Genomic DNA, 144,179 nt, shown 5'->3' with positions numbered 1-144,179 from the left:
GCTCCTATTGCTACATCTGAAGCATCAGCTTCCACTATGAAAGGTCGATTCACATCAGGATGAGTCAAGACTGGGGCAGTGGAGAAAGCTTCCTTCAAAGTAGAGAAGGCTTGGTCAGCTTCTGGGGACCATACAAACTTTTCTTTCTTTCTTAATAGCTTAGTGATTGGAGCCACTGTCTCGGAGAAATGATTTATGAACCTCCGGTAAAAATTTGCAAACCCCAGGAAACATTGTACATCACGAACAGTCTTTGGGGTGGGCTAATCAGATACGGCTTTTACTTTCTTTTCTGCCATCACCATACCTTGAGGGGTAAGAATAACTCCTAAAAACTCAACTGTGGTAACATGAAACTCACACTTGGTTAGTTTGCAATATAAATGGTGTTTTCGAAGGGCTGCAAGAATTTTCTTGACATGTTGGACATGTTTGTTTTCATTGTCTGAGTAGATCAAAATGTCATCGATGTATACTATGGCAAATATGTCGAGGTACTCTCTAAGAACGTCATTCAAGAAAAATTGAAATGCTGCTGGAGCATTACACAGACCAAAAGGCATGACGGTGTATTAAAAAAAGCCATATCTTGTCTTGAACGCTGTTTTCCATTCGTCACCCTCTCTCATTCTGACCAAATGATAAGCACCTCGAAGGTCAAGCTTTGTGTAGATTTTTGCTCTCTTTACTTGTTCCAATAAGACCGGAATTAGGGGTAAAGGATATTTATTCTTGATGGTGACTTTGTTCAATCCCCTATAGTCGATACAAGTTCAAAGTTCTCCATTAGCTTTGGAACAAAAAACAAAGGCGAAGCTGCAGGAGACTTAGAGGGGCGAATGAAACCATTCTCCAAAAATGTATCTAGATATTTTCGTAAATGTTGATTTTCATATTCTGACAGGGCATACACACGACAGTTGGGAAGTATCGCACCTGGGGCTAGATCAATTTGACAGTCATAAGATCTATGAGGAGGTAGGGTCAGAATACTGTTTGGGCGGCTGAATTTCTTTCTCCACGGCAGTAGCTATGTAAGAGTTGCAGACTTTTGGTACTTGAATCTTTTGGAGACATTGTTCTTTACATAGCGCAGATGAGAACATGATTTTTCGTTCTGCCCAATTGATCTCTGGATTGTGATGAGTTAACCATGGCAAGCCGAGGATTGCATTCTAGTCGCCAATAGAGTGCGCACTGCCCTGGTGTTAACACCATCATAAACTGTTGGAAGAATGGTCTACTCTGATGGCCACTTCTTGTAAATGCATGTTGGAACTTCTTTCAAAATATGCATCGATTGAACTTTCGCAAGTAATTTAGGATATTAAAAACATCAGGGCCTTCCTGGAAAATAATACAGCCCAGGAGGAAATACACAGCTTCTATAAGGAGATGGAGATTCAACTTGGCAAATATGAGGAAGACATAAAGATGAAGAAAAAATAGGAAATTCATAAGAGACAAAAATGATTATGCTTCTGGCCGTATTCTCACATTCAACAGGAATTTTGACTTGGCAAGAAAGGACCTTAGACATAATGAGGCTCTGAGACAGCAAGAAATTCTGTCATCTGAGTAGAGTGTGGAAAATGCTTCTGATATTGAGGAACAATCGGGCACTAGCAGTCCTTCTGATCAACCATTCATTACATTGGAAGAGTATCGTTTTTTACAACTGAATCAGCGATCGCGGAGAAGGCCCACAAGAGGCAGAGAAGAAGGCGGAGATTCAAAAAGAACCGGAGAGGGGGAACGACAAACAGAAACCGAGAAATTGCCTGGGAGAAATATGTGACATGGCAGGAAAAATAAATAACTGATGAAAACAAACTTCCCATAGTGAATTTCTCCTCCCATGAATTATCAAATGAAGAACGTTCTGTTTTAGAGTTGGGGTTATCGTTTTGTCCAGTAGCTAATTTTAGTTACACCAAAACTCGTATTGACATCTTCCAATTTGTTAGGAAATTGAAACTGCTTAAAATATTTAGACAACAAAAGGAATGGTGTATTTCATCACACCCAGACATGAATGTAACTATGATGGATTTGTCTACAGAATTGACTATAGGTGACATTGGTGGGTTAGCTACCCTTAGAGAATTGGAAATAGGGGAAAGAGCTTGAGAAACTGAGATTGAATTACTACAGGAATTGGTCGTGGAAACAAGGGGAACCAGTAAGAATAAATTTAAGCCAAAATCCAGATGTAATCCCACAACTCCCCATGATAATATCGATGCTTTTCATGAAGCAGTAGTGTTTGATCGGTTTGGAAGGACAGTAGGGATATGTGTGCGACTAATTTAACACCTAGACAACGCGCAGTGTTGGCTTCACTCAGTAAGTCAACTTCCTTTGTGATCAAACCAGCAGATAAAAGTGGGAATGTTGTATTATGGGATCTAAAGAAATATCGAAAAGAAGCAAGGAGACAGCTATTGCTGTCGAAGTGCTATGATAAGACAATGCTAACAGCATCTAAGAACTCATTGTCATCGTTTTACGACCTATTGACAGAAAATTTCAATTATGGTCTTCTCACTGAGGATGCGTTCAAATTTCTGTCAGTCAAAAAACTGGTAGCACTATGTTTTTATATGTTATCAAAAATCTATAAAGATAGGGTCAATCCCCCTGGCCGACCAATAGTAACGGTAGTCTTTTAGAGAATACCTCAGTCTACCTTGACTATTTCCTATGTCTCTATGTTTCTAGTCTGGTCTCCTTTTGTACAGACAGTATGAATTTTATTATGAAAATTCAAAATATACCATGGCAGGCTGATTATATTATTGTGAACATAGAGGTGGTGTCCCTATATACATATACCCACATGAATTAGGGATACAGGCAGGTCAACATTTCTTTAGGGATAAGCCTTTAAGGCTATATGAATATTATGAATTGCTCATAAAGATGTTGAGGTTTTGCTTGAGAATATATTTTTTCTATTTGAAGATCTATGGTATAGGCAGGTCACAGGGACTGCGATGGGAAGTTCCTTTGCTCCCAGCTATGCCTGTTTGTTTATGGGGTGGTGGGAGACACAACATGTGATGATGGAGGAAAATGAAAAATGGACCACACATATAATCTTCTGGACAAGATATATAGATTACATTTTTTAAACATGGGATGGACCAGAGAAAATCCTACAGGACTTCCTAGCCTGGTTACCCAGTAACGATTTGAATGTTAATTTCACATACAAAATACATAGAGAGGTCATGGCATTTTTGAATGTTGATGGTTGTAGTAGAGGATGAGACTCTCCACACTAGACTTTTTCATAAAAGCACAGCAGGAAACAGTATTTTACATGCCATCACCCACCCAGACTGAAGTGGAGCATACCGTATGGGGAGCTATTGAGAGCCAAGAGAAATTGTAGTACACCTATGAGCTTTCATAGTGAACAGGCAAACATGATTAGAAGATTTCAATCTAGACGATACCTGAGAAGAGTAATTAAGGGGGCCTGTGAAAAGGTGGTTGGGGTAAAAAGACAAAGGCCCTCATTCTGACCCTGGCGGTTCCCTACTGCCAGGGCCAACGGGGGCGGGAGCACCGCCGACAGGCCGGCGGTGCTCCCTTGGTCATTCTGACCGCGGCGCTTTGGCCGCGGTCAGAACGGGAAAACCGGCCGTCTCCCGCCGGTTTTCCACTGACCGTAGAATCCTCCAAGGCGGCGCAGCTCGCTGCGCCGCCGAGGGGATTCTGACCCCCCCTACCGCCATCCTGTTCATGGCGGGAAAGCCGCCATGAACAGGATGGCGGTAGGGGGGGTCGCGGGGCCCCCTAACAGGGCCCAACTAGGCTTTTCAGTGTCTGCGATGCAGACACTGAAAAGCGCGACGGGTGCTGCTGCACCCGTCGCACGCCTTCCACTCCGCCGGCTCGATTCCGAGCCGACTTCCTTGTGGAAGGCGCTTTCCCGCTGGGCCGGCGGGCGATCTGAATCAGATCGCCCGCCGGCCCAGCGGGAAAGTCAGAATACCCCTCGCGGTCAATTGACCGCGGGGCGGTATTCAGACGGATTCCGACGGGCGGGCGGCAACCGCCGCCCGCCTAGGTCGGAATGACCACCAAAATCTTCTCATTCTCAGAAAAAAGCAAGCAACTGATAAGGTTGTGAGATGCATTACTACTTATAATGCTTACCCGGACCAGGTTACGAAGACTTTGAAACAATACTGGCATTTGATAAGAAATGATAGGGTGATTGGCCAGTCTGTAGGCCCACATTCAAGGATTACATATAGAAAAAGCAGTTCCTTACAGGATAGACTTGTGCATAGTTATCAGATGGTAGACAGCGAAACTTTTTTGTATAAACAAAAAGGCTTTTTCAGATGTACAAAATGTAAGGCCTGCAAAAACAGTACAAATCTAAAAACATATGTACTTCTCACAGGACAAGAAGTTAGGATAAAATGATTCTTGAATTGCAATTCTGATTTTGCAATTTATGTGATTATCTGCCCGTGTGGGCTGAGATATGTGGGAAGTGCTATTTTCCCTTTGAAGAAACGCATTTTGGAACACTGGAGAGCCATCAAGAATAATGATGTTTCTAATCCAGTGCCTTACCATTGTAATTTGATACATCAAGGGAGAATTGAAGTAATGTCATTTTTTGGAATTGACAGGGTACAGCTGACTCCAAGAGGAGGGGACAGGGAACGGATTCTGAGAAGAATGGAGTTCTAATATATAATTCTACTTAATAGCAGACATCCGTGGGGATTAAATAAGGATGAAGAACTTTATGTCCACATAGGGCAATCTGTACATCATGAAAATAGTATTTGATAAAATGTAAAATGGAGTTTTGGATTATGATGATATTAGGCGGGTTAATGGGGGAGTATGTATGACTTGCGTTTGTTTGATAGCTCAAGCTCCCTAGTTTAGTTATAATTTGAAAGTTTGAATATGTTTGTAAACTGTGAAAATATTTAGACTGCAATATCCTTATGAACTCTAGTAACAATGGTACGTTGTCGGTAAATATCATAAATGGCCACTTGGCCAAAATGGTGGTGATTATTATATCAGGCCATGGGTTATAGTTTTTTGTTTTGTGACAATGATATTTTAGATATATATATTGAAAATAATTGAGACAATAGTATTTTTGGTTGATTGTATTCTGATTAAGATGTGGATTGATTTAGGGTGTTTTTAAAATTGGTTTAAACATGGGGTGTGGTGGTGTTCACTTTATATAATGATCTGTCTTCTATGTCTAGGTAATCCATGGGTATATTTTCTAAGGGAGCGAGGGCTTCTGTAAATAATTGTGGCTGATGAAGAAGACCACAATGGTTCAAACGCGTAGCCTTTACAAGTTGAGGAATTGTTTCCTATAAAAGACTGTGACAGCCTTGAGTAAATAAATCAGTGGTTGTTTGGAGTGCCGTAGTTTGGATACTTTTTGTTGCTTTATAATTATTAACGGGTCCTGCTCCCGTAAAAGTGCACCGGCTTGGTCTGGCTCGGTCAGCTTAACAGGAGGAACCTTTCTTTGTAATATATATATATAGATATATATATATATATATATATATATATATATATATATACGAACTGTTAGACCTGACAGCCTTAGGGTGGTCAACCCTAACTTTTTGTCTATTTTCTAAGGGAGAGAGGGCTTCTGTAAACAATTGGGACTGATGAAGAAGACAGCAATGGTTGAAACGCGTAGCCTTTGCAAGTCGAGGAATTGTTTCCTTTAAAAGACTGTGACAGCCTTGAGTAAAGAAATCAGTGGTTGTTTGGAGTACCGTAGTTTGGATACTTTTTGTTGCTTTATAATATATATATTAGATATATAATTATAAATTCATTTCTGAAGCAGATCTAAAGAGTATCTAGTCATTTTACATATATAATAATAATTTTGAGTAGACTTTTTAAGGTAAGAGTTATCCGTAGATCTTATGTTTGGGGGTGATGAAATCCACAATTCGGCTGCTTGAACAGAGAAAGATGTACCACTTATATTTTATTTCCTTGTATGGTAGGTTTGAAGCGAGGTGGCAATCTTGAGCAGAGGTTCCTTTGTTGAATGTATTTGGTGATTTTATTTCTCATGAAAAATGTGGCCCTGTTCTTTGTATTGCTTTGTGGGTGATACAAAACAGCTTGAAGGTGGATCTTCGGGAAAACCGGTAACCAATATAGGGCCCTCAAGGCAGAGGAGATATGGGCTTATGGCTTTACATGCAGGAATACTCAAGCAGCAGAGTTCTAAATCAGTTGTAGTCCTTTTATAGTTAATTAAGATAAACCATGGTAGAGGCCACTGGCATAATCAAATTTAGACAGTACAAGAAATATAGTAGCTTGGGCCGTGTGTAGACATCCCAGGTGGGGAAGGTGTATCACATAGTTTAAATTGTAATGAAGCTTGATCTTGCTAATTTCTCCACTTGGGAATTCATGTTTAACTTTAAGTCCATGGTAATTCCAAGGTTTCTTATTTCCTTAGATACTTTAGGATGTGGTACCAGATCGTCAGGGCAGGTGCAGAGTGTCATGATCCCAGCTGTAAGCAGGGCTAGTCATGCCTTAGTCATGCCTTACTGTCCCCCTTATGAGTGATATTAGAAATTTTATTTTATTTTCAAACACAGTACCAGTTATGCCTTTGAAATATTGTATAATTATGCAACTCAGATATTAACATAATGGCAATGTTTAAAGCAGATCTAGACCAATACTTGTTGTCAAGATAACTTCTGAATGCCTGGGCCTCACCCAGGAAATCCAGGAAGCACATGTCAACTGTCTACAACTGCTGGTTCTTTAATTGAGCCTTCTAATGGAAAAAAGACAGTTGAGAAACAATGTGCAATTACAATAATGACTAACAAGTTCTTTATTGATCCTCCTAATGGAAAAAAGGCAGTTGAGAAACATGTGCAATTACAATAATGACTAATGAGTACCTCTGTTTTCCCCATGTGTTTCCTTGCATCTGGTTCAGGCTGGCTGTAAAAGCTTGTGTTTCAGACTAAACATGGCTTAGCATTGTTTTAGTTAGAAGCAACACTTTTCTGTCTCCAGTCTTCTGCAGCCTTTCTTTCGCACCAGCAGTCCTCTCTTTGCAATGGCATCCATACCTTCACAGCGACAGGCTTCTCGTCACAGAGATGTGCTTCCTGAGTTCTGACCTAGTATTTCTGATCTTCTCCACAGTTACCAATGTACCTGTAAAAGACGGGCAGCTTTCAATTCATCTCTTGCATCATGGTTTTTTGCGCTGGCAAAAAGACATGGGCCATCCCAAATAAGTTAACATACGTTTTTCTGTTTAATTTGGGATCTGGAGAAGAACTGATTACTCAAACTCATCTAAAGGCAGCAATAATATTTGGATAAATCTCGTAACTGAAAAGACATTAGAGAAAAGTTGTATTTCTTGTAATAGCTGTACCTTCCTGGTCTTGTGCTAATAGTTAGTTTTCAATCTGTGTTTTCTCGATCAGAATCTGATGTTGGTGTTCTATACATTTTTTAAACAATTGAGAACTATGATCTGATTGCCACTGCATCTTTTCGTATGAACCTTGAACTCTTAAGACTCTTGAACTGCTGACGAATTTAAAGTAGTTTTATTTCAGTGAAATACTTGTACATGATAATTCCAGTTCGTGATAATTCCTGGATAATTCCTGAATCATACTGGGGAGCATTTCTAGTGTGAATTATTGGTATGTTGATTTGAGGTTAGTTAATGCCAAAGATCTGTTTAGTTTTCCTGTTTTAAAGTGTGGTTTCACTACAGGGAAATCAGAGTCCAGACCCTTATATCTGAATAATACTGATTGCCAGTATCCTGAATCCAGAACCAGAATCCAGATATCCTTGAGATCAGCAGTGCCCGTAGTACAGAAATCTGAATACACAGAAGTCCTGCATTTCTCTCTTTCTCGCTTATCCCAACCCTCATCCCCCTTGGAAACTCCTAGAGTTACAGTGTGCCCTTCATTGCTGCCCTGTCATTTCTCATTGGGATTCAGGGATTATCGTCACCCCATCAGAACCATTTACAGTTCAGAAGAGTGTCCCGCAACAGTAGGCAGAGCCCCAAAAAATAGTTCCTTTCGGGCAACAACATCACCATGGACACCTTACTCTAAGCCTTAGCAGAGACCCCTTCTGATACTACCCAGATAACTGATATATTGCATACTTTTCAGAAAGAAGCAACACACCTAACAGAAGAGAATGCAAATTTAAGGGAGGAGTTAACCGGAAGCAAAACAGAATTCACACAGTGGAGGGATACTTCACAGAAAGGGAATCGCCCAGTCTAAAGCCCACCTACGTTTGGTAATACTTATAAACCCTCCATGGCACCCCCCTCATCTCACCCAGACCAAAGCTTATTTGTTACAGTCATAATACCTAGTGAGGTTCCTCTGGCTAACCCAGAATGATTTAATGGAGTTAGCATACAATTCACAGTATTCATGTGTCAATGCCAATTACATTTCATTTGTAAGCCCCAGATTTTCAACTCTGATACAGCAAAGTCTCCTTCAATATTTATTATCTGGGTGGTGTGGCCGGTAATCGAGCCATTCCGTTGATAGAATCTAATGACCCTATCCTATACAATTGCACACCCATTAAGGCAGCGATGAATAGCCTATTTACACAACATGTTTTCATTCATTCCAGCAACAATGAGCTATTAGATTTGCGACAGGGCTCTGAAGATCTTTTAACCTACATTACGCAATTTAATCACCTTATTTCTGAAACACATTGGCCTGAGGAAAAATGTAGATCCTTGTTTTGTAGAGGCCTTAAAAGACTATGGGGGTCATTCCAAGTCTGGCTGGCGGCGGAGGCCGCCCGCCAGACTTCCCCCCTCCGAAATACCGCTCCGCGGTCGAAAAACCGCGGAGGGTATTCTAAGTTTTTCCCTGGGCTGGCGGGCGGTCGCCAAAAGACGGCCCGCCAGCCCAGGGAAAAACTCCCTTCCCACGAGGATGCCGGCTCGTAATCGAGCCGGCGGAGTGGGAAGGTGCGACGGGTGCTGTTGCACCCGTCGCGTATTTCACTGTCTGCCAAGCAGACAGTGAAATACTTGTAGGGGCCCTCTTACGGGGGCCCCTGCAGTGCCCATGCCACTGGCATGGGCACTGCAGGGGCCCCCAGGGGCCCCGCGACCCCCCCTACTGCCATCCGGTTCCCGGCGGGCGGACCGCTGGGAACTGGATGGCGGTAGGGGGGGTCGTAATCCCCTCGGAGGATTCCAAAGGGCGGCGGTACACTGGCGGGAGACCGCCAGTGTTGCCGGTCCGACCGCGGCTTTACCGCCGCGGTCGGAATGCCCTTGGGAGCACCGCCGGCCTGTCGGCGGTGCTCCCGCGGTCCTCCAACCCTCCGAAATACCGCTCCGCGGTCAAAAGACCGCGGAGGGTATTCTAAGTTTTTCCCTGGGCTGGCGGGCGGTCGCCAAAAGACAGCCCGCCAGCCCAGGGAAAAACTCCCTTCCCACGAGGATGCCGGCTCGTAATCGAGCCGGCGGAGTGGGAAGGTGCGACGGGTGCTGTTGCACCCGTCGCGTATTTCACTGTCTGCCAAGCAGACAGTGAAATACTTGTAGGGGCCCTCTTACAGGGGCCCCTGCAGTGCCCATGCCACTGGCATGGGCACTGCAGGGGCCCCCAGGGGCCCCGCGACCCCCCCTACCACCATGGGACCGCCGGGAACTGGATGGCGGTAGGGGGGGTTCGGAATCCCCTCGGCGGCGCAGCTAGCTGCGCCGCCTTGGAGGATTCCAAAGGGCGGCGGTACACTGGCGGGAGACCGCCAGTGTTGCCGGTCCGACCGCGGCTTTACCGCCGCGGTCGGAATGCCCTTGGGAGCACCGCCGGCCTGTCGGCGGTGCTCCCGCGGTCCTCCAACCCGGCGGTCATTGACCGCCAGGGTTGGAATGACCCCCTATTTATGGAACAAATCTGTGTTTTTGGTTTATCCATGAAGAAGCAAAACCAGCTCTTCGCAGTAGTACACAGTGTCTCACCTACAATCCCAGGGGCTGACTACACATTCAAAAAAATCCAAAATATCATACTGTACACAGCCAAATGCCTACAACCCTGAGGCTGGCGGCAATAGAGAGGCATGAAGTCTATACACTAAACTCTTCAGAGAAAGAAAAAATCAAGAACAAAACCCCCTGAAACCCAACCCCTTCCCTAATCCCATTCTGTGCAGAGATGTTATAAAGACTAGCAGGTAGTAAGCAACAGTATGTTGCCTCGGCGCGTGAAAGCTGATCTCCATTTCCATCTGCAACCAGCCTCTATGGTGGATCCAGAAGCAGGTGCAAGACCCAGAGGTATGACGGGCATGTTAGCTCATGGAATTAATGCAAAAGCAGGGTGATAAAGGGGCCCATGTGCCAGTATATCTCGAAGGATTGGGATATGTGGCCAAGGATAATTTGTCCATTCCCAAGGCGAACCATAACCGTTGCAGCCATCAGGTGTGGTCAGGGACATGAGGAGTGCCCCAGTAGAAGAAACTAGTGAGTAGCATTAAGTGCTAATGCCATCGTTGACCCTTGAAAGAGAGCAGAGGGTAAGTCAGAGTGTTAGGGAGCCCCAGTATAGTATAGGCCTGGGAATCGTGGTATAGTGGTCTCAAAGGCTCAGTCAGTATCATCAAGAACTTGATCCCAGAATCTGGTGAGCTTTGGACATAACAGGTCCAACAAAGTTCCAGTATTGCCACAGCTCCTCCAACATTCTGTAGTCACAAGCGCTGCCCACTTGGTCATCAGTCTTAAGGACGAGCCATTTTTCAAATTGGAGCAGTGAGCATCCTCCGGCAGTGCGATTCGCGTAGTTTAGTGCCCAGCAGCAGAGCTGGAGATATTGTACTCGGTCTGTATCTGTCAATGAGTAGTCCGTCTGAAGTTGTTCGAAAGAAAGAAACCCATCTGCATCAAAGAGGGAGCCAGGCATTAACAGCCACTGTCTCGCCAGCGCTTGAAACGTTTGAGGTGCAAGCCAGGTGCGAAGTCAGAGTTGGCTACTATCGGTGTGATGGGGAGGGGAAGGTTGTGAGTTCGGCCTCTGTTGCCACAGTGTCCCAGACACACAACTTTGCACTGGTATTTGGTGAGGAGTAGAGGCCCTGAGCTCTATGACAATGTGGTAGCCATATCTCCTTCCAAATACAGTATGTGAGCCAGCTATGGATTGATCTAGAAAGGTCCAATGTTTCTCTGTCATTTGTCGGTTCCATTCAACTGCATAGTGGAGTTGAGCTGCTTGATAGTATCGCAGGATCCTTGGAACTGCTAGCCCTCCCTGTGTCTTGAGTCTATATAACAAATGCTTAGACAAGCGCGGTTTCTTGCTATCCCATATAAATTTATTAATCGCTAGTTTCGATGCTCGCAGTGTGTTTGGGGGTGGGGTAAGAGGGATTGGCTGGAATATGCACAGGATTCTAGGTAGTATGGTCATCTTGACTGCCGCTATCGAGCCCATCCAGGACAGTTGGAGGTTGCTCCATGCATCCCGGTCTCGACACATCTGTGAAAGGAGGTTGGACTAATTCACAGACATTGTTTTATAGGCTGACCAAGCAAGAACTATGCCCAGATAGGGCAGGGTGTCCGGATCCCATTCAAAGGAGTACATGGAGCGCAAGGCTATTTCGGGGGGCAGGGGCAAGACTCTAATATTGAAAATCTGTGACTTCTGAGTATTGGTTTTGAAACCGGCTACCTCTCCAAACACCCGAAGCTCTTCAGTTGGGGAGAGAAGGAAGCTCCAGGGGTCTGTGATGTAGAGGATTATATTGTCTGCATACAAGCTGACTAGGTGTTGTGTACCGCCAAATGGGACGTCCCGAATATCTGGATTATCTCGCAATCGCTGCATCAGGGGCTCCATATAGAGTACAAAAAGAAGAGGGGACAGGGGGCAACCCTGTGGAGCCCCTAGCTGGACTGTCCACAGTGGACCCTGACAAATGCCCTAAGGGCACTATAGATGCTCCCAGCCCACCTGCAGAATCAGGCTCCAATGTTAAATCGCCAAACCGTGGCAAAGAGATAGGGCCAGTGTACACGGTCAAATGTGTTCTCCGTGTCGATAGATAGTAGAAGCGCTTCTTGCCGTGATCTCTGCACTTTATCTATTAAGTGTAAGATATGTTTGGTATTGTTGCTTGCCTGTAAGGTCGGTATAAACCCTGCCTGGTCAGGATCGATCATCCCAGGGATCAGTGTGTTGAGGTGCGCTGCTAGGACACTGGCAAAGAGCTTCACATCAATACTCAATCATGAAATCGACAGATATGAGCCACAAAAGAAGGGTCATTGCCCTCTTTTGGGATTACAGAAATTGTGGTCTCCCACATGGTATCGGTGAGCCCTTCTGTTTCGGCAAAGCAATTAACGGGCCGGGTGAGAACAGTGCCAATTTGTGGCAGAGGGCTTTGTAAAACAGAGCAGTGAAGTCATCCGGGCCGGGTGTTTTCATGGCTTTCAGGTGGGCTGTGATGGAAATTACTTCCTTGATGCTGATTGGGTCATTGAGGGCTCTGGCCTCATCATCCAGTAAGGGTGTGAGGGTGCTGGACTCGAGGTATACGGAGGGATTGGTACCTGGAGAGTCCACAGAAGAATATAGAGTGCTGCAGAAGGCTATGAACGCGTTTGTTGCATCCGTTGCCGTCTCTGTCCTAGTGGTGGGCCTGGTCCGGATCATCACCACTCCAGCATGCATTTTGCTGTGCAGGCGATGCACTAGCATCCAACCGCTGCGGTTACTGCTCAGGTAGAATTTATGTCTAAGGTGCAGTATTGCATATTCAGCCCTGTCCTGGTCTAGGCGTTTGAGGTGGAGTCAAGCCCTTTCAAGTTCCCTCCATACTTTCAGTGCACCAGTGTTTTTGTGAGTGGCCTCTAAGGCCGCCACCCCTGACTCCAGGGCCGTACGTTTCTCTTTTCTGCACCTATTGTCCACTGTCATCCCTGCTATCAGCTTCCCCAGACCACCAATTTCTGAGTTTTCCAGACTGATGCTAGAAACATGATGCTTGTGTAGTTGACTTGCAAGTACATTGTTACCAGTTTCTTAAGAGCAGTGGCATTAGTCTGGGGGTGTAGCACGTTATCCTGTAGATGCCAGGAAGGGTTTGTCGTCCAAGCAGTGATGAGCCGAAGTGACATGTGTGTCGGCGCATGGTCTGATAAGGAACGTAGCACAATGGAGGCATGGGTGATCCGGCTCATGAGGGGGGATGAGGCAAAAAAATGGTCAATCCACACGTACGTTTTATGTGTGGCTGAGAATAAGTACTATCCTATGTAAATGGATAAAGACCCCATCACACGCCCTGTAGGCCACATTCAACAAACCACTGGTGTCCTGCAGTAAAAAGAGCTCCCATCAGGCCATACCATTGCCCAGATCTAGTCCATGACCAGATTAAAGACACCCCCTATTAAAATTAAAATATCTGTGTCTGCAAGATTGGGGTGAGGGAAGAGGTCAGGAAAGTCTCCTGCTTCTCATTTGGGGCATAGGCATTTATCAAGGTCAACACCAATGTGTCAAGTCTAATACTGATTGCAAGCACACAGCCCCTGATCTCCCCAGGAGTCGTCAAGACCTCCACCTGAAATCTCTAGGAAGAGAGTATGGCCACTACCCCCCCGTGGAGGTGCGTGAGGACCGATGCTGCCTGAGGAGCTAACAAAAGCGCTATCAATGGACATCTTTCAAGAGAAAGTGTGCTTCTTGTGGGAGGCCCACATCCACTCGGGTTGTCCCATGAGGGAAAGGATGACTAACCACTTGGATGGACTGTTAAGCCCCCGTACATTGAGACCAAGGATCTTCAGCTCCATGGTTCACAGAATGATGATATAAGAGCACGTGAGGGCCCTCTCACTGGTACAAAGTCCCATTGAGGCCCTGTCTATCCCCGAGTGACTGCCTTTTCTTTGCATGGATGAGGAAGTAGAAGCACAGGAATAGGCCATAGTTTTATTAACCAATATAAACCTGTTAACCTTATAAACAAACCAAGCAAAACAGCGGGAACAGAAAAAATAGTTGGCCCCTTTGGCCTACGAGGGCCAGTTTCACCAGTTTGAGGTGAACACAGCTCTTTGAATCTGAGATGGGAGAGTCTAACACAATTCCCAACAGGTAGCCCCCCGTCCCCACCAGCATCCATCCTGCCTGCTCATAATGAGTGGTATTACAGAGGGTCTTATTCATGATTGTGCCCGCCTGGCTGGGTTCACCAGCCAGGGTGCCCAGCACCACCTCTCGCTCAAGTGCCATGGTGGCCGGATCCGGGCAAGGAGCCGCATGTGGCTTCTATGGTTTCTGCTTTCGACAAAAATTTGGCTGGCCTTGTGATGGGAGTCCTGTGGGTCCTCCCCCACCTAAGGTTACTCAATGCCAGGTACTGTGCAGGCCTAACACAAGGATGCTATTTCATGAAGCCTGCCGTTGAAGGGAAAGATGATCCTGAAGGGATGTCCCCATGAATGGAGATCCCGATATTCCATAAGTAGGTTGTTACCGGTCTGAAGTCTCGCCTTTTCGGAAGGGTCCTGATACAACTGGTGAGTCTGACCTTGAAAGTGGAGAGGCTGAAGCTCCCGAGCCCTGTGAAGAATGCTTTCTTTGAGGCAGAAGTCGTGAACACATACCAAGATGACATCAAGGGGGCTTTGTACCTAGTGCGGCAATTTTACTTGATGGCATCGGTCAAGCTTCATGGTCGGGGAGGGTCGCATCCCCCAAGATGGAGCCGACTAGGGCCGTCACATAGGCTTCAAGGTCGGGTCCCTCTGCAGAGTAGGAACCCTGTATGCAAATTGTTCTGCCTGGAGTGGTTCTCCAGTTCCTCTCTGTTGGCCTGGAGCTCAATTGTTATTCTTGAAGGTGGAGAATATCTTGTTGCATCCATTCAAGTTCTTAATGTCTCTCATCATCCTTACATTCCATTGATGCTAACCTCTCACCTACTTAATCTACATCTCTTTGCACCTCTTGCAAGTCTGAGTAGAGGTCTTTTTAAAAGTCTGCAGGTCTTCTAAGAGCAAGGAGAACAAGGCTTTTTAGAAGGTGCGTGCCACCAGGCCCTCGGGTTCCTCCATGTCCGGATGTAGCATCATCTCCGCCTTTGGGGCCTCCAGTTGGCTTTGTCAGCAAATCTTTCTTGGTTTTGCCCACTATGTCCTCAAACACCAATCTGCACACCCCCGGTCTACCCTTTGAAGGGGTTTCAGGTTGCCAACATGGAAAAGGGCTCAGATCTGCCCTGGGGCCTCAAGGCACACAGTCCAACCAGAAGGCCACTCAGTATGTCGTCCAACACCCCCCACCAACTCTCCCATTTTGGCGGGGGCCCCACCAACACCCCAGACAGTTGATTGGGGTCTTTTTGTCTTGTAAGCACAAAGCATCACAGTTGAGAGGGCCCCCCAAAGGTACTTACACCACAGGGGTATGGAGTAATGATAATAGTTTAGTGTAATCCACCCCCACAGCACCTTCGGCCCCCATCAGTTCAATCAATTAAGGAGAGGGCTTACTCTGTGTAAAGTGATGTGTGGTGCGCAAGGCCTCGGTAGGAAGACAGCAAGTTCAAGTGTTAGTGGTGCTGGGGGAGCTGACATTTCAGACTAAACACAGCTCAGCCTTGTTTAACTTGGAAGCAATGCTTATCTGTCTCCAGTCTTCGGCAGTCTTCCCTTTGCAGTGGCAGTCCTCTCTTCGCAGCAGTATCCATACCTTCAAAGCAACAGACTTCCCCTCACAGCAACATACTTCCTGAGTTCCAACCCAGTATTTCTGATTTTCTCCACAGCTACCACAGTACCTGTAAAAGGCGGGCAGCTTTCAATTAATATATCGCATTGCGCTTTCTTGGACTGGCCAAAAGACACGAGTCGACCCAAATAAGGTAACACAAGTTTTTCTTTTTAATTTGGGATCGTGATCAGTGCTGATTAATCAAACTCATCTAAAGATAGCAATAATATTCAGATCAATCTTGTGACTGAAAAGACATTAGAGAAATGTTGCATTGCTTGTTATAGCTGCGCTTTCCTGGATTTTGTGCTCAGAGTTGGTTTTCAATCTGTGTTTTCCCGATCAGAATCTGATGTTGGTGTTCTAAAGACTTTTGGAGCAATTAAGAACTATTATTTGATTGCCATTGCATATTTGCATATGAGCCTTGAACTGTTGAGACTATTGAATTGCTAAAGAAAATTAAGTAGTTTTGTTGTGATAAACCCAGTTATTTTCTCTCAGTGAAATCCGTGTACATAATAATTCCAGTTCATGATGATTCCTAGATAATTCTTGAATCACACTGGGGGTAGGTGGGTTCTAGTATGAATTATTGGTATGCGATTTGACGTTAGTTAGTGCCAAAGATCTGTTTAGTTTTTCTTGTTACAAAATATAATTTCAATACAGGGAAATCCGAGTTGAGACCCTTGCGTCTGAATAATCCTGATTACCAGTATCCTGAATCCAGAAGAAGAATTGAGGTATCCTTGAGCTCAGCCGTGCCCAGAGTAGAGAAATCTGAAGATGCAGAAGTCCTGGTATTTCTCTCTTTCTCTCTCATCCCAACACTCCTTCCTCTTGGAAACTCCTAGGGTTGCAGTGTGTCCTTCAATGCTGCTCTCAGTTTTCATTTGGATTTCAGGTGAGTGGCTCTCAACACAGAGTGGGTAATAGTTTTCACCCCTTATGAGTATTTCAGTTTTGGAATTTGAGATGGCTCCTTGTCATCCACTGATCAGTGACTCTGAGGCAATTGAAGATTTGTGAGTTTACAATGTCTTTGGGGCTCTCTAGTTCATATAAAGGACCCTTTATAACTTTGAACCATTAAAATAGCAAAGCCATATTTTGTAGTGCATTTGAATGGGCTAGACAGAGCCATGCACCTCCTTCCGGTTTATGCAGGTGCTAATATCTCATGACACTTGTGCTTTCAAGGAAGGTTACAGTACATATCTTGGCTTCCCCATTCATGAGTATGGTGGTACACATAGATATATTTGTTGCAGGGATAGCATTAACTCTTTAATATTGAGTGAACTGTCTTTTCTGTCCCTGCTACATTTGTGAAACACATCTGGAGCTGTCGGTGTTTGTTTATTCTTGATTGTTCCTGGAGTTGGCTTCCCAACAACATTTCAGCTACCTCTCAATCACATCATTGTTGTGATGGTGTGGCAGTTTCTCTTTTTTTCAGTTACAAAGCTGATAGAGTATTTGAGGCTAGCTGGGAAGAGGCCCCTCTTAATTTCTGTTGTACCTGCTGAAAGTCTTCCAACAGTGACTGGCAGAGGCCCCCAAAGGAATGGATTTTTCACTGTGGGGAGACTCCACGTATCAGCATTAGGCATTGCAGCCTGTCTCATGAGGTGGTGCAGATAGTCACTTACTTAAGGAGCATGTGTGTGACTTTTTGGACCTATAGTTATTCACTTATATGTTAATGAATAGATCTTTGAAAGAGCAACCTCAAATTTCTGTCACAACCTGGGCTAGATTCCATGTACCCATCTTTTAGTTATTGCTCCTAGTGAGAACTTACCAACAGAGATGGAGAACTGTATCCATGATCCAATAATTTTCACAATATCATGTTCTTTAGCTGCTAACCCTTGACTAATATAATGACTATTAAAAAACTATATTTAATAATTCAGTTCAGGGCAGTATACTTTAGATCTAATATAAACAGCACCTTGATTTGCATTGAACTGCGCTCACTAAAACTGATGATGTCTTAGCAAGATAACATGAATGAGGTGATTACGGGATTCATTGCCCTTCATTTGTTACTATTAGTAGCTTGTAATGTACATATTTTTTAAAGATTACTTTAATGGATCATTTTGACTATCTAATATTATGTGATACTTGATGTGGACCAAAATGGGTTGACATGTAACCTATTCAAATCCCAAAATGAAAAGGGATTCACAGGGAGATGAAGAATAAGCATATACTGTTCTGGTACAACTATGAAATATGTGAATAACATAAAATAAATTACCCAATGCCATTGATCAAAATAATACACATTGTTGATTGCTAATAATTTGATGACCCCACAATTGCTGAGCTTTACCATAAACAGCAGAAATAAAATCACTCGAAGGTCACACAACTAGATAGCTTTAAAGGTCGCTCCAGTTAGAAGTTGTGCACCAGTGGTCCTCTCCGAAATAATGGTTGAGACCGTACATTAACTGTGAAGTTACTTATTTTGTTGTTACTCATTGACATCAGTGTCGATGAGGTCATCAAAATGTCATGATGAAAACAAGCTGTCTTCTGCACATCACTCAATCAATCAATCAATCAGGAATTTGTAAAGCGCACTACTCACCTGTGAGGTTCTCAAGGCGCTGAGGAAGGGGTGAGGAGGGGGGAGGAGGTGCTGCTACTGCTCGAACAGCCAGGTCTTGAGAAGTTTCCTGAAGGTAAGGAAGTCTTTGGTCTGGCGCAAGTGGGTGGGAAGAGTTCCACGTTTTGGCAGTGAGGTGTGAGAATGATCTACTGCCGGCTGTAGTCCTGCGGACGCGTGGGACGGTCACGAGGGCGAGGTCAGCGGAGTGGAGATACCCGGTTGGGGTGTAGATGGAGAGCCATCTGTTGAGGTATTCTGGTCAGGTGTTGTGCAGTGCTTTGTGAGCATGGATGAGGAGTTTGAAGGTGATTCTCTTGCTGGGAGCCAGTGCAGGTTTCCAAGGTGGTCTGTGATGTGGCAGTGGTGGGGGATGTCCAAGATGAGGCATGCAGAGGCATTCTGGATGCTAGCAGCCTCTTCTGGAGTTTGGCCATGGTTCCTGCGAAGAGAGCATTGCCGTAGTTCAGTTTGCCGCTTACGAGGGCTTGGGTGACTGTTCTTCTAGTTTCAGTGGGTGTCCATTTGTAGATCTTTTGGAGCATGTGGAGGGTTTTGAAAGAGGAGGAGGGGATGGCATTGACTTGCTGGGTCATGGATAATGAGGAGTCCAAGATGAATCCTAGCAGTCATCCCATGCGGAGGGGGTGGAGCCGAAGATGAGAACTTCTGTCTAGTCAGAATTGAGTTTGAGGCAGCTGCTCTTCATCCATTCAAAAATGGCCTTCATTCCTTCGTGGAGGTAGGTCTTGGCAGAGTCCTTGGTGAGGGAGAGGATCAGCTGGGTGTTGTCAGCATATGAGATGATGTTGAGGTTGTGGGATCTGGCGATGTTAGCGAGCGGGGCCATGTAAACGTTGAAGAGGGTCGGGCTGAGGGACGAATCCTGGGGTACGCAGATTATTTCGGTGGCCTCCGAGCGGAATGAGGGGAGGTGGACTCTCTGGGTTCTGCCGGTGAGATAGGCGGTGACCCAGTCCAGGACTCTGTCGTGGATTCCTGCATTGCTCAGGCGTGAGCATAGGGTGAGGTGGTGGACGGTGACGAACGCAGCTGAGAGGTCCTGGAGGATGAGGGCCGTGGTTTCACCGTTGTCCAGTATGGTTCTGATGTCATCAGTGGCAGCGATGAGTGCGGTTTTGGCACTGTGGTTGCTGTGGAATCCGGATTGGGACGGGTCCAGGGTGCATTTCTCCTTGAGGAAGCGGGTTAGTTGTCTGTTGACAGCCTTCTCGATTACTTTTGCCGGGAAGGGGAGCAGGGAGATAGGCCGGAAGTTCTTGAGGTCCTTTGGGTCCGCCTTGGTTTTTTTGAGGAGGGTGTTGATCTTGGTGTGTTTCCAGCTCTCCGGGAAGGTGGTGGACTTGAAGGAGCTGTTGATGGTCTTCCGAAGTTGGGGTGCGGTGCGATGACAGAGCTTGCTTTGTTGAAGATGTGGTGAGGGCAGGGGTCAGATGGAGAGCCGGAGTGGATGGTGTTCATGATTTCAATGGTGTTGTTGTCATTGTTGGGGGTCCAGGAGAGCAGGAGGTTGGTCGGAGGTGAATCTGTGGTGTTGGTGGTTGCTGGGGAGGGTCTGGGTGCTGAGCTGTCATGGATGTCTGGAATCTTGCTGTGAAAGTAGGAGGCTGGGGAGTCACAGAGGTGTTGGGATGGTGGGGTGTCATTGGAGCTGGGGTTAGAGAGTTCCTTCATGACGTTGAAGAGCTCCTTGTGGCTGTGTGCGTTGTTGTTGATTCGGTCTTTGAAGGCGGTTCTCTTGGCGGCTCGGATGAGTTGGTGGTGTCTGTGGATGGTGTTTTCGAAGGCTGTGTGGTTGTACACAGTCTGATCTTGGCGCCACTTTCTTTTGAGTCTTCAGCAGATTTGCTTAGATTCGTGGAGGTCGGTGGTAAACCAGAAGGCCTTTCTATTGGTGTGTCTGTTGGAGGGATTTTAGATTGGGGCGAGAGTATTGGCACATGTGTCGACCCATTGCCTGAAGTTGCGGTCAGCTGCATCAGTGTTGGCGGTGTCGATTGGTGGGTTGTGGGAGAGGGTCACAATAAGTTGGTCTTCGGTGACCTTGTTCCAACTGCGGTGGGGGATCCGTTGTGGGTGGTGGTGTGTTGTGGGTTTCTTGAAGGAAAAGTGGATGCAGCGGTGGTCTGTCCAGTGGAGTTCCGTGGTGTGGCTGAAGGAGACGTGATTGCTGGCAAAGAAAATAGGGTTGAGTGTGTGTCCTGCGGAGTCGGTTGGTGTTGTGACGAGCTGTTTGAGGCCGAGGTTGGAGAGGTTGTCGAGCGGGGTGGCGGTGTTGTTGTCGTTGGTGTTCTCAAGGTGGAAGTTTAAGTCCCTGAGGAGTATGTAGTCAGTGGATGTGAGAGTGTGGGTGCTGATGACGTCGGTGATGGAATCGCTGAACTACTGTCGGGCCAGGGGGCCTGTAGATGAGAGTACCTCGGAGGGTGGTGTTTGGGTCAGTGTGGATCTGGAAGTGCAGGTGTTCGGCAGTGCTGAAGGTGTCTTCGTGCTGGTCGTGATCCTGAGGGTGTTCTTGTGGACGATGGTGATGCCTCCTACTGGTTTGTTGGTGCGGCCTATGCAGGTGATCTTGTAGCCGATCGGGATGGCTGTGGCGATGTCAGGCGCTGAGGAGGGGTTCATCCAGGTCTCTCCTGCATTCTTGTGACTGGAGCGGGTGTTGAGGAGGTTACATCTGAGATGGTTGCGTCCTGCCTCGGTGGGTGGGTCGTTGGCGTGGAGGCTGGTGAAGGTGCAGTTCTGGCAGGAGAAGGGTCCACGGGTAGTCTGCGGGGAGGCTTGAAGGCAGGCGGTAGAGCAGCCGGTGTTGAGGGCACAGAGGGTGGCGGCGTTGTAGTGAAGACCTGCGTGGCGGCAGTGGTGGGACAGGACCCAGAGGTTCTAGCGCTGGGCATGGTCCAGGCGCGGATGGGCGCTGATGGGTTTGCCTTTGGTGGGGCTTTGGTGCGCCAGCAGCGCGGCCGCACAGGGTCTGCCATTAAGTAGGGAGGTCGGGGGAGGAGAAGACAGCTGGGAGGCGGGAGGCAGAAGCAGGGGTGAAAAATGGCGTGAGAAAGGGGGCGGGCCACAAAAAGGGTGTGGGGACACGTGGGCAGCAGCGGTGGGGGAGAGCAAGAGGGGTGAGAGCGAAAGTGAGAGCGAGAGAGCGGAGTGAGAGAAAAACGAGGGAGAGAATATGAAGCAAAAGGAGGAGTGAAAGGAGGAGAAAAGAGGAGAGAGGCAGAAGATAGCCTAGTAGGGAAGCAGAGCACTTTCACTAAACACCAGGGATGATGCGCAGGCAGAAGCCTGCGGGTGGAGGAGGGCCTTGAACTCCTGACAGGGGTCAGGAGTTCAGAGGAGACAGGGAAAGGGCTCTACTTGCAAGGTGGAGCCACTGGAGGCAGAGCAGAGCAGTGCACTGACCAGGTCAGTGGTATTGCTCAGCCTACCATGCAGCACCGGCCATTAAGTAGAGAGGTGGGGGGAGGAGAGGACAGCTGGGAGGCGGGAGCGGGGGTGAATAACGGCGCGAAAAAGGGGGCAGGGCCAGCAGCGGCAGGGGAGAGAGACAGGAGGAGAGCGAAAGTGAGAGAGAGAGAGAGCGGAGTGAGAGAAAAACGAGGGAGAGAGTAGGGAAGCAAAAGGAACACAAAGGGACAGAAGAGAAGCAGAGCAGAGAGCAAAGCAGAGAAAGGAGGAGAAAGGAGGAGAGAGGCAGAAGGCAGACTAGTAGGAGAGCAGAGCTCTCCCACTAGACACCAGGGATGAGGTGCGGGCAGAAGCCTGTGGGTGGAGGGCCTCAAACTCCTGACAGAGGTCAGGAGTTCAGAGGAGCCAGGGAAAGGGCTCTACTTGCAAGGTGGAGCCACGGGAGGCAGAGCAGTGCACTGACCAGGTCACTGATAAAAATGTCACCAATGTAGCACTTCTGGAAGTAACAACCAACCAGAAGATATTCTGTGTTGTTTAAACCGTAATGGGAGAATGTGCCCTCATTTTAGGACCCCCAACTTGGGATCACTAGAATGCTTTAGGTGCCACAATGTTCTTATTCAATCTGCTTCATTACTGTCCTCTAGCAGGACATTCCTGTGTCAGTAATACTCATGCAAACTGGCTACATCTTTTTACGGCCGAAGAACAATGTTAAGATAAAGAAATATATTTGTCCTTGTCACAACTGCTAGACCGACGGGATCTAGGAAAGAGTAATTAATGTTCTTTCTCAGTTATATTAAAATGGGAAATGAGAAATGGCCGGATAAAACCAAAGACAAAATCTCAACTTATTAAATGATGAGTGTAAGGATATGCCTCCTTGGCATGGTTACCCCCTGACTTTTTGCCTTTGCTGATGCCAAGTTATGATTTGAACGTGTGCTGAGGCCTGCTAACCAGGCCCCAGCACCAGTGTTCTTCCCTTAACCTGTACCTTTGTTTCCACAATTGGCACACCCTGGCATCCAAGTAAGTCACTTGTAACTGGTACCCCTGGTACCAAGGGCCCTGATGCCAGGGAAGGTCTCTAAGGGCTGCAGCATGTCTTATGCCACCCTGGAGACCCCTCACTCAGCACAGACACACTGCTTGCCAGCTTGTGTGTGCTGGTGGGGAGAAAATGACTAAGTCGACATGGCACTCCCCTCAGGGTGCCATGCCAACCTCACACTGCCTATGGCATAGATAAGTCACCCCTCTAGCAGGCCTTACAGCCCTAAGGCAGGGTGCACTATACCATAGGTGAGGGCATAAGTGCATGAGCACTATGCCCCTACAGTGTCTAAGCAAAACCTTAGACATTGTAAGTGCAGGGTAGCCATAAGAGTATATGGTCTGGGAGTCTGTCATACACAAACTCCACAGCACCATAATGGCTACACTGAAAACTGGGAAGTTTGGTATCAAACTTCTCAGCACAATAAATACACACTGATGCCAGTGTACATTTTATTGTGAAATACACCCCAGAGGGCATCTTAGAGATGCCCCCTGAAACCATACCGGACTTCCAGTGTGGGATGACTAGTTTTAGCAGCCTGCCACACACCAGGCATGTTGCTGGCCACATGGGGAGAGTGCCTTTGTCACTCTGTGGCTAGTAACAAAGCCTGTACTGGGTGGAGGTGCTTCTCACCTCCCCCTGCAGGAACTGTAACACCTGGCGGTGAGCCTCAAAGGCTCACCCCCTTTGTTACAGCAACCCAGGGCACTCCAGCTAGTGGAGTTGCCCGCCCCCTCTGGCCACGGCCCCACTTTTGGCGGCAAGGCCGAAGGAGATAATGAGAAAAACAAGGAGGAGTCAATGGCCAATCAGGACAGCCCCTAAGGTGTCCTGAGCTGAGGTGACTCTGACTTTTAGAAATCCTCCTTCTGCAGGATTAGGGATTTGTCCCCCTCCCCTCAGGGAGGAGGCACAAAGAGGGTGTAGCCACCATCAGGGCTAGTAGCCATTGGCTACTAACCCCCAGACCTAAACACACCCCTAAATTTAGTATTTAGGGGCTCCCAGAACCTAGCAAGATAGATTCCTGCAACCTAAGACGAAGAAGGACTGCTGACCTGAAAGCCCTGCAGAGAAGACGGAGACACCAACGGCTTTGGCCCCAGCTCTACCGGCCTTTCTCCTCACTTCAAGAAAAACTGCAACAGCGACGCGTTCCACAGGGTCCAGCGACCTCTAAAGCCTCAGAGGACTACCCTGCATCTAAAAGGACCAAGAACTCCTGAGGACAGCGGCTCTGCTCCAAAGAAGAAACATCTTTGCAACACAGAAGCAACTTTTAAAGAATACACGTTTCCCGCCGGAAGTATGAGACTTTGCACTCTGCCCCCGACGCCCCCGGCTCGACTTGTGGAGAAACAACAATACAGGGAGGACTCCCCGGCGACTGCGAGCCCGTGAGTAGCCAGAGTTGACCCCCCTGAACCCCCACAGCGACGCCTGCAGAGGGAATCCAGAGGCTCCCCCTGACCGCGACTGCCTGCTTCAAAGAACCCAACGCTTGGTAAAGACACTGCACCCGCAGCCCCCAGGACCTGAAGGATCCGACCTCCAGTGCAGAAGCGACCCCCAGGTGGCCCTCTCCCTTGCCCAGGTGGTGGCTACCCCGAGGAGCCCCCCCCCCCTTGCCTGCCTGCTTCGCTGAAGAGACCCCTTGGTCTCCCACTGAACTCCATTGCAAACCCGACGCCTGTTTGCACTCTGCACCCGGCCGCCCCCGTGCCACTGAGGGTGTACTTTTTGTGCTGACTTGTATCCCCCTAGTGCCCTACAAAACCCCCCTGGTCTGCCCTCCGAAGACGCGGGTACTTACCTGCTGGCAGACTGAAACCGGGGCACCCCCTTCTACATTGAAGCCTATGTGTTTTGGGCACCACTTTGACCTCTGCACCTGACCGGCCCTGAGCTGCTGGTGTGGTAACTTTGGGGTTGCTCTGAACCCCCAACGGTGGGCTACCTTGGACCCAACTTTGAATCCTGTAGGTGGTCCAGTCCTACAAAGATTGGAGAAAGGGCATATTTCATGAGGTTCTTATTTAGCATTTTGAATCCAATTCAACAAGCAATGAAGAAAGTACATTCATTTTAAAGGGGGCGGTAAGAGGTTCAAATTAATAGTATAACTCCAATCTAACAAACATAGGAGAAAATGCAAATATTGGGAGGGGACATATTTAGGGCCTGATTAGGAGTATGGCGGTGCATTGGACCGATGTATCTGCTGTGGCGGGTCAGAATGCCTCATTCCTGGTGGTCCAACCACCAGTTTACGATCCTGGCGGTCGGACCTGGTGGTTGGACCACCAGGAGACCATTACCCGAGGGATGGCGGCTGTGAAAGTCATGGTCAGCCACAGTGGGGCAGAGTTCGGCACCTCCATGCTGATCACGACTTTCCTTTCCACCAGCCTTTCCATGGAGGAGTCCCTGCCATGAAAAGGCTAGAGGAAAGAAAGAGTTGGGGCCAGAGGGAGGACCCTGCAGTGCCCACAACCACATCATGGGCAGTGCAGGGCCCCCCCCCGTCAGCATCCTCGGAATGCACACTGTGTGCTAGCTAATATACCAATAATACCCCTTAATCCATCCACTAAATTGAGTGATTCATTTCAAATCAAAATACAAACCATTTAATAACTGAAAAATGTCCATAGGTCCTGTGCACACTGTGCCACTAGGACCAAGCTATACATGACTGATGAACACTAATAAGGGTAAAACTGGTCTTGAGTTGCTTGTGTTCTGGTTCCGGGAGGACCTGGCCTGGCAGTTTGGTCTTTTCAAGACTGATCAAGACTAGGGGCAAATTGCTGGGTCCAAACATGTGACGTGGTGTGTAAAATGGCAGTGGACTGGGATGTGGCCCAAGTAATTGTCAGTTGCTAAGATAAATGTTTGTATATTTCAGTGCACACCCTAAGCGGGTGGGTATGCCCAGATGTGGATCCCATGCATGCTGTTCCACTGGATACAAGCTATACCTGACTGGTGAGCCTTAATAAGGGAGGGCTCAGCCTTGGCTCGCTTGTGTTCTGGTTGAGGGATGACCTGGCCTAGCAGTTCAGGCTCGACTGTTCATATTGGAGCAGGGTCAAGACTGATTTGCATATGCCTTGGTCTAAACTGAGGTTGCATGGCATGCAGAATAATGATGGACTGGGATGGGACCCGAATAATTACCAGTGGCTGAGCTTAATTCATGCATTTCACCATTCACTTTTTTGTACACTTCAGAAAAACACAGGGCAAATTCATGTATAAAACAAGAGTATGCTATGCAAAAACAGTAAGGTCCAACAACAATAACATGCTAGAAGCCAAAGGAGAAAAATATGTTTCATTAATCCTATTCAATAGACCTTACATCTGCATCGCAACTGTCAGAAGCTAATTTACAAATCTGCGAGGTACCTACCTTAGCAAATTAATAGGAAATATTTTGGTAGGTTGCAACATTGTTCCCAAAGAAATTCTGGCTAACTACTGGTAGTTATGGTATGAACATCAAGATTTTCCTCACAGGAATGTGTCGCAATTTCAAACAGTGTCAAACAAGATCAAAGTCAAGAAAACAATACAATATAATTCTAAAACCAATTTAGAAAAATAATTAATTGTCACACCAGATCATCAACGATTGGCTAAGGGTTGAGGAACCATACTTTTGCTTGCAGGCATGACTTCACCTTGACTTTCCCACCATGTGCTAGCGACGCCCCTCGTTGCTGTAGGCTCGCTGGGATCACTACCCGGTGATCTTATAGTATGATGCTGTTGGGGGTGGTACTGAGTTCATCATGGATCCTCCACAACTGCGTGAGGTTATCTCAGTCTGTCCCATGCCAGCTGTTGGCATCGCACAGGAGGTTTTGCCATGATCCTTGCTGCCAGGCATCTGCTGCTTTGGTCAGCAGAGCATCGCCCTTGGTGGCTTGTTTGATTTGGCTCAGGCTCACCGCCCGTGGGCACGCACTCCATTTCACTAAGAGAAGGTACTCTTCAGATAGTTTGTCATCTTCTTCGACATTTCTGTGGTTGAATGGCGGGAGAGAAAATCTGCTGGGTTCTTGGATCCCTGCTGGTAAATAATATCGAAGGGGTAGTGTTGAAGTTAAGTGGCCCAGAGCTCTATCCTAGGTGGTGGAGTGGGAGCTGTGCCTCAAAACAGTGGAACAAGCAGTTGATGGTCAGTAATGACTGTGAACTGTCATCCACGGAGGTATAGATGAAAATGGATACAAGCCCATTTAATGGCCAATGCCTCCCACTCTATTTGGGTGTATCTCATCCCAGTTGGGGTAATCGCTTGGCTGGCAAATTCTAGCGGGCCCATTGGCCAGGTTCAACTTCTTGGTAATGTACAGTGCCGAGTTTCACAGGACTGGCATCTACGAGTAGTTCTGTCTGCTTTGTGTGGTCAAAATAAGCCATTGTTGCTTTGTTTAACAAGGCAGCATTGATGTTCCTAAAAGCCTGTTCTTCTGGTTGCTTCCTCTTCAACCATTGTCAGTTTGTGTGAGGGCTCTTAATGGCTCAACAACCGTTGTGAGGTTGGGGATGAATTGGCCTTAATATGTAGCCACCCCAAGGAAACTGCAGACTTCCGATACAGTGGTGGGTGCTGGGTTTGCCTGATGGCTTGTGACTTCCTCAGATCAACCTGCACGCCATCTTTATTAAATACACAGCCAAAAAATATGATTGAGTTTTGAAAGAAGGAACACTTTTCTTTTGCAGTGTAACGCTGAGTTCCCACAGGTGATTCAGTGTGGCCAGCAGAGGATTGCGGTGCTCTTTTGCTGTCGCTGAAAAGATTACGATATCGTCACTGATGTTCATAACCTCCTGAAACCTAAAAGAGTCTCTTTGATGGGGCTCTGAATACTTCGGCTGCTGAAGAGATTCTGAAATTTAGTGGTTTGTATCAGCATTGCATCAGGTGGGTTGAGAAGGTTGTGATGTATTGGCTCTCTTCTGTTAGGAGCAACTGATGGCAACCAGAGTTTAGATCTAGCTTGGAGAACCACTGTGCCCCATAGAGGTCAGCGATGATATCGCCCATGGTCGGTGTGAGGTGTCCTTGATTGCTTTATTAGGTGGATGCATGTTGATGCATAGACGCACCTTTCCTGGTTCCTTGGGCTTCTTGGCAATGCCCATTAGGGACACCCATGGCGTGGGGTCTAACAATATTTCAATCACCCCAAGATTTTCAAGTCTCTCAAATTATCTCTTGACTAGGGGCCATGGGTGGAAAGGCACCCTTCAGTGGTGAAGGAACACAGGTTTGATGGATTTATTGATGTGTAGCTTGACTGGAGGAGCTTTGAGACGTCTGAGGCCATCGGAGAGCCCAGAGAATTGTAGCTGTAGCTCACCTATCTCCACCCTATGTGCGAAGTACACAAGTTCCATGTCTTCTCTTGTATGACTCCCTTGTAAGGTGTTCGCCTCCCTGTCAACTATGTGGAATGTCGTGTGGATCCCTTGGTTATTGGAGCTTATGCATAAAGTAATGTGGCCTTTGAGCAGTAGGGGTGTTTGGCTGCCGTGGTTGAATATCTTGGTATGAGATGGTCATAGCATTGGTTTAAGTTTGAGGTGACACTATTGTTGGATGCCCATGATGTTGACAGAAGCCCCTGTGTCAATGAGTGCTTCGACCTCAGAGCCAGCGACTTCTATCATATATGTGGGCTGCGGCCTCCAATGTTTCTTAGTTAATTTGTGAAGGAAATGAGGAATACTTCTTCTTAGTGTTCAGAAGGTGAATCCTCCAGCTGTTGTCGGAACCTTTGCAGATATTTAACTGTCTCGAGGAGTTCAGGTTTGCCAAGTGACAACTGTTGTACTGCTTTGGTCGGCATACATCTTTCTCTTGGTCCTCTGCTTCATTGTCCCCCTCAATATACAGTCACAAAGTGGTTGGTTCTTCCAACGTTGGAGCACATGTATCCTTGCATCAGGCAGTTGTTCTGGGGGTGCTCCTCACGGACGCAGTACCCACACTGAGAATTTGACAGGGTTGCAGCAGAGGTTTCTCTCTTGTTGTCATGGCATCTGCGCGTTCCACTTTGAGGATGGGGGTTTTCTCCAGCACTTGAGTGATGACTAAGCCCCTCTTGGAGGCTGTGGCAGCCTAGAGATCATGTGATTTGGCCATAACGAGAAAGTTTTCTAGACTGATATTGGGCTAGCATAGGATGAGGCCCCTAAGCATCTTATTGTGGAGGCCTTTGATCAACTGCACTGTTATTTCTTTGAGCTGGCTGTCAGCTATACACATACTGGGTAGCTCACGTAGCCGTGCTTAGAAGCCATTGATGGATTCTCCCTCACGTTGGCGGGCTTGATGGAGCCTAAAGTATCCAAAGTCGGGGTTTAACTGGTGGTCAAAGTGGGCATTGAGGGCCTGTACTGCTATGTCATAATCATCTGCAGCACCAATGTGAAGGTGCTTGAACATTTTCTAGATTTCCTCCCCCATGTAATGAAGAAACAATGAGCATTTGACAGATCCACTTGCCTCTCTGGTTGCCACTAAATAGTTGACTAGTCTCTCTAACTAGGTGTGCCAATGGGGTGCAGCCATAGCTGGATCTGCAAGTTCGCTGAACAGTTGCATAACCCCAATGAGTGCATGTTGGTCTGGGATTCGAACATGAGGTTGTGTCCGTGGTGGGGGCGCATTCGCGCCATCAGTCATGGTGTTGATGCAGAGAGTAGACAATTGGTCAAAAGTGATGCAGTTGTGTGGTATGACGTGTTGCCATGAGGGGCTGGATGAGATGTCATGGCCGCTGACTGAGCTGCTTTATGGGCTGAAGGTGACAGTGTCCAGGTGGGTACCCAGTGTAGTATCTCCTGCAGGTAAATGGTGAGGTGGTAGTGATCGGCTGAACTGCTCTTAGGTAGCACTGCTTATGGTTTAGACGTATTGCCAAATGGTGCTCTTCAGGCAGGTGTCGCAGAGGAAAGGGGCCCCATGCTAGGAGAAGAACATGAAGTAACAGTCACTCATGCAATTAGCTTGTAATGTCCCTGCGCATTCCAATTGCGCTGCTTTATTCATTCTTCTCTTTGGTCGTGTAGCACATATGCCTCTTAAGCTTGTATTTGCCTTTGGCCAACCTCTTGTGTGTTGAGACAGGCTTGTCTGCATTTCAGCGGCATGTTTTGAGCCTGGAAATCCATTCTGCTGCATGCAGGGGCAGTACCATGTGGTTCTGTGCGGCCGCTCGCTCGAGGAGCCACATGTGTCAGAAGTGGCAGGTGAGGGAGTGAAGCAGAGGCATCTGTGGGTGAGGGCCGGCTCATGGATCTCCGGTACGGCAACGGTGAAAATGTGATTACAGAGAGTGGCCGTCAATGATCACAAAGTGTACTTATTAGTGAATTAATATTGTGAAATGCTGAATACATGTTTGACTAATGTAGTAACATGTCATATTAAGGGTTATGAATTTTGCTTTAGCTTTATTAATTGTAGGCCTTAACTTAGCAAGTGTCTTGGCCTAGTTTGCCAGGCCTCATGTAAAAGCTGTATTTCTTAACGTTTAATAAATGGCTGTCCTAGAGAGTTAAACTGTGATTTTCCATTTTGCATTATGTGCTCGTCGCTGAGAATTGCTTCTCATGAGAACCAACTGCTAGAAGATGCTGTTCCTACTAATGTAACATTTTATGTGTAATGTGTGTGAGACTGACTTTCTCAGGAGGAGAACAATGGAGATACTGACTGGAGTGGAAGCTGCAACAATATTGTTACCTGACAAGCCGGATGATAAGGACACTGCAGGACAAACCAATCAATGACATGTGAACGGAGTAATAGTAGAATTTATAAATTTGGAGTTTAGTTTTATTGGACAAAGTGTGAACATGCGATTAACTGACTAATAGGGATTTGGGAAGTAGTTTTAGTAGATTTAATTTAACGATAATGCACTGAGAGAAGACAACCCCATTGTCCATTCTCTTGCTGGCTGAAAGGTCAATATTTTCTTGTGCGTCAAGAGACGTGCTTAACTTTAATGCTTAGAGACTTTGCGTTTTCTGAACTTTGATGCTGAATCCTGATGCCTTGCTGATCGACTGGTGTCCTGAGGACGAAGACTGACTGCTCGCTGAACCACACTGAGGATAGGTATTATAAATAGACTGTTGATTATTATACATATTTGCTTTTCTTTCTAGGTACCAACTGCATTGTTTGATAGAGCCATAGTTAGATGTTTTTCCAAATTCATGTTACTAAATTGTTTTGCATGAAGTCCAACATGCTGATTCAAATCTGGAGTTAGTTAAGGGTCTTCACTAATGAAATTACGCTAATAGGGATTAATGCTTGATGAATTTCTCTGCTAAAGTTAATGTATGTGATTACCTTGATGCAGTTGACTTTGTTATTGATTTGCACCATAACCTTAGAATGTGTCGTATTTCAAGCTTGGATTAGATTATGTTTCTTCCGCCGCTTTGGACAGCCAGTATTGTTTCTGTATGTGTTTTATTTGATTTCAAGATTAATCTACATGACCTTAGTATTGTTAATATAGGGAAATAAATATTCGAACTTTTACAAAAAGGGGTGGTTATTCATGACTGAAAGGTCATGGTGCGTGACAATTACTGACTCCATTGATTATTGCTGTTATTGATTGATAATGATTATTGACTGTTTTGTAATGGTTATTGATTATGTACTGGAGCTATGGTAAGAACATCTTAATTGCCAGTCAAAAGGTTCATCGACCTATTTGCGTCCTCTTGTAAGTTTACTTATTAAGGTCAGATGCACTAACACATTCAGAAACAGTCTGCCCTCGTCGCCATGTGTGGTGGGGCCTTGACACTGGCCTTCCTGACTGGTGCGCGCTGTGCAGGGGTTGAGCGAACTCCAATTATGTAAAAATCACACATTAACGCTGGTACCTGTGTAAAGACCATGTGCGGCCCACAACCCTTTTATTTATAGCCTCTGGCCACACCTGGGTACAATACATAGACACATCCAGGTCACTAGGACACCAACAACCGTCTTGGTGGCACAATACAGTTTAGAGCACCCTGTTACTGCCCCAAACTTTTACTACCATGTCCTTTGTAATCTCTGAGGAAATGGGGAAACTATCTTTCGATGGCTGGCAGAAATGCTGCTACCCACTACCAGTGCAAAATAAACTGCAAAGTGACTAACTTAGACCTCTTAAAATCCATACCTATGCTGATTGTACTACTTATCACTGTCCATCTTCCATTCCCTACTTCAGTTTTTTCATGCATGCCACCTATTAAATATGATATCTATTTTGTGTAATCTATAACTATGCATATAAGTCTTTAAATTTTAAACTCTTCCCCGGTCCCAGTATTTTCTTTTTTTAAATGACAGCCAAGTTTCCACGTGTTTAAGGTCCAGTTTGAAAGGGATATTGTGTGTCTGCAAAAACTTTTAGGAATGAACAATTACATCGAATGCCTTTTATTTTAATGATCATCGATGCATGAATTGGCCTTAATCTCGCACAAAAATATAAAAATCCTGAACTAATAAAAAGTAATAAATAAACCTTAGCCCTTGGGGCCAATGCAGCGTCTGCCAGCCAAGGTTGCAAGGGGCCCCCAGTGCACTGACAAGAGGCAGATGTCCACATTCTGTGTTGCATTTGGAAAACAAATGATAGTGTGTTTGCCTCTCTAGGTATCTAGGTGCAAGTGTAGTCGGCAGCACACTACCTTCATCTTGGCAGGGTTGCATCATTATTTTGCCCCCACAAAATTAAATATAAGCGGTTGCCCCGAATCTCCAAAAGAATGCTCAAGTTTACAGCAGCGTGTTTTAACGCTAAGTGAAAAGACACAATATGTCAGGGCAGGCTCTTTAAATTATAAATTGCTTGCCTGCCTTCTTAACCTATATTTCTGCTCATAAAGTTGCCCTTGGAAGACTGAACAAAGTAGTTTTGTGTTTTTTTTCTTGTTAGAGACATTGCTGCTTTTAGCCCATTCACTTTCAATATGTCATTTTTTATAAGCTAAAAGGTATTTCTATTACACAGCTTTTCATGGGGTAGCTAAATCGTTTCCAGTTCAATTTCGGGACCTTGGTTACCAATGTAAATGTAGTCAAACAAACTAAAACAAGCTGTTAAATCCATGCAGCATACCCCAGCCCCCCACACGCCCAGATCCTCACATCCCCATAACCACACACACGGAGCCTAACTGGTACCATATGTACTAAAGCCCATTCAACCAGACACAAGCTTTGCATTTTTATCTATGTATATTATATATATGTATATTGCTCCAAGCAAACCGTTAAGTACTAGCATACCTGTGGAAACCTTAAGCTAGACTTGAATGTATGCAATGTGTAGGGTTGAGCCTATTAGGAATGGTTCACAACAATAAATTCTACCAGTGCACATCAAAACTAACCATGTGACAAAATATATGCGTCTCGGTGCAGATGGAGAAAGGAACCGTATTGTATGAATAGCCAGACACTATGGAATCAGACTTTCCAAGTATGCCTAAACCAGTGTCTGTAATGTTATTTTTGGCCTACAGTGTTAATAATGCACAAATGGTATTACAAGAGATAATAAATTGTGCCTTTGTGCCATGAAATGTGTTTCTATTATACCACAAATTGAATCAATAGATACACTATAGCACTTCTAAGCAAGAAAAATACAACTGAAATATAAGTATAACAAAACTATAGAAAGCAAGGAAATTGCAGTGCAGTAAACACACAAGAGCGTGAGAAATAGTAATAAAACAGGAAGCTTCTAAGAGTTTATTCTTATGTCAGTTATGTTTTAGAAGTATCTGGTTTGCTTCTTTTACCGTAACATTACCAGTATCCACACCAATAATCAACTTTAAGGCTAAACTTGGGCTTCCCACTTTTGAAGCACCATGGTCTTTAAATGTGGTATAAGGTAGTTTATAAATCAGCTGCTATTTAACAGAAGAAAGCTGAGCAAAGGCCCTCTTGTGTGCCAGAAGTTTTTTTTGTTATGAGAAAAACATGGGATAATTTTGTTACCTTGAATTCACTCGAAAACAAACGATACTTTCTTATAAATATGTATCTCATATTTGTAATTTATAATTTATGTATAGTTTAATACTCTGTTTCACAAGCACACACAATTATGTTTTGATATGGAAACAAACATAAACATTTTATGACGGAACACCTTAGTTAATTTATATAGCGCCAACATATTTGACAGTGGGTCTCTCTAGGCACTTACTAATATTCAAGCCAAGCCTTGTTCATTCTAGGGAAACTAAAGTGTTTCATAATGTTATTAATGTCAGGTGAAAATAAAATAATTCTTCGCACTCGCGGGGATGTGAGGTGTATTTATTAAAGTTTTTTGTGGCGCAATGCAATGCAAAATGTTACCTCAATTTACTATACCTTAAAAAGTTCAACTCAAAATTGCTTTACGCTGTAGTAGTTTACTGATATTAATGGTTATAGACTATGGGTCAGATTCACAAAGGGTCTCCGCACTCGTGGCGGAGGTCCAGCAGTCGTGGTGGTCTCTGCACTCGGGGCGCAATCTCTGCAATGAGAATTCTCGTTGTAGAGATTTCACCCTGAGTGCAGACTACCCCACGACTGAGGGACCTCAGCCAGCACGAGTGTGGAGGCCCTTAGTGAATCAGGCCCCAAAGAGAACACACACTGTCAAAGCCAATAGGTCTGGTTTTAATGTGCTAACACATCCAGACACAGGCATGCTCAAATGAAATTCACATGTGTTAAAACATTAAAACCAGAACTACACCCTTTGTCAAACCTAGGTGGGAGCAGTACAAGACTACAGAACCACAGGCTGATGCTACATGTCCTGGTAGTGAGCAGGATCACAACTTGTTGCTGGACATCTTGACAGTGAGCAGCGCTAGCTTTGCAATACCTGCAGTATCATAGGATGTAGCTCTGAGTCCCAATGGCGAGAGCGTGAGTCTGTCATACCACTAGCTCAAGACTGAAGAACTGAAATTTCAAATATTTATAATAAATGAGGCAGTACTTTTGTTGGCGATGCTGAATACTTTGTTTCAATAAAAGTAAAAAATTGAAGAATGCCCACAATGGCACGTACAGCTACCAACAGAAGGAGCTCAGTCCTTAAGACAGTCAGTGACATTGAAGAAGGTCCACATACCCCCAGCACAATAGGAGAACTGGAGTGACAGTCTCAACCAGTCGTGTGAAGACATAAGAAAGGACTTTTAAGAAATCCAAAGAAAGTAAAATTTTGATCAGAAGGATGCCTTGAAGCTCCACTGTACCTTATCTTTGATAGCCTACTTGGATAAAGATAAAGTGTCTTTCACATTTGTGTAAATTTACAATTGTTTTGGCATTCACAAAACTGCATTTTAATGTAGATTTACGAGGGCGGAGACTCCGCAGATGGGGCACAAAACTCCGCACTTAAAAATATATGACATGCCTATCTTATTATGTGGAGAGTTCTCTGTCCAGATTGCAGAGACTCTGCACTCATAAACGTACTCATAAAATGCAGTGTTGTGAATTCCAAAACAAACGTAAACGTACGTAATTGTGTAAGTTACCTTTGTGAAACAGACCCAAAGAGACACCAGCCACGTAGTAGTGTGCACAAGCTATTACCAGCGGAGGTACTGGTGACAAAGGGCCTGATTTAGAGTTTGCTGGACATGTTACCCATTCACAAATGTGATGGATATTCCATTCACCTTTTTCACATGTTAATTATATCCTACGCTGCTTGTAGTAAGGCAGACATAGTGTCTGTCACTTTTGTGATGGAGGCCTCATCTGATGAACTGTAAATCAGGCTCAAAATGTCGAGATACTTACAACACTCTCATTAAACTAACAAGAACATTGACTTATGGAGTGACCACTTGCATTCATACTTTAATCTGCTCCTCATTGTTTGGATGTTGATGGTCTGTAAGACAAAACATTCATATGCTATTCCTCCGAAATTAGCATTACAGATTCATCACTGTGTGTTATTTGGATGGTGATGGACGGTGTAGTGCTTCTCTCAAAACTAGTTCCCCTGCAGGTAGGGTATCAGATATACATGAGCACATAATTCAGCCAACCATCATTCCCAAATGCATTGATGGCATTAAGCCCTGCTTCATTTCTTACCAGTTAACCTGAGGAAACGAAAGCCGATAAGCCACTGAACATCTGTTCTTTCTGCAATGCACAATCAATCTTTTGATATGTCTTATCAAAAGCTGGGTGTTAAAAGCAAGTCATATCTATGCAAGTCTGACATGATCACTGGCAGAGAATATGGAACTGATTACAATTTTATCAGCAGTTGTACAACCCCACTAGTTCTGTTTAATTCCAAGTCCATTACAGTCAATTCTCTAAGATATACATGAGTTTGGGCATCAAATCTATTTGTTTCCAAACTCAAATATTGTGGCATTCAAAACACATTTTCACCCAATATGTTCACTCTTTAGACTGTCAATATATTTGCAGTGACCTCAAAGCATTAGCGACTGGTAAAACATTTGCAAGATCTATCACAACATAGACTGGATGTATGACATTCGCATGTCTGCTTATCTGCCTGGCCATATTTTGCAACAAAAAGGTGTGTTAATGTAAAAGTATGCCACCATATTAACACAAGTGTTGTACAGCTATAAGTCCGTTCTCTATTATTAGGGGTGACAAGTAGTCCTTTCTGTTGGAAACGTGGATGTAATATAATTCTTTTGCACAGAACTCGAGATCCACACAAGGTCCCTGGAATACTCCTTTATGATTGGAAAATAACTGCTATATGTTGTGATCAGAATCCATCTGTAAAATCACAGATTCATACAGGTCCAGCTACAAAGGACATTAAGAATGGAAACAGAGTTATCGTGCTCCAAAGTGGCACATTAGCTCATGCTTTTAAAAGCATCCGAATACCTGCAAAAAAGAAATAACTCCATGTTATGTTCAATCTTCAAGAAATATTCCAACAGAAGGGAAGTTGCAAGGTTTATTTTTAGAAGGGTGATACCATTAAGATGCTGACAGAAGCTGAGTCTACACCGAACTGACTTGAAATTTCCGTACCTCAACAGTCCAGGCAACAAAGAATGTTCACCAAGTAGGAGATCACAGAAATAAAGAAAAACCTAACACTCCAGTTTTGGAATCAATCAAAATCCCATGTACACTATGAAAATAGAATAAGGCTTACTTCCACATGTATTTTTTAATCATATTTCAGACCACATCAGACTTATGCTCTCATTCTCGATTTAACCTCATAATTGTTCTGCTGGGTTTGTGCTTACCATATTGAATGGCTTGTCTGTCCAACAATCCAATGTGATTTGCCATCACTCACACGCTGTCAAGAGGGAAAGTCTCATACATGGTTCTAAAGAACCATGCTGCCTTGACCTGAGTTGTTCTCTTGTTGGTTCCTCTTGAATTAAGACTGAAGACTTCAAAGGCTGAATTGACACCTCAAGTGCACATTCACCTCGGAGAGTAGCTACTGACATTCTACTGAAGCTCTGAAGGACTGGAGGTGATGATAGCCAGATGAGAAGTGAAGGACCAGTCCTTTTGATCTGCTTTCTTCAGGGGGAGATGCATACAAAGCTCCCATATGCAAAAGGTAACCTCAGCCATGCTTAAACAGCGTCGTTGACCTCCATATTCATGGGACCTGCATAAATGGTATATATGCATGTCTGAGTGTATTGTGTTGAGATTTAAGATCCTGTGTTTGATCGAGTGCACACTGGAGACCATTTAGGTTCCATATTTGTGTTCTACCCAAAATACAAGAGGTGTTTGTTCAAGGCTGCCAAGATCTCCGGTGAGGTAAAAGCACATTCTTTTGCATTCCTTTCTCTCCTTCCCCTAGTATGGATGGGTGTTAGGACATGAGTCCTTTTAAGTTTTTGCAGTGCTTTGCCTGAGTCCTTCCCTTTCTTTCTGGGAGATGTGGATGATGTCTTCTTCATCATCTGCAGTCACTGCAGTCCAGAGGAAACATTGTTGTCTACCCCATCTGTAGGCGAGCTTCCTTCATCACTGCTGGAAAACAGGTGATTGCTTTACAGCCACATTAAGAGGCCTTGAGGATTCATTTAGATTCAAGGCTGTAATTGTAGTAAAGCAGAGGAAGGGTGTTGCCTCGATCCAAAAATGTTGATTACATCACAATATTTCAACTGATTGCAGAGATATTCACATATAAACCCCTCAATCTCTTGCCTCCAGCTTTGTCTTTGCTAAAGAGGCCAGAGACTATGTCCTGGAAACTTACATTTAGCGGATGTGGTTTTAGAATACGCACACTCAAATCTAGAGTTTAGGTCAGGTAAGCACTAAGATAAAGTGATGGTTTTGGTACTCCATGGTCTAGTGGTTAATACCCTGGACCTGAGAGCACACGTAGCACCCTAAAAGCTGCAGCGGTAGCCGGGGATTCCATGATTTAATGTATCTTTTGCCCTTCTGCAGCGATTCTGGTACAGTGGCAGCTGATCTGATAATAGTACCCCAATGATTACTCCTAACACTGCCCATGCAATTAAAAATAGTGAATATTTGCTTGCAGTGGACCTAGAATGACATTCTTTAGGTGGGCATTTGTGAGTGGTTCTGTGGATCAGGAGAGGATTCTTGGCAGGAGCAATGAAACCTCACACAATTTCCTGTGCCAGACCTGAAAATTAAATCCCTGGTGTGCAAAGTAAAAGATTAATTTCAAGTGCCACAAGGTCTGGTGGGAGGTGTGAAGCACATTGCATGACACTATTCTTTATCGCTATGTGTATTTGGCTAAACATGCCATTTTTATTGGTTTTTCAGGGGTGGGGGACACCACTTCCCATTGGCAGAGATGGATGTCCACAGCACCTAGGGTAGCAAAGATAATTATACTATGACATTACCACTCTCCAACGATGCTGACGTACCATTAAAAGCTGACTGAATGCAATAGACTGGCCACCTATGTAAGACAAATATATACAAAGTCTAAGACCAAATGTCCATGTTTGACTATGTCTGAGGCTCCTTTATGCATCTACTAGATCCTTAGATCATTGTATATCTCTATTGCCTGTGTCCCCTAACTCCCTTGTACATGTGGGTACAGATGTGTCCCTTCAGAAGTCTATGGGATTGGAGGGATAGATGAAAACGTTGTATCACATGAGATCTGTGAGTGCACCAACACGTGTGAAACTATTACATTTGACTACAAAGGAAGGCGTGGGATAATGGAACATGACATAGCCCCACACTGGGAAGAGTAGGGCATACTAACCGTCCCCCCACCCACTGCACATTCTCTCTTCTTATTTCTCTCCCACTGTGCCTTTTGCAAAAATATGTCCACGGCGATGGAATGGTTAGGTATGTTCCTGCAGACTATGACTAAAGTTTTCGGTGCTACGTGTCGTGTCTTCATTATTGTAGCTTGTGTCATCCTGTCTTCATCATTGTAGCTCTAGCATTTGGACAGAAGCTGATATAGAGGAAGCTGATGTGTGAGGGATGCAGTGCAGTTTAGGATTGCACAGTATGTTTTTGTTCTCCTTTTCTTACTTCTTAAGTATAATGGATTTTTAACGTACAACTCGTGTACTAAAGGGTGTGACACTTATAGCGATGTTGGATGTAAAAACCAATAAAGAAATGTTTCCAAAAAACAAAAGTGCAGCAAGGCGCAAAACCATTTTTGTGTTACAGAGTATTGTTACAAAACTGTAAAGTTAGCTGTTGTGTGTGTTGCACACTCCTTGGGTAAGGACGAGTGCTGATTCAGTTCCAATATCTTTACTGTGTTTCTGACTTCCTCTTCCTTGAACCACATGTGGAGACCACCCACTGGGTGTGGACTTCATGTTTGTTATTTTAGACTGGTGATATTGGACAATGCCATAGCACAACATTGATTATAGGCTTCATCATTAACAGACAACGTAGCCCTTAGGTCCAATAATGTAATTCAGGGCAAACTCTCTGGATAGGAAGAAGATAAAAGTTCTCTTTTTCTCTATACTATGTGTAGTGCATTTCACCCATGTTCCTTAAAGTGAAACACTGACAATCAGCTATTAAGATCTATTAAAGTGTGTCAGTGTATTCTGAGTGTCTAACCTAGAACACCAGTGCTAGAAATGGCCCTTCTGCAGGGTTATCCCCAGACTTTTTACCTTCCTCCTTCTCTTTTTCTGACCTAATTTTTGCTGTTTTTTAGACTCTGCACACTTTACCACTGCTAACCAGTGCTAAAGTGCATATGCTCTATCCCTTTAAACATGGTAACATTGGATCATATCCAATTGGACTATTTAATTTACTTATAAGTCCCTAGTAAGGTGCACTATATGTGCACAGGGCCTGTAGATTAAATGCTACCAGTGGGCCTGCAGCACTGGTTGAGCCACCCACTTGAGTAGCCCCTTTACCTTGTCTCAGGCCTGCCATTGCAAGGCCTGTGTGTCCAGTTTCACTGTCACATCGACTTGGCATTTAAAAGTACTTGCCAAGCCCAAACCTCCCCTTTCTCTATATATAAGTCACCTCTAATGTGTGCCCTCGGTAATCCCTAGAGCAAGGTGCGGTGTGGGTGAAAGGCTGGACATGTACCTGTGTAGTTTACATGTCCTGGTAGTGTAAAACTCCCAAATTCGTTTTTACACTGCTGTGAGGCCTGCTCCCCTCATAGGCTAACATTGGGGCTGTCCTCATATATTGTTCGAGTGGTAGCTGCTGATCTGAAAGGAGTAGGAAGGTCATATTTAGTATGGCCAGAATGGTGATATAAAATCCTGCTGACTGGTGAAGATGGATTTAATATTACTATTTTAGAAATGTCACTTTTAGAAAGTGAGCATTTCTCTGCTCTTCTGTGCCTTTCAATCCACGTCTGGATGGGTTTAGTTGACAGCTCCTTGTGCATTCACTCAGACACGCCCCAAACACAGGATACTCAGCCTCACTTGCACACATCTGCATTTTGAATGGGTCTTCCTGGGCTGGGAGGGTGGAGGGCCTGCTCTCACACAAAAGACTGCCACACCCCCTACTGGGACCCTGGCGGACAGGATTGAACTAAAAGGGGACCTGGTGCACTTCTAAGCCACTCTTTGAAGTCTCCCCCACTTCAAAGGCACATTTGGGTATATAAACAGGGCCGCTGACCCTTCCAACTCAGACATTTCCTGGAGAAGAATCCTGAACCAGAACCTGCTCCCTGACAAGAAGAACTGCTGGCTGCCTAAAGGACTCACCTGACTGCTTTCTGAAGAGGACTGCTGCCTTGCTGTTGCCCTGCTGTCTTGCTACTCTCTTGCCTTGATGCAGAAGTGCTCTCCAAGGGCTTGGATAGAGCTTGCCTCCTGTTCCCTGAAGTCTCAGGACCAAAACGACTTCTCTGTTGCAACTGGGATCCTTCTGCAGTGAAAATTCGACGCACAGTTTGCTAAAACCGATGCACAGCCTGCCCTGCGGTGAGAAATTCCCTGCACGCCAAACCGGAACGACCCAACCCCACTTCGCAAGGAGAAGATCGACGCGGTGCCTGCTCTGTAACCGGAACTTCGAAGCATGGCCCACCGGAATGAAGCACAGCCGACCTGGGACAATGCAGCCTGACTTCCAGAGGAGAAATCGATGCCGTACGGAAGAAATTTCCACGAAACACCCACCGGAACGACGCAGCGCTGGTGACTTCGCTCCACAAGTCAGGATTCCACGCACAGACCCCGGAGGGTCTGAAAACCCTGCAACCTGAAGAGGATCCATGACCGAGCGCTGGAAATCGACGCACAGCTGTCCCTGTGTGGAAACTAAACGACACATCACCATGTGCGGCCCGGGAAATCGATGCACACTCTCTTTGTTTCCACACTTCTCATCCTCTGTGGCCCATTGCAGAGATTTTTCACCCAAACCAGGTACTTTGTGCTTAAAAGAGACTTTGTTTGCTTTAAAAAGACTTAATAATCTTTATATCACTTTCCAGTGATATCTCTACATTTACTTATTGCATCTTTGATCGTTTTGACCTGCAAATATCCAGATAAATATTGTATATTTTTTTAAACACTGTGTGGTGTATTTTTGTGGTGCTATATTGTGCTATTGTATGATTTATTGCACAAATACTTTACACATTGTCTTCTAAGTTAAGCCTGACTGCTCAGTGCCAAGCTACCAGAGGGTGGGCACAGGATAATTTGGATTGTGTGTGACTTACCCCGACTAGAGTGAGGGTCCTTGCTTGGACAGGGGGTAATCTGACTGCCAACCAAAGACCCAATTTCTAACATTGGTGATCAGCGGTGAGGATAAGATTGTATTTGTGCAGTGATATACAGTAGCTAAGTATTTCACTCCCTACCCACAGTTGAAGGTCAAATTAATTTTTATCTTTTTTCTGCAAGATGGCTCCCCAGAGGATTTTTTGCCATCAGTGGATGTTACCACTGCAACTGGGCCCCCTGCCAAACCAGGGATCAAAGCCTGACCGCAGAGGAAAGGAGAGAGGAGAGAGAGTTTCAGTTGCAAATGGCAAGGCTAAAAATTGAGGCTCAACAGGAGGAAAGGAGGGCAGAGTGAGAAGCCAAGCAAGCTGAGGCTGAAATAGCAGCCAAACAGATTGAAGCTGAAAGAGCTGAAGCTGCAGCTGAGACAGCCTTGGCTGAGAAAAAACTGTTGTTGGCTCATGAACTGAGTCTCAAGGAGCTGTAAACATTGGACTTTACTGCTTCATCAGAATGAGAGAGTCAAGTGCTAAAGGGGGCTACTTGGGAAAGAGCTTGCTGGACATCGGACGTTTGCCAATTCTCTGAGCCACTATGCTGCTGCATTTGTGGGTCAGAGAGAGATGCCTGTATTCAGAGACAACTAATGCACTTTTCTCACCTGAGGGGCAACCACTGATTTTCCAAGACTCACAATGAGACAATTAAACGAGAGTTGAGTGAGCTCCCCTCCAGATATCAGAGGTCAAGATAGCAGGCTACATCAAGAAAGGTCTCAACATTTTTCAGCTGGAAGATGGAGTGGCAGTCCTGAGAGAAATGAGAGGTAGATTCAAGCCTGAGCCTCCTCCTTAAGTCGGTACCAGAGGGTTGAATTCTGCTCCCCTGCATAGTAGTGGTGCTGGGACCTGGAAGGAGAGAAGATCACATTAGATGGGCAGGTGTGCATCAATGATTGATTGCTGAATGCTGCACTTGCAGTGCCAGAGAAGGCCTGAGTTAAGGTTAACTGTTGAATGTAGTTGTTGCTGGAACTGCTGGCCTGACTGAGGACTCTGTTTGTTATACAGTGTGAACTTCATCACATGATATCTCAGTAAGAATATAAACTAAAGGTGCCCATGGAGCAAATGGTATACATGGAAGCCAGAAGAAGTCAGAGAGAAGGAACTAGGGCATGTGAACTCAGAGGGCCTTGGTATAAAAAGAGTGGCATCTTTCCCTTTGACTAAGGGCCTGACTTAGATTTTGGCACAGGGGTTACTCTGTCATAATGGTGACAGATATCCTGTCAGCGGAAATCTAAATCCCATAGGAAACAATTGGATTTAGATTTCGGCAGACAGGATATCTGTCACCGTTGTGAAGAAGTAACCCCTAATCTGAAATTTAAATCAGGACCTAAGTGAACAGAGGTGAAAATGACAACTGTATAAGTTATTATTGAGGAGGGTTAAGGAGAGTTGGGCAAAAATAAATTGACATGGGACTTCTGGACTGCTAAATGAATTGAGTGCATCTGTCGGGATTCCCCGAAGGTGGGCTCACAGACATGCGGTTCCTTCAAGAGGTGAAGCGGGTAACCTTTAAGGGTGCAAGCAGCACCGCTGGTAGCTGCTAGTCATCAAGGATTTCCTATTTGCCGACCTTAACACATACCTGTTTCCTGCAATCTCCTTCATTTTTATTTTCCTTGTCCTCATTCTCTTAAATTCCCTGGTCACGGCAACCTCCAAACACCTTATCTAGATTATCTCGGGAGTGTCTTGACCTGGGCGAAGTCCGTCTTCGGGCTGGGTAACCCTCCGTAAATAGTGGGTGAACCACTTCTTGGACTTTTAAGAGTATAATCATAGGACCAGCTACAGGTTATTACTTCGCAAACCAGTTAATTAATGGCTCCCATAATCCTGAACCGTTACTAGTGCCACCTTCTTTAGTGTTGCATCCTATATTATAGAGTAACGAGCCTCTCCAGTCTTCCAGGGTTGGGGGCAATGGGTTAATCCACTTCCTGCATATCTCCCTTCTGGCCAACAAAATAATATAAACCAGTAGCTTAGCACCGTCTTTCTTTATCCTGTTATCTCCTTGAGAACAACCAAAAATAATTAAGGAAGGGCTTACCTTGCAGTCCGTGAGTAAAATCTGGTTAATACTTTCACCCACCTCAGACTAAAAACGTTGGAGACAGGGACAGTTAACAAACATATGCAGGTCCCCTACCGACTCGGCCCCACACTTGCGGCAGCATATCTTATTGACCAACTCCAGTCTTGACAGCTTCTCCGGGGTCCAAAAAACCCCGTGGATTGTAAATAAATGGTTCCTTCTTAAACAAACTGGCTTGACTGTAGAATACAACAAAGCTAGAGATACTTGCCATAATTCTGAAATCTACACTCCTGGGAGATAATCTTTCCACGTATCTTCAGGCAGCACAAAATCGCAATCCAGTGATTCCAGGAGGGTCCAATACCATCCTGAGAGTTCTTTTTTACCAACTTCCTCTTCCTGTAATAACTCCTCCACTGGATTTGTGCTGCCCACTACTCATTTAACTTGCATCACCAAACTCCTCATTTGCCAGTATTTAAATTTAGATAACTTTCCTGCTGTACCCCTTAAAAGTTCACTATAACGAGTCAAGCCTTCTTCTGTACATAATTGCCCCAATGCGAAAACCCAGACTCCCGCAACGGAACAGCCAGGATATCCTTTGTCCATTCAGGTGACCCAGGAGAGTTCCAAATGAGTGCTCATTTACAATAATATGGCAGGTTAGAACCTCTCCTTATTTCATACCAAATCTGTGCTGAGTTGGCTAATACTGTAAGTCTCAGTTTCTTGAAGAATTTAGGGTCTCCAAATTTGTACAAAAAGCCCTCCTCTGGAACTTTTGCCACCTTCATCATTACCTTGAAAAGTGACCCAAGATCAGAGGAGGCAGCACCTCTGCAAGCCTTCCTCATATTCTTTATAAAAGTTGCCCATGCATACAACTGTACATCTGGCAGTGCTAAACCCCCTTTCTCTTTCTTTTGCCTCAACTTTCTCCATGCTATACTAGCACTTTTGTTGCCCCAAATAAAACTGCAGATTTTGCCTTGAAATTTCTGTATCCCCTCCTTATTAAATCTCAACGGTAGTGCATTAAAAATAAACAACTCCTTTGGCAGGAGCATCAACCTAACCAGGTTGACCCTACCTACGATTGTAAGCGGCAGATTGACCCACTTCTTCATTTGCTTACATACTTCACTCGTAACCCTCACAAAGTTTCTTTCCGCAGTCGCCCCCAAGTCTTCTGTAATCAAAATGCCCAAATTCTTCACCTCTCTACTTATCCTGATGTTCCCCAGAGCGGTGATCTAGGGCATATTCCAGACCATGACCTCTGTTTTATCTTTGTTAACCAAATAACCCGCTAGTTCCCCAAATTCTATAACCAATTCTTCAAATACAGGTAGAGATTGACTTAAATTGCTCATATAAACTAACAAGTCGTCTGCATATAAAGCTACTTTCTTATACCAGCACCCATACTGAAAGGGGAGTGTCAAAGAGTTGCGTCTGATGAGATTAGCCAGGGGCTCAATATATAAATTAAATAACAAGGGGGATAGCGGACACCCCTGTCTTGTTCCTCTCTCAATCCTAACAGGACTAGTTAGATAGCCTTTAACTAAAACCCTAGCCGCCGGGTCATGGTATATCATCCGTAGTGTCCTTATGAATCTGCTCCCCAAATTAAAGTGTTCACAAAGCATCACCAAGAAGGACCAGTTAACCATATCAAATGCCTTGGCGGCGTCGATCATCACAACCGCCAGAGGAAACCTACATGTACTTGCTAAGTCTATTGTGCCTATCAAACCATGTGTTAGCTCATGCATGTATCTACCCTTCATAAACCCCTTCTGATCTGCATGGATCAATTTACCGATGAGCTTACCCAATCTATTTGCCAAGACTTTTGCGAAGATTTTATAGTCACTATTCAACAGGGAGATGGGCCTGTATAATTCATACCTTGTGGGGTCTTTCCCTGGCTTAGCAATTAAAGTAATAGTTGCCTCCCTCCAAGAAGAAGGAAACCGTGCCCCCTCCTAAAAAATACAATGACACAATCCTACCAGAACCTCAGTTAAACTATCTCCTAAAACCTTATACACTTCCAGAGGTAATCCATCTGGGCCTGGCGCCTTCCCAGATTTCCAGAGGCAATCACTCCTTCCACTTCATCCCGCCTACTTCCTTCATTCAAATTCCCTCTATCCTCATCCTCATCACCCGGGGACAGGAGATCTACACCTGCAACCAGGCTTGGACCCGCCCTGGAGGCGCCTTTAACTTTTCCCCCTACAGATCCCGAAAGTACTGCCAGAACGCCTCCTCTATTTCCTTGTTCCCTGTACAAGGCGATCCTACGCTTCCCCAGTGAATCTCCACTACTCTATTCCTCGTCTGCTTAGCTTTTGTTTGCCACGCTAGTATTTTTCTGCAATCTTCCCCTTATTGAAAGAGGGTCCTCTCGTTGACCTCACACCTCTCTTTGACTCTTCTGTATAACTCAGCTATAAGTTTATTGTGGTGTTCTTGGAGTACCTTGGCTAATTGTTCCTTTTCTTCCACCTGACTTTCTTTGCCTAGTAGTTGTTCCTCTGCTATCTGTATAAGCTTTTCCAAGCCTGTAATCTTATTTCTATATACCCTCCTTTTAAAGGAGGCTGCTCTCATCAATCTGCCTCGCAAAAATGCCTTATAGGCATACCAAACCACCTCTGGTGCTGCTGAGCCTTCATTTAGCCTAAAATACTCTTCCGTGTCCTTCTTCAAATCTCCCACAATAGCTTAGTCTAAGAGGAGAGTCCTATCTAACGTCCACCTAAACTGCCTTACACTCCTGCCAAACTTGAAGCACAACCTAATCCTGGATTGATGTTTATACTTTTTGTTATTAAAAGTATAACCCCGCCAAGCTCCCATCTTCTCTCTCCAGATATCATGCAATCCAAAATGGGACATCATATTAATTACCTGAGATCTAATTTTCTCATTCATTTTCGCCCGGCTCGACTTAGACCGATCAAGGTCATAATGCAATACAATATTAAAATCTCCGACCCAAATAATTGGGTCTGTATATTGGAGCAGGTGATAATATATTTCTCGCAAAGGCCGGACATCATCCCTATTTGGTCCATAGTATCCCACTAATGTGAGGGGCTGATTAAAAGCCAGTAGCCTCGCTATTATCCATCTCCCAGCTCTGTCCGCTATTCCTCCCTGAAAAGAGATCTCAGGATGGTTCTTAATTAATAGGGCCACTCCCTTGCTACCTCCTGCCTGGGAGGAGCATAGAATATGCTGAATCCAACCAAGCGGCTTAAACAACTTACTGCACTCATCCCCGGACAGATGCGTCTCTTGTAAAGTTATCACTGTAGCTTGGGAGTCCCTGCAATTATTGCAATAACCTCTGTTGTCTGGCCCTTACTCTCAAATCATTTACATTCCAAGCAAGAAGCCTTAATTCTTCAACCTTCATCCCCAATATCCTCTCCTCTGGCATACTTTCACCCTTGCCCTAGAATATGGTAACCATTTCCTAACTGAATCAGGACAAATTTAATTTTTTGTTTTTCCCACATGCTCCCCACCCTGTGCCCTTATCCAACCTCCCCCAAGCTCCCAGCTCCCTCTAACCCCACCACCCTTTCCCAGAGAGAACCCCTTTCTCCTCACATGGCTCCTTGCCGTAGGAAGGCTCCGCCGGCCTGGAGATAACCAAAAAAGAAAATCGAACAACTAAATGCATACATGCGCTCCTATCCCAAAGGCTGGTAGTCCTATGACTTAATCAGACCATCTACTTCTCAAATATCTTTAAATACATACATTTTGTTGTTTGCTGTCACCTTTAGGGCTGCAGGGAATTTCAACTGGGCTGTGACCCCCAATCGTTTCAGAACATCAATTCTCTTCCCTAGCTCCCATTGCCTATTCAGAGTCGTAGTAGATAAATCTGACCTGATCTCAAAATCAATACCCTCTGCAGATACAGTCTTATTCTTCAGTGCCATAGATAAAATCAGTTCTTTGATACCATAAGTGTGGAAGCATACCAAAATCGTTCTAGGTTTATCCCTATTAGTTGTTTTCCTAAAGGGGTCTCTATGCACACGCTGAATATCCTTTAATAAGACTTCCTCCTCTTCTTCAATCTGGGTACCCTGCTTAATCAAGCGGACTACCAAGCCCTCCAGGTCCCCTTTTTCCAGTTCCTCCGGGACTTTCAACAGTCTCAAATTGTTTCTCCTCATTCTGTTCTCCATTGTTTCAACTTCTCTTGCAGACTTTCTTCCCCTGTTTCACCCGATGAATCGCCTTCCTATTTTCTTCAGTTGCTCTCCTCAAATCGGAAATCTTGCATTCCAAAGCAGCCATCCGCTCAGCTAACTCGTCCAATTTTTGCACGAGAGTTTCACACAAACCTCTAATCTCTTTTGATTAGTATTTGAAGTCTCAAAACCTCCTCTCACTTCCCCTGCTAAGTCCTGTATCATCCCTGCGATAGAATTGCCGAGACGTTCATCTCTTGGGGACCCAGTCTATCTCGGTCTCCCATCTTGCCACCTCATGGGACCTTCAACAGAGAGTCTAAGACTTGCCTCTTGATCCGAGACCCTACCACTCTCATTTCTCTGGTGCAAATTATGAGATTCAAGCAACTGAAACGTATTAGGTGAGAGTTCAAGGTGCAAAACCAGACTGTCCCCCACTGCACCTACTGGGCTGTCATCAGGGGGCCCTAAACCTGCTTCCTCCATCCCCTTTTCTTTCTCCTGCGTACCCGGGAGGATCTTAAAATATGTCCTGAGTGACGGGGTAATTTTTGTTTTTTTAGAGACCGGGACTAAGGGGGTGATTCTGACCCCGGCGGTTCAGTACCGCCGGGGCCAGGGTCGGCGGGAGCACCGCCAACAGGCTGGCGGTGCCCCGCAGGGCATTCTGACCGTGGCGGTTTGGCCGCGGTCAGAAAGGGAAAACCGGCGGTCTCCCGCCGGTTTTCTGCTGCCCTGGGAATCCCCCATGGCGGCGCAGCTTGCTGCGCCGCCATGGGGGATTCTGACACCGCCTACCGCCATCCTGTTCCTGGCTGTTCGCCCGCCAGGAACAGGATGGCGGTAGGGGGTGCCGCGGGGCCCCTGGGGGCCCCTGCCGTGCCCATGCCAATGGCATGGGCACGGCAGGGGCCCCCGTAAGAGGGCCCCACTGGGTATTTCAGTGTCTGCCTAGCAGACACTGAAATACGCGACGGGTGCAAACTGCACCCGTCGCACATGCCCACTCCACCGGCTCCATTCGGAGCCGGCTTCCTCGTGGGGAGGGGTTTCCCGCTGGGCTGGCTGGCGGCCTTCTGGCGGTCGCCTGCCAGCCCAGCGGGAAAGCCAGAATGGCCTCCGCGGTCTTTCGACCGCGGAGCGGCCATATGGCGGTTCCCTCCAGGCGGGCGGCGCCCGCCGCCCGCCAGGGTCAAAATGACCCCCTAAGTGTCTAGGATTTGGGTGAGCCCCTCCTAGTTGACTAGAGCTACTGGTCTTCCCTGGTGACTGCTCCCCAGCCTCCCCTGATTTGCTAGTTCTCCAGCCCCTTACAGGGGGCAGAGATACAACCTGAGGCACTGAGCTTTTCTTTGTGCTTGAGTTTTTCTTATTACTTCTCAGGGAATAGCCCAAATCACTTCTCTTATTCCCACCTCCACCACTTTGTCTCCTTCCACCTAGGATCACCCCTTTTGTATTCTGCATCCTACCATTAGTAGGGGGACCCACTCCATACCGGGGGAATAACAGCTGCGGGGTTTAAAACATATAGATGACCCCCCCCAGCAAAAGCCCAGTACCTCTATCCTCTGTAATAGCTGGATGGAAAGGCAGAATCTTTCCTGAGCGACAGTCGTCCTTAGTTAGCGTCCTCGTAGTGTCCTCTGACTAAAAAACGGGAGTGCAGCTTGTGCTGACACTGCCCCTTTTTCTTCGAAGATGAATCTTTGTTACAACGCATCTTCCGCGTTGTAGTTCCTGGGTGGCCCGCATCCAAATCACGGGCAGCAACAACAAAGGTGTCGTTTCTCTGTCCCTCCTTGCCTCTGCTGTGGCCGCCGCCCCCGAAAAATTGGGAGAGGGGTGGAGCGCGCTCTGCATACGCTCCACCAGGTCGGCTCAGGGCTCCTCCGCGGCCCGCATCAGCCGGCCGCCATGTTCCCCCATGACTAAACCACACCTCAACTGCAGTCTCCTTCATTGTTCCTACGTGCTGCAGTCTCCCTGGCATTTGATGAAAGTTCATCGCACCCATCTCGTTTTCAGTATCGGGTTACGTCGAGCTTGCTTCATTGCTGCATCTTCATTAAAGGATCTTCCATGACCTAACAAAGGAAACAGAAAAAGAGGCAGCTGTTTGAAAGCCTGCAACGTCCTTCTTGGGGTCATGCGCTGCAAACATAAATGTATATTGTCATACACAGTTATCTGATTGTGGCATTTTTGATGTTGTGATATTAAACGTAGTTATGAGCTAGTAACCTAAAAAACACAAAAGGATGTTTGCTTAATAATTTCATGTACTTTTGTTACTCAGCCTTAAATAAAATTTACTAGTGATTGTTTCATGATTTGAAAGCACTGATTCTAGGCTAACACACATTAGTTGAGCCTGAATATGTAATGGCTGATAAAGCTATTGTTTATGTCTACTCAATGCAGAAGTGTATGCATCTATCTACATAATTGTGAATGTATTTACCTTATTTGGATATTTGTAAGTTCAGTATAACATTTTATGATCCAGCACACTCAACAGTATAGGTATGTTCATATTAAAGCATTACATAATATGTACTTTAGATTATTCAGGCATACCTAGAATTATAAGGGTTTGTTCTTATGTTACAGATAGAGCTAATACATTTTTGACCAACTCACTAACACCTGACAGATGGAGGAGGAGATACCAGGTACATTATTATATTCATATACTGCATGTGTCTCAGCCTTATTTCTAGTAGTGTTAACCTGTACCAATGACTGTTATTTGATTCTAGAAGGAGAAAGTGTGATGAATTTAGAGGAGCCAGAAGTAGCAATCTTGTGACAATACCTGTCTCCTTCCATCCCCTCTTCCCAGACAGTCAGGTTAGGCTTTGACATTTGTTAGAGCTTCTTGTCTTGCAGGGTAACTGGGAATTTTCCTCATGGCTCATTTCACTCCCACAAAAAATATTGAGATGAGAGCCGGATGGGGCCTTTTGGACTGATAAATTGAAGAAGGTGGACTCCAAGATAATTAGAGTGCAGACTGGCAGATGAAACAGTCAGCACTTCACTAATGCAGTTAAAGGTGAAGGTTAAGGTATTAGAAAGCTCTGTGAGACTGTGGGAGCTGAACCTCAAAAATAATCGGAACCCCAATATTTTTAGCATTCCGTTATTTACCAAAATATTTTGACTCCAGCAATCCTCAATTGATCTAGCAGTTAAAGACTACATTTCTCATCAGAGAAACAATATTTTAGCAGAGTTAAACGGAAAACAATATTAGACAGTTAAGGGAGTTCTAAATCAAAAATAGGCAAAAGTCATTTTTATGACAGAAAAATTAAAGATGATTAATATAGAATAGGCAAATCTCATCATTAAATGGTCAGAGCAGAAGTACAGGGAAGAACAGGGAAATAATGCAAAATCATAAAACATAGTCATTATTTTAAGCAAACATTTTAAGTGCCACACCCTTGAAAACAAACTGACAGCTCAATAGAACAACAGAAAATGGCACAGTATTTGACAAAAAGAGAATAAAGCTCACCAAAAAGCTCCTGGGCCAAAATTATGATCATTGCCAAGAACTCAGAAAGTGTAACAGCAAAACCACACATTCTAATAATACATTCTGAAAATTCAGCATAGCATGATCATGGTTCGGGTCACATTTGAGAAATCAGAAGCAACAAAATAATAATTAAGAATTACACAATTATTTAAACTTTAATCCATGTCCTAATGTAATGGAAATCTTCCATTGCTTCCTCAGCAACTCCACTCCGGAGATGTATTACAAAAAAGCAACTTTTTTTAAACAATTCTACTGTGGCACTTCTGTAGGAAGTCGTTAATAAATGATACTTTGCTTATATCGAGGAGACTGCATTCACAATACACACTTTCTAACATCATTTAATACAATACTAATTCATTTATGTCATATGCTTTACTCTTCATGGAACGAGAGAAGAGTTTTCTTTGCAGCAGGACACTTAATCTATACTTCTATGTGACCTAAACATCTTGTTTCAGAAGCAATCTCATCAATTCTTTGGCTATGACTCTATTTCTTTAAAACAAAAGCATTTCAAAAACAATTTTCTCACAATATTGGCACAATGTTTGGAAAAACTATATAACGACACTCCTGAGCTAAGGCCCTAGGGGCCTCCTTGCCCCCCAGGAAGGTGGCATCTGCCTGGTGATTCAGAGGTTCTTCATCAATGAGGTCTTGAGTAATGCTTTCTTGGATCCTGTTATGGTGGATAAGACTGAGCAGCAGCCCATTAAACACCCTACAAGTTCACAGACTGGAGACAATTGTGTTCTGGTGGAGTAAGTAAATCCATGACAGCAAAAGCAGTAGAGCAGTATTGAGGACAACTGACATCTTTACAGATAGCAGTCAAATCACATTATAGTGCCAACAAGAGATTCAGATTATCAAGAACTACTGACAAGATGGTTTTGATTTCCAACTAATCTGAGAGTGAGATCTGGGGTTACATATCCTTCCTTTCATTTAAATGCAGACTGGGACTTTTTGGAGCAGTGGATACATTTGCACCACAAAATGTGTCTCCCTAGCCAAACTGTACCCCTTAAGACTGTACATAAGGTGAGAGTAGCAATCTATTTATTTCCTGCTGGTAACATGTGAGCTGAAACACAAAACCAGCATTTTACATATGTACCTGCATCAGTACATGCACAGAAACCACACAAATGGGATTTTGTACTCCACTGCCCATTAATTATATGGACCAATAAATGATTGGAACAAGGGTGTGAATGCCATATTTTCATGGTCCAATGGTAACTCAGAGTACGAGAGAGACAAAACTTTCAAAACCTCAATCATATTAGTTAATAGAGCAAAGAAGTCAGGGCCCAGATTTACTAAGAAATCATGGAACATAGAGTAGCAGCGTTGCTGCATGGTACTGCCTGAGAGCTACAGAACAGCACAATATCTACTAATATGTGGCACGGTTCTGCTCTCTGCCTGCACTGATGCACTTTGTGCTGCAGTGTGGTAATGTAGGCACCCATGAGCCATAGCAAAAGGGGTGTCTGTGTTGTGGTACGAATAGTTCTTGTGCAAAGACTATGAAGTAAAGGTCCCTCGTTGCATGTGTGCCATAGAATGCAGCACACATGCATTGATGGAAAAACAAGGAGAAATTAAAACATTGCTTCAAGGAGGTGCAGAATTTTAGCACAAATCCATGTCTGTTGTTCTTTGTAAATAGGGATTTGCATTGAAGCCTATGTGCCACCAATGGAACGCCCCCTTGATGCAAAGTAAATCAAAGCAGAACATTACACAGCTTTGCATTACTTTTGATTACAAACCAACACAAATTGCTATTAGTGCTGGATTGTAAATACCAACACAACACTTTGCATTGGGGTTGTGCTAAAAAGTCACACAAACCTGATGCAAAGTCTTTGTAAATTTGGGACCTAGTTTCCAACTGTCTCCAGAATGACAAATTGTTGCCGTTTACTCTCGGTTCTGGTGGAGGAGGTCTGGACTGTAGTTTTGCTGCTGCTAATCCACATCTAATTTCCTAGTTTTGTGTGTAATGAGAGTAAGAATTTGCTGAGATCTGCGATCATGGGTCTGAGTGCTGATCTTAAGTCTCCGAGCAAACAATGTGCAACAGGAATAGGTCCCCTTGTGTGCCAGAAGATATGCAATGGATAAATATACCTTTGTAGCAGAGAAAGGCAGTGTAAGATGAACAAGCAGATAAAATGTAGTCAAAGTATTAGGTCTAGTTGACAAAGCAGGTCCCTGAATTCCCATAGTTACCAACTCTTTAAAGTATACACGGAGTCCGTTTTACCTCTACTTGAGAAGTATTAGTCCCTTCCTGTATGCTATCAGCTGTTTGATGTATCATTCCACCAACTATGGAGTGCTTGCATTGAAATGCGAGAGAGACAAATTTACATCTCAGAAGTATGCTGAATTATCACACACCATATCCTTTATTACATTCATGCATTGCATTTAGAAAACAATACATTTTTAGGCATTGGCTTTGACAGGACAGCTGTCAAGCAGTTTGATTGCCTATTATATACACAGAATGGGCACTAGAACCACCCCTTTCTCAACCACTGGCTTTTTTTTACCAGCCTCTTTCAGCCATTGTATTTAGACACGTCAATCACATCTTGCTCAACATAGTGAAGTATGTATTTCTCACCTAACAGCTGTATGACTGTATCCTTCCACCTTCACTTGAGTGCTTGCATTAAACTGCTTAAGGGACTACTTTACAAATACAACTCTCTCTGTTTGCTCTCACAGATCCCTTTCGTGTGTCTTGAGCTAATGTGCAAGCACTGCATGCATTGCAAAACTGAACCTCATCCTATTGGTTTTGCCACTGCTTGTTTGTTTAGTTGTGTTTCTTCTTACAGAAGCTGTTTAATGTTTTTCTTGGGAACTGTGTGCAATTCTCAGAGACACATGCATACATATATGTTAATATACAAACACTTTTGCATACAGATGCAGACAGTCCATATGATTAAACTAGAACAAGCATTGGCAAAGTCAGTAGTCTGTCATTTTTGTGTTTAGAGTCATCGTCATACCTTATCTTCCTGTCTCTCAGATATCGTCAGATGGATGATAGAGAGCAAGCTTAAGCTCAACAATGGGAAAACAGAAGTTATGATCGTCGGGAATCCTTCCTTACTTAGGTCCCCATCCTTAGCAGTGAACTTGCCAAGGATCTACCTCCGCCTAAAGATTCCATAAAAAGCTTGGGCTTGTGGCTAGACCCGGACCTTACAATGGAATGCCATTCTAAGAAACTGGCAGCTACCTGTTTTTATTTTTCTAAGAACCCTTACTAAAATCTTTTAATTACTTCCATTTTCAGCCAAAAGACTTCTTACTCAGGCTCTGATACTTTCACGCCTCAATTATGGTAATGCACTGCTCCTGAGCTCTCCTTCGCATGTTCTAAAGAGACTTCAGGTGGTGCAGAATGCTGCCGCTCGCCTACTCACAAACACCACCAGACATTCCTCTGCCACTCCAGCCTTGGCTTCCCTCCATTGGCTTCTGATTGAACAACGTATTATTTTTAAAGCTATGTGTTTTATTCACCAAGCCCTTCGAAACAAGGGTCCAGTCTTCCTCAGACGAATGATCACTCCCTATACCCCCAGGGAAGACTCAGATATTCTTCAGCTTTTTTTAATGAACTCCTTTCGTGCTAAGAAAGTTAGATGGGGGGGTAGATCCTTTGCCTGTAGAGCAGCTAAGATCTGGAACTCCCTCCCCTTGGAACTTTGTCATGACATGTCAGAATCTTCTTTTCGTAGAAAATTGAAAACTGTATTGTTCCCTGTTTAGGTTTATTCCTCTTACCTAGTGATCTTCCTCAGCGCTGGGAGGCCTTCGGGTAGCCATGCGCTCTACAAATCCTCCAAACGAAACTAAACTAAACATGTGTTAGTAGAGGGAACAAATGCAAATGAAGTTCGCTACATTAGCATGTTAAAGCCAGACCTATTGGCTTTGACAGCGCTTCTTTTAAGTGAATATTATGCTGTGTTGCTTTCTATGTGTTGAGGGGGTGCCTTCAAGTTGGTGGACAGTTCACTATGTACATAACATTGCTCTAGTGTAATCTGGATCTATAAAGGCATTTGCCACCGAAAGGCAATGCTCGGTTTCTATGGAGGGGATAATTTTTTTTCAGGGTTTTAACGTAGAAGAAAAAATCCTTGAAACGGCTTGTTTCTCAATGGATAGTTTGCATTTATAATAATGGCTGCATTCTTTACTAGCGATGGCAGTTGGTGGATGGCCCATTACTGCGAGTTCAGTGGAAGGAAGTCAAGAGTGGGCAATAAAACGGCAGTTTTGGGAGAGATCGATTTGAAAACAAATGTTGGACATTCAACATGTTTGACATTCATCATGTCAGTAGGCAATCTACTATGTGAATTGGAACCATTCAAAATTAGAAGCAGAGTGATTGAGCTGAATCATTTGTTATATATACCATTGAAGTAATGAGGAAGTGTATCTAGTAAGACTGCAAAGATTTTACAAGTGGTTGCATCTATTGAGAGAATAGCAAGGGGGTGACGGCTGATGCCTGTGTGGCTCACCAATACCTTTGTACTTTATCAACATAACGTTGTCTCTTCTCTGAACTTGTCCAAGTATACCATTATGATTTTGAATACCAGATTACAGAAGATTTGTCTGCTGCGTACTCTGCATAGTAGATTTGAAACAGTGAATTAACAATTGTACAATGGTAATGCCAGATCATCCAAACACAAAGAAAAGGACAAATGTGTCTATGATAAACAGACTTTCTTCTGTTGAGTCTACCACTCTCTAGCAAATTCAAACCTCACAAACTCAATTGTATATCAATGCGTAATCCATGTGGTGTGAATTAAATTGCATCCACACAACAAAATGCTATTGATTCATGTGGGGTTGTCAATCAGGAAATTCATGATTTGTCAGATGATATGGTATTGTTGTTGACAATAAGCAGACCAAGTAAGGGAAACGGGTATCCCTTAGCCAAATGGAGTATTGTTAAACACCAATGCTTATCTTTTGAGAATAGCTCATCTTGCCATATTTTTTATTGTGTTCTGTAAAGTCTTCTAAGATTTCCAACAAGTTCATGGACCTTGATGTCACCCCAGGAGTCCCGCAAAGCATTAAAACAAATGCCAGTGCTATCTTCCTGAATTGGAGAGCTGTGCTGTAATCCATGGGATAGTACAACACATTAGCACAAAAGACTCTGTTGTGACGGGGACGATTCTACCTGCACACCATATGCCTCCAGGGATTCCTGCCATGAGATAGAATAAGCATTACAATCCGGGGAGACATTTGGCAAGGGGACCACATTCAGTCTTTTAAAAAACTCCAAACCCACTATGCCCTTTCCAAAACTCAATTCCACAGATAACTGCAACTTAGGCACGCTCTGAAGGCATACAAGAATGGACTTGTGGGATTCCCTAAGCATAATTTACTGGAAGCAGTACTATTCACACTATTATTGGGCAGATTGGAGAAAGGTGGCATTTCTGGAATCTACTGCACCCTTATCAATAACACCCATTAAGTTTTTAACCCCCCATGAGGCAGAAATGGGAGGGTGAATAGGCCCTATTGATGAATTAATTGCCCCCTATGGTCCCTTGTGAAATTGCCATATCCTCCCAACTCAGACTGATCCAAGTGTTATACCTCCACAGTAGCTACCTCACACCCAAGAAACTGTGGCAACCAGGGAAACTCCCTTCAAGCAGATTTTTTCATGTTACCTGGCAGTGCCCCCATATTGCGGAGCATTGGCACCAGATAGCGAACTCCCTGACCCAGGAATTGGGATATCCGATTGAACTATTGTATAAACTGGACCTTCTGGAGATACCTAAGGACCTAGGCTCAACTAGGGGAGAACAAGGTTTGATAGGCATTCTACAGTGATTGCCAAAAGAGACAAAGGCCCATATTTATGGGCTTTGTGGAGCAGGACAGTGCAGCAAGTCACCTGGCTGTGCTGTCCTCATCACAAGGAGAGGGCAGGAATGTGCTGTATTTATCCATTATGGTGCTTTCCTACTCTTCCTTCTGTGCTGCCCTTTTGGCAGCCTAGCACCAATGCAGGCACCTTAGCACCATGCTGCTGCAAGGGTGCCTGCATTGTATGCAGGATTGTTTTTGTGCAGGAAGGATGTCCTTCCTGCACAAAAACAAACCTGAGAGGCTTTTTCCTCCTTCTGTGTATGCTGCAGAATGCAGTACACATAGAAAGAGGAGTAAACAAGTAGAAATAAACATATTTCTCCCTGTTACACCTCTCCTGTGGAGATGTATCTTTCTGGTGAATTCCCAGGTTTACAAGTTCTTGTAAATCTGTGAATGCATCAAAATCTATGAATGTTGCTTGGGCACACCCATGCAACACCAATGGAAATGTCTCCCTCACACAGAGTAATGTAATGCAGCGATTTGTGCTGCGTTACATTACTCGAGATTTATGAAGCCACACACGGCCACGACAGGTGACCTTGCATTGCTTCATAAATTTCACGTAGGATTTGTTTTGCTCTTGTACCACGTTGCATGGTGCAACAGCGATGCAAGTCAGGCCATAAATATGGCATATAGTTCGGTACTTATTAAATGCCGGTTGGCATGGACTGATGCGCGAAGGTAGAGAAACCCATCTACGCAACTAGGGGATGCCCCAGCAAACATGCGATGGGGAAAATTGTGGGAACATTTTGGTCTTGGATTTCAATGATTTGTTGTCTACCTGTAAGAACTGTTCAGGGTTATAGGAAGGGGGATATGCATGACTTGATGACGTATATACTCTGCATGTGCATACAATGACAATAACGTTGTTTATATAAAAAAGCAAATGTTTAAAACGTTTGTCATCTCTATGTAACTTTTCAAGAATCATGCGAGGAACAAAGAAGAATTCAAAAAGTGATTATTTAACTACCTTCACTCCTATATTTAAAAAAATAACCTTTGAATTCTTGCATAGAATTCCAAGATGTTTTGAAACATTTTTATACTGGAGTCATTTCTTTCACCTCCAACTCAACACACCATCACATCAAACGGTTTATCCCCCTTCACTCTAGAGACATCACAAAAAAATTTGCTGGCATTCTTCCAAAATTTAATCAAGGGTGTGGTGTGGGGCTAAACACTCAAAATACAGTTTAACTGAAGGAACGTGGCCAGGACAAGAACCCAGAAGCCTGAGTCCTTGGTGAGCTCCGTGCAGGACTCACGGCTGGGGCCAATGGGGCACTCTGGAGCCCGTACTTCTGGGAGCCTGTGTCTGCATGCGAGGCACATTATGCCCTTGTACCTGGTAAGGGCAACAATGACTGCAATAAGGGAGAATTAAGGCACCAGCGGAGCCACAACAAACTAACAAAACAAGATGGCGCTTACTACGAGTGAATAAAACGGTGCTGCCCCATGGATTTTTGGACCCTGCAGTATTCTGTGGATAGCATTCCCTCCTTTCATTATTTTGACCAAGAGAGTGGCAGGAGGCCGGATTTGGCCTCAGTTGAACGTGAGCCTGGTGGTCTCTCCACCTGTCAAATGGTGGGTCCAAGATACTGGTTTGGATGGGGCAACACTAGACTCATGTAGTCTCCTGACTGTGGCCTCATCTCCATAAACGTAACTGGGTTGGCAGCCGAACATGCTGGCCTCTAGGTTGGTTTGACCAGAATTCTGCCCCTTAATTCTTGGGGACAGATCTAACATACAGGTTTTAAGCCTAGTCATTGTTTAACATCGTTCTTTGATTTTCTTCTGTACTGTTTTCATGTTTATGTCAACAGAGTTCTTAGTGAGTCTGGAAAGCTAGTGGGGGAATGATGGCTGAACGGGGTTAATGTCCTAGTTTTTTGCTTGATCAGGTGGCTGGGCAAGAAAATGAGAGGAATGTTGTACCTGTGCGTTACACAATGATCACATTACATGTGGATAGCAACTGTGGAGGCCATATCTTGTACTCTGATGTCTGATGTCTCATATTAGGATGATAACACTGGCTGTCCAGTGTTTGAATTTGCTAATCAAGAGGCCAGCAATTCTAAAGTGGTTCCACAATAAAGTGGTTGCATAGCAGGTGCTGTGACTTGGTGCTATTAGAAAACACCCTCTTTATTAGGCAAGACGCAAACAATCTCAAATCATTCTGGTTCCCTTCCTCACCAACATTATAGCTATGCCACCAACAAGACTAAAGGGACTACGAAGGTTGAATGGTTGGTATTTGTGGTTATATTTTGGATAGGAAATTTACATTGTTTTCAATATGTGGCCATAACGAGGAAAAAAATGAGATTAACCTATCACTGCCCCCCTGTATTGATCTGATGTACTAATTATACAGTAAGATTGTAATGCTTTTTTTGACGAAACTTTAGCTAAATCCTTTTCGTTGGAAGGTTACTTATGCAACACCTAAGGTACAGTTTGAAAGTTTGAAATTACTGGGCTTCCTAGAAGCCTGGCGGTTATTACATGTGCGTCAAAATACTACACTTTATATTCCTGAGTTCTTAAAACATATTCTAGAATAGATTTTTTCCTGACCAATAGGCTGATTTATGATGGAATGTTTTCTTTGGCAATTGGGATTTTCACCCTTTCAAATCATTCTCTGATAATGCTTTCTCTGGACCATTGGGGCTTCTAGTCCTCCAACCATACCAACATGGAGTTTGAACAAGATGACCTTAAGGGATACATGTCTTAGAACCACAATAGCTAATGCCACTTGATATTACTTTCTAGAAAATGACACTGGCAAACTGTCCCTCACCACGGCATGGGATGCTGCATAGGTGGTCTTAAGGGGTGAGTGTATTTCACACACTGCCACATTTAAAAGACTAGCAAAAGTGAGGAAACAAGAGTTTGGGTCTCACATACATGCATTCTAACAGCAACATATGACTGCCTCCCTTGCGCCTTCCAGTCCCTATGTAAAGCAAGGGAAGAATTAGAACATAACTTAGTTGGAGAGACAGCCAGGTAAATGCTAGGCATGGGACAGACATATTAAGAGAAACAAGTTAAGGTCGGCCATATTTTAGCCTTTAAATTGCGAGATCTTCAGGCATACAATGTTATGCAAAACCTAAAGCACCCTAATGGCACAGTGATGTCGGGCACATTTGACATTCTTCATAGGTTTACGTAGTATTGCTCTGAGCTATCTCTTCACTGGGCTAGAACTAGACCCACAAAGCCAAGACTATCATCTAATACACTACAAACCCCCAGGCTTCATCCAGAGATCTTCCAGGAACTAGAGATACCTGTCACTTTCAAGAGATGGCCCTTGATCTTCAGGGAATACCTCTGAATAAAGATGAGGAAGAGATGGTTTCCCTATGTCATTCTATAAAACATTTCATATCATCCTGACAGAACCCTTGGCCAAAACATTTAACTACATAGGAGAATCTTAGAGGGTCACCAGCACAGTAATGGATGCAGTAAATTAGTGTTCCTCAAACCACCAAAGGATGTCCTGAGTTGTGATTCTTACTGACCAATAGCACTCCTTAATAATTATGGTAAAATCTTTACAAAGATCCTGGTTACTAGGTTGAATCAAGCTTGGCTGCAACTGACCTTCCCTCTTCAGTCAGGGTATATTTTTGTGCATCATGCCTATGACAATACGCGATTAGCAATGCATCACATTGACGTGGCCACTAAAAACATAACCCTGATGCTCCTTCTCTCACTTGACGCAAAGAAGGCCTTTTACAGGGTTGACTGACAATTTATTAAAAAGGCCATTGCCAAAACATCAATAGCCCTGTCATGTGCTCTTTTATCATAGCTGTGAGTAACTGCAGTATTAATTGAAGGGTGAGAACCCAACTCAAATACTAATCACAATCCTTGTTGGGGTGAACCACTAGAGTCATTAAATAACCCTGTGCTTAGCCCTCTGGTAATTCTGGCACAAAGAAGTCTGGCTTAACTTAGAGGAAATGTATAAAGTATTTATCCCATACTCAAACAGCAATAAAGTGAAAACACAACACAAGAAAAATCCTAAACCAATTTAGCAAAATATGTGTGTTTTAATAAAATGGAATGACACCAAAACCACAAAAATTCGATAAGACTTTTAAATTCGAATTACAAATATCACCAAAAAGCCTAGAGAGTCAACTGTGGTAATCTGGTCATGCTAGCTGGGATCAGAGAGAAAGGTTAAGGCAGACTGCAATAGGTCAAAGAGAGAAAGTTGAGGCTGATTGCAATCGAACATAGGTCGGCTATAAGGACCAGGTTCCTACTGGAAGTTTACCTTCTGATGTAGAAAATTTTATGAAGAAAAATTGGTTATCAATAAATCTTCAGTAGGCCAAGCTGCAACTAAAATCCAAAATGGGGCTTGGCGAATACCTGTTGCTGAACAGCGGGATCTAGGCGCGGTCATCGACAAAGGCAGGAAACCTACGAACAAGCAAAGTTCGAAGTCTATGCGTAGGAAGGCTTTAATGTTGTGGGTTGCTTCTCGGCATGAATTAAGACCCCTACGTTCACACTTAAAAACTTTTCTGGAAACCAGATCTCCTTTAATGGGGCATACTAGCAAGCTGTGGCAGACCAGCAATTCAATATCGATAGCTGCAGCTCTACAGTCAAAAAAATAGCAAAAGGTTTCTGTGAGAAATTGGGTTGTTGCTTGAAGAGATTGTGAACCCTCCTCAAGCAACCCTCCTCAAGGAATGTGTAAAGTAGTTATGCAGCACACAAACAAGAATAAAGTTAAAACACAGCACAAGAAAAATCCCACACCAGTTTCGAAATAGAGAGTAAAAAAAAAAATCAACACCAAACTGGCAAAAAATCCAATGAGAAGATTTGGAGATATGTAATTTTAAAAATGTAGTTAAAAGTAGTGCCTAAAGGTGCAAAGTGCCAACTAAGGGCAGCTGGTGGCACTGGATCTGGACAAAATCACAAGTTCATGGCAACCATGATGGAGCGCAAGCCGGGCATAGGGCCAAATTTGGACAGCTGAGATTATACCCTATTTCCTCCGTGTGTGGTCTGCGTGACATTGTGCTCTGTTGCTTTGTGCCGGATTTGGGGGAATTTTCAGTTAGGGTGGTACACAACTTTTCCAAGAGTCCAAGACTGGATGGGGCTCAATTAGGCTGGGTCCAGATGCAGTTTCAAAATGGTTAGAACATTTTCCTGTCCTTGGGGCTTTGATCAGAATGCCAGCCAACTAGCATTTGGAGTCACTTTGGAAGTACTGGGTGCAAGCAGGTCTCCAGCAGCAGCGCAGTACTCTGAGGGCCAAAGGAAGGCTTCAGGAAGCAGGACAGTCCTCCTGGTGCTGCAGAGCAGCCCTGTGAAGTACACAACAGTCAAAGTCAGCAGAGCAGTCCTCTGGGAGACCTTCTACAGGTCCAGAAATGAACTGAAGAGTGTGTCTGAGAGCCCTATTTTTATAACTGGTGCTCTATTTGCAGTGGGAGAAGCTTCTGGAGTTTTCCCTACAGAAGTGTATGGAATTTCCTGCCTCCATGTCCTGGTCCCAGTCTGTCTGTAGGCACACTAGGTCAGTGTGAGGTTGTTTGTGTGCTCCTCCCTACCCATCAAGTCATGATGGCCCGTCCTGCCAAATCCCAGTCCCTCTATTGTGTGGCTGTCTGGGAGGAATACACAAAGGCCATCTGCCAACTACTATTAGTCATGTGACCCAGGAGCCAGGCTGCAGACCTCAAATGGTTAGGACAAAAATTATCACCTTCCTAAAAGTTGCATTTTTAGAACTGAGACTTAGAAAACAACTTTACCGACTTTAAAGAGGGCTTTAAATTACAATTCCTAAGACACCAAAGATAAAATTCCTACCTGCTCCCAAAGAAAAGTTATCACGTATTAAATGTAATAAGTTAACCCAATGTTTTGCTATGGAGGAGGTAGGTCTTGCAATCTTAAACAATGCATTTGAGAGTTTTCCACTATTAGGTCTTGAAAAACTTAAATGTACATGTCCAACTTTTTAAATACAATGCACTCTGACCAATGTGATGTTTTATAATTAAATAAGATGGTTTAGGCCTGACAAACAGGTTTATTGTGCCAGGTTGAAATGGCAGTTTAAAACTGCACACACAGGCTCCAATGACAGGCCTGAGACATGTTTAAAGGGCTACTTAACTGGGTAGGTAACACAATAGGTGCTCTAAGTCCTCTAGTAGCATTCATTTCACAGGCCCTGGGTACATATAGTACCACTTGACTAGGAACCTATAAGCAAATTAAATGTGTCTATTGGGCGTAGGCCAATCTCACCATTTTTAAGGAGAGAGTACAAATGCTTTAGCACTGGTTCAATCAATCAATTGTTACTTGTAGAGCGCAGCTTATCACCCTTGAGGTTATTCAGACACTGGGCTGCTGGGTTTAGGCAAAGAGCCAGGTCTTGAGTCTCTTTCTGAAATCCATCAGTGAGGGTGATGTTTGGAGGTGAAGGGCATTCCAGGTCTTGGCAGCGAGGTGGGAAAAAGAGTGTCCTCTGCTGTGGCTTCATTGGATGCGCAGCTTTTGTGCCAGGCTGAGCGAGGCAAAGTGAAGGTTTCTGGATGACTGGTGGAAGTTCAGGCGGTGGTTCATGTATGCTGGTCCTTGGTCATGGAGGGGTTTCCAGGCGTGTGTCAGTAGTTTGAATTGGCATCCTTTCTCGATGGGGAGTCAGTGGAATTTCCTCAGATGCTGGGCGATGTGGGTCTGTTTGGGCAGGTTGAGGAACAGTTTGGCTGCTGAATATTGTATCGTTTGGAGCCTTCTCTTGAGTTTGAGGGTGGTTCCTGTGTACAGTCTGTTACTGTAGTCCAGAATGCTGGTGGTTGGGGCTTGTGTGACTGTTTAGCAGTGGTAAAGTGCCCAGAGTTCTAAGACTAACGGAAATGACTTCTGCAAATCAGGAGGGGTGAAGGTAAAATGTTTGAGGGGACCCTGCAGAAAGGGCCAATTCCAACACTTTCTAAGTCACACTTCTTGTAGTTTGGGGAACAGTAGTAGTACACTCTAACACTAGCCAAGGGTCCTGAATCTGGGAAGCACCATTTGAGGGTTAGGACCCACTCCAGCAGAGTCCAGAACAGGGTGGGCAGTTGCAAAATGGGTCCTTGAATAATTTGTCTAGCAGCTCCCAAACTGACTTTAGCACTTATTAAAGGTAAAAGAGTAGACAGGTGTTAACCTATGGAAGAGCCACCCTTGCGACAATGCCTTCCAGTACAAAACCTATGCTAGATACATACCCTTGCACTAAGGTACAAACATGTGTGTGGAGGCAGGCAGCACATATGTAAATGTGGTGCTTTCTTGCATAAGAAAGAGTATGATCCAGTACCTCAGCAAACACAGAGAAGGGGCTTTATTCTACTTGGGAATATGGTTATCTGTAGTGGTATGTATGCATGTAGTATGCCCCTATTGTCAAACTCTCTTTAAGAATGCTTTGCACTGGGGTAGGCGTGACTTATCCTGGCTTATTAGGATAAATAGCATAAAAATGAAAAATTCTCTCGCTTGCCATATGCAGCACAGGCACTTTCCCTGGAGTTCTCTCAATGGATCATAATAGAGATTCATTCCCATCTTCTGTCCTTCATCAGTCCTAAATCTCTAAAGGTAGTGATGGCAGCCCTATATAAGCCAAAAGCCAAAGGGTGGACTAGGTTTAACAGAACTATCCACTACATAAAAACAGCACAAATTTACCTTGTTAGAGTGGATGTTTATCTAGAGGAAAAAACCATGGATATTAGTAGAGGAGGTGTTCTCCCACACCTCACTGCAGCACCTACTTTGGTTGCCCTCATGTCATAAATTGGGTAGGCCACAATCCCATACACCAATCGTGCACTGATGGAACACTTGGAGGGACTGATTTGCACTTTTCCATGCCCCTCGACTCTATTGACACAGAATCCAGATTTGTTTCCAGTCAGGAAAGGCTCACTTTTCTTAAAGCATAATGAGAGGGGCTCATAGAAGCTTTGTGACTTCTTTATTAATGGTGATCTGTTGACTACTGAAGACTATGAGGTTAGCCAACCTCTACAGAGAGGTGATAGATTTAAACTGCTACAAGATCTCTACTGGGTGGGGACAGGTGAGTGGGGTGTCCATTGAGGCTGCAAATCAGGAACCTTATTTACAAGGACCTAGCTGCACACTGCACCACCGGAGCATCATTGTTTTTGAAGCTCCAATGGCGCTGTGTGCCAGTCCATATTTACAAGGCCACGCTAACCCACCTTGCATGACTTCTCATGGCCTTGTAAAAATGGATGCATAACACTGAGTGAAAGGGGTAGTTCAAGCGTTTTGCTTGGGGTGTTCCCACGCAATACCCATGGAACACAAAGGAATCTGACACATTCCCATATTTTCAGGTCTGGGAATGCGTCAGATTCCTATGCCACCTCAGGGGTGGCGAAAGAGTGACACAACGGGGAGAAATATCTTTATTTCTCACCATTTGTTTATCTTTCTATGTGTACTGCATTTTGGTGCACATGTAGATAGAGCAAAACACCTCCTTTGAGTGTCTTTGTGCAGGAAAGTGTTCATTTCGGCACAAAAACAATCATCCCTGCAAAGCAGGCATCCTTGCATCATGGTACAAGGCTGTCTCTGCTGGCGCTAGGCTGCAATTCGTGTGCCAGTGCGGGGGAGGGGACAGAAATGTGCCATATTTTGTAGATACAGTCTATTTCTGTACTTTCCCGGTGGTGCAGGGTGGCGGAACAAAGCACTTACTGCTCCACAATGTGCCACAGGCCTCACAAATGAGGCCCTAAGTATGCTAGAAGTTGTATTTGATCAGGCTTTCACTCAAAAGGGCATCTCTCATCTATATCAGGCATTAGATGATGGACCTGATCCTGTGCATCATGGTTACTTATCTAAATGGGAAGAGCTGTGGTGAGACACGGGGGATAAACTGTGGGAGGCTCTCTGGCAGAAGGTGGCAATGATCTCCATCTATACCAAATACAAGAAAAGTGTATTTAAGGTAATAACGAGCTGGTACTTTAATTCATTTCAGGCTTTGAGTCATGTTCGGGACTGCTTATGCATGTTGGCGGGACAGCCAGATCAGATGAGGTTTACAACAAAACATATCTGGTGGGCTTGCCAGCAGGCTAAAATGTTTAGGGTGACCTTGCTAAATCTCACAAACAAAATTACAGGAATCACTCTCTTACAAGGCCCAGTACAGCTTTTGTTGGGTCGCCTGGGGGAAGATGGAATATATCCAATGCACGTGCCTTTGGGATGGCTCCTCGCCCAATTAATTTTAGCAGGAAGATTAACCCTGGCCCACTGTTGGTAACAGCTGAGCCTCCACGGTTCTGGATATGGTGGACAAAGATCTGGCATATTTCCTCCATGAAAAAACTGACTGCATTTCTAGCTGGCGGAATGCTTCATTTTGAAGGCTTATAGAATACTTTTAACACTCATATAAGAATTTATGTAGGGATTGGCAAATAGTACAATATGTCCCCGACTTGGTGAGAATGTCTGGCTTCTCTTGCCAAAGTACCTCAGATCTGGACAATGGGCCTGATGTTAATTGATCAAGAGGAGCAGTGGAATACCAGCGTCCTCTATCCTTTGGGACACAGACTGAAGAGCTCCTCTGCCTGTTCTGTATTGTGTTATTGCACTGCTCTTTATGTTGTGCCTCTTCTGCCGCAACGCTTCCCACCAGGGCCCTTTCTTGTCTCCACTTTTGATGCTTACACACAATTATGTCTTATTTGTTTTTTTCAATGGTGCACTAGGTTGATATATTTGTAATGTTTTTGTGGTGTTATGCAGTAAAAATTTGAAATTAAGTGTGAAAAAAAGAATACCGTTCATACATTGCAAACAGTGTTTAAGTTAAATGCCCAGTCAGTCCCATACTAAAAACAGGAGAAAGAAGATAAAGAGTAAAAAGCAAAAGTACTGTGCATCTTCACAACCAGACAGCTAACCTACACCCCATTCCAGCTCTCAAATGCCAAGCCCTAAATCCTGTGTTATAATATGGAGACAGAGGTTATGTCTGAAGACCTACTTAAGCCAAAACTAACATAGACACTTTAGAAAAAGGCACAAACACATTAAAGAAGCATGGGGATACTCTTCAGTGCTAATGCAATGTGGGGTTTCCATTGCAATTATTTGATTTTCAAAAAATGCTTGGGTGGTTTTCAGTGCAGCTGCTATGAAGTAACATAATCTAACCGAATGGAACCCTCCACCAAAGACCTGCAAAGAAAGAACTGCCCATCCTTTCAATTGCAAAAACAATGGCACCTTTTGAATGTCCTAGTGGTGTTTAGTGATGGTGCCTGGTTACTGGTGTTTGGGCTCAGTTAATGAAGTGTGCTAGTCCAGTAGCTACTGAGGTCAATATTTGGGGACAGAGGTTAAGAAACATTCCCCCTTCATCCTTAATGCCCCTTAGAGGGTACGGAGTATGGTGACAGGTATTTCTGATTACAGTGGCAGATACCAGAATAGATATTTCAGGGTGCCTCCTCCTATGTAGCACTGGGCAATTTTTGTTGGTGTGCAAATTTGTGGCATTACATGCTGTGGACTGAGGGCCAGATTTAACATATTTGAAGCACCACAGCAACACAAATTGCTGTGCTTCGCTCCATGAAAGGGAGAGGACAGGAATGCACCATATTTATCAATACATGGTGCATTTCTGTCTTCAGCCTGTGTGCTGGTGCACAATCTGCAGCCTAGCATCGATTCAGGCACCCTTGCGCATACACATCATCAGTAGCAGAAGCAGTTACAGCTCATTAATTGGCCAAGATTTTGCCCAGCTTACTAAGGGGAGCAACCATCAACAGATTCATTCCTTCTCTGTCCTGGTGTACAGCTCATCCTCGCTTGCAGAGAGTCGAACATCAAACACTTTACTGCTTGGAGGGCCCAGTACTTATCATCCCTGATGGCCAGACTTGACTACTGAGGCAATATGCAGCTTTCAAACTTCGAGGGCCCTCTCCTGTTTAGGAGCAGCATGTTTCAGCAAGACCAGATCACGTCCAGATCATAAAACACTGATGCAAGGGGGCATGGTTTGGCCACGGACGAAAATGGCTGCCTGAGGATCAAACTCCGCGCACTGGATCGGATTTCAGCCCCGGTGGGAGCCCTACATGCCTCAGGCAGCCTCGAAACAGCTCCCCGGAACCGCAGGACGCGCGGTCTGGAGAGACAACAGCTTTTTTTCACGAAAGCCGGCAACTGCGGCACTGCTGAGCACGGCGCCATCTACGGCCTGCGGCCGAACGCTCAGCCGCGGCCCACAGTGAAAGGCCCACCCGCCCAACGACGCGATCCTGGGGGAAGCAGCGGCCGCGCACCATCATAAAGCGGCCCGGACATCAGCTTGAGCGCCGGCGGGCACGGAGGTAAGGCCCAGCAAAGACCAGAACCCCCTTTATCATCCTCCCCTGCCCTGCCCGCACCCATGGCACTCGAACAGTGTTCCCATTCAGGACTTACCCACTTCTAAGCCTAACAGGAAAGCATCGGCCCAGGGAGACACGTGGCTCCAAATGACTCTCGATAGGGGGAACAATTAAGGCAGGGCATTCCCCAACAAAAATCATTGATGCCTACCTGCAGTATTCATGCTTTAAAAGGAGAACCCACCTCCATGCAACTCCGTGATAGCAATCCAAGAGGCCCTTATTAAACAGGATCGACATACCCTCCCCCCGTTTGCCACAATCTACTGCTCTGTCCAGAGGCCCACAGGGTGTGAAGGCGAACGTAGTACAGAGGGGAAATCTCACCGGAGAAACAGAATGACACGCTGATGGTGGTGAAGGAAAGGAATTCCGCCGGAGGGACAAACTGAATGGAGAAGACTGGGGGAGAGGTAAAAGAATAGCGGAAAGACAGAGTGAGAAGGTGAAGGGGGTGAAGGGGGTGAAGAAGTGAAATGCCGCCAAAAGTACGGGGTGAGAAGATGAGGGTGGCGAAGAGGGACGGAATGCAATTGAGAAGGGAGTGAGGAGGTGAAACGCCAGCAGAAGGATTGAGCAGAAAAAACGAGGGAGGTGACATAATAATAGAAGGACAGCATGAAAATTGGACGTGGGAGAGACCCCCCCATACCAGGGTACCACAGAGAAAGAGGTTCAGGTTTCGGTACTCATTGATAATTTCACATTCCTCAACTCAGTAGGTATTCTGACACAACCTAGAGAATATCCCCACCGCTGTGGACCCCGTCTTCTTGTCAATAATCCCATTGCCTTTCCCCACCACCAGAATTTCAGAGAGCACACAGAATTGGTCCACCCCATAAAGCTACCTCAGACAAACCAAGACCTATCATAGCATGTTTTCCACGGCATGAACAGGCTCTGCAAGCTCTCTCTGCAGCCAAAATGCAAAGGTCGGTTTCCCTAGACGGCTATGAGATTAGAGTGGCTGCGGATTTATCCAGACTGACAAATGAAAAACGAAAAGAGTTCCTAGCCCTTAGACCACAACTCAGGAACCTAGACATCAAATATGGCCTTTTCGAACCTGCAAGGATGTGGATCACTCACCGTGGCAAATCCAAAGACTTCACCGAACCAGAGGACCTCAACTCATTTCTCAACGATCTTGCCTCATATCCTATGGGCATCTATTCAGGACGTGAAGACCCTGACCCCTTTCAAACCGAGTCCAACCCCTCTGCTGCACTGCCACGGGCCCAATCACAACATTCTGCTGCACACAAAAGAGGCAGAATGTATGAACACCTCCCCAAGCCACAAGACAACTGTGAGCAAGTATTACAGGCAGTAATGGACCACACCCAAGATATGGGCAGAGACAAAACTCTCTCCCCCTTGAAACCATCACTGGACGAGCACCCAGGTCAATGACCACTATGACTATCCGGCATCATGAAGGAAGGTCAGATCCGTATTCAACTACAGACATACCTGTCGTCGGACAGATAAGTGGCATACCCAACTGTTCTAAACTAAAGATTAAGGTGGTCATTACAACCCTGGCGGTCGGTGTTAAAGCGGCGGTAAGACCGCCAACAGGCCGGCGGTAAAAATGTAGCAATTACGACCGTGGCGGAAATAGCCAACAAAGACAGCCACTTTAACACTCCGACCGCCACAGTGGTACAGACAAATAGCGCGGCAGTCACCGCCAACAGACAGGCGGAGGACAAAGTACCACCCACAGTATCACAACTAACCAATCCGCCACCTTTTCCGGGGCAGATTCACCATGGATAAAAACACGGCGGAAACAGGATTCTCAAGGGAAAACGCTCACCTCTACACACCCCACGAGGAACTAGGACACCATGGAGCCGAAACTCAAAATCCTCCCTGCGATAGTCTTCCTGCTCCTCTACCAGGAGCACGAACACCGGCGGCGAAGACCACGGTGAGTACTGCACCTATGACACAGGGGAGGGGGAGGGAAAAAACAGGGACACACACACGCAACACGCAACACTCCCACCCCCACCCTCACCCACTACAACACACACACTAATACATACTAATACATGATAGTCACACCCCCAACCCCCCCGGAAGAATGCAAAGACAAAAGGAAATGAGTGTAACCACTGTAATATATTAAAAGCAAGTATGCAAAAATATATATATACACCATTAACAAAATATACACCAAGCATAGTAGTCCAGGTAGTGCTCCAATTAAGTCCGTGGAACACTGGGCCCACACGGTGTGGGCGAAGCCTGCACAAGGTCCCCGACCATGACGGAGAGAACGCTGCAGGGGCATCAGAGAGCAAGAAAACAGGCACCTCAGGGGGGCGGAAAGGGGGGGCACCTCAGCCGGTTGAGTGCACGACACAAATCCACGAGAGGGCCACAAGCCCACTGTTCAATCCTGGCGAGTGCAAAGCCACAGTCTCTCAAGTCTATACAGTGGGTGGGTTGCCCACTGTTCAATCCTGGGGAGTGCAAAGCCACAGTCTCCCAAGTCTATACGTGGGTGGGTTGCCCACTGTTCAATCCTGGGTAGTGCAAAGCCACAGTCTCTCAAGTCTCTACAGTGGGTGGGTTGCCCACTGTTCAATCCTGGGGAGTACAAAGCCACAGTCTCTCAAGTCTATACAGTGGGTGGGTTGCCCACTGTTCAATCCTGGGGAGTGCAAAGCCACAGTCTCTCAAGTCTCTACAGTGGGTGGGTTGCCCACTGTTCAATCCTGGGGAGTGTAAAGCCACAGTCTCTCAAGTGGATAACAGTCTCCACTGGTTCTGGAGGGGGCATTGTGCCCAGAGTGCTTCATCCTGCTAAGGACAGAAGTAGTGGATGGATCTCTCCACTGGTTCTGGAGAGGGCATTGTGGCCAGAGTGCTTCATCCTGCTAAGGACAGAGGTAGTGGATGGATCTCTCCACTGGTTCTGGAGGGGGCATTGTGCCAAGAGTGCTTCATCCTGCCAAGGACAGAGGTAGTGGATGGATCTCTCCACTGGTTCTGGGGGGGCATTGTGCCCGGAGTGCTTCATCCTGCCAAGGACAGAGGTAGTGGATGGATCTCTCCACTGGTTCTGGAGGGGGCATTGTGCCCAGAGTGCTTCATCCTGCCTGTGACGGACTCAGTAGTGTCAGTGCCCTTGGCGCTCATGGGCTAGCATTGCTTGAGACGGCGGTGCCCTGTTCAGCGGTGCTTGAGACGGCAAGGTCCTGTTCAGCGGTGCTTGAGATGGGGGTGCCCTGTTCAGCGGTGCTTGGAGCAGCGGGCTCCTTTGCAGTGACTCAGCTGCTGGCGGTCCTTCATGGCCCAGCGGGGCTTGTGCTGGCGGTCCTCTCCAGCCCAGCGGGGCTTGTGCTGGCGGTCCTCTCTGTCCCAGCAGGGCTTGTGCTGGCGGTCCTCTATAGCCCAGCGGGGCTTGTGCTGGCGGTCCTCTCTAGCCCAGCGGGGCTTGTGCTGGCGGTATTCTCTAGCCCAGCGGGGCTTGTGCTGGCGGTCCTCTCTAGCCCAGCGGGGCTTGTGCTGGCGGTCCACTCTGTCCCAGCGGGGCCTGTGCTGGCGGTCCTCTCTAGCCCAGCGGGGCTTGTGCTGGCGGTCCTCTCTAGCCCAGCGGGGCTTGTGCTGGCGGTCCTTTCTGTCCCAGCGGGGATGATGGCTGTGGCCTCCTGGTCAGCGGCGATGATGGCTGTGGCCTCCTGGTCAGCGGTGATGACGGCTGTGGCCTCCTGGGCAGCGGGGATGACAGCTGTGGCCTCCTGGGCAGCGGGGATGATGGCGGTGTCCTTCCGCCGTGCTGCTCTTCCCAGACTTTCCTGGTTTCTTGTGGCCCTTCCCCACCTTGGAAGGTGTCGCAGCTGACTCCACGCTCCCACCGGGACCCCTGGGAGCGGCTTTGGTGGCTGGAGTCTTCCCCCTCTCCCGCCGGGCACTGGCCAACTTCTGATGCTTCACAGGTGGGGGACTGTCTGTGCTGTGGCTCTGTGCCACACTGGCTGCCCTGGTGGCCGGTGCACTCCAGATTCCGGTGACTACAGGCACCACTGGTCCCGGAGATGTTGTGGCTGAGGTGCTAGTTCAAGACCTAGGAGACGGACTGGGTGGGAGAGGTGTGGGAAAGAGGTCAAGGTTGGACAGGAAAAGTTTTTTGGAGACACTGGGACGGGTAGCTGGAGGAGGTTTGGGAGTGGAGGAAGAGGTTGTGGTTGTAGGAGGTGTTTGTTTGCTGACTTTGGGTAGGTGCATGCGCTGGAGTCTATCGTGAGGTGGATGGCTGTTTGGTGGGTGTGTGCCTGTGTTTGTGTATCTTGGGAGGTGGCGTCACAGACACACTGGGAGAGGACACAGGGGACGTGTGAATGGTAGTGGGGGTGGTGACTGCACATGAGCGGGGTGTGGTGGTAGGTGTGCTGGTGAAGGCAGTAGTGGCTGTAGAGGTAGTGCATGCACGTGTGAGTGTAGACAAGACTGGGAGGGAGGAGGGAGACGAGGAGGAGGGGGACACAGTGGAGGCAGTGGATGTTGCTGTGTCTTCATGTGTCTGATGCTTGCGTGAGTGCCTGTTGGATGTGTGGTGCTTATGTTGGCCTGAGCTTCCCTTGTGTGTTGACGTGTGTGCATGCTGGTCTAGAGGTGTGCTTGGGATAGGCTGGGGTACAGGGGATTGGGTCTGGGTGGAGGAAGTTGGAGGGGGGAGGCTAGACACAGGGACAATGGCTGCCATCAGTGCTGAGGCCAGAGTCTGAAAAGCTCGCTGAAGGCCCACCTGACCAGAATGAATGCCCTCCAGGAATGCATTGGTTTGTTGCAACTGCCTTTCTACACCCTGGATGGCATTCAAAATGGTAGACTGCCCAACAGTGAGGGACCTGAGGAGGTCAATGGCCTCCTCACTGAGGGCAGCAGGGGTGACTGGGGCAGGGGCTGAGGTGCCTGGGACGAAGGTGATGCCCACCCTCCCAGGTGAGCGGGCACGGAGAAAAGGATGAGGGGCTGCTGGGAGGGCAGTGCTGGAAGGGGGGTTGGCGGCTGTACCTGTAGATGGGGGGGCAAAGATGTTGCCGCCACCACAAGAGAGCTCCCATCAGAGGACGAGTCCGTGTCACTGGTCTCAGCTCCTGTCCCCGCCGTCGAGCTCCCCTCGCCCTCCGTCCCACTGGTGAAGTCCGAGTCCGTAGTGTGGCCCTCCATGGCCATGTGGGATGCAGCCCCCTCATGCTCCTGTGCCACTGCTCCTCCGCCTGATGATGCTAATGCACACAAGAACAGGGAGACCACAAAAAGGGGGACGACGACAGAAGAAAGACATGTTGAGTGCATGCATTACCGCTACCGTTGGCGGACACGACAGACACACAAGCCCCCTGCACTACGCCGCGCTCTTGTCCTCCACTGTTCAATTCCTGGGAAATGGCCTACTGTGCTATGGACGACATCAGCACACATGGATGACACAGGGGCATGACTAGGTGTACTTGTCACTCTACAGAGGTGCAGTGGGGTGCCACATGGCCTGCCTTACGGAGGGACCTTGCCTACGGAACTCACCCTGTCCTAGGGAAACCCACAGCCCACCTCCCCCACCCAGACCCCTCCACTGCGCGCAAAATCAGCAGGATGAGAGCGTACTCACCCCCTTGTGGCTGCTGTGATGCCCTCAAGCGCCCATCCAACTCTGGGTACGCCACAGCCAGGATCCTGAACATCAGGGGGGTCATGGTGCGACAGGCACCCCTCCCACGTTGGGAGGCCATCCCCAGCTGAGCCTCCGCCATCTTCTTGCTCCAGCGGCGAATGTCCTCCCATCTTTTCTGGCAGTGGGTGCTCCGTCTGTGGTAGACCCCCAGGGTCCGGACATCCTTGGCGATGGCACGCCAAATATATTTTTTCTGGTGGGCGCTGACCTGCATGATTTGTACAGGGGGAAGAGAAACTTATTACAAACTGCACCGTCACAGTCATTGGCCCCCATTCCTACCCTTGGCATCTGGCACATGCACTCACTGTCGTTTCATGCACGCCACACTCTCCCCTTTTCCTTCTTACATCCACCCCTCTCCACACAGGCATAGCCCATACAGCATGCTCCCAGTGTACTTACCTGTTTGTCTGGAGGACCGTAGAGTAGCGTGTACTGGGGGAGGACCCATCCACGAGTTCCTCCATCTCCTCCGATATGAAGGCAGGGGCCCTTTCCCCAGACACTTGAGCCATTGTCTCTTCCAGACCGAGGTCACAGCATCACTTGCAGTGTAGGTCCTCTCCTGTTGAAGATCAGGTATCGAGTGATTGCACAGATAGAAAATGGCGGTCACGTCCGCAGCGGTGCGTACCATCACCGCCGGCGTACATCATCATTGGCTCCTGGGACCCATAGGGTTCAATGTTAACCAATGCAGCATTGTGCCGCGGTCTTCGACCGCCTCCTGCGACGGTGTACAACGCCAGCGCAGTTACCTCACATCCCATTGTCCCACTTTACAGGTCAGCAGCCACCATTTCAGGGGCCCACATGACTTCATTTTTAACTGCGTCACACAAACCTAAGCCTAGACTCAACACACATACAGGCCACTTTTTGGATTATGATTTGTGTTCTGTGTAAGCTGTGAGTATGTACCTCTGAGTTGTTTGACTCTGTGTTCGCTGTTGTCCTTCATAGGCACCGTCCGCTGGGACATGTGAGGAGATGGCGGCATCCTCCGGTGTACCCACCGTTGGTGGACCTGTCGACAATGGAGGAAAGACATGTGATCATCACATACAGGCTTGACCGTGCCACAATCCAGGAACTGTGTACCCAGTTGGAGCCAGACCTGATGTCAGCTATCCGCCATCCCACAGGGATCCCCCCTCAAGTGCAGGTGCTGTCAGGGCTCCATTTCCTTGCAAGTGGGTAATTTCAAACAACAGTGGCCATAGCATCAGGGATTTCCCAGCCTATGTTTTCCAACGTGTTGTCCAGAGTGTTGTCTGCCCTGCTGAAACACATGCGGAGCTACATCATTTTCCCTCAGGTGGAGGATTTGCCTACAGTGAAAGGTGATTTCTATGCCCTGGGACATATCCTCAACATCATAAGTGCCATTGATGGGACACATGTGGCTTTGCCCCCCCCCCCCCACAGGAGTGAACAGGTGTACAGAAACCAGAAAAGTTATCATTCGATGAATGTACAGATGGTATGTTTGGCCGACCAGTACATCTCCCATTTGAATGCCAAGTTCCCTGGCTCAGTTCATGACACCTACATCCTGCGGAATAGCAGCATCCCTTATGTGATGGGTCAACTCCAGAGGCACCGTGTGTGGCTATTAGGTGAGCACCTGGAAGCAAAACAGTGGGAATGGTTGTCTGGGTCTGGGGATATCCCTACAAGTTAGTGTGTGTCTAACACTTGTCCCTCGCCATTTGCAGGTGACTCTGGTTACCCCAACCTGTCATGGCTACTGACCCCAGTGAGGAATCCCAGGACAAGGGCAGAGGAACGCTACAATGAGGCCCATGAGCGAACTAGGAGGGTGATCGAGAGGCCTCCTGAAGGCCAGGTTCAGGTGCCTCCATATGACAGGTGGATCCCTATTCTACTCACCAAAGAAGGTGTGCCAGATCATCGTGGCCTGCTGTATGCTTCACAACTTGGCTTTGTGACGACAGGTGCCTTTTCTGCAGGAGGATTGTCCAGATGGCGGTGTTGTAGCAGCTGTGGAACCGGTGGACAGTGAAGACGAGGAAGCAGAAGAAGAAGACATGGACAACAGGGACTCAGTGATCCAGCAATATTTCCAGTGAAACACAGGTAAGAATACAAACCTGCCTACTACATTTACTTAAACACTACTACCTCTCTACTGTCTGTCGTTTTCACCCAGTGTATGGTCACTGAGTTGTCACTTTCCCTTACGATTTCACAGATGTGGGTCCCAATGTGTGACATCTGCTTTGATTCCTCATGGACTACAGCTGTGTGACATAGGTATACTGACATTGCAAATGAAAGAGCTTTTTGCCACAGTAATTGCTAATGCACTATTCCAAAATCACAGACTGACTCCAGATTGTTTTGTGCTTTAAGGGTGTTTATTTAAGTGCTCAATATTGGAGGGGGTTGCAAAATGGTGAGGGGTGATGGTGGAGGAATATCCATGGCAGAGTCCAGTCTATTAGTCTCACAGGTGCATTGCCCTAATGGGCATAGGAAGTGGAGCTGGGGCAGTTAAAGGATGGACATGGTGACAAAGTGGGACAGTAGGATGACATTCAGGGTGGTCTCATTTCTTGGTGGGGATCTTGGCATCGTTCTCTGTCTTTGTCCTGGATCTCAGGGACCGTTTGCGAGGTGGTTCTCCCTCTGCAGGGGGTGGGATGCTGGTGTGGTGGTCCTGTGGCGGTGCCTCCAGTCCACTAGCGCCAGCGGAGGTGGTCGGCAGTTCATCATCCATGCTAGTGTCAGGGGCCCCTTGTTGTCCCACATTGTCCCTCCTGGTATTGAGGACTTCCTTCAGCACCCCTACAATGGTGCCCAGGGTGGAATTGATGGTTCTGAGTTCCTCCCCGAAGCCCAAATACTGTTACTCCTGCAGCCGCTGGGTCTCCTGAAACTTGGCCAGTACCGTTGCCATCATCTCCTGGGAGTGGTGGTAGGCTCCCATGATGTTGGAGAGGGCCTCCTGGAGAGTGGGTTCCCTGGGCCTGTCCGCCCCCTGTCACACAGCAAACCTCGCAGTTCCCCTGTGTTCCTGGGCCTCCGTCCCCTGGACAGTGTGCCCACTACCACTGTCCCCAGGTCCCTGTTGTTGTTGGGGTGGTGGGTTAGCCTGGGTTCCCTGTAGTGGTGGACACACTGCTAATTGACGTGTCCTGGGGACGGAGGTATGGGCCCGCTGGGTGGGTGCTGTGCTGGTGTTTCCAGAGGGGGGAAGGTCTGTGGTGGCCTGTGACTGGGTGAGGGGAACCGACTGTCCAGAGGTCCCCGATGGGCCGGGCTGGTCATCTAGATCCATTTGGACAGAGGTGCTGTCATCACTGTGGGCCTCTTCTGTTGGTGGTGTGGACATGTGTGGACCCTCCGGTCCGGTGACGTTGGGTAGGGGTCCTGCAGGGGTATAAAAGGATGTTTATTACATCTGTGTGTGCCATGGTGTGCAATAGGTGGGTGACTGTGTACCCCAGTGCTTGCATTCCTGTGTGGGACCTTGTGTGATGATGGTTTAGGGGGGTGCATGGGTATGTGCAGTGGGCATGCTTTAGTGATGGGTGTCCATGCTTTGTTGTTGCATGCAGGGCTTGGTGTTAGGATGTGTGGTTTGTGATGTTGGGACATTTGTGAGGAGTTAGAGTGATGGGGGTGAGGATGAGGGTGGGGGTATGTGCTGGCATGCAAGTAGGGTGGGGGATGTAATAGTTAAGATTTGACTCACCAGAGTCCATTCCTCCACCTACTCAAGCGAGGCCCTCAGGATGCAGAATCGCCAAGACCTGCTCCTCCCATGTTATTAGTTGTGGGGGAGGAGGTGGGAGTCCGCCGCCAGTCCGCTGAACCGCAAGGTGGTGTCTTGAGACCACGGAACGCACCTTCCCCCGTAGGTCGTTCCACCTCTTCCTGATGTCCTCCCGATTTCTTGGGTGCTGTCCCACTGCGTTGACCCTGTCCACTATTCTTCGCCATAGCTCCATCTTCCTTGCAATGGAGGTGTGCTGCACCTGTGCTCCGAATAGCTGTGGCTCTACCAGGATGATTTCATCCACCATGACCCTGAGCTCCTCCTCCGAGAACCTGGGGTGTCTTTGCAGTGCCATGGGGTATGTGATGTGTGGGGTGGTGTGTGGGGTGATAAGTGTGCTGATATGTAGTGGTGTGTAGTGTGAGGTGCGTAGAAGTTTTGTGGGTGATGGTGTTGTGTGCCTGTGGATGCTTGTATTGTTGATGGTGGTGTCTCTCTCTGGCCTTCTCTGATGTGGTTATGTGTTTTATATTGTATTGGGTGTGTGGGAGTGGTGTGTGTATGTGTATCAGATGTTTGTATTTCGATTTGTCCAATGTGGTTGTGTTTTGGAAGTGTATGTGTATTTTGAGCGTGGCGGTGTGTACCGCCATTGGAATACCGAGGTTGAAAGACGCCGCATGGATGCATGGGTGGTGATAGTGTGGGCGTATTTCAGTTGGCGTGATGGTGGATGCTTTGTTTTCACCAGTTTATCACTGACCTTTGGTGTGGCGGACTTGTGTGGGTGTCTGAATTTTGGCAGATTCCGTGCTGTGGGTCATAATAGCTGTGGCGGATTTCCGCTGCCGCGGCGGTGTGTTGGCAGTCTTCTGCACGGCGGTAAGTGGCTTTTACCACCAATGTTGTAATGACCGCCTATATCTTTGATGGGGAGGGACCCGGGTGGTTTAGGATTCTATTAACAATCCCCAACCATGGGACTCAGTTTTCTAATAGGTGCTGTCTGTTGATTGGGACATTATTAAGCCAACTAAAGAGTGCAGAAATTGTTTAGAATATGTAATTTCCAAATGTATACTCTCCCCTTTTACTGATGTATGATCAAACTCTCTTAATACTTTTGCAACGTACTATGCCAGTTAGGTGCGGGAAAGACTGCCCACATACTATCACATTATCCCCTTCACAAGTATCAAATAAGGCCAATAGACTAGACAGGGCATCAGCACAACAAGACCACATAGCTACATTATACCACTAGTAAACCCGTAGACCCCTTCTACACACGGTCCCTAGCCCCAGACTCGGGAATCATTCTCAACTAACAGACCGCCAATACCGGAGACATGGTGCATAACACACGTTTAATAGGACTTATGTGATCGAACTGATCTCAGACAAACACAATAACAACACCGTGCGCGCCCAATGCCACCCAATGTAAAGCCTCTGCTCCCTCTGAGTCTCCATGTGCTCCACACAGCCTGCATTATCATTATGGGGGTCATTTCAACCCTGGCGGTACAGGACCGCCAGGGCTGAAATGACGGAAGCACCGCCAACAGCCTGGCGGTGCTTCCCTGGTCATTACGACTGCGGCGGAAGAGCCGCAGTCGCACCGCTGGGGGCTGGCGGTTTCCCGCCACAATGGCCTGAAACCCTGATTCTATTTGTATTACCATTACACTCCTCACCTTTCTTTTTCTACAATCTTATTACCACCCTCGGTCACCATGGTTCTTATTATTATCATTATAGTCATCATTGTTATTGTCCCCCTTTTCCCTTTTATCTTTTTATTCTCTCTATTGTAATTGTTATTTTTATAATTAGTGATATTATTTAACTGTGATCATCATCCCTTCTCTATAGGACTATTGTCATTTTCACTCTTCTCCCCAATACTATTTTATCAAACTAAATCTCCTCTGTTCACAGAAATACCCACATTCATAGCACTAGATTATTGTACTGACAAATCAACTCATACCGCAAAATACTTCTCCACATCTTAGGACAGAACCACCCGTTTGTCTTCAATCAACGCCCTCCACATGGCGATCACCCGAATCTATTCCCCCCATATCATTATCTCTCGAATATTGACAATCATCTCCATGCACCTATCCTTTTTCGGTATCCCGACCCCCCACAGAGAAGGGTTATTTTTAGGGACAGGCACAAATAACCATACGACGACACACTCATGTGAGAGACACAGATTATGTTGATGAGAGATTACTAAACAACTGCTGAATACTACCACTAGCATACAGATACCGTTCTATAGCAGTATCACGGTGTGGATGTCTCCGACGACTACAGCTATACCACATGCTGATGAGACTTGAAAACCCCCTTGACTCTTATATCTTCTAGATTTACTGACACAAGACCTCTATGCTAACAATACAGGCTCTCAAATGTAAATATTAATAGTGATTTCAAGTGTTTTTCTATTTGGCGTGTTAATAAACAGTGACCATATACTGTAGAGATTGTATACCCCCTAAAAGGTGGGATTTTGTCTGTTCTGTATACCTGTTCAATGATCCGAAATAATAATAAAAAATTACAACACAAAAAAAAAAAAACACTGCTGCACTTCTTGAGCTGGTTTGAAATGGCTCAGATAAAATGGGTACTGACCACAGGCAGGGGTGCATAGCTTAAAGAAATGCATATCTGGGCAGGAAGCTTGGAGTGGTTGGTTCCGCTCTGGCAGAGAAACTGCAGCTTCTTCTAATGGTGTGGTGGGCTACCTCACTGACCTAAAAAGGCAAATGGTTATAGGGAGGGGAACACACAATTGTATTCATGCAGGTTCTTAGATTTGAGGTGGACTCTGAACAACCTTACACAAAGTTAACCACAACCTTCTGCGCACCTATGGATAGACACTCTCATACACACATATGTGTGTGATGCTGCCATGCATGTCACTGGCATATAAGGGTCCCAGAGCAATACAAGAACTGAACTGACTTTAGATTTATGGAGATGCTAAGCTTTCCTTTCTTTAGGGATGCAGATAAAAAGGCCTGCAACTTTGGAGTATAGGAAATGCTGCTACTACTGTCAGTCTCTCATAGCATGGACAGAGGGGACAAGTAGGTGATAGAAAACCTTATCAAATTACCCATTGGCTCATCAGTGAAAGGTCTGACCAAACTCAGAAGCTTAACTCGGCCAGAAGTTCTAAGAGTGACTGGGAGTGAGAGAAAACATACCAAGTAGCTGCCACCTATTAAGGTAGAATAGTTTGTACATTTGTCATATGTTTTCAAAGAGGATAACACAACTGTAGAATTACACTGTCACTCATGAGTAATTTACTGAAGTAGATGGTAATATCCAGGTTCCTGGATATTTTCCGCACCACGGAAAAACACAAACGTGGTTGTTTGTGGAAACAATAATTAAAAAAGGCAGCCACTTTCCTCACCTCCTCTCCCGTTTGTGCAAGCTTATTGTATACAAATAACACATACATAGATACATGACTACATACATATGTAACTGCCTGTGAAGCTTACTATTGGGCACGGGTTTCTCGCTCATGGCCGTTGCCACAATAGAACAGAATTAAACGGATCAAAGATCACATTTTCTTCTGCAGTGACCTGCTAGACAGGCTGGGATCCGTTCTGCTGTGCTGCAGTCATATCGATTTGTGACCCCATTGGCAAATGAGCAAAGATACCCAGTGCTCTACCCATTGAAGAACACAGTGCCATATGTGTTACGATTTGTGGGGTTCAGTCGCTAGGGGCAACCACAAATAATATCTCTTCTGGTAAATGACATAAAGGCCCTCATCATGACATTGGTGGTAAATTCTGCTGACCACCTCAGTGATGGCTGCCAACATACTGCCGCGGAGGCGAACATCTGTTTGCCAAATAATGACACACACACCAATCCGACAGAATACTGCCACATACAAAAATCCGCCACCCCAAAGATCAGTGTTAAAGTGTCGGTACCAACACCCATAGCATTATGCCAACAAAACAATGCCCACCACATCATGACTCATGAATCACCATGGTTGACAGTCAATGGAGGTAAACCATTGGCGGTACACACCGGCACGCTCAGAATGCACACCCAACTACTAAACCACACAACACTGGCCAATACCAAAAACACACACCTGACACCAATACTCACACCACACACACCCACCCACCCACTGCACTATAAAACACACACCCACATTACCCACAACCCTTTACGAATACATATTATTGTCACAAGACTGACACCAAGACCACTGCGACAACAAGATACACACACCACATACACCTGTACATCCTTCACTCACCCCACTTCACACACCCAACCACATCACCCAACACCCTCATACCTACACACACCACACAACACCCATGTCCCCACAAAGGCATCCACGTTTCACAGATGAGGAGTTGCGGGTTATGGTGGAGGAAATAGGGTAGAGCCACAGCCAGAAAGATGGAGCTATGGTGGAGAATCGTGGACAGGGTGAACGCCGTGGGACAGCATCCAAGAACAAGGGACGACATCAGGAAGAGGTGGAACGACCTACGGGGGAAGGTACATTCCGTGGCAGCAAGGCACCAGCTCGCCATACAGAGGACTGGTGGTGGACCCCAACCTCCTCCCCCACAGCTCACAGCATGGGAGGAGCAAGTCTTGGCAATACTGAATTCTGAGGGACTCACTGGAGTAGCCAGAGGACTGGACACTGGTGAGTCCAGATTTACTACTTATCACCTCCCATACCTGCATGCCATCTCACCCCCTCACCCTCACTCCACTCCATCCCACACACTGCACCTACACATCTGACTAACCCCAATGCCAAGCCCTGCATGCTATACCAATGCATGGACATCCCTCCCAGCCGTGCATGAACACCCATCACAAAAGCATGCACAGCATAGGGGAACTAACAATCCCACAATACATCACCATACACATACAAAGGTGGCAGGGCAACAGCAACGATAGAGGGGAAGCTACGGATGTACAATATGTCACAGACATGAAACATAATACATCACTTATGTTAGAAATGGGGTTTCTGGTTGGCTAGGGCATGCACCTAAGCCAGGCAGAACCCACCCACTCTAGTCAGGGTGAGGGAGTTACACGTTCAAGATAACCCCTGCTCACCTCCTTGGTAGCTTTGCATGAGCAGTCAGGCCTAACGCGGAAGTAATGTATAATGCGTTTGCACAACACACAACACACAACACAAAATGTACACCACAAAGTAAACACAACACTGAGCAATGTAAAAATAAATTGTATTGCACAAAACATAATTAGACCAACATTACACATTAGTAATCCCCTGCTACCTTAGCAGTTGTCAGAACGTTACACAAGTTACTAATACTCTGCAAGAATACGCAGTTGTCACATTAGAACAATTAAGTACTCAGGATTCTGCAACATAAGCAGTAGTCAGGAATTACAGTAAAGAATTATATGCACTTGTCATGAACACCTCATAAATATCCATAAAAGGAACATTAGAGAACATATCACAAGTCATAAAAGTACAACACAGCATGTCATGCCCATAAAAGGAACGTCAGCACATATATGTAGCGTCATAAAAGCAGGTAGGAAACATGTAAACCCCCAAGGTCCATATTAGGCTCACTGAGCCAATACATCACTACAAGTCGCCGGTTTTAGGGAGAAGAGGCCCTCCTCGTGCCTATAAGATGAGCATGGGGGCCCCCGGCGCTCCTATGCGCAAAACGGGGGCCACCCGGTGCTCCTGGGGGAGAGGGGTGGACTGCACCCTCTCTGTGGTGACAAATGGGCCCCTCCTGGGGCCTGCAATCTCTCTGGGCCCCCCCAGGCCTCCAATGGCCCTCTCACAAAGGGGAGCCACCAACAATTGCCAAAACTGAAGTTACGGGGAAATCGCATCCCTTTCCGCTTCCGTGCGCTGCAATACTGAAGGCAGCCACCCTCGTCCCTGGTGCGGCTGCCTGTTTGAAGAGGGGAGAAGCTGCCACCTCTTCCAAGGCACTGTGCTCCTCTCTGAAGCCGATCATGAGTCTCCTGGGTTGCGGTGGTGATCCCTTTGGCAACGGGGAGCCAGCATGTACCCCGGGGGTGCCGCTCAGGTTGCCGGGTCCCCGGGGGCACTGAGAGGAGTGCGCTGGCTCCTCTCTTTGTGGTCAAAGTGCCCCGGGGCACGGAACACAACACACTCCAAAGCACTTGGGTAATTCAGGAGGGCTGGGCCACAGTGGTGATCTCGGGCAACCAGAAAGCTCTTTGTAAGCGTAAGAGGCGCAAACAAGCGCCCGGGTTGCGGCAGTGATTTTGGTGATGGCAAGAAGTGCTTTTCAAAGCGCAAGGTGGGGCAAACATAAAGTAAGGCACTTTCCAAAGTGCAGCACTCAGAATCCCATGAAGCTGAAGCACTCCGTGCTCTAAATAATTACAGGGGTCAGGGGCCATGGCACCCTGCCCCTGGGAACAGTGAAAGCAAAAAGAAGCACAGGGCTTGTGGGCCCAGCTACAGGCCAGCACAAGGGCTGCAGATAGTGGCAGTTCCTCCTAGTGAGCAGGTAGGCACAACAGCAGCAGTCCAAGGTGGTTTCCTGGTGAGTTCATTCAGCAGCTTCCTGTGTCCAGTTTTAAGTCCCAAGAATGTTCAAATTGTGGGGGAAATTCCCCTGTACTTATTTTAAGTTTACAGTGTGTTTTACAATGGGGAAGAGAGGGGGTTCCAACCAGTTACAACTGGTTCGGGGAGTGCCCTTTCTCTCCTCCAGCACAGGCGCCAAACATCAGTGGGGGGGTAAACGACCCTATTGTGCGAGGCTAGGGCACAGCCTTTACAAATGCAAGTGTGCCCCGCCTCTCCCTTCTCTCAGCCCAGGAAGACTATACAATATGTAGATGCACCTCTGCTCTGAAACACCTCCACCCTCCCTGTGTACATGCTGTCTGAAAAGTATGCACAAAACCCCAACTGTCAATCTGCCCAGACGTGGATTGGAGGCAAGCTGAAAAACACGAGTCATAAACACAGAAAAATGTGCACTTTCTAGAAGTGGCATTTCTGTGATAGTAATAAAAAATACACCCACACCAGTAAGCAGCATTTCTTATCATTATCACAACCATACCAAACATGCCTACACTACCCCTCATAAATCAGACAATACCCCTTACATATAACGCAGGGCATTTCTAATGCAATCCTATGAGAAGGCAGCACTCACAGCAGTGAGACACCAAGTTAGGCTATTTGTCACTACCAGGACAGGCCACACAACCTGGCACCTGCCCTGCCTTCTACATACATGGCAGCCTGCACATAGGGTTAGCTAGGGCAGACCTTAGGGGTGGCTTACATGTAGTAAAAGTTCTGGGCCTGGCAAGTAAATTTAGATGCCAGGTCCCTGTGGCAGAAAACTGCGCACACAGGCCCCGCGCTAGCAGGCCTGAGATAGGTTTGACAGGCTACTTCAGTGGGTGGCACAAACAGCGCTGCAGGACCACTAGTAGCATTTAATTTACAGGCCCCGGGTATAGGGATACCACTTTACAAGGGTCTTATAGGTAAATTAAATATGCCAATTAAGTATAAGCCAATCAAACCAATTTTACAAGGGAGAGCACATGCACTTTAGCACTGCTTAGCAGTGAAAAAGTGCTCAGAGTCATAACGTCAGCCAACAAAGGTCAGAAAAATAAGGAGGCAAAAGGCAAAAAGTCTGGGGAATGACCCTGTAAAAGGGCCAGGTCCAATAACTTACATCCCCGCAGGTGCCCCAGCCAATGTCAGCAGAGAGGAGGTGCCACGACAAACGAGTCCCCCAACAGAAGATGCCCCCAGTGATGACAGTAACTCTGGACTTCTGGATCTGGATAAACCACCATTGCCATTGGTTTGCGTCTGCAGCTGGTTGTGTGTATGGTGTGTGTGTGAATGGTGTGTGTCGTGTGTGTGTGTCACTCTCCTTTTCCTCCCTTCCTCCCTTGCCGTCTTCATCAGTGTTGGTGTTCCAGGTGGAGCATGGCATAGAAGAGCATCGGGAAGACTTGAAGTTCTGGTTGCATGGTGGCGTTGATCTTCTCTGTGTCTCTGTTGGTGAGTCTTTGGTCTTCCATTTCTGCCAGGCTTTTGATGGTGTTGGTACCACCCCGGAAATCATGGCGGTTTGCCTAGCTGTTAATGGCTACCGCCGTGATGCGTGGTGTTAACGCCCTGGCGGTTGGTGTGGAACATTGGCTGTCTGTGGGAGTTATCACCGTCATGGTCTTAATTTGGCGGTAATTATCGCCAGCCTGTTGTCGGTATTACTGACACTTTAAAAGTCACCGCCAATGTCATAATGACCACCATAATGTTTTTATACTTGCTCTAAACATCTGAGGGTCTGGCAAATTTAAAAGCCCTTAGCTGTGCTGAAAATGTGTGCAAACGCAGGCGAATTCTTTCTGGTGCTCACCAGCGCAGTTGTACTTATCACAGTCAGTGCTTGCTTTACTTGCTGTTTCCAACCTTAGACGTGTATGTGAGGCCCCACAATGCAAACTATGAGCATATGAGTCTAACGAGTGGGTAGGCTGCACAAGAAGGCCGCTGTCCTGGCAGAGGATTGCCCTACTTGTCCATCACCTGGTCAACGTGAACATTGTTCTACATCTTGGGTTGGTGTGAGAAAGGGACCAGCTGAGCACCTTCATCGGCCTTCAAACAACCTGGTCTAGGAGTATACCGATCTGTTCTCTGCCTTTCAGTCATCTTGATGCGAGAAACTGGGCATATCGGTAATGTCCCTGTTCATTTAAATTCAGTATATTAGCGTTCGATAGTAATGGCATTTAGCACAGCCTTGTAATTGCTGTTTAAACATATTAATTAAACAAAACACTTGTCTCACCGGATATTATTAAGGCTTTCTTGGCTACTGTGCCTACAAACTGAAATAGAGAAGCTTTTTCCTTGTTATGTTATCCGTTGATAACACGAACACACTGCATGACAACACAGAGGAATTTTCCCATGGATCAGTAAAAGCTGACTCACATGAAAGACTTGCCTGAAGTGGTCATGCCCTCTGAGCAAATAATAAAGGCCCGGGAACTCTGGGTTTAGCCCAGCAACAGTTTTAGCATTCCAAAGACCAAACCTAAACGCCAAATCTCTATTGGAGGATAAAAGGTCATCTACCTGTGACCCAGCCAATCCCTGTCTGTATTTGTTCAAAGATGGTAACCTAAAAGGAAGGGAATGTTGTGAGCTGTCACTGCATGTTGAAGAAATATTTCCTGTTCTACAGAGGTACTGTTGCACAGCGCACAAAAGAAATACAAACACATCTTGACAACTAAAGTGAGGAAGCAGTGGCTCATTAATTCAGAACATGTACTGAAAAGAGACACCGCAGGAGCGCCCTGAACTGTTCTATTGGCTTTTTATACATCATCCAACAGGGGCCCTCTCAATCTTTCTGTCGCTCGTGTGAAAAGGTGATGCCTTTTGTGAATGCGTGCTCAAAAAGGAGTCCAAAGCATGTGTAAACTTCCATTTTCAGGTCCAGGGTAAGTTACATATGTTTACTTTGTTAAACATTATCTTGATGTCTGCAGATTCCTTTATACCTCTGCCCTTCAGTTATTTACCCTATGTCCCTATTAGTTTATTCCTGTTATTCCCGTCTCGTTCTCTATGTTGAGCATAGCAGCGCGCAAGCATTGCTTTTCCGACGTGTTGGTATGTATCTGAGCTTTTAACCATGCCTACCTCACGCCCATCACCACCACTCACTTGGTGGGCTTGCCCTTCAAAAATCCTTTTATGACATTGGTAAATGGTTTACCTTTGTCCCTCCTTGGGAAGGTTTTGTTACAGCCTTGGCCATCCCATCTGTTACATGGCTAATTGCACTTTTGCTGATAAGTTTGACTGCAAGTGAACTTTTTTTTCATTTTGTGTGTCTCTTCAGGCTGATGCTCATGTCGGCAGTGGCGCTGTGAATCGACTCGCTCATCTGAAACTATTTTACTTTTAATTTTCAATTTATGTTGGCTGAGTTTGTGGCTTGTTCTGAGTTTGCTCGCACTGAGCCTAGTTTACACCACAATATAACAGTAGGTCCAACCTGCCTACAACATCAAGAACGCCCCCTGGTTCACTACTGAACTCCAAGGCTCTAAACCTGAATGGCGCAAAGCAGAGAAAGCTTGGTGACAGGAACCCTCAACCACCAACTTCTCCACCTTCAAAACCACCACTCGCAAACACCACCAACTCATACGCACCACCAAAAGAGCACACTTCAAGGAACGCATAGACAGTAACTCTAACAACAGCAAGGAACTGTTTACCATCATCAAAGAGCTCTCCAAACCTAAAGCCAGCAACATAGACCCCACAAACACACAACTCCTCTGCGACTCCCTCTCCAACCATTTCCACTGCAAAATCTTAGACATACACAACAGCTTCACACCACACACACCCGCCACACACACCATCAACTCGACCAGCAAAGACCCTCTGCCCGCCCCAAACCTACTACTCACCTGGGCCCCTACCAATGATGAAGAAACTGAAAAACTGATGAATTCCATCCACTCAGGCTTCCCCTCGGACCACTGCCCCCATCGTATTTACAACAAAGCCAGCCCAACCATCGCTCCCAAGCTTCGCAACATAATCAACAGCACTTTCAACACCGCCACCTTCCCGGACCCCTGGAAGCACGCAGAAGTCACAGCACTTCTGAAAAAGCCTCAAAGTCGACCCTGATGACCTCACCAACTACCGCCCAATTTCACTCCTCCCCTTCCCCGCCAAGGTCGCTGAGAAACTAGTGAACAACCGCCTGTCCCACTTCCTAGAGGAAAGAAACACACTCCGCAAGAACCACAGCACGGAGACCGCCCTCATTGCATGTACTGACGACATCAGAACTAGAGTCGACAAGGGGGGGACCGTCGCACTCATCTTCCTGGACCTCTCCGCTGCCTTCGACACTGTCTGCCATCAAACACTCCGCACACGCCTCCACAACGCAGGTATTCAACACAAGGCCCTAGGCTGGCTGGCCTCTTTCCTCACCGAAAGAACCCAGAAAGTCCGCCTCCCTCCCTTCCACTCCACAGTCACCAAAATCATCTGCGGGGTCCCCTAAGGGTCCTCCCTCAGCCCTACCCTGTTCAACGTTTACATGACCCCGCTCGCCAACATCCTCCGACCTCACGGAATCACCATCATATCCTACGCAGACGACACCCAGCTCATCATCTCCCTCACCCCTAACCCTACCACTGCCAAAAGCAACCTCCACGCTGCACTCCATGACACCGCCACATGGATGACGGCAAACCACCTCAAGCTCAACTCCAACAAAACCAAAATTATCATTTGCGGCCCCAACAAAACCATATGGGACGACTCCTGGTGGCCCACTGCTCTAGGCTCCCCACCAACGCCCTCAAACCACGCATGTAACCTCGGCATCATCCTGGACCCCTCCCTCTCCATGACCCAGCAAATCAACGCCATCCCCTCCTCCTGTTTCAACACTCTCCGCATACTGCGAAAAACCTTCAAATGGATTCCCATAGAGATCAGAAAGACCGCCACCCACGCACTCATCAGCAGCAGGCTAGACTACGGGAACGCCCTCTACGCCGGCACCACACTCAGGCTCAAATGCAAACTCCAGAGGATCCAGCACGCAGCCGCCCGCCTCATCCTGGACCTCCCATGCCATGAACACATCTCCTCACACCTCAGATCCCTTCACTGGCTTCCGATCGACAAGAGGATAACCTTCAAAATCCTCATCCCTCACAGAAATCCCTCCACAACACTGGACCAACCTACCTCAACGAAAGAGTGAACTTCCACTCTCCCACTCGCCACCTCCGCTCCGCCGACCTCGCACTCGCCACAGTCCCCCGCATCCAACGCATCACCACCGGAGGCAGATCCTTCTCCTACCTCGCCCCCAAGGCCTGGATCTCCCTCCCCACCAACCTCCGCAAGACTCAGAACCTCCTGCTCTTCAGAAAAAACCTCAAGACGTGGGTGTTTGAACAGGAATCCACCTCGCCCCCCTCTCCACCAGTGCCTTGAGACCCTCACGGGTGATTAGCGCACTCTGTACATTTTTTTGATTAATTGATTGATTGATTGATGTACACCAGGTGAAAATGCTAGGTGAACACCAGGAGATCAAGATTTTGATGCGGAAACCACCAAAATCCGCATGATATGTCCCCTTTTGAAGATCAAAATGCATACTAGGAGATAATTATGTCACCGGTTTATTCCAAAATCCTGGGATATCTGTTTTTAACAGGAGTGTTAAATATCGTATCTGGAATATCTACTATGAAGATGCACTGACAGGGTTGGCCAAAAGGACTGACATGCTGCCAGGTCTTGCCTCCAACCCTCCACAGGCAGTGAATACCCATTGCTTAAGGAGTTTGACCATGCATAATGGGCTGCAATTATTTTCCTTCACCACCGGAGGCAGATCCTTCTCCTACCTCGCCCCCAAGGCCTGGATCTCCCTCCCCACCAACCTCCGCAAGACTCAGAACCTCCTGCTCTTCAGAAAAAACCTCAAGACGTGGGTGTTTGAACAGGAATCCACCTCGCCCCCCTCTCCACCAGTGCCTTGAGACCCTCACGGGTGATTAGCGCACTCTGTACATTTTTTTGATTAATTGATTGATTGATTGATGTACACCAGGTGAAAATGCTAGGTGAACACCAGGAGATCAAGATTTTGATGCGGAAACCACCAAAATCCGCATGATATGTCCCCTTTTGAAGATCAAAATGCATACTAGGAGATAATTATGTCACCGGTTTATTCCAAAATCCTGGGATATCTGTTTTTAACAGGAGTGTTAAATATCGTATCTGGAATATCTACTATGAAGATGCACTGACAGGGTTGGCCAAAAGGACTGACATGCTGCCAGGTCTTGCCTCCAACCCTCCACAGGCAGTGAATACCCATTGCTTAAGGAGTTTGACCATGCATAATGGGCTGCAATTATTTTCCTTCAGCCTTACCCGGCGCACAACTGTGTTGTAGGTTAGTAGAATAGAATGTGTTAATAATAGAATTTAGAATGTGGGCCAAGAATGGGGTGAACATTTGAGTGCTGCACACTCAGCAGTGGCAGTTGGGAGAAGAATCATAACTGGAAGGTGGCTTCTTTATGTATACAATAAACTTGTGAACACCAGCGTTTCCGAACGTTATTACTGAGGACACCACATAAATTTGGCGCTGAGCGACTTCTGGAGCCATCTTCAACAAAACCATGCAGTGAGTTATGTGGAGGTCCGCATATTGAACCGAAGACAAGCTTACCTTTGACAGCGGCTTCCGGAGTTGAGAGGAACTTGAAGGCCAGTGAGATTGTGGGAGTACAGCAGGAGTTCGGGGGCTGCATTTCTGCCTGTGGACGGGCTAGTTTGGCACGTAGTAGCTCACGCACACAGCGCACACTTTCCCTTCGCACACACTTGAAACACCAGCCTGCTGCCCTCCCACACCGACATGCTACGCTCTGACACTTAGCGTGTTTACGTGGGGTTGCCGAGCAACTAAAACAAATGGAGATTCCAGCATTTAGATTGTACGGTAGACGTTTAATCATTAAAGGCCAAGGGAAAAACAGATTCTCGTATGGAAATCGGCATGTGGCACAGTTCATTTCTAAGATTTTTTTTTTCTTTCACAAACCTTTTTTAAATACAAGAACCAGATAAAGGCAGTCATTCTGACCGCTGCCATGCGGTTACCGCCATCTGGCCGCTCCGCGGTCAAAAGACCGCAGCGGCCTTTCTGGCTTTCCCGCTGGGCGACAGCCAAAAGGCCGCCCGCCGGCCCAGCAGGAAAGCCCCTGCAACGAGGAAGCCGGCTCCGAATGGAGCCGGCGGAGTTGCAGGGGTGCGACGGGTGCAGTGGCACCCGTCGCGATTTTCACTGTCTGCAAAGCAGACAGTGAAAATCTGTATGGGGCCCTGTTAGGGGGCCCCTGCACTGCCCATGCCGGTGGCATGGGCAGTGCAGGGGCCCCCAGGGGCCCCACAACACCCGTTCCCGCCATCCTGGTTCTGGCGGTGAAAACCGCCAGAAACAGGCTGGCGGGAAGGGGGTCGGAATCCCCATGGCGGTGCTGCAAGCAGCGCCGCCATGGAGGATTCCCTGGGCAGGGGAAAACCGGCGGGAAACCGGCGGGAAACCGCCGGTTCCCCTTTTCTGACCGCGGCTTTACCGCCGCGGTCAGAATAGCCCTGGAAGCACCGCCAGCCTGTTGGCTGTGCTTCCGCTGCCCTCCGCCCTGGCGGTCAGAGACCGCCAGGGTTGGAATGAGGGCCAAAATGTCTTAGACTTGGAAATTTCTATATAAAAGTTTCTACAAGCTGATTTTTTATTTGTTCAAGTGAGGTTATTGTAATTTAAGCGCATGTCATTTTTCAATCACAAAGTTGATTTCTGTGACATGCACAGCACAGTTTGACACTATGCAATCTGTTAATGCACCACCACCTTTTCTGGAAGTACCTGGGAACCCCCCAGTATTGTGGAAACAGTGGTTGGACATGTTTGAAACTTATTTAGGGGCTATTGGAGCATTGCGATTCAGGCCTGAAAGAAAAAAATATTTGTTGCTTCATTCATTGGGCTTTGACGGTAGAGAAATATTTAAACATCTCCCGGGGCTCATTTTGAGTGAGGAGGAATAATTGGATGAATATCAAGAAGTAGTAAAAAAAATGGAGTTAAGATTTGACAGACCACCTTGTATTGTTGTGCTACACCATAAGTTCTTTAAAAGGGAACAGCTGCACAGTGAAAATGTTGAAGACTATATAAGTGCATTAAGGAAATTGTGCGGCCAATGTCAGCTTGGTACATTTCATGATCAGTTGGTGAGAGATCAATTTATAAGCCATTTTTTAGACAAACACATTTAGCAAAAATTGCTTACATTGGGCAACCCTTTCCTTGATGAAGTGATAAAAGTTGTTAAGAGTTTTGAATTAGCTCAAATTTCCTTACAGGAATTGGCTTCTCAAAAGAAAATAGATGAAAAAATGAATGCAATTTCCAATGTAGCAGCAGGTAAGGACAAAAAAAGCATGGTCAAGCAATTTTTCAAGCGCACCAACATTTCCTATAGATGTGGGAATTTACCTCATGGGAGGGATAATAAGTGTTGCCCAGCAAAATCTGTAGTTTGTCGCAAATGTGGGAAGTTGGGTCATTTTGATAGAGTGTGTCAGAGTGGGTCTTTTAAAAGTGGGAAAGTCAACTGTATTTTGGAACTAGAACAAATTTCTGAACAACAGTTGGTAAGTAAATTTCAAGACATGATCATAGTGGTGTCTGATGATGGTATTGTTTCAGGGGACCCATTGGAATGTGTTGATCTGTATGTTGATATTATTGCTGGGGGTAAGAATTTACATTTGCTTGTCAATTCAGGGGCACGTATAACCATGGTGATATCAGAGTTGTTAACGAGGACTTGGGGCTCTAGGAAATTGTTTCCTCCGGATAGAGCTCAGGTTTCATATGAAGTTAGGAGGATTCAATTGGAAGGATATTTTGAAGATCCCATGGAATTCAAAGGCAAAAAGACCCAAGAGAAAGTCTATGTAGCAGTCAAAGGTCTTAATATTCTAGGTTGGTTCCATCAAGGTCTATTTGGAATGGTGTTAAGTCCTGGCCCAACTGAACAGGTTATGGTAGTGAAGGAGTCATTTTTGTCTGATGTTGACTCTTTGTATCAAGAATTTCCTAAGGGTTTCAAGGATGATTTAGGATGCATTATGGGATTTAAACACAGGATTAAAGTTAAGCAAAGTGTACTGCCAGTCAAGCATAAACTTAGGCCGAGCCCATTCAGTTTGAGGAATGATCTCAAACAAGAATTGGACAAATTGCATGAGAACGGTGTGATTGAACTTATTGTGGCCAGGTTATGGCTTTCACCCATTGTGGTAGCTCTTAAAAAGAATGGTGAAATTAGGTTGGGCATTGACCTGAGAAGCTTAAAAAAAGAAATTTGGATTGAGTCATTTCCTCTACCTAGGATCAGTGATCTTTTGGAAGGTCTCAAGGGGGCTGAATGGTTCTTGAAAATTTATTTAGCATCCGCATACCATCAAATTGTTCTTTATGAAAGTTCAAGGCACTTTACAGCATTCAACTCACCTTTTGGCAATTTTCAGTTTTGTAGAGTTCCCTTTGGATTAGCCTCTGCTGCATCTGCTTTCCAGCGCATTATGGTTCAGGTTCATAATGATGTTAAGGGAGTGGTAATTTTTCAAGACGATGTACTTATTTTGCAAAGTGCCTAAATTAACATGATTTCGTGCTCAAGAAAGTTCTCCAGATTTTTTTTAAAAATGGGGTAGTTGTAAAGAAAAAAAAATGTGAGTTTTGGGGGAAACAAATAGTTTTTAGGACATTTGGTTTCTGCAGAAGGCATTAAACCTAGACCGGGTTTTGTTAGAGCAGTTAATGAGTGTCCGATACTGAAGAACAAAGATGAGTTATGCTCTTTTGTGGGATTATGTAAATTCAATTCCAGGTTTATCCTGGAATATGCTACAAAGATGAAGTCCTTAACAAATATGCTTAAACCTAAAGTGGAATTTGTGTGGAATAAAGAACGTCGAGAAACTTGTGAAGTGGTGAGGTTGAAAATGACAAATGCAAAGGCATTGTGTCCATATGATCCGCAATTAAGATGTATGATCACTGTTGAGACCAGCAAATATGGTCTTGGTGCAGTTTTGACAGAAGAAACTACACAGGTTGAGGTCACTATCAGCTGTGCTTCAAGAGTACTGAGAGAAGCAGAATGGAATTATTAATCATTGAGAGAGCTACTAGCTTGTGTGTGGGCTAGTGAAAAATTTAGACGCTAAGGGCCAGATGTATCAAGAAAGCCCTCTGCGAATCGCAAACAGCGATTTTTAAGAAATCGCTATTTCTGAGTCGCAGAATGCTATGTAACATATTTGCGATTCGGAATTAGCAATTTCTTAAAAATCGCTATTTGTGGTTTGCGAGGCCCAAATAACAAATCGCAATTGGTGAGAACGCAATTTGCGATTCGGTAATTGAAAATCGCAAATTGCGAGAACACACACCTGGCAGAGCCTGATAACATCACAAGCAGGAAGTGAGTCATCCCAGGCAGTTTGCAGGTGCCACACCCAAAAGAGCACTGAGAGAGACACAGCCCAGTCACAGGGATCACGTCTGTGAACAAGGCAGGACTACACATCACCATGGACACCTCTGCACAGGGAAAGGAGAAGGGAGAGAGGAAAAGGAAACTCTAGTGAGCAGGAACTGGAGGTGCTCACTGAGGAGGTGGTGAGGAGCCATGACCGTCTGTTTGGAAAGATCTCACTCCAGGTCCCTGAGAGTGAGAAGCGCAGACTCTGGGTGGACATTCAAACAAAAATCTGCGTTGTGGGAGTTGCTCAGCGCTCAGTGGAGGAGATCAAAAAGAGGTGGTACGACCTGCGTTCCCGTGCCAAGGAGAGGGTGGCAAGACAGCTACAGGAGGCAAGGAGCACAGGAGGCGGACCATCCACCGAGACACCCTCCACCCTGATGGAAGATCTGGTGGATTCGACACCCCTCCCAGAAGCTGTCAGTGGGGTCACTGACATCGACACATCTGGCACACCAAGCACCAGTAAAGGTAAGTGCAATATTGAAATGTAACCCAATATGTGTATGTACAAATGCCCCTTAGGAATTAGCAAGTAGTGCAAAGCATTGTGAGAAGTAGTCCATTCCACATCTTAGAAGCGGCACAACAATGCCTTATGGGAGTGGTAATCCACAACCCAGAGCTGAAAGTAGCACATAGAATGTAATGAGGCAGAGCCACACCCAGAAGAACACAACACCCACTACATAGTGATATGATATAACTGTACATTTATTACCATTGTGTAACCTTTGGTGATACATACATAACTGACATGCTACACATTGTCGTTGCAGGTGGCCCAGCAGCATCTGCAAGTGCCGATGTGGGTGATACTGAAACCCACCCTGCATCCGACTCAAACACCAGTGAGTCACTGAATATTGCGCCTATCAGACACTACCCGAATTGAGCCAGGACTCTGACGACATGTGGGATGACGGCCACACACCTTCCCCAGATGGCAGATCCAATGTTATGCAGGAGTCCCAGCCCAGATTAGCTCAACACCCCGCAGGAGGTCTCAATATGCAGGCGCACAGCACATGGAAGCAGGAGAGGGGACATCAGTCTTCGGTGGCCTGGAATCCGCTATTTTGAAACAGCAGCGCCTGCAAAACAGGAAAATATCAGCAATACAAAGGCAGATGCAGGCACACAATGCCAACATGGGGGGGCTGCATCGGCAGTTGGAGTGCCTTAATTCCAACATCACAAAACTGCATGAGGGACAGATCCAAGCTTCTGAGAACACCAGGGAGCTGACAATTGCAGTGAGGGAACTGTGCACAGAGCTGCGGCACGACAGAGTCAGCCACCGCAGGCAGGAGAGGCGTTTTATGGGCATGTTTGGCAGATTCTGTTGCTCGGTCAATCGCCTCGCTACTTCAACAGCCCTCAACAGCCCTCATATCATGGTGTGCTGTGGCCGCACAGGTGGAGTCAGCACACAGCAGTAGGGATGTGGCACAGGGGCTGGTTCAGATCACTAATGTGCTGGACAATATGCTGGGTAACCGCTCCGCTACACCCAGTGAACTGGGACTAGGGGAGACTGAGGACACATCTAGCCTCAGCAGCGTAGCAGTGCCCACCACTGATGCTAGGCGTCGCAGTGCCAGGCACAGCACTGCCACTGAGGCCGATAACAGAGGTGCCAGTGTGGCCACTGCGCACTCGAGTGGCTTGTGTGGGCATAGAAAGTGACTGTAATGGCCACAGCGGACTGTTTGCTTATTGTGTGATACAGTAAACTATCATTCAATAGTGAGATACTGTTATCTGCTTATTTTTAAGACACATATTATTTTATTTTTTCTGCTAGTGAAACTTATGTTACCTGACGTTAAGGTAATAAATATTTTAACTACCAGTACACATATCAGTGAAGTTGTGTTGTCATTACTTACATCTGAAATGGTTGTGCGTGATGTCAGCACGCCTTTGCCTGCCCTCTGCTGCACTGGTCCTGTCTGCTGGCTGTAGGGGGGGTATGGGATCATCATCCTCATCAGAGTCTGAATCAGATATTTCCACAGGTATGTCCCTGGTGGTAGCTATGTTGTGCAAGATCTCACATGTGGCCACTATTCTACATGTCGTGTCCGGGCTGTACTGTAGGTCACCTCCACTTTTGTGGGTGCACCGGAAGCGACTCTTCAGCAGCCCAAAGGTGCGCTCCACCACATTGTAGGTTGCCCTGTGTGCTGCGTTGTATCTCCGTTCTGCTGGTGTTTTTTGGATTGAGGTAGGGCGTCATCATGTAGGTGCGCACTGCGTAGGCACTGTCTCCTGGAAGGCACAGAGTGTATAATGAGTAAGTGAGCCATCTGACGTCACAAGGGCATCAATGCGCCAGTGTACAGAGGGACAATACCTAGTAGATATCCTTCAGCAAACTCCCCAGCTAGCAGTCTTGTGTGAATCCCGCTGTGGCGAAAGATGTATGAATCATGTGTGCTCCCTCGGTACCTGGCCACGAGATCAGTTATGATGTAGGAGGCATTGCATATCACCTGTATATTCATGGAATGTTGGTATTTACGGTTGTGGTATACATACTCTGTGGCCGATGGTGGACAGATTGCAACATGTGTCCCATCTATGGCACCTAGGACGTGGGGGAACTGCACTATCTGGTGGAAATCTATTTTTGTCTGCTGTATTTCCTGTGGGGTGTGGGGGAATCTGATGTACTGGTGTATCCTACTCAGCATGGCGTTGATAAATGCATTGACAAATCTAGAGAGGGCACTCTGTGATACTCCTCCAGCTGCTGCTATGACCCCTTGATAGCTCCCTGAGGCAAGTAGGTGGAGGGAGCATAATACCTGCACATGGGTGGGTATGCTCTTAGTCCTATGTGTTGTGCGCCGCATTATGGGTTGTAGCTCAGCTATCAGGTCCAGTATCATGGCTGAGCTCAACCTGTACTTCTCATATATCTCCTTCTCAGTCTGGTCAAAAAGGGTAATGCACATTCTAAAAATGCGCTCCTGTCTCCTCCTCCCTCTCCTCAAACCTTCCAAGATTCTCATTCTCCTCGCCATGATGTACAGTGCAGCCATTGTGGAAAAGAGTCTGAGGCATTCTGGGCCTCTTTATATAGGTTGCATCTGCTTACCACCTGGTTTCAGTTAGTGGTATTTTGCATGCGCAAAAGATCGCAACGATAAAACTCGCTATTTTTGCGATTCCTTATTTTTGGTCTGCAAATGCCTTTCATGCATCGCAGACCACGTTTTTGCATTCGCAAATGGGCAAATTTAGCGATTCGCACCGTTTGCGAATGCAAATTCATTTGATACATCTGGCCCTATGTTTGGGACAGAAGATTAATTATTCAAACTGATCATAAACCTCTAGTGTATATTTTGAGAGGTGAGAAAATCAATTATACCACACCCTGCATTGCTAGATTATCCACAAAACGTCTTCAATATGACATTGACAAAAGATATATTCCTGGGTGAGAGAATGTAAGAGCTGATTTCTTATCTAGACTGCCCATTGTTGATACTGACAAGGTAAATATAGAAGAAGATAATGAAAACTGTGTTATTGCCAGTATAGATCTACCTGTTGGCAAAGCATGTAGTAAATTGGATTGGAAGGATGCAGAAGAAGATGATGTTGTCTTATCCTAAGTGAAGGAATTTGTGGTTATTGGCTGGTCAAAAGAGAGGAATTTAGATTTGCCTCTGCAACCATTTGCTAAGGTAGCTGAAGAAATATCAATTGAGGATAGGGTGGTAATGAGAGGTGAGAAATGTATCCTCCCATGTAGTGTCCGTGTTGTTTTAGTCAATGCTGCACATGAGGGTCATTTGGGAGCCAATATGACGAAGCGCAGATTGAGAACACTTTTGGGGCCAGATGTAGCAAAGGTTTTGAACATTGCAAACAGCGAATTTAGCTGTTTGCGATGTGCAAAACCCACATCGTGATGCTCAATTCCCGTTTTGCGAGTCAGTAACCTGGTTACCGACTCGCAAAATGGGACTGCGAGTTACAAATAGGAAGGGGTGCTCCCCTTCCTATTTGCGAGTCGCAGCACGATGCTGCATTGCTTTGTTACCGCAAACGCGGTCACAAAGCAATCTCAGTTACCACCAGTGTCACACTGGTGGTAACCCATTCGCAAAAGGGAAGGGGTCTCCATGGGACGCATTCCCCTTTGTGAATGGCCTGAAAAACATTTTTTCAGGGACCACTGCCTGCTCTGAAAAATGAAACTGAAATGTTAAGGGAAACGGGCTGCATTACAAAAAAAAAAAAACTGCTTTATTTAAAAGCAGTCACAGACATGGTGGTCTGCTGTCTCCAGCAGGCCACCATCCCTGTGAATGCTGCAAGTCGCAAGGGGGTTGCAAATTGCAACCCACCTCATTAATATTAATGAGGTGGGCCTTTGCGACCCCCTTGCGAGTCGCAGATAGTGTCAGGGACATCATCCTGCATCCTGAATTGCGACTCACAAATTGCGAGTCGCTCTGACTCGCAATTTGCGAGTCGCAATTCAGGGCATACCTACATCTGGCCCTTGGTGGCTTGCAATGGATAATGAAGTGGAGGACGTAGTAAAAGAGTGTGTTGTCTGTAACAGTGGTGAAAAAGGTTTTAAAGTTTCTACTCCACCATTACAGCCCATAGAATTTCCTGAGAAACCATGGGTGAAACTAGGTATTGAAATGGTTAGTCCCTTCAATTTTCTGTCTCATACGTTACGCTAGGCATTTGTCCTGATGGCCTGAAGTGTGTTTTTGTGCCACACCTATGACGACTAATGCTGTAAAGTTTCTGAAGGATGTTTTAATGAGGGAGGGTTTTCCAGAAGGGATTCTTACAGGCAATGGAGTTCAGTTTGTTAACTGTGAAATGGAATCCTTCTTAAAACAATCAGGGATTAAGCATTCAAAAAGTTATCTCTATCATCCACAAACAAATGGGCTGGTGGAAAGAATGAATAGAGTATTGGAGGAGTGTATAAAATGGGCAAGGACCAACAAATTTGATACGGAAGAAGCAGTCGAAGCTATGTTATGGTTTTATCGCACCACACTGCATTCTTTAACTAGGATATCTCCTTTTCAGATTTTGAGAGGTCGTAAAGCTACTTCCATTTGTTTTCCAGCTTGGTTGGCTAAATCAGTTAGGGAGTTGTATGATGCTGAGGGAGAAAAAATAGATAAGATGAAGAGACTGGAGTTGGGACAGTATAAAATGAAAACAGAATATGATTATCTGAGGGGCACTAAACAAAAAAATATATGTATTTGAGATTTAATACGTGTGAAGACTAGTATCTTTGTAAAAAAGGGGAACCATGTTATAGTGATCCTGTGAGAGTAAAGATCATTTGTGGCAATGCAGTAATGGTTGAAAGGGGTTGGTGGTGGAATCTGAGCAAGGTTGTAAAACTACGAGAATTGATTTCTACGAAGCCAGAGGATATTGATGGGACTGAGGAGCGGGAGACAGATGGAGTTTCAGCTCATGAAAGGGAAACAGTCAATAATTTTAAAGTCCCTCAAGAGAATGCATGTAGATCTTCTCGTGTGAAGTTTTTACCATGGAAATTGAAACAAGACCTGTAGTTCATTTTGAAGGTAGTATTGCAGGAATGTAAGATATATGTAATATTCCTGTAGGACGTTTTTACCAAGAAAGTTGTAACAAGATCTGTAGTATATTCTTTTTGCAGTGGCGGTTGGGAGAAGAAACATAACTGGAAGGTGGCTCCTATATGTAAACAATAAACTTGTGAACACCAGTGTTTCTGATTATTATTACTGAGGACACCACAAACTGTCTTTGCAGAAGACCAACTACCTATACCCATGGACTTCAGCCATGCATAGCATGGGTTGGCTGCTGGTGACCAGGCCCTAAATCCAGCCTGCAGCTTGTGGCAAACCCCTGCTGCTCAAGGCCTTCAGCTGTGCATAACAGGGCCCTATGTTGCTGTGGGGAATCACCCCCAAAGCATGTGGACTTTAGATAATGTCTGTGCACAGTGGGTGTTGGCAGCAGGATTTGGACTACGGCCAGACCTTGCTCAGAACCTCCCACATGTGGCCATCGCAAATGTGTGGCCATTGGCAACACTCAGTAGTAAGGCTTTGAAAAGTGTTTATGTCTTATTTCACAGGATTTGCAAATCCTGGACTCTCCCTAGGTTTTACGGATCCACCACAGGATTCATAAACCCTGCATAATATACATATTTTTGCAAATGGGGGCAGCCTATTTGGTATGCCTAGATATTTTAGCTTTTTATCACCCAGTTTTTAACCTTTACTCCCTCCCTGAGTCTCACTCCCAATAATTTCATGGTAAATTGTACTGCTTGTGTTTACCACCAGTGTCTGACGTTTAACATAAGGCTGTAGCAACACAGCTAGGGTAAAAGGGACTGGGATGGTTACACATGAACCCATGTGCACCTGCATATGTGCACAGGATGCACATGAGAGACTACAGTTGTGTGCAGCCTTGTAGCTGCTTGCAGGTAACCTGCCTGTGGCAGTTTTAAACTGCATTTGACCTGTAGAAATATCCCTTTTGACAGGTTTAAACCTCCCTTTTAAATGTTAATAGTTTACCTCTGTGTATGTCTTATTGTCCATAAAATCAGGATACAGCTATTTAAAAAAACAGACATAGAGAAGTTAATGAAGAACATGTCCTTACAGTGAGATATCTGTACGACGGGCTGCTCTAATAGGTAATCATTGTACTACACAGGCACATTTTTTAAATGCTAAATTTGGATGGGCAGCAGCTAGAAAAAATAATTCCTACACTCTTTCGAAGTGTAATTCTAAGTTTTCTTTAATTGAGAGATATGCTTTTAAATTATTATTTGAAACATGCTACTTTTAGGAAGTTCATATGGGAATCATATGTCAAGAAAACTCAAAAGGAAATTAGAGGGTTCTAAACACCAATTGAAATGATCAGAGATTTTAACTTAATTTGTCTTCAACAGTACTAAGTATACGCAGCTGGAAGAACACTCATCATGTATCTTTGATAAAAGAATACATCAATAAAGTGCTGGACAAAGGAAGTCACATATGCATGTGCATATGTGTGTATATATATATTCACTGAAAGAGCCAGAGGTTACAAGGACACTATAGTTAGGAAGTAGAATTAAACAGGCATTTGCAATGCAATGGGTCTCGCATTTGCTCAAGTTAGAGCTATTAGCGTGTTAAACTCCTAACCGGACATTTGGTGCCACATAAACTAAAAAGTAAAACAGTTTTACATAAGTGAGCCGACAGCCACTGTAAGTGTGAAGCAGACACACAAAAGGAAACAGAAGTTGGCTCGCAGTGAAACGTATTGGCAAAAGTGCAACTATCCATGTAACCGGCAAAAGTGTAATTATCCATGTAACAGAGACGATATCATGCAAAGCGCTCGATTACTGCCCAGGGAGATTGCGCTGCCTATGAAATAAAAAGGAAAAGTAGTCCAGAAACAATACGGAAAACATCGAGCCTCGTATGTTTTCAGTAGTTGGCGCGCTCGAGGAGGGCTAAACATGGGAAAGGGCATGACGTGTGCATGCCCTTCACTAATGAAATCAGGTGAATTTTAAAAGGCAAGCCCACAAACCAACCAAACTGATGGGCGTGGTTAAAAGTCCACACCAAGATTACACCACGGACAGAGAGCTTTGCGCACCCTACCCTAAAAAACATAGAAATTCACTTTTTTAAAAACAGAGGTCGCAAGAGTGTTATAGTTACCTTAGGGCACAAGTTATAGTTACTTGAGATCGCTCTAACTATCACAGGTGAATTTCTATGGTTTGGTACGTTTAAAATGTGAGCCTAACTATGACATCCCTGTAACCTTAGTTTTTTTCAGTGAATTTCTATGGTTTATTTTAAGGTAACGTATTTTTTTCATTACGATACATTAATCCAATAACCACCACACATGACCAGTTGGCCGCAGGGCCTGCTACCAACCTTCCTAACCACCCAAACCTACACTGCGCATGTCATTACTGTGCATGGCTATTTGGCCGCAGCCTGTCTCTGGTTGTGAGAATAGGTGGGAGAGGGTGTATCTGGGGGTGAGAGTGTCTGGGTGTGGGAGTAGGTGCATCAGTGTCTAAGTAGGTGTGTCATTTTCAGTGTGAGGCTGTGAGTGGGAACAAGAGGTTTTCAGTGGGTCTGTGAGTGGGTGTGTGAGAGTCTGAGAGGGTGTGTGAGTGGGTGTGTGAGTGTCTGAGTGAGTCTGTGATTGGCTGCGTGAGTGTCTGAGTGGGGCTGTGAGTGGGTGCTTAAGGGTCTGTATGGGTCTGTGAGTGGGTGCATGAGTGCCTGAGTGGGTCTGTAAGTGGGTGCATAGGGGTCTGAGTGGGTGTGTGAGTTTGAGTGTCTGAATGGGTCTTCGAGTGAGTATATGAGAGGCAGTGCATCACTCTGTGGGTACATGAATGTCTGTGTGGTCTGTTAGTGGGTGTGTGAGACACTGAGTGGGTGTCTGAATGGGTGTTTGAGTGGGTGTATGAGTGTCTGAGTGGGTATTTGAGTGGGTGTATGAGTGTCACTGTGTCTGTGAGTAGGTGCATGAGTGTGTCAGTGGGTCTGAGTAGGTGTATAAGTGAATGAGTGGTGCTCTGAGTGGGTGTATAAGTGTCTGAGTAGGGCTGTGAGTGGGTGTCTGAGTGTCTCAGTGGGTCTCACAGTGTGTGCAGTAGTGTGTGAGTGAGTGTGTGAATCAATATTTTTTTTCGGCAGGGTACGTGACTCTGTTGTGGCGTAACAAGGGGGCTGCTCTGAGTATAGCGACTGAGTTGCGACTCCCCGATCGTGACCCCAAAAAAGTTTTTTTAACCTTTTTAAAGTCATAAGGGGACCTCAGACACTCATTAATGAACTGATGGGGTCCGAATACCTGTACTATGACCCCTTTTATGTTTTTTAAGCCCCTATTCTCAGCCCCTTGGACTGTTTTCCGGTTCATAAAATGGCAGCCACAGCTTTCTGCACAAGTTGCGGCCAGCCAATTATACTGCTCCTTCTGGCATGTGGAGTTGCTATGCTCCATGCAGGAGTCGCAACACATCCACGTCCTTATATATACAAATTTGTTTTCACTTATTAACTACAAAACCACTGAATGGATTCACACCAAATTACAAACAGATCCCTTTCTCGACCTTTTTGAACCTAGCTTTCTGCCACATTTGTTGTAATTCGGCCCAGTGGTCCAGCCGCTATCGTTGTTCTAAATCCCTATGGAATAATCAATGGGGAAAATGCATTTTCAGACACCCCCATCCCCCGCTTGACCGATCACCCTGAAACATTCCAGGCAGCAGCTCACATGAGTGGCTAATTTGTGTGGAAAAGTTTGTGAAGATTTGCCAACTGACACCAAAGACATAGGCAGGTAAAACAACACTTTTACTACAGAAATTAGGTCCTAACTATAACTAACTAGTGGTGACCTGATGCCAGTGTTGGATTTACCAATACATGCACCCAGAGGGCACCTTAGAGTAACCCTCTGAAAACCTACCAATTACTAGTGTGTTACCTGACTGGTCCTGACCAATTTAGCCATCTTAGCTAAATTTCTGACTGTATGAAAGTGCCACTGTTGGCATGGTTACCCCCCACTTTTTGCCTAGTATTGATGCCAACTTTGATTGAAAGTGTGCTGGGATCCTGCTAACCAGACTCCAACACCAGTGTTTTTTCCCATAATCTGTACCTTTGTTTCCACAATTGGCACACCCCTGGCACACAGTTAAGTCCCTTGTAAAAGGTACCCATGGTACCAAGGGCCCTGTGGCCAGATAAGGTCCCCAAGGTCTGCAGCATGTATTATGCCACCCTAAGGGACCCCTCACCAAGCTCATATACACTGCCTATGCAGCTCGTGTGTGATGGTGGAGAGAAAAAGGTGAAGGCTACATGGCACCCCTCTCAGGATGCCAAACCCACAAACCACTGCCTGTGGTATAGGTAGGTCACCCCTCTAGCAGGCCTTACAGCCCTAAGGCAGGGTGCACTATACCACAGGTGAGGGCATAGCTGCATGAGCAATACGCTCCTACAGTGTCTAAGTCCATTCTTAGACATTGTAAGTTCAGTGTAGCCATATTGAGTATTTGGTCTGAGAGTCTGTCATTACGAACTCCACAGTTCAATAATGGCTTCACTGAATACTGGAAAGTTTGATATCAAATGTCTCAGCACAATACACCCCCACTGATGCCAGTGTGGGATTTATTTAAAAATGCACCCAGAGGGCATCTTAGAGATGCCCCCTGTATGTTAGCCAAACTGCTAGTGCAGGACTGATCGGTCTGTGCCAGCCTCCCACTTTTAGACACGTTTCTGACCACATGGAGTGAGAGCCTTTGTGCACTCTGTGGTCAGAAACAAAGCCTGACTTGGGTGGCGGTGCTTCACACCTCCCCCCTACTGGAACTGTAACACCTGGCGGTGAGCCTCAAAGGCTCAAGCTTTGGATTTCAGTGCCCCAGGGCACTCCAGCTAGTAAAGTTGCCTGCCCCCTGGACAAAGCTTATGGTAGCAAGTCTGGCGGGAAAATTAGGGAACACAAGGAGGAGTGACCACTTCAGCCAGGACCACCCCTAAGGTGTGCAGAGCTGAGGTGCGCCCCTCCCTGCAGAATCCCTCATCTCAGTTTGGAGGACAGGGACCAATAGGATTAGGGTTGTGCCCCCCTCCCCAGAGGGAGTGGGCCAAGGCAGGTATAGCCACCCTCAGGTACAGTAGCCATTGGCTACTGCCCTTTGACCCCTGAAACGCACCTAAATCTAGGATTTAAGGGACTCCCTGAACTCGGCTCACCACATTCCTGGCGACCTGACAAGAAGAAGAAGTACTGCATAGCTGAAACCCCCAGCAGAGTAGAAGGAAGACGACAACTGACTAGGCCCCAGCCCTACCAGCCTGCTTCAAAGCACAAGCACAGAGATGCATCCAGCAGGACCAGCGGCCTCTGCCAAGCTACAGAGGACTGCCCTGCACCCAAAAGGACCAAGAACACCTGTGGACAGCGGCCCACATCCAAGGACTCCAACAGCACTCTGAATGCGTGAGTCCTGGACACTCTGCACCTGACGCCCACAGCCAGTGTCCAGGTGGCCCAACCAGCTAGAGAGGATCCCCAGGCGGTTCTGAGCAAGAACCCTCCCTGGGTTCACCTCTCCACCCCTACACGACTACACCTGCAGAGGGAATCCCGAGGACCCCCTGACCGTGAAAGCTCTGGACGAAGATATCCGATGCCTAACGACACATTGCACCCGCAGCCCCCAGGCATTGGAGAACTCAACCTCCGGTGCCGCAACATTCATCAGGCAGCCCTCCTCCCTGTCCAGCCTGTGGTTTGCGTGAGACGACCTTCTGGACCACGCCTGCAGCCTCTGAATGACCCCCGGTGTCCCCTTATAGAGAATCATTGGAGACCAGACACTTTGTTTGCCCCCTGCACCCAGCTGCCCCAGTGCTGCTGAGGGTGTATGATTGGAGCCTACTTGTGGCCCCCGTGCATCTCTAAACCCCCCAGGTCTGCCCTCCGAAGACACGGGTACTTACCTGCCTGCATATCTGAAACCAAGTGCCCCCAGACTCCATAGGATCCCACGTTAATTTTCGCCTGCACTTTGACCTCTGCACCTGACCGGCCCGTGTTGCGGTGTAGGGAAGTACCCTCCTTCTTGGCATGGTTACCCCCTTTTTATGCCTGATGTCAGTGTGCTTGACTGTGTTCACTGGGATTCTGCTAACCAGGACACCAGTGATTATGCTATCTTTCCAAAAACTCTGTTTTTCACCCACAATTGGCACACTGGTGCCCCCTTATAAGTCCCTAGTATATGGTACCTAGGTACCCAGGGCATTGGTGTTCCAGGGGATGGGCTGCAGCATATATTTTGCCACCCATAGGAAGCCAATGGAAAGGCTTCTGCAGGGCTGCCATTGCAGACTGCATGAAAAGGTGCAAGCACCCTTTCAGTGCCATTTTTCACTACATCAGGTCATTTATAAGTCACCCCTTTGGCAGGCTTCCTAGCCTAGAGAGCAGGGTGCAAAGTACATGTGTGTGAGGGCACCCCTGCACTAGCAGAGGTGCCCCCACGAACTCCAGGCCCATTTTCCCAGACTTCGTGAGTGCGGGGACTCAATTTTACGCGTGTACTAGACATAGGTCACTACCTATGTCCAGCTACATAATGGTAACTCCAAACATAGGCATGATTAGTATCAAACATGTTGGAATCATACACCAAGGCTTTTGCACTCATTGGTTGCATGATTCCATGCACTCTGGGGGCTCTTTAGAGGAGCCCCAGTATTGCCATTACAGTCTTCTGAGGGTTTCCAGGCATCCCAAGCTGCTGCCACTTCCCAGACAGGTTTCTGCCCTCCTGTTGCTTGGGAAGCTTGAGCCCAGGAAGGCAGAACAAAGGATTTCCTTTGGGAGAGGGGTGTTAAACCCTCTCCCTTTGGAAATAGGTGTTACAGGCTTGAGAGGGATAGCCTCCCCAAGCCACTGGAAATGCTTTGAGGGGCAAGTTTGGTGCCCTCCTTGCATAAACCACTCTACACTGGTTCAGGGACCTCCAGTCCCTGCTCTGGCATGAAATTGGACAAAGGAAAGGGTAGTGACCACTCCCCTTTCCATCACCACCCCAGGGGTGGTGCTCAGAGCTCCTCCAGAGGGTCCCTGGGTTTTTTACTATCTTGGATTCAACTGCAATGACAACTGGCTGCGTGGATCCCCTCTCCTGCTGCGCTGCGTGGATCCTGCATCACGGGTGGTAGAATGAAGTGGTCCCAATATTCATCTCTTCTGGCTGTCCAACTTTGGTGGAGGTAAGACCTTGTCTCCACACGCAAGACAGTACCCCTGTGCACTGTGTCTTTTGCAGCTGCCAAGGCTTGTTGGCATCCTTCCTCCAAGATCTTTGTGCATCGTGAAGCTCCAGCCCCCAGCACTCAATCCTGTAATGCACAGCTTCTTGAGTGGTTCTCCAGCGGCGTGGGAGCCTTTGTCGTAATGCTGCGTGGGCCTCTTCTGCAACTTCTTTGTCCCCATCCTGTGGGACTCATGTGTTTGCTGCCTGGTCTTCTGTGGGCTCTCCGAGTTGCTGAGCCCTCTGAATTGCTGAGAGCCCTCTTGGATTCCCCCTGCTGGGTAGAGTCCACCTGGTCCTTCCGCCACTTTCCGCTAACTGTGAGCTTTGCGTGTGCCAAGGCTTGTTAGCAGACTTCGACTATGCGAGCTCAACTGCAATCCTCCATCCGGCGTGCAACATCACTTGCACCCCCCAGGAACCTGACTTTGTCTTCTTAGGTGCAGTGCTGACTTTTCTTGTTCACCGGTGGTTCACCTTTTGCACCTTCATCTGGGTTAGCAGGGGCTCCTGCTCTTCCTGGACCCTTCTGTGCTTCTGGACTAGACCTCCTTCTTCCACAGGTCTTCTTGTCCAGGAATCCACTGTTGGTGTCATGCAGTCTCTTCTGGGTTTTGCATAGTTCTTCTTTTATTCTCTGTGTGTGTTCTGGGAAACTTACTGTGATTTACTCCTGTTTTCCTTATCGTTGGGGTGGGTTGTGGTACTTTGGGTGATCCTAATACTCCCAGCTCCCCTTTACACACCACGCTTGCCTAGGTGGGGAACTGAATAGTGCATTTCACTTTCTTAGTATATGGTTTGTGCTCTCCCTAGGCCCAGTTCTAACTATTGTGATTTTCACTAATTGCACTGTTTTCTAGCTGTTTTTAAGCCCATTTCTGCATGCTAGTTCAAGGAATTGAAGAGGCTGTGTTCAGAGAGGAAACTAGACATGGGGAAGAACCTTAACAAGACTCTTCTCTTGAGCCTCCTCCTTCAGGGTGACCAAGATCATGCTGGTAGCCAGGAGGAGGAGGAAGAAGGAGACTATAGCCCTCATTGCAACCCTGGCGGTCGGTGATATGGTGGCGGTAATACAGCCAACAGGCCGGCGGTAATAAATATGAAATTATGACCACGGCGGAAACTGCTCAGACAGACAGCCACTTTAACACACCGACGGCCAGGGCGAAATCAACTGGCACCACGGCGGTAACCGCCTACAGCCAGACGGAAGACAATGTTCTGTCCACTGTATAATGACTCACCAATCTGCCACCTTTTCCCGGGGCGGTACCAACGACATCAAAAGCCTGGCGGAAACACTGCACAGAAGGGAAACGACTCATCTCTGGACACTCAAAGAAGAACCATGCCGCCATGGAGCCCGGGCTGCATGTGTTCCCCATGCTCTTCTACGTTCTGCTCCACTACGAACACCAACGCCGGCGAAGACAACCATGGTGAATACTGCTGTCTAGCACACAGGGGAGGGGGGAGGAAAAAGAGAGTGACAAACACACTCAACATGCAACACCCCCACCCCCAAAACCATACACATTACCAGATGCAGTAACATTACATATTCACCCCATACCCCTCAGGAATAATACAAGGACAAAATTAATTGATTAAAGTGAGTATAATACGATAAAATAGTAAAAATATGTGCATCCAAATCAACAAGTATATACATATTTACAAATGTAGGGACACTGCCCAGCCCTCAGTGTCCGTGGGCCACAGGGCCACATCACATAGTCCAAGGCCCCACCTCACTCCTGCAACAACACAGAGGGAACACTGAAGGGGCATCAGGTCAAAAATAGACAGGCACCTCAGGGGGAAGGGGAACGGGGGTCACCTCAGCCGGAAGATGGTACAGTGCCACCGGTCTTGGAGGGGCCAATGTGCCCAGCGCTTGGTCCTGGGGAGTGCAAGGCCACAGTCTCTCAAGTGGGTGACTTGCCCACATGCTGTGGAGGGGGCAACATGCCCTGTGCTTGGTCCTGGGGAGTGCAAGGCCATAGTCTCTCAAGGGGTGACTTGCCCACATGCTCTGGAGTGGGCAACATGCCCATTACTCTGTGCTGGGGAGTGCAAGGCCACAGTCTCCCAAGTGGGTGACTTGCCCACATGCTCTGGAGGGGGCATCGTGCGCAGTGAGCTTCATCTTGGGGAGGATGGGGTGAGTGGATGGCTTCTCCACTGGTTCTGGAGGGGGCATCGTGCCCTGTGAGCTTCATCCTGGGGAGGATGGGGTGAGTGGATGACGTCTCCACTGGTTCTGGAGGGGGCATTGTGCCCTGTGAGCTTCAATCTGGGAAGGATGAGGTGAGTGGATGTCTTCTCCACTGGTCCTGGAGGGGGCTTTGTGCCCAGTGATGCAGATCTTGGGAAGTGCAAGGTCACAGTCTCTCACCTGGGTGTCAGACCCACAGGATTTGCTGGGAACAGGCTGCACAACAGCCCATGGACGCAGGACTACACACTGTCCGCTGGTGGTGACGGCTGCTCAGTGGTGGCAGTGGTGCTCCTAATGGTGGAGGTGACAGTGGTGGGGGGAGGCCTTCCTTCGCCCCAGGCACCTCAGGCCCTGCCCCTGTCACCCCTGCTGCCCTCAGTGAGGAGGTCATTGACCTCCTGAGGACCATCATTGTTGGGCAGTCTACACTTTTGAATGCCATCCAGGGTGTAGAAAGGGAGGTGCACCGGAGTAATGCATACCTGGAGGGCATTCATTCGGGTCAGGCTGCCCATCAGCGATCGTTCAGCGCTCTGGCCTCAGCACTGACGGCAGCAATTGTCCCTGTCTCTAGCCTCCCCCCTCCAACTTCCTCCACCCAGACCCAATCCCCTGTACCTCTGCCTATCCCAGACACACCTACAGACCAGCCTGCACACACCTCAACACCCAAGGGAAGCTCATCCAGACATAAGCACCACACATCACACAAGCATTCACACAAGCAACATCCACATGCAGACACACCAACACCCACTGCCTCCACTGTGTCCCCCTCCTCCTCGTCTCCCTCCTCCCTCCCTGTGACGTCTCCACTCACACTTGCCTGCACAACATCTTCAGCCACTACGTCCATCACCAGCACACCCACCAGAACACTCCGCACACATGCAGTCACCACCCCCACTACCATTTACACGTCCCCTGTGTCCTCTCCCAGTGTGTCTGTCACCCCCTCTTCCAAACCACACAAACGCAGGCAGCCACCCACACAACAGCCATCCACCTCACAACAGCCTCCAGCCCAAGCACCTGCACCCAAAGACACCAGACTTCACACTCCTACAACTACATCCTCTTCCTCCACTCCCATACCCACTACACCTAGCCGTCCCTGTCTTTCCAAATTGACCGGCGCGAGAGGCCAAGGACACCAGGGACCAAAATCCCTACCCTGGCTCCGGCTGGAAGTGGGGTGCCACCTGCCACACCGCCAAAGGTGGAAAAGGGCCACAGACGACAAGGGAAGGGTGGGAAGGGCAGCACGCCCGACAAGCCTGGCAGCAGGCCAGCTGCCCAGGAGGGCCCCACCAGCCCCATCCCAGGTGTGCAGGAGGACACCCAGAGGCCCGGTACGGCAGTCCAGGAGTGCCCCGCCAGCCACAGCCCAGATGCCCAGGGGGGCCCCGCCAGCCACAGCCCAGCTGCCCGGGAGGGCACCGCCAGCCACAGCCCAGCTGCCCAGGAGGGCCCCGCCAGCCACAGCCCAGCTGGGCAATGAAGGAGCGCCAACTCAAGCACCGCTGAACATGGCAAGGACTGCCAAGGCAAGCACCGCTGAACAGGGCAAGCACCGCTGAACAGGGCTAGGACCGCTGAACAGGGCAAGGACCGCCAAGGCAAGCACCGCTGAACAGGGCAAGGACCGCCAAGGCAAGCACCGCTGAACAGGGCAAGCACCGCTGAACAGGGCAAGGACCGCTGAACAGGGCAAGGACCGCCAAGGCAAGCACCGCTGAACAGGGCAAGGACCGCCAAGGCAAGCACCGCTGAACAGGGCAAGCACCGCTGAACAGGGCAAGGACCGCTGAACAGGGCAAGGACCGCCAAGGCAAGCACCGCTGAACAGTGCAAGGACCGCCAAGGCAAGCACCGCTGAACAGGGCAAGCACCGCTGAACAAGGCAAGGACCGCTGAACAGGGCAAGGACCGCCAAGGCAAGCACCGCTGAACAGGGCAAGGACCGCCAAGGCAAGCACCGCTGAACTTGGCCCTTCATCTCAAGCACCGCTCCGCTGGGCCCTTCATCTCAAGCACCGCTCCGCTGGGCACCGCCGTCTCAAGCACCGCTGAACTGGGCCCTTCATCTCAAGCACCGCTGAACTGGGCCCTTCATCTCAAGTACCGCTCCGCTGGGCACCGCCGTCTCAAGCACCGCTGCACTGGGCCCTTCATCTCAAGCACCGCTGAACTGGGCCCTTCATCTCAAGCACCGCTGCACTGGGCCCTTCATTTCAAGCACCGCTCCGCTGGGCACCGCCGTCTCAAGCACCGCTGCACTGGGCCCTTCATCTCAAGCACCGTTCCGCTGGGCCCTTCATCTCAAGCACCGCTGAACTGGGCCCTTCATCTCAAGCACCGCTCTGCTGGGCACCGCCGTCTGATGCACCGCTGAACAGGGCCCTTCATCTCAAGCAACGCTGAACTGGGCCCTTCATCTCAAGCACCGCTGCACTGGGCCCTTCATCTCAAGCACCGCTCCGCTGGGCACCGCCGTCTCAAGCACCACAGAACAGGGCACCGCCATCTCAAGCACCGCTGCACTGGGCCCTTCATCTCAAGCACCGCTCCGCTGGGCACCGCCGTCTCAAGCACCGCAGCACTGGGCCCTTCATCTCAAGCACCGCTCCGCTGGGCCCTTCATCTCAAGCACCGCTGATCTGGGCCCTTCATCTCAAGCACCGCTGCACTGGGCCCTTCATCTCAAGCACCGCTCCGCTGGGCACCGCCGTCTCATGCACCGCTGAACAGGGCACCGCCGTCTCAAGCACCACTGCACTGGGCCCTTCATCTCAAGCACCGCTCCGCTGGGCACTGCCGTCTCAAGCACCGCTGCACTGGGCCCTTCATCTCAAGCACCGCTCCGCTGGGACCTTCATCTCAAGCACCGCTGAACTGGGCCCTTCATCTCAAGCACCGCTGCACTGGGCCCTTCATCTCAAGCACCGCTCCGCTGGGCACCGCCGTCTCATGCACCGCTGAACAGGGCACCGCCGTCTCAAGCACCGCTGCACTGGGCCCTTCATTTCAAGCTCCGCTGGGCACCGCCGTCTCAAGCACCGCTGCACTGGGCCCTTCATCTCAAGCACCGCTCCGCTGGGCCCTTCATCTCAAGCACCGCTGAACTGGGCCCTTCATCTCAAGCACCGCTCCGCTGGGCACCGCCGTCTCATGCACCGCTGAGCAGGGCACCGCCGTCTCAAGCACCGCTGCACTGGGCCCTTCATCTCAAGCACCGCTCCGCTGGGCACCGCCGTCTCATGCACCGCTGAACAGGGCACCGCCGTCTCAAGCACCGCTGCACTGGGCCCTTCATTTCAAGCACCGCTCCGCTGGGCACCGCCGTCTCAAGCACCGCTGAACTGGGCCCTTCATCTCAAGCACCGCTGGCCCATTGGCGGAAGGGGCAGTGCCGCATCTGTGTCGGGCAGGGCTGCACGAAGCACTCTGGGCACCAGTCCCCCTCCAGAACCAGTGGACACTGTCATCCACTTGAGAGACTGTGGCTTTGCACTCCCCAGAATGTAACAGTGGGCAAACCACCCACTGTAGAGACTTGAGAGACTGTGGCTTTGCACTCCCCAGGATGGCACAGTGGGCAAGCCACCCACTGTATGGACTTGAGAGACTGTGGCTTTGCACTCCCCAGGATGGTACAGTGGGCAAGCCACCCACTGTATGGACTTGAGAGACTGTGGCTTTGCACTCCCCAGGATGGGACAGTGGGCAAACCACGCACTGTATGGACTTGAGAGACTGTGGCTTTGCACTCCCCAGGATGGTACAGTGGGCAAACCACCCACTGTATGGACTTGAGAGACTGTGGCTTTGCACTCCCCAGGATGGGACAGTGGCCATGGAGGCCCCTCGTGGATCTGGCGTTGTGTACTCATGTGGCTGAGGTGCCCCCCCTTTCCTTCCCCCTGAGGTGCCTGTAGTTTTTCTATCTGATGCCCCTCCAGTGTTCTCTCCGTTGGTGTCAGGTATCCTGTGTGGGCCTTGCCCATGTGATTTGGGCCCAGTGGTCCACCGACAATGACTGCTAAAATTATCGGACTTTTAATATTTATGTATATATTAGTTTTAAATGTGTGATGTTTTTATATGCCGATAATACAATATATTCGACTGTTTATGATCTTTTCATTTTGTCTTTGCATTCTTCCGGGGAGTTTGGGGGTTGTAACAGTGATGTATTGCTATGCATTGATGTGTGTGTTGTCGAGGGTGAGGGTGGTGGTGGGTGTGTAGCGTATGTGTGCCCGTAATATTTTCTCCTCCCCCCTCCCCTGTGTCGTAGGTGCAGTACTCACCGTAGTCTTCTGCGCCGGCGTTCGTGCTCCTGGTAGAGGAGCAGGAATACAATAGCTGGTAGGATGTGTAGTTCGGGTTCCATGCTGTCCAGATTCCTCGTGTGGTGTATGGAGGTGAGCGTTTTCCGTTTCAAATGTCTGTTTCCGCCGTGTTTTTATCAGCGGGGCTACCGCCCCGGAAAAGGTGGCAGATTTGTGGGTTGTGATAGGGTGGGCGGTACATTGACTCCCGCCTGTCTGTTGGCGGTGACCGCCGCGCTGTTTGTTTGTCCCGCCGTGGCGGTCGGAGTGTTAATGTGGCGGTCTCTGTTGTCGGTTTCCGCCAGGGTCAGAATTCCATTTTTTAAACCGCCAGCCTGTTGGCGGGTTAGCCGCCGCTTTAACACCGACCGCAAGGGTTGGAATGACCCCCTATGTGTCTGACTTGTTGCACCAGTGCGTGCTAGACTCAGACCTGACCTCTCCCCAAGAATTTGGAAAGAAGGCAGACAAATGGGTGAGAACAAGGGTGAGCAGGAAAGCTCATACAGGGGGTGGCAAGACAAGAAGAACGATGGTAAGTCTAGTGACAAAGGTGGGGACAAAGATAAATGTAAAGATTCTTCATCAGGCCCACAAAACTCTTCTGGGGGTGGGTATAAATCCTCTTCTCATCACAATCAGAATAAAAGGCCTTGGTGCTATATTTGTAGAAACAAAGGCCATAGGGCAGGAGACAGCTCTTGCCCTATGAAAAGCACCAAACCTCCCACCACCACTACCCCCACTTTTACAACTAGTGCCCCTAGCAATAGCAGTGGTGGTGGGAAAACTAATACTATCAATGGTCAACCCAAGGGTGTAGCTGGGCTAACTCTGGGAAATGGAGTGGGAGTTGATTTAGTTGGGGAAACCACTGAAGCTGTTTTAGTCTCTGATGGTGGTATTGACCTTGCCGCCCTTGTTGCTTGTCCTCTTAATATGGCTAAGTACAAGCAACAACCCCTAATAAATGGTGTTCAGATTGAGGCCTACAGGAACACAGGTGCCAGAGTCACCATGGGCCCTGAGCAACACCTACTTGGTCACCAGTACTAAGTGAGTGACGCCCACGATACTGTTGATCCCAACTGGAGGGGTGGTTTACTGGTCCTAAAAAGGTTGTAGTGTCCACAGACCTACCTGTAGAGCGTCTACTAAGGAATGACTTGGAGACATCAGCTTGGGCTGAAGTAGAGTTGGAGGCCCATGCAGCCATGCTGGGTATTCCTGGGCATATCTTTGCTTTAACAAGGGCTCAGGCGAAAAAGCAGAGAGAACAGGGAAACTTGGATCCTGAAACTAGGGAACAAGGGCTTCCCAAAAGGAGCGCTAGGAAGGGTAAGAAATTATCCCGATCCCTCTCTCTACTGATGATTCCCCCTATGAGGAGTTAAGTGTGGCTCAGCAAATCTGCCCCACACTTGAGGATTTAGACAGCAAGGTGTGAAAGAAGAAGCAGGGGATATCAGTGGCACCCACAGGGTGTACTGGGAAAACAACCTCATGTATTCAGAGCCACAAGAACCCAGGCCTGGTGCCACCAGAATATTGGTCATCCCTCTGCAATGCAGATCATTTTTGTTGACCTTAGCCCATGACATTCCCCTTGCTGGACAACTGAGGCAAAGTAAAACATAGGACAGACTGGTACCTCACTTTCACTGCCCTCACATGTCAGAAGATACAAAGGAGTTTTACCGCTCCTCTGTCACCTGTCAAGCCAGTGGCAAAACAGGAGGCACCCTAAAGGCCCCCTTAATCCCACTCCAGTGGTTACCGTACCCTTTGAAAGGGTAGGGGTTGACATTGTTGCCCCCCTTGTCTGTCCCACAGCTTCTGGAAACAGGTTAATACTGTGGTGGTGGACCATAGCACCAGGTATCCTGAAGCCATACCTCTTAGGACCACTACAGCTCCTGCACTGGCAAAGGCCCTACTGGGAATAATTTCCAAGGTAGGCTGCCCAAAAGAGGTTGTATCAGACAGAGGTAGCAACTTCATGTCTGCATGCTTAAAAGCAATGTGGAAATAGTGAGGTGTAACCTACACATTCACCATACCTTACCATCCCCAAACAAATGGGTTGGTTGAGCGTTTTAATAAAAAACTCAAAGGAATGATAATGGGACTCTCTGAAGAACTCAGGAGCAGATGGGATGTCCTGTTACCTTGCCTCCTCTTTGCCTACAGGGAGGTACCTCAAAAGGGAGTGGGCTACAGCTGTTAGGGGCCCACTGTACTTGGAAAGGAGGTTGAGAACAATCCCTGAAGCCCCCCAAACAAGATGTAGTGGATTATGTACTTGGCCTCAGATCAAGGATGGCTGAGTACATTAAGAATGTCAGTAAGAACCTTCATGTAAGCCAAGAATTGCAAAAGCAATGACATGACCAGAAGGCTGTCCTGACAGTGTACCAACCAGGGCAGAAAGTGTAGGTCCTGGAACCTGTGGCACCAAGAACACTCCAAGACAAATGGAGTGGACCATGCATAATAGTGGAAAAAAGGGTGAGGTCACTTAATTAGTAGACCTTGACCCTCCAAGAAGTCCTCTCAGAGTACTTCATGTGAACTGCCTAAGCCCTACTATAACAGGGCTGACTTAACCCTGCTCATGGCCACTGATGAGGGACAGGAAGATGAGATTGACCCTCTCACTGATCTCTTTTCAAATTCTGCAGCTGATGGTTCAGTTGAGGGGGTAGTTTTAGCAGATTGTCTATCTCAGTCTCAAAAGGAAGACTGCAGAAATCCCCTGGGACAGTTCTCATAACTGTTTTCCCTTACACCTGTTCAAACCACATGGTGTGAATACACCATTGATACAGGGGACAGTCTGCCTGTGAAGAGTAAAATATATAGGCAACCTGCATCAAAGCAGAGGTGCAAAAGATGCTGGACCTAGGAGTCATTGAACACTCAGATAGCTCCTGGGCTAGCCTAGTGGTACTGGTCCTAAAACCACGTTCTCAGAATGGGAAAAGAGAGATGAGGTTTTGTGTTCACTATAGATGGCTCATTACAGTAACCAAAACAGACCTACAAACCTATCTTATGGCTCAAGCAGATGAAAGGAGAAAACCCCAAATTGTTGAGGTGTTCCATTTCCTTACATGGTATGGACTTTACGGTGGAACATAGTCCTGGGAGTAACCACTCAAATGCAGATGGACTTTCCAGATGCAGCCTGCGTGAAAAGGTGCAAGCACCCTTTCACTGCCATTTTTCACTACACCAGGTCACTTATAAGTAACCCTTATGGCAGGCCTTCTAACTCAGAGGACCAGGTGCAAAGTATCTGTGTGTGAGGGCACCCCTGCACCAGCAGAGGTATCCCCATGAACTCCAGGCCCATTCTCCCGGACTTTGTGAGTGCTGGGACACCATTTTACCCGTGTGCTGGACATATGCCACTACCTATGTGCAGCTACATAATGGTAACTCCAAACATAGGCATGTTTGGTGTCAAACATGTTGGAACCATACCCCAAGGCTTTTGCAAGCATTGGTTGTATGACTCCTTGCACTCTGGGGACTCCTTAGAGGACCCCCAGTATTGCCATTACAGCCTTATGAGGGTTTCCAGGCAGTTCAACCAGCTGCCACCTCCCAGACAGGTTCCTGCCCTCCTGTTGCTTGGGAAGCTCGAGCCCAGGAAGGCAGAACACCCTCTCCTTTTGGAAATAGGTGTTGATGGCTTGGGAGAGGTAGCCTTCCCAAGCCACTGGAAATGCTTTGAAGGGCATATTTGGTGCCCTCCTTGCATAAACCAGTCTACACCCGTTAAGGGACCCCCAGTCCCTGCTCTAGCATGAAACTGGACAAAGGAAAGGGGAATGACCACTCCTCTGTCCATCACATCCCCAGGGGTGGTTCTCAGAGCTCCTCCAGGGGGTCCCTGGGTTTTGCCATCTTGGAGTCAAGCTTGGCAGGGACCTCTGGGAGCATCTGAGTGGCCAGTGCCAGGAGGTGACATCAGAGCCCTTCCCTGATAGGTACTTACCTGGTTAGGTGACCAATACCCCTTTCAGGGCTATTTAAGGTCTCTCCTTTGGGTGGTTCCTCAGATTCAGATTGCTAGACTCCAGCAAGAATCCTCTGCATCCTCCACTTCGATTTCTCACTGAAGAAACTGCATCTGGACTCTTCAGGACCCCACAAGCTGCAACAAAGAAGCAAGACGCCTTCTGCAACATTGTAACTCTGGCTCCTTACAGCAACTGCAACATTTCACCAGTCGCGCATCTTGTGAGGATAGCCCGTCTTCAGGCTGCATCAAAAGAGCGAAGGAATCTCCTTTGGGGTGAAGGAGTCACTCCCCTGCTTCTGAAGGCATCAATTGTGACAAGGAATGGCTGCATGGATCCCCTCTCCTGCTGAGCTGCTTGGATCCTGCATCACAGGTGGTAGACTGAAGTGGTCCCAATGGTTGTCTCTTCCAGCTGTCCAATTTGGGAGGAGGTAAGACCTTGCCTCCCCACCTAAAACAGTACCCTCATGCACAGCGTCTTTTGCAGCTGCCAAGGGTTGTTGGCATTCTTCCTCCAAGATCTTCGGGAATCTTGAAGCTCCGGCCCCCAGCACTCTATCCAGCACTCTACCCTGCGATGCACACTTTCCTGAGTGGTTCTCCAGTGGCATGGGAGCCTTTGTTGTGGTGCTGCCTGGGCCTCTTCTGCAACCTTCTTGTCCCCGTCCTGTGGGACTCCTGTGTTTGCTACCTGGTCTTCTGTGGGCTCTCTGTGTTGCTGAGGGCCCCCTCTGGCTCCTCCTCCTGGGTAGAGTGCACCTGGTCCTTCCTGGTCCCCGGCAGTGCCATTTTCCGCTAACCGCAAGCTTTGCGTGTGCCAAGGCTAGTTAGCAGAATCCCACATCGCAAACTCGACTGCAGTCCTCTATCTGGCATGGGACATCACTTGCACCCTCCAGGAACCTGACTTCATCTTCTCGGGTACAGTGCTGAATTTACTTCTTTACCGGTGGTTCACTTTTGCACCTTCATCCGGGTTAGCAAGGGCTCCTGCTCTTCCTGGGCTCTTCTGTACTTCTTGGACTTGGTCCCCTCCTTCCACAGGTCTTCTTGTCCAGCACTCCACTGTTGGTGTCTTGCAGTCTTGTCTGGGTTTTGCATAGTTCTTTTCTTCTCACTGTGTGTTCTGGGAAACTAACTGTGATTTACTCCTGTTTTCGAGGTCGCTGGGGCAGGTTGTGATACTTACTTTTGGGTGTTCCTAGTACTCCCAGCTCCCCTCCACACACTACACTTGCCTTGGTGGGGGACCGACTTTCGCATTCCACTTTCTCAGTATATGGTTTGTGCTTCCCCTTGGCCCAATTCTAACTATTGTGATTTTCACTAATTGCACTGTTTTGTAACTGTTTTTATGCCTATTTCTGCATACTAGTGTGTATAATGTGTGTATTACTTACCTCCTAAGGGAGTATAGTCCCTATGGTATTTTTGGTATTTGTGTCACCAAAATAAAGTACCTTTAGTTTTGTAACACTGAGTGTTTCTTTTGTGTGTTTTGAGTACTGTGTGACTACAGTGCTATTGCATGAGCTTTGCATGTCTCCTAGATAAGCTTTGGCTGCTCATCCACAGCTACCTCTAGAGAACCTGGCTTCTGGACACTGCCTACAATACATGAATAATGGATAACTGGACGTGGTATAAGGTGTAAGTGCCATAGATAGCCATTACACACCAGGCCAGCCTCCTACATGCGGGTGGTGGGTGTTTGGTGTTAACTTGAACCCCAGCCTGTGAACTTCCTAACCCCCAGAGACTGGAACTGTAAGTACTTACCTGCAAATCGATCTAACTTTCTTTCCCCCGGAACAGTTTCTGAAAATTGAAGTGTGCCAAGTTTTAAAATATCTTATTGCCAATATTTCAAAAACTGTATGACTTATCGATTTCAAACAAAGTACTGTTGATACATGTGTGAAATACAAACCTATTAAAGTACTTACCTGCAACTTGAATCTTGTGGTTCTAAAAATAAATCAAGAAAATATATTTTTTATATATAAAAACCATTGGCCTGGAGTTCAGCCATTGAGGGTGTGCTTTTTCTATCGTCTATGTGCGTACAACAAATGCTTTGCACTACCATCTGATAAGCCTAACTGCTCGCCCACACTACCACAAAAGAGGGCATTAGTATTATCTACTTTAGCCTCTGTTGAGCCTCTGGGGAACCCCTGGGCTCTGTGCCCACTATATCTCATTTTGATATAGTATATACAGAGCCAGCTTCCTACACTAACCCCCTAAGGTGAGACCCAGGGCTCTCGGAGACCAGAGACAAAAGCCTCTACTGGATGGGGTTTTTGACAACTTCTCCAGGCAGGATGGACGTTCATGGCTATATTGGGACATAGGTCCCTCTAAATGGCTATGATGACCAACCCCCCTGTTTTGACCCCACCTCTTAGCGGCAAGACAGGAGGGAAAAGTTGCCAGATTGGGGTATGTGTCCACTTAATGAAAGTCCCACCCATAAGGTGGACGAGCTGAAGTGGATACCACTTTTTAAATGTATCCATCTTGTTTTTGGTGGAATTAGACCTCTAGGGTCAGGGTTATGCTCAATTCCCAACAGAAGTGGTCATAAAGAGGGTGTAGTCACCCTAAAGGTGGGCAACCCATTAGCTATCATCTGGCACTACCTGTAACACCTCAAATTGAGTATTTAGATGGTACCCATGAACCCAAAAACTCAGGTCCTGAGGACCTAAGAAGCCCCAGGACAAAGAAGAGTTGCACCCGCAGAAGAGGAGAAGAGAAGCGGCTGACCTGGTTCCAACCCCACCAGCCTGTCTGCAACCTTCGACAGACTCCGCACCTAAAGACCGTTTATCCTACAGCTGAACCTCCAGAAAACCCAGGAGGACTGCCAGCATTTGACAAAGACTCAACACTCAAATGAGCAGAGGACCTGCTCCCCAACATCTCTAAAGAAAGGACTCTTCAGCCTCTGGAACCGCAAGAACCCGACACCTGAAGTCACCACTGCACTCAGTGTCACCATCTCAAGTGGGAGTGGACCTCTGGTGCTAAACAAGGTTCCCCAGCTCCTAAGAATCTGAGTCCACTGTGGTTTCACCCCTCCTGGACTCCCCAATGTTGCTTGCAACCTCTGCACACAGGCCCCGTCTCCTGCAGCCTCTTTGGTGAGAGAAACCCAACATCTGAAGCAACCACTACACCCGTCGCTGATAGCCTGAACTAAAGTGGATCCCTGGCGTCAATGATGTCCCAGCTCTCCTGAGCACAAGTCCACTGTGATTTCCCCCTTCCTGGACTCCATGATGATGCTTGCAGCCTCTGACCACAGAGCCCCTCAACTTGAGTGCTCCCTGACTCAGAAACCCAACACCAAAAGATACCCCTGCATCTGTCACCCTGGGGCCTTGGAGAAGAGGACCAAAGATGCACCTATATCCCCAAACACCCCACGTTTGTCACCTGCCTATTGGTTTTCCCCAACAGGTTTCCTAGCCAGAACCTGCAACCTATTTCAACAGAGACCTATCTCCATTGAAATACATTGGGCACCAGACCTCCTCCACACCTCTGCACTCCGCCACAGTGCTGCCTGGAGTGACCTGTTGTGGTCCTGACCCTTGCCTAATATTTACCCTAAGTCTCTGAGATTGGTCTCGTACGTTGTCATAAAGTACCTGTTTGCTAACTTTGTATTCCCCCCATAGGTTAACATTGAGGAACTCAAAAAGTTGAAAGTGTGTATGCTGCTTAAATACATGCTTACCTTGTAATGAAGCTCTTGGTTTCAAAGTATATATAAAAAGAAGTATTCTTTTTCCAAATTGGTCTTGGATTTATTATTTGAGTGTGTGTCTCATTTACTGCCTCCGTGAGTACAACAAATACTTACAACTACCCTCTGATAAGACTAACTGCTCACCCACACTACCACAAAATAGAGCATTAGTACCTTCTTCTTTTGCCTCTGCAAACCAATTGGGGATCCACTGAACTCTCTGCATGGTGCACATCTTTTTAGTACAACATATAGCTAGGCAGCTTCCTATATTTGTGGATCTGCAGTGGGGTCTGCAACTTTGAATTTGCTGGTACCACTTGTTCAATAAGTGACTACATAAGTAAATCCAAAAATTTCCTTTAGATAAATTGCATTTTTGAATTGGTTATTTTTCTAAATTCTTAAAAGTAACTGTTTGGGCTCTGGTCAAGTCCCTGTAGTTTAACAGTTTAAAAATGTACTTTAGTTAGGACTATAACATTTCTGTTAGGAATTTGTGGCCTAGCTCTAAAATGGTACCAACTGTAGTACAATAAAGAGAACCTTAGAGGGTATGATAGGGAGCTCGACCCCAACCCTTACTTCCAGCTTTCTCATAAGAAGATAAGGACACTCTGTAAAGAGTAAAAAATATAAACTGGCTCAAACCTTACTTCTGAAAAGCTCCAGAACCTCTTGGCAGAGTATGAGCAGGCCTACCCTACTGATGGGGCAACTGACCCTCATGGTCAGGGCAGATTGAGTGAGGAGGAGGAAATGGCCCCTCCACCACTTGAAAGAAGAGGAACCTGCACCTTGCAGATGACCCAAGGTGACCACCTCTACCTAGTGAGGATGGTTCAGGTCCCTCAAGATACAGTGAAGAACTGTCTGAAAAAGAGATTCTTTTAGAAAGTTTGGCTCAAAGAATTGCCCTGGAGGACAGGGCACTGGCCATAGAAAGGAAAAAAAGCAGAAATGGGTTTAGCACCCATGAATGGTGGCAGCAACTTTATAATTAGTGACAGGGTAGGGCACTCTGGCCCTAAAATCCCCAAATATGAGCATATCACCAATAATAGAAGATTATTGGTTGAACATTCTGAATTATTCAACTCCCTGAAAAAAGTATTAGTTGAAGAGGCCACAGGCAAATTGAGAACTAAGCGCAACGAAAGGTGGTATGATAGATCATTTAGAGAGGCTAAGAACAGGTTACTGAGGGATTTGAGAAGGGGACTAAGAGACCCAATTAAGCAATCAAGGGTGAACTATAGGTTGGAGTTATCCAAGACATGAAGAAGTTGGGAGTAGTAGCGTTGGACAGCCCTCTTAGAGGCAGCAAGAAATAAAGACTCCTACACATTTTGGAAATTGCTCTTGCTAGTGCGCCTGGTCCTTAGTAAGCAAACTTACAAGGGGACGCGTGTAGGTCGATGAACCTTTTAGATCGCATGGAGTATCCTAGTCATGCAGTAACTACTGAACCAGCAATCAACACCATTAAACAAGATAAACACTTTATGAAGTCACCATATAAACCATACTAATCAGAAATACCAATACTCAGGAAAAGGGTTAACATATTTTATTCCCTATTGCTTACAGTTCTAAGTCACCTGTTAGTTCATACTTTATCCAAATCAATTCTTTATTAATTCATCAGTTAAGGACATTGGCCCTCATTACGAGCCTGGCGGTCTGTGACCGCCAGGCTCGCGGTTGGCGGGAGCACCGCCGACAGCCCGGCGGTGCCCCGCAGGGCATTCTGACCGCGGCGCTTTGGCCGCGGTCAGTGCAGGAAAACCGGCGGTCTCCCGCCGGTTTTCCGCTGCCCGTTGGAATCCTCCAAGGCGGCGCAGCTTGCTGCGCCGCCTTGGGGATTCTGACACCCCCTACCGCCATCCTGTTCCTGGCGGTTCGCCCGCCAGGAACAGGATGGCGGTAGGGGGTGTCGCGGGGCCCCTGGGGGCCCCTGCAGTGCCCATGCCAATGGCATGGGCACTGCAGGGGCCCCCGTAAGAGGGCCCCGCTTGTATTTCACTGTCTGCATAGCAGACAGTGAAATACGCGACGGGTGCAGTAGCACCCGTCGCACCTTCCCACTCCGCCGGCTCGATTCCGAGCCGGCGTCCTCGTGGGAAGGTTGTTTCCCGCTGGGCTGGCGGGCGGCCTTAAGGCGGCCGCCCGCCCGCCCAGCGGGAAACTCAGAATGCCGGCCGCGGTCCTCAGACTGCGGTGCGGTATTCCTGCGGCGCAACTTTGGCTGGCGGCCTCCGCCGCCCGTCAAAGTTGTAATGAGGGCCATTATCTCTTGAAGAAAAACATATGCAGGAAAGCAACACCATAAGCTATGAGTACCACATTAATAATGTAATTTAGCAATTTGAATTCGTTAGTCATTTCTCACCATTGTGTCACCCCTAACAACCTGCCTAACCAAGATTAGCATTAGCATGTGGGTCTACATGCGAAAACAATTTAGAGAAATCATTAATTTGGTAAAATCTACCTAATGAGTGAAATCTCTATAAAACAGCGCAGTTGGTAGCTAGAAGAAAAGGCACAAAATTGTCAGAAACATTTCATAGCTACCTATCCAGGATGGATCAGCAACAAGTCAGTCTTCGTCTTCAGGTCATCAAAGAGTCAGCTATGGATCAGGCTCACAGAGTATGAGCCCAATATCAGCACCTCGGACCGCATCACCTGACGTCATCAACTTCTTCTCTGCAGTTCGCCTAATATTCTGAAGTCTTAGCCCTTTGTCATGAGTTTTTATTAGGGTCTCCCAGTCCATCCCACTAATTGCTAATTGGTCAGTCCATCTCCAAAATGGACACAAGATAAGGGGGGTCATTCTAAGTCTGGCGGGCGGCGGAGGCCGCCCGCCAGACTTCCCCCCTCCAAAATACCGCTCCGCGGTCGCAAGACCGCTGAGGGTATTTTGGCTTTTGCACTGGGCTGGCGGGCGACCGCCAAAAGGCCGCCCGCCAGCCCAGTGCAAAAACCCTTCCCACGAGGACGCCGGCTCAGAATTGAGCCGGCGAAGTGGGAAGGTGCGACGGGTGCAGTTGCACCCGTCGCGAATTTCACTGTCTGCAATGCAGACAGTGAAATTCAAAGTGGGGCTCGCTTACGGGGGCCCCTGCAGTGCCCATGCCATTGGCATGGGCACTGCAGGGGCCCCCAGGGGCCCCACGACACCCCATACCGCAATCCTGTTCCTGGCGGGCGAACCGCCAGGAACAGGATGGCGGTATGGGGTGTCTGAATCCCCATGGCGGTGCAGCGAGCTGCGCCGCCATGGAGGATTCAGAAGGGCAGCGGAAAACCGGCAGGAGACCGCCGGTTTTCCTCTTCTGACCGCGGCTGAACCGCCGCGGTCAGAATGCCCTGCGGGGCACCGCTAGCCTGTTGGCGGTGCTCCCGCCGACCCTGGCCCCGGCGGTCTAGTACCGCCGGGGTCAGAATCACCCCCAAGGTGTTGAAAAGCAGTGGTTGTTTGCACATCTCTGAATTCAGGGGTCCCCATACTAGCATGTGAATTGCAGGCCATTTCTCAAATAGAAGTCTTTTTTACACACTGTCTTACATTTGGAAAGAAAAAATGTAGAGAAAGACAAGGAGCAATAACACTTGTTCTTCTATTCTGTGTTCTCCCAGTCTCCTGATAAAAATGATACCTCACTTGTCTGGATAGGCTTAATGCCCGCGACTGCAAACGCAACATGGACACATCACATTTCTACATTGAAATCAGATGTGTTTTTTGCAAAGTGCCTAGCTGTGGATTTTGGCCTCTAGCTCAGCCCGCACCTAGGGAAACCTACCACACCTGTGCCTTTTTTTAAATTAGACACCTAGGAGGATCCAGGATGGGGTGACTTGTGGGGCTCTCGCCAGGTTCAGAATCGTTTGCAAACCTCAACATTTGGCAAACAAAACACTTTTTCCTCACATTTCGGTGACAGAAATTCTGGAATCTGAGAGGAGCCACAAATTTCCTTTAACCCAGCACTCCCCCATGTTTCCCAATAAAAATGGCACCTCACTTGTGTGAGTAGGCTTAGTGCCCGGGACAGGAAATGCTCCAAAATGCAACATAGACACATCACATTTTTAAACTGACAACTGACGATTCTTTTGGGGGGAAGTACCTAGCTGTGGATTTTGGTCCCTAGCTCAGCTGGGACCTAGGAAAACCTACCAAACCTGTGCATTTTTAAAACTAGACACCTAGAGGAACCCTGGATGGGGTGACTTATGGCACTCTCATCGGGTTCTGTTACCCAGAATCCTTTGCAAACCTCAAAAGTTGGCAAAAAACACTTTTTCCTCACATTTCGGTGACAGAAGTTATGAAATCTGAGTGAAGCCATAAATTTCCTTCCACCCACCATTCCCCCAATTCTCCAGATAAAAATGGTACCTCACTTGTGTGGGTAGGCCTAGTGCCTGCGACAGGGAATGCTCCAAAACACAACGTAGACACATCACATTCTCCCAAAGAAAACTGGCCTATTTTTTGGAAAGTGCCTAGCTGTAGATTTTGGCCTCTAGCTCATCCGACACCTAGAAAAAGCTAGCAAACCTGGACATTTCTGAAAACTAGACACCTAGGGGAACCCAGGAAAGGGTACGTTGTGGTGCTCTCACCAGGTTCTGTTACCCAGAATCCTTTGCAAACCTCAAAATTTTCCAAAAAAACCCACTTTTTCCTCACATTTCATTGCTTCAAAGTTCTGGAATCTGAGTGGAGCCACAAACTTCCTTCTTCCCAGCATTTCCCCAGGTCTTCAGATAAAAATAGTACCTCACTTGTGTGGGTAGGCCTTGTGCCCACAACAGGGAATGCCCCAAAACACTATGTGGACACATCAAAATTATCAAAACTACCTGTTTTTGTGGGGGGGCACCTGCGTTTTTGGTCCTGGGATCAGCAGCCATATAGGGAAACCTACCAAACCCAAACATTTCTGATACAAGACACCTGAGGGAGTCTATGGTGGTGTGACGCTCATGGATCCCACACTGTTTTCTTACCCAGAATCCTCAGCAAACCTCACTAGCTAAAAAAAAACAACTTTTCCCACATTTCTGTGTGGTTTCACCGCACCGGGACAAGTTTCCTACCACACAATGTTCCCCTCAGTCTCCTGGTAAAAATGATACCCCAGGCCAAGTGCCTGCGACAGGGAAGAGCCAAACAAATGTCAAAAATGAGGGGGAACCAAAACGGGTCCAAAAGAGCACTTTGAAAAAAGTTTTTAGGCTGACAAGTGCAGCAGACTTTGTATCGGTATAGATGCAACAATGCTAGGTAGTAGGAATGTTGTGTTTTTCTGCAGATTGCGGAAGGTTCCAGCACAAAAATGTGGGGAAAATGTGTCATTTCCAGCAAAGTTTGAGGTTTGCAGGGCATTGTGGGTAAGAAAACAGTGCAGGGTGCATGTGAAGCACACCATCCTGGACTTACCCAGATGTTTACTTTTCCGATGTGTCTAGGTCTCGTAGATTTTTCTAGATGGCAGCGTCCCAAAGTCCAAAAAGTGCAGCCCTCACCACTCCAAGTGAGACGATTTTAAGAGTTAGACAAGCTCTCATCGCCCAAATGTAAAACCAAAACCCAAGAGAATCAAATGTCCTCTTGCTTGCCATGGGGTACGATGTTTTAGTGCACAGGGGGGCAGAAATGGCCAACAGTAATGTGCCCCCATGGGGAGCGGCCTTCGCCCAAGGGGCTCCTCCCAAACAAAACACACACACATACCAATCCCTGGTGCCTAAGTGGTTTCTGCCACACTGGGGGCAGATCAGCCTAATAGAAATAGGCTGATCTGCCCCCAAGGGGGGCAGCAATGGCCTAAAATAAATGTACCCCCAGGGGAGTGACCCTTTCCTAAGGGGTCGCTCCCCACATGTCAAAAATGATTACAAAAAAAATATCCCTGGCATCTACCGGCTTCTGCCTCCCCCCCCCCGGTGGCAGATCAGCCTAATTAAAATAGGATGATCTACCCCCTGGGGGGCAGAAAAGGCATAATTGTAAATTGCCCCTGGGGCGCGACCCTTGCCTAAGGGGTCACTCCCCTTATGCATAAATAAAGAAAACAAACTCCCTGGTGTCTATTGGGCATTTCTGCAGCCCGAAATGCTTACAGAGATGTGAAAGGATGTGAAAGGAAAGGCCTTTCCTTTCATGCCTCTGACTGCCCCCACCTCCCGGTTGGAAGTATTTCTCTTCCGGAGCGTGATCGGAGTTGACCTCTGATGAGGTCAGTGCTTGCTCGCTGATATCATCAAACGTCACTGGGGGTAGTGGGGGTGTCTCTGACAGATATTTGAAAACACACATAGGCCCTCATTACAACCCTAACAGTAAATCCCGCTTACTGCTGTGCTGACGGCTGTCAAGATACTGTCGCCGCGGCTGAAATCCGCTACAGGTATTACGACCCACATCTCGTAATCCGCGACAATACAGACACCCACACAAGTCAGCCACACCAAAGGTCAGTGATAAACTGGTGATAGCAAAACCTACACCATCACGCCAACAGAACTATGCCCACACTATCACGACCCACGAATCAACGCAGCAGTCATTCAACCGCAGTAATCCATTGGTGGTACACACCGCCGCGCTCAAAATACACACACACTTTCAAAACACAACCACATTGGACAATTCAAAATACACACGCCTGACACACATACACACACCACACCCGCACACCCAATCCATCACAAAACACACACCCATATTACCCACAACGCCTTACAACGACCTGTTTGGAAGAAGCTCAGAGAGAGAGAATAGCAAACACAACACCAGCATCCACAGGCACACCATCACTCATACAACATCCACGCACCTCAAACAACACACCCCAACACATCCCCCCACACATCACAACAGACAGCACCTCACACATCACCCACACCACATCATGGCACCTCAAAGACACCCCAGGTTTTCTGAGGAGGAGCTCAGGGTCATGGTGGAAGAAATCATCCGGGTAGAGCCACAGCTATCCGGATCACATGTGCAGCAGACATCCTTTGCAAGGAAGATGGAGCTATGGCGGAGAATTGTCGACAGCGTCAACGCAGTGGGACAACATCCAAGAACACGGGATGACATCATGAAGAGGTGGAATGACCTACGGGGGAAGATGCGTTCAGTGGTATCCAGACACCAGGTAGCAGTACAGAGAACTGGCAGTGGATCCCCACCTCCTCCCCACAACTAACAACATGTGAGGAGCAAGTCTTGGCAATCATGCATCCTGAGAGCCTCGCAGGAGTAGCAGGAGGACTGGACTCTGGTAAGTCATATTTTTACTACTATATCCCCCCACCCTACCTGCATGCCATCACAAACTCCTACCCCTACCCTCACACCCATCACCCCAACACCCCACAGATACCCCACTATCACAACCCACACATCCCAAGGCCTGCATGTCACACCTATGCATGGACACCCATCACCAAAGCATGTCCAATAAAGGTACTCACCCAGGTCCCAAAATTAACAATCACGCAAGGCCAAAGACAATAAGCCAACCACAGGAGTAGAGGGTAACTTACACATTGGACAAGAGTGCACACACAGATAGAATAACTATGCATTTACCCACCAACAGGACCCCTACCCAACGTCACTGGACAGGAGGTGCCAGCCATATCCAGTCCCCCCACAGAAGAGGCTCAGTGATGACAGCAGCTCTGCACGCCTGGATCAAGATGACCAGCCCGGCCCATCAGGGACCTCGGGACAGTTGGATCCCCTGCCACTGTCACAAACAACCACAGATCCTCCTCCCTCAGGAAACACCCCCATAGCACCCGCCCAGCGGGCCCATGCCACTGTCCCCAGGACACGTCAATCAGCAGTGTGTCCACCACTACAGGGACCCCAGGCAAACCCACTAACCCAAGACAATCAGGGACCTTTGGTCAGTGGCAGTGGGCACACAGTTCAGGTGACAGAGGCACAGGATAACATGGAAGCTGGGAGGACTGCTGTGTGACAGGGGGTGGACAGGCCCAGGGAACTTACTCTCCACAAGGCACTCTTAAACATCATGGGAGTATACCATCATTCCCAGGAGACCATGGGCACAGTACTGGCCAAGTTTCAGGAGACCCAGCGGCTGCAGGAGGAACACTACCTGGGGATAAGGGAGGACTTGAAGTCCATTAACAACACCCTAGTCACCACTGCAGGGGTGATGCCAGACATGGCCAACACCAAGAGGGACACAGTGGCACACCAACGGGCCCCTGACACTATCCTGAACGATGAACAGCCCTCCACCTCCGCCGGCGCTAGTGGACAGGAGGTCCCGCCACAAGACCAACAGGCCACCAGCACCCCTCCCCCTGCAGAAGGAGAACCACCCCAAAAACGGTCCCTGCAATCCAGGCACAAGACAGAGAGCATTGCAAAGACACCCGCCAGGAAATAGGACTCTCCTGATAGTCACCCTTCTGTCCCACTCTGTTACCCTGTCCACCTTCAACTGCCCTTACTCCACTTCCTATGCCCCCTTGGACAATGCACCTGTGATGCCAATAGAATGGACTCCACCATGGGCATTCCTCTACCATCATCCCAGCCCATTGCACAGCCCCCTCCACTTATTAGCACATAAATAAATGTCCTTGAATCACAAATCAATCTGGAGTCAGTCTATACTTTCACAAATGTGTTATTGCAAACTTTCAGAAAAATAGCAATGTCAATGTTCATTTTCACATACTAATGTTAGACAGTTGTTGGGCAGCAGTAAGCATAGCAGAAGGCAGAAAGTGGTACACAGATCTGTAAAATGGAAAGCCAAAGTGAACTGTCAGGGTCCATACACAGAGGCAAAAAGGCAGAATCATCCAATGTCCTACAGTGGTCTGATATGAGAGGAGCAGTGCCAGTCTCTTTCCTGTGTCTTACTGGAAGTATTGCATGATGATGTTGTTTCGGTTGTGAATATTTTCTTCTTCTGCCTCCTCTTCTTCACTGTCCACAGGCTCCATAGCTGACACAAGACCAACATCAGACCCATCCTCCTGCAGAAAAGGCACCTGGCATCGCAAAGCCAGGTTGTGCAACATACAGCATGCCACGATGATCTGGCACACCTTCTTCGTGAGTAGTATAGGGAGCCACCTGTCAGATGGAGGCACCAGAACTTGGCCTTCAGGAGGCCAAAAGTATGCTCAATTATCCTCCTAGTCCGCCCATGTGCCTCATTGTAGCGTTCCTCTGCCCTTGTCCTGAGATTCCTCACTGGGGTCAGTAGCCATGACAGGATGGGGTAACCAGTGTCACCTGCAAATCTAGAGGGACACTTGTGAGACATACACCAACCATTAGGGACTCTACCATAGCCAGACACCTATGTAATCTGTGTTGGGACCTTGGGCTCACCTATTAGCCATACACAGTGCCTCTGGAGTTGCCCCATCACATAAGGGATGCTGCTATTTCTCAAAATGTAAGCGTCATGCACTGAGCCAGGATACTTGGCATTCACATGGGAGAGATACTGGTCTGCCAAACGCACCATATGCACAGTCATAGAATGGTAGCTTTTGCGGTTTCTATACACCTGTTCATTTCTGCGGGGGGGGGACAAATGCCACATATGTACCATCAATGGCACCAATGATGTTGGGGATGTGTCCCAGGACATAAAAGTCACCTTTCACTGTGGGCAAATCCTCCACCTGGGGAAATACGATGGGGGAATACGATGTAGCTGCATATGTGTTTCAGCAGGGCAGACAACACTCTGGACAACACGTTAGAGAACATTGGCTGTGACATCCCTGATGCCATGGCCACTCTTGTTTGAAAGGACCCACTGGCCAAGAAATGGAGTACTGACAGGACCTGCATTAGAGGAGGGGATTCCTGTGGGATGGCGGATAGCTGACATCAGGTCTGGCTCCAACTAGGCACACAGTTCATGGATTGTGGCACGATCAAGTCCGTAGGTGATGATGATGTGTCTGTCTTCCATTGTCGACAGGTCCACCAGGGATCTGTATACTGGAGGATGACGCCATCTCATCATCTGCCCCAGCGGACGTGGCCTATGGAGGAGAAGGATGAGCAGAGCGTCATATACCACAGGTTTCACAAGGGTGTTTAGAACAAATATGATGTAATCTGTGTTTAGCGCTGTATGTCCGTATTCCTGCACAAAACTGCTGTGATGCAGTTAGTTGGCCTGCCATGTGGCCACCTGAAATGGCGGCTGCCTGACATGTAAGGAGGGACAAGGGTAAATGAGGTAAATGCGCTGGCGTTGTACACCGTCGCGGTAGGTGGACGAAGACCGCGGTGCAATTCAACATTGGTTATCATTGTGCCCTATGGGTTCCAGGAGCTAATGACGATGTACGCCGGCGGTGACGGTACGCACGGCCACGGACGTGACCACCATTTTCTATCTGTTCACTCACTTGATACCTGACCTTCAACAGGAGAGGACCTACACTGCAAGTGCTGCTGTGACCTGAGTCTGGAAGCGACAATGGCTACAGTGTCTGGGGAAAGGGCCCCTGCCTTCACTGCGGAGGAGTTGGACAAACTGGTGGATGGGGTCCTCCCCCAGTACACGCAAATCTACAGTCCACCAGACAAAACAGGTGAGTACACTGTGAGCATGATGGATGGGACATAAATGTATGGAGTAGCATCGATGGAAGATACGGGTGGGGGGTGGGCAGAGGCCAGCATGTGAGGATGGTCAGTGTATGGGTTTGTGGGCCAGGGTGGGTGGTTGTGGCCAGTGAGTAAGAATAACCAGACGGGCGAGTAAAATCCATTCCTACTTTACATTTCCTATAGGTCAGCGCCCACCAGAAGAAGGGTATTTGGCGTGCCATCGCCAAGGAAGTGCGGACCCTGGGGGTCTACCATAGACGGAGCCCCCACTGCCACAAAAGATGGGAGGACCTGCGCCGCTGGACCAAGAAGACGGCAGAGGCCCTGCTGCGCACGGCCTCCCAACGTGGAAGGGGTGCCCGTCGCACCATGAACCCCTAGTGTACCGGATCCTGGCGGTGGCATATCCGGAGTTGGATGGGCGCTTGAGGGCATCACAGCAGCCACAAGGGGGTGAGTACTGTCTCATGCAGCTGACTCTGTGCGCTTTATGAGATTTCTAGGTGTGGGAAGAGGGCTGTGAGTTCCCCTAGGGAAGGGCACGCGTGCCAGGGTAGATCCATTGTTAGGCAGGCTCAGTGCCAGTCCAACCCCAAAAGTGGTAGTGGCCCACTACACCTAGTCAGGGTCCTGTGGGTTCCAGGTGTGCATCAAATGTGTATAGGCACAGTCCACCATGGGCATGTGATTTTCCCCTGAACTGCATGGGCTAGTGCATAGGGCTGCTCCCTGTGTGTTGTGTCCACCAACGGTGGTGTAGTTGCAGGCACTGACCATGTCTCTCTTCTGTCTTTCCCCCCCTTTTTGTTTTGTCACCCTGTCCTTGTGTGCATTAGCATCATCTGCGGAGGAGCAGTGGCACCGGAGCAGGAGGGAGCTGCAACCCACATGGCCCTGGAGGGTGAATGTACCTCTTCTGAAGGCACCAGGGGGACGGAGGGCGAGGGGAGCTCCACGACAGGGACAGGAGGAAACACCAGTGACAGCGACTCCTCCTCTGATGGGAGCTCCCTTGCGGTGGTGGGCACCTCTGTGCCCACCGCAACAACAGGTACAGCCACCCCCCCTACCCGCACCGCCCTCCCAGCAGCCCCTCATTGAGTTTCCTGTGCCTGCTCACCCAGGAGGGTGGGCATCTCCTTCACCCCAGGCACCTCATGCCCTGCCCCAGTCAGCCCTGCTGCCCTCTGTGAGGAGGCTATTGAACTCCTGAGATCCCTCACTGTTGGGCAATCAACCATTTTGAATGCCATCCAGGGTGTCGAGAGGCATGTGCAGCAAACAAATGCATACCTGAAGGTCATTCATTCTGGCGTGGCAGCCCAACAGAGAACATTTCAGGCTCTGGCCTCAGCACTGATGACAGCCATTGTCCCTGTGTCCAGCCTCCCCCCTTCAACTTCCACTACCCAGACCCAATCCCCTGTACCTCAGCCTATCCCAAGCACACCATCAGACCAGCATGCACACTCATCAGCACACAAGAGTGGACATGGCTAACATAAGCACCACACATCCCACAGGCACTCACACAAGCACCATCCCCATGCAGACACACCAACATCCACTGCCTCCACTGTGTCCCCCTCCTCCACGTTCTCCTCCTCCCTCCCAGTTTCGTCTCCACTCACACCTGCATAGGCTACATCCTCAGCCACTACCTCCATCACCAGCATGCCCATCACCACACACTGCTCATGTGCAATCACCACCCCCACTACCATTCACACGTCCCCTATGTCCTCTCCCAGTGTGTCTGTGAGCCATCCCAAACTACACAAACGCCAGCACACACCCAATCAACAGCCATCCACCTCACAACAGCCTCCAGCCCATGCACCCTCACCCAAATTCAGCAGATGTACACCTCCTACAACCACCACCTCTTCCTCTACTCCCAAACCCCCTCCATCTTCCCGTCCCAGTGTGTCTAAAAAGCTTTTCCTCGCTAACTTTTACCTCTTCCCTACACCTCCCCCCGTCCTTCCCCTAGGGCCAGGATGTCCAGATCCCAGCCCAGAACCTCAGCACTGTGGTCCCTGCAACATCGCATGCCGCACCCATCAGGGCTGCCAGTGCGCCACCTAATGAGGCCAAGGATCACCCTATTCCGCCACCTGCCAAGGTGAAGAAGGAGACAACATGCCTTAAGGACAAGCTGCACCAACCAAGCAGCAAGGCCTCCTCCAAGACAAAAGAGGACAGTGCCAAGGTCCCAGCAGCGACTTCAAAGCTGGGGAAGGGACACAAGGCTAAAGGGAAGTCAGCTCATGGCACGGAGCCTCAGGGTGAGGGACTGGTGACAGCCTTTCTGCAGGTCAGAACAGCAACCTGTACTACAGTGGACACCGCCACAACCACTGCATCCTGCACCGCCACCTGCACTCCCACCTGCACACCCACCTGCACACCCACCTGCACGTCTGCTGCCTTTGCTCCAGTCCCCATCATCATCCCCAGTGGGCAGCCGTCCGAGGTGTCTCCCTCAACAGGTGCTGACACATGCACCACCGCCAGCATGTCTGCCGCTGACACCGCCGCAACCACCGCCACCTGCCCTGCGACGTACTCAGACTGTGCCACCACAGCCGACATGGACATCATCCCCAGTGGGCAATCATCCAAGGCTGCAGGAGACTTCCGGGACCCTGCACAGGGTACATGAGGCACCACAACCAGCATTGGCAGTACCAGCAGTTGGCAGGCTGAGTCGCCGCACGGTGGAGTGTGTCTCTGCTTCCATGGAGTATCATGCTACCTGTTCCCAGGAAATCTCGTGGCTCTGACACCCAGGTGCGGGAATGGGAACTGCCACACACCATGTGAAGCACTCTCGGCACAAAGTCCCCTCCAGAACCAGTGGAGAACAGCATCCACTACCCCAGTCCTTGGCAGGATGAAGCACTCTGGGCACAAAGCCCCCTCCAGAACCAGTGGAGAACAGCATCCACTACCCCAGTCCTTGGCAGGATGAAGCACTCTGGGCACAAAGACCCCTCCCGAACCAGTGGAGAACAGCATCCACTACCCCAGTCCTTGACAGGATGAAGCACTCTGGGCACTAAGCCCCCTCCAGAACCAGTGGAGAAAAGGATCCACTAGAGATACTGTGGGTATGCACTCCCCAGGACCAAACAGTGGGCAAAGCACCCACTTGAGAGACTTGTGAGACTGTGGCTTTGCACTCCCCAGGACCAAACAGTGGGCAAACCAACCACTTGAGAGACTTGTGAGACTGTGGCTTTGCACTCCCCAGGACCACACAGTGGGCAAACCACCCACTTGAGAGACTTGTGAGACTGTGGCTTTGCACCACCCAGGAGCCCCCTCGTGGAGCAGTGGCGTCGTCCCTTCATCCGGCTGAGGTGCCCCCCTTCCCCCTGAGGTGCCTTTTTTTTTCAACCTGATGCCCCAGCAGCGTTATCTCCGTTTAGAGGCAGGTATCATGTGTGGGCTCAGCCCATGCATTTTGGGACCACTGGTCCACGGACAATGAATAGAACACTATCCGGACTTGTGTAGTTGCTGTACATATTTTATATACTGATCTGTTACAGTCTTGTTTCCATATCTGAATTTTAGATGATTACACTTGTTACAATCATTTCCTTTTGTCCTTGCATTCTTCCAAAGTGTTACAGGGTGTATATGTAATGTTGCGTCATGTAATTTTGTGTGTGGTGTTGTGGGTGAGGGTGGGGGTGGGGGTGTTGCGTGTTGCATGTGTGTGTCACTCTCTTTTTCCTCCCCCCTCCCCTGTGTACTAGGTGCAATACTCACCGTGGTCGTCGCCGCCGTCTTTGCTGCTCCTGGTAGAAGAGGAGGTAAACCAACATTGGTAGCACCTGTATTGGGCTCCATGGAGTCCTGGTTCCTCGTTGGGTGTCGAGAGGTGAGTGGTTTCCGTTCCAAGTACTGTTTCTGCTGTGCTTTTGATGGCGTTGGTACTGCCCCGGAACAGGCGGCGGATTGGTGCCTTGTAATACAGTGGTCGGTACATTGTCTTCTGCCTGTCTGTTGGTGGTTACCGCTGCGGTGTTTGTTTCTACTGTCGTGGTGGTCGGAGTGTTAAAGTGGCTGTCTGTGTTGGCGGTGTCCGCCATGGTCGTGATTCCAATTTTTTTACCGCCGGCCTGTTGACGGTATTGCCGCCGCTTTAACACCGACTGCCAGGGTTGTAATGAGGGCCATAGTCTGTTTGGAAACATAGACATTAATATGTAAAATGACTCCTACATCTCAATATCTAATCTCACTCCAGTTGTGTCTTACAACACTGCCACCACAGTGAATAACCATAAAGTTTGAATGGTCAAATTTAACTGATTCAATTTCAAACCTCTTTCACCAATCCATGGCAGATCATGTCCTTTCAGACCTAAATACATTTCAGCACCTACTTTCTTATGCTCTCTTGCCCAAAAAAGGAAACTGTCCCCAGCAAACCAAACCCTAACCATCTTGCACATACTCTGACCTACAAGCATATGGAACACAGAGGCAGACAAACAAATATATAAAGAGTTAAATGATTGGCCATTAGGAAACTAAATCATACCAACATTGTTTTTTGTGAAAGTAGGACAATTGTTGGCTGAAATACAGTTTGGATTATTAATGTAGCATAATACTGCCAAGAAAAAACAAAATGAGGTAAGAAAATAAACTAGTCTGCAACAGTGGCATTTAATAAGTATTAGAAGGCATTTGACACACACTTTTGTGGTCACATGACAATGAAAACAAATAGAGATCGAGATAAGAAATAAAAATTAAGACGTATTGTCATCATCACATCAAAGAGTTTTGAAAAGCTTACCCGAATTTAAATACCTTACTCATTTATCCCACAAACAAAAACATTTTGAAAGAAAACATGCTTGGCACATACTACCCAAACAGAAACCCATTGTTAGAAAAACTATGCCTCTATGAAGTTGCTCAGTTCTACACATGTAGAAACAATGTGACAGAAGGCATCGACACTGGTAAATTTCAATTAGAAGGTACCATTGGTTGTTTAATGTGTCATAGTAAACCTACTGTTATTAATCATCATAAACTAATTAAACTATTTAAAACATGGAGCAAAGAAAAATAACCTATTGGTCCTTTTCAATGCAATGAAGATGTATTTAATGTTTATAAATATTATACTACATCGTCTGAATTTCAAAAATACTTTGTAATGATCAATCAAGAAATACAAGAAGAAAACAATATTGATACAGAAATTCAACTCAGTAGTCATTTTACTAATAATACTTCTACTTCCTATAGAAGAACTGAACTGTTGACCCACTTGTACAACCAATTATTGATACTGGAGTTGTGGTTGCCAAGGATGAGGTTCTAAAAGCAATGGACCAAGTCAAAAAGGACATATATAATTTAGGTAACTTAGTAAGTCAAAAAAAGAGGGAACAACCAGAAATGTAAAGCCACATGAAAGAATCTGTAGATCATGAACATGCAAATGGTATATGTGAATGTACTACTTATGAACCTACATTACAATATGTAAGTGAGCAAGCAGGCACACACCATTTTACTAAAGTAACTAGTGCTTATGTGCACAAAGTTATCAGCCCTAACTTACCTTGTGCAGTTACTTCTACTGCTAGCTTAGCACATAGGATCAGAAGAATTACCTTACATTGCCTACTGCTACTATGCAAAACTTGAGCAGGATCAAATCTGTGAGGAAATGAAAAAGATGCAAGATTGTTTTCAAAACATCAGGCGCAAGACAAAATCAAAACCTTTCTTTAGTATATAGAGCAGCAAATCACTAAATATGATAAAGAAATTAAAATAAAGAAGAAACTATTTTTTGCAAGGCAAATTAAACTATGCTAATGGATGCATCCTTACTTTTGGAAGAAAGTATGATGTGGCACAGCAGGTATACAGACATCTGGGTGCCATGAGGCAACAAGAACTAATGCCATCTGCATCAAGTTTGGATAATTTCAGATTTTGGTGAACAACAGAGTGCATCTAACATTGACATTACACCTTTTACTACCATTACGGAGTACCCTTTTTTACAGGTGAATAAGTGGTCCCGGTAAAGGCTCACCCAGAGGAAAAGGAGGAAAAGGAGAAACCAATTAAAAATAGGGAAAGTCCACAGGGTAGGATACAATGAGCAAAGAAGTGTCTCAAGGGAGAAATGCACGTAGGCAAGGAGAAACAAGTTTTAAACCTCTGAAGAACAGTCTCTTTTAGAATTGGGTCTCTCATTCTGCCAAGTGGCTAATCTAATCTAACTAATGATGTACTGGAGCGTAATCTGTATCTGACTGTGACGCGCGGGTCCTATCTTCCTCTCCTGGAGACACAGAGTTGAAGGTTCTCCCTTTATAAAGCACCTGTAAGCTCCGCCCGCTGAGCCACGCCCCGTCTACACTCGTAGTAGGTAAAAGAATTCCCGCCTTTTACCAGGATGATGGACAGCTTTCCAAAACGACCCCATTGCGTTTTACCGACGATTCCGGTGGTGCGTTGTTGATGCGCAGGAGCACGAGGACATATCCACAAAGACGCACTAGTAACAATCACATTGCCAAAGGCACACAAGGTTGCTAGAGACTTTCTCCCTTGGTCCATCACGTAGCCTCAGTGTACAACATAAACGGGGCATATAAAACATGCTAGGTAACGCTTACTGAATTACTCGTAGAAAATAATCCGGTTGGGTAGGCCACGATGCTCATTTTACAGACACTAAACCTCAACAGGAAGCACTTACAAATATAAACGTAGCAGGTGCCCCAGTTGAAGCTCAGCTTCTGGAAAGGACAAGCCACCCTAACTCCTGGGCTTGGCAAAGATAAAGCAAGGCTGTGCGCTCAGAGATTCCAAAGCAGAAAACAATCTAGAATCCTTCCTGGAGGTGAACTGATGATGTACTGGAGCGTAATCTGTATCTGACTGTGACGCGCGGTTTCTATCTTCCTCTCCTGGAGAAACAGAGTTGAAGGTTCTCCCTTTATAAAGCACCTGTAAGCTCCGCCCGCTGAGCCACGCCCCGTCCACCCTCGAAGTAGGTAAAGGAATTCCCGCCTTTTACCTTTTTACCAGGATGATGGACAGCTTTCCAAAATGACCCCACTGCGTTTTACTGCTGATTCAAGTGGTGCGTTGTTGATGCGCAGAAGCACGAGGACATCTCCACAAAGACGCACTAGTAACAATAACATTCCCAAAGGCACACAAGGTTGCTGGAGACGTTTTACCCCGTGGCCCATCACGTACCCCTAGTGTACAATATAAACACAAAATCGTTTTTGTAGTAGGTTCTCCCTTTATAAAGCACCTGTAAGCTCCGCCCGCTGAGCCACGCCCCGTCCACCCTCGAAGTAGGTAAAGGAACTCCCGCCTTTTTACCAGGATGATGGACAGCTTTCCAAAACTACCCCAATGCGTTTACCGCCGATTCCGGTGGTGCGTTGTTGATGCTCAGAAGCACGAGGACATCTCCATAAAGACGCACTAGTAACAATCATATTGCCAAAGGAACACAAGGTTGCTGGAGACGTTTTACCCCGTGGCCCATCACGTACCCTTAGTGTACAATATAAACGGGGCGCATAAAACATGCTAGGTTACGCTTACTGACATACTCGTAGAAAATACTCCGGTTGGGTAGGCCACGATGCTCAATTTTACAGAAACTAAACCTCAAAAGAAGCACTTACAAATATAATCGTAGCAGGTGCCGCAGTTGAAGCTCAGCTTCTGGAAAGGACAAGCCACCCTAACTCTTGGGCTTGGCAAAGATAAAGCAAGGCTGTGCGCTCAGAGATCCCATAGCAGAAAAAGATCTAGAATCCATCCTGGAGGTGAACTGATGATGTACTAGAGCGTAATCTGTATCTGACTGTGACGCGCAGGTTCTATCTTCCTCTGCTGGAGACACAGAGTAGAAGGTTTCTCCCTTTATAAAGCACCTGTAAGCTCCGCACGCTGAGCCACGCCCCCCGCCCACCCTCGAAGTAGGTAAAGGAATTCCCCGCCTTTTACCACGATGATGGACAGCTTTCCAAACGACCCCACTGCGTTTACCGCCGATTCCGGTGATGCGTTGTTGATCCTCAGAAGCACGAGGACATATCCACAAAGACGCACTAGTAACAATCACATTGCCAATGGCACACAAGGTTTGCTGGAGACGTTTTTTACCCCGTGGCCCATCACGTACTCTTACTGTACAATATAAACGGGGCGTATAAAACATGCTAGGTAACGCTTACTGACATACTTGTAGAAAATACTCCGGTTGGGTAGGCCACGATGCTCATTTTACAGAAACTAAACCAAAAACAATAAAATACACACACACTCTTTTAAACCTGTCTGACTAAGTATTTTTTACCCATGATTCTAATTATGTATTGTATATGCATATGTGTGTTTTATTCATGTGTGTGTGTGTGTATAAATATATATATATATGTGTATGCATGTGTATATGTTGTTTCTGTGCCTGGCATGTTTGTGGATCATTGCATGGCTCCTGATATCTATGAATTTCTGCTCTCTTTTTATCACACTTATCTACCCATCACTCTTATGTCATGTCTCTATCAAACTATCCTCCATTCTCACTCGGACTCATCCCAAATCCCTTCGACCACTTTCATCTCCTAAATATCTCTGCCTAAGCTCTTCCCCTCCACCTCCACATCTAACTCACCAAACCTCACTCTACCTCTGTGACCTCCCACACAACCCTACTAAATTCTCCTGCATTCGTCTCACCCTACTTCTATGCTCTCCCTAACCCATCCACATCCTCTTTCCCCTCCGCTCCCCTATTATTTCATCTCAAGCCTTTGGATTGAGTAAATGAAGGATAAACTCCCAATTAACACTTCTGGATTTCTTTCCTCCTCCACCCCTCCATTACTCCAGTCAATCTAACTAACAAACTCTCATATCTGCAACTCAAATTAACTCATAATAATACTAAAACTGTACTCCTTATTAAATTATACTAATCCATCACTAATTCTTGTTGGGTACCGGAGTAGCGTGCTACTCATCGAAAAGCGCTTCGACGCCTCGTCAGGGGTCGTAAGCGCTATATAAATACGATTACAATTACAATTACATAATCTGCAATATTGAAGGACACTAATAGACTTATTTTTGTTTGCATGAAAACTTAAATTATTGAAACTGTTTGAGCAGCAAGCTAAAAGGCATAGGCCCTCATTCTGACCCTGGCGGTCTTTGACCGCCAGGGCGGAGGACCGCGGGAGCACCGCCGACAAGCCGGCGGTGCTTCAATGGGGATTCCGACCGCGGCGGTAAAGCCGCGGTCGGACCGGCACCACTGGCGGGGTCCCGCCAGTGTACCGCGGCCCCATTGAATCCTCCGCGGCGGCGCAGCTTGCTGCACCGCCGCGGGGATTCTGACCCCCCCTACCGCCATCCAGATCCCGGCGGTCGGACCGCCGAGATCCGGATGGCGGTAGGGGGGGTCGCGGGGCCCCTGGGGGCCCCTGCAGTGCCCATGCCACTGGCATGGGCATTGCAGGGGCCCCCGTAAGAGGGCCCCTAAATGTATTTCACTGTCTGCTGCGCAGACAGTGAAATACGCGACGGGTGCAACTGCACCCGTCGCACAGCTTCCACTCCGCCGGCTCGATTCCGAGCCGGCTTCATCGTGGAAGCCTCTTTCCCGCTGGGCTGGCTGGCGGTCTGAAGGAGACCGCCCGCCAGCCCAGCGGGAAAGTCAGAATTACCGCCGCGGTCTTTCGACCGCGGAACGGTAACCTGACGGCGGGACTTTGGCGGGCGGCCTCCGCCGCCCGCCAAGGTCAGAATGAGGGCCATAATGTTTTGGCTAATATAGC

Source organism: Pleurodeles waltl, chromosome 4_1 (assembly GCF_031143425.1).
Source record: "Pleurodeles waltl isolate 20211129_DDA chromosome 4_1, aPleWal1.hap1.20221129, whole genome shotgun sequence".
Taxonomy (NCBI): Eukaryota; Metazoa; Chordata; class Amphibia; order Caudata; family Salamandridae; genus Pleurodeles; species Pleurodeles waltl.
The sequence above is the reverse complement of the archived record's forward strand: the minus strand, read 5'-3'. Positions refer to the sequence as shown.